This window comes from Perna viridis, chromosome 7, assembly GCF_037379345.1.
Source record: "Perna viridis isolate PV_CMFRI_1.1 ecotype Kerala chromosome 7, ASM3737934v1, whole genome shotgun sequence".
Classification (NCBI taxonomy): Eukaryota; Metazoa; Mollusca; class Bivalvia; order Mytilida; family Mytilidae; genus Perna; species Perna viridis.
In genome coordinates this window covers 29,018,418-29,124,535 of record NC_142451.1, presented here as the reverse complement: position 1 = coordinate 29,124,535, position 106,118 = coordinate 29,018,418, and the positions used below count along the sequence as shown (strand labels likewise).

General features: G+C 31.9%; 1 protein-coding gene and 1 long non-coding RNA gene across 2 annotated transcripts; one reads left to right on the top strand and one right to left on the bottom strand.

Annotated features, from left to right (window-relative positions):
• Window positions 1-4,885: 4,885 nt before the first annotated feature.
• On the bottom strand, window positions 4,886-99,123 carry LOC148612168 (potassium channel subfamily T member 2-like). Its single transcript, XM_088593365.1, has 31 exons — window positions 98,554-99,123; window positions 93,998-94,077; window positions 93,130-93,220; window positions 73,086-73,172; window positions 71,731-71,839; window positions 68,004-68,078; window positions 58,240-58,323; window positions 52,557-52,651; window positions 51,792-51,975; window positions 50,934-51,098; window positions 50,249-50,385; window positions 47,987-48,050; window positions 47,267-47,375; window positions 37,463-37,571; window positions 36,586-36,738; window positions 34,896-35,143; window positions 34,023-34,290; window positions 33,595-33,700; window positions 32,833-33,005; window positions 32,339-32,410; window positions 31,389-31,523; window positions 30,471-30,582; window positions 28,631-28,732; window positions 28,003-28,086; window positions 26,843-26,974; window positions 25,652-25,711; window positions 24,145-24,183; window positions 18,515-18,647; window positions 16,992-17,076; window positions 15,682-15,868; window positions 4,886-14,637 (listed from the first exon to the last, which is right to left on the bottom strand). Exons 1-31 carry the CDS (start codon window positions 98,688-98,690, stop codon window positions 14,401-14,403), a joined length of 3,852 nt encoding a protein of 1,283 aa, XP_088449491.1. The 5' UTR covers window positions 98,691-99,123; the 3' UTR covers window positions 4,886-14,400.
• On the top strand, window positions 15,823-50,406 carry LOC148612169 (uncharacterized). The gene is made up of 3 exons (XR_015924342.1): window positions 15,823-15,894; window positions 49,194-49,316; window positions 50,280-50,406. It is a non-coding gene; the product is annotated as an uncharacterized LOC148612169 (long non-coding RNA).
• Window positions 99,124-106,118: the final 6,995 nt, after the last annotated feature.

Genomic DNA, 106,118 nt, shown 5'->3' with positions numbered 1-106,118 from the left:
TTGAAGTATAAAGACTTATAGACTTTTAAATAAGAGACACTTATAAGCCTTTTAACGTATATGGAAAAACCATTAAATTCAACCGATTTTTTTAAATAGACTGTAAACCAGAGAGTGTGACATATATATTTGTACTTTTTAACTAGATGTGGATTACATTTTTACATTATTCTATATGATGATGGGATTTTACTGAATAAAAATGTGCACAGTCAAATTAATGGCGATGGATGTAAAATAATGAAGAGCACCAACATAATGTACAGAGCACTAGCACTTGCTGAACGCAGTCAAGTAACTGCGGTCCCTCTTCGGAAGGGGTTTTGATCCTGATATTAGGTAAAGATAGTGGGAGCAAGCTCCTGTGGCCTAGGTATAAAATATAAGGGATATATTCGTCTCTCGGGAGGGGGGGAGATAAATATGAGCCACTGGAGTAGGTCACATTTATAGAACAAGGAAAGTAAGAAAAGCAAACTAATAATTTAAGTAAGTGTGTGCGGTTATATGCGAGGTCTTTGTATTACAATAATAATCTACCTATTATTGATAGAGTATTATGATATTAAGCTCAAACCACATCTTACAATCATGAATTGGGATATCATGTTAATACAGTAACAGAAAATACACTTTTCGATTCAAGTTACCATAGATGTATACATACAGGTATTAAAACAATGCTGATTACAGCATAGTTTACCAAAACAAAACGTCATAATTAAAAGGAAAATAAGAGCACTCTTTCACGAATTGGCGTATATAAGTCACCATAACGAAACGCAATCTCATCTTGCTCCACTTTTCTAGTCACGGTCACACATAATAAAGATTACATTTAAGGATCTACAATATATATACTATATGATAAGGGTGGAGACTTGTCAGCTGATCAACTATATGAAGTGACTCAACCGATATTCGCTTAAATTGGCATACTTGTGTATTCATTATAGGATTTAACAGCTATTTTCGGTCGTTCATGCATGTATGAACGGATCTTGGAGTTCCAAATCTCAATAAACGGCCAAAGGCTGTTTTTGTTACGTTTGGGATTGGAGAGATATCTAATAACGACCTCAGAGAAATTATCTTTGAAGTGTGCATCTTGTTATATTTGCTAGGTGTGAACTGTAAGGGGGTTCCTGGTGTAAAGAAACAATTTCAAATGAAATCAACTCCATTTATTCTGGAAAATCTAAAGGCCGTCGGCATAATATATGACCGTATAATATCTTAAAAATGTCAACAGCTGGAAATTACAATTTCGGTATTAACACAGGTCGTTCTTTTAAAGCTCTAATGATAGGTTTATTCAATGATGCTCCAATATTTAATCCAGTTACTATCCAAATTTCACGTTAATAGTTAGTCTTGAGAGATCCGAATGGAAAGTCTAAAATAAAAAAACATCATCGCTAGGAATACTCAGTCAATTGTTTATCGTCGATCTTGGGTATTTACATGTAACATCCAGAATTATGGACGACATTACGACTAGGGTTCCTACGCCGCAATATATGTGGATGTGAACCAGACATCAACTTACAGAACCATGTTAAGACCCGCACTTGAATATGCAGCCACAGTTTTAGATCCCTACTAACAGTCTCACATACAGTCACTAGAGAATGTACAACGTAATCAGAAAGATTCGTCAAGGGCAATTACTACGACAGAACTTCTGGCTGTGTTACATCAATGGTAAAGGAGCTACAATCGGAAACCTAGAAGAACGCCGACTAAGATCCATGCTAGTCATGATGTATAAAATCAACCACGACATGATAGATATACCAGCTGCATCTGCTTAATAACACTGAGGTGATGGAAGAACTCGGGGAAACAGCAACTATAGACAATTACACACCAACCGAGACACCTACAAATTCTCGTTCTTTCCAGAACCATCAGGGACTGAAACAGCCTTCCAGGCAGTTCCAAACATGCCAGTACCATTGAGGCATTCAAGGGGCAGCTAACAAACACCATAGCTGCCTCTTACCAGCCATAGAGAGCAAGAGGCAATGTTTTTAACCTGTACATAGTTTGGCTTTAAAGTTGTAAATACAAGGCTTTTAGCTGTGTCCCAGGTGCTACATTGTATTTACACTCTGAAGAAGAAGAAGAAGAAGAAGAAGAAAAGGAAGACGACATTCACTCTACTATGGACATGAATAAGAGTAGTACATCCTTACATACATACATATACATACGTTAATCTTAGTTAATCCTTTTTGAATATTTATCGCTGTATATATCTAAAGATTTATTTCAAGTACATATATGTGTATATTACAATTCACGTACATTTATTTTCTCCGTTCCGTTTCGTTTCGTACTTTGCAGTTTCGTTTCGCAATTTATGGATTTCGTTTCGATTCGTTTCGTTTTATTTCATCTCATTTCGCATTTTATAGGTACCCAAGTTTCAAGCAGATCCTTGTGTTGTATTCGAACTTTTTTCTTTTACGTCTTGAGTCTGTCGGTCTTCCTTGCCGTTGATTAACAACTTTCTCCTTGCAATTATTTTTTTAAGAAGCGTCTTTTACAGCACATGCGCGGATTAAGGTCACTAGAAGTCACATGCATATGAATTTATCTTGGTCGAATTTTTGTCTTGCAAAACAATAAATATATAGAAACATATTTCATTTATTTAATGCATTTTATTTGTGGATATCAAATGAATTGTACAGCAAAAGTACAATTTAGTAGAATTAATTCGAAGTTCAGGCATATTTCAACAGAAACAAAATTTACGAAAATGACAGCTAATGCAGCTTTAAATCATACGAAATGGGTAGGGTCGGACAACTTAGCAATTTATGGTAAGTTTACCGTATTATGGTCAGACGACCCCGAGCATGTAACATACCAGGGTCATCCCATTCCACCACGGGGCGGCCAAGGAGTAATCAATGGAACCAAGGTTATAGCGGTAATCAAAAGAATGTAATCCAGGGACAAAGACCAGACATGGAAAACAGACATACACACCAAAGAACATGAAGTAACTAAAATCATACATACAAAGCAACAAAAGCAAATGAGCGACTCGGACTAAAAACTGGGTGTATGGACCACGTGCACCGGTAGGGTAAGCGTCCTCTGCTTTTCTAGAAACAACCACCGAGTTGCTCATAAAAAAATCAACTCCGGGGTAGACGGAAGAGGAAAGGAAAACTATGACACGTTGAACAAATAAGTTTTCATGGCGCAGACGGATACACCATAACGATCCACGAGTTCATGATGACGACCATTAAACTTCTGATGACTTAAATTTTGTAGCAACATAACCCTGTTCCAGGAGCATATTTGTTAGAATTCTATCGCGCTACAAAAAGTCTGCGTAGTTTCAGCAAGCTCTGGCATATCGTATTAGTTGTGATATGAACACTCCATACGAAGGTGCCGAAGGGATGTTGCCACACATGAAAGGAAAATTGACCATTCTGAATGAAAAGTCATCACGTTTTTCGTCAAGTTTGGTCAAAAGTTTTCCTTTACCATCGATTTCTAAGTATAGGTCAAGATATGAGGCTGACTTCACAGTGTCTGTAGTATCCTTTATCTCAAGTTCTTTGGGGTAGATGCGATGTATCAAATCCGCAAAATTAGGATTGTTTAAAGATAAAACGTCATCTATATAGCGGAAACTGAGATTAAAGGATCTAACTAAACGATCTTCTTTCTTTCGGATCTGATCAGCTATAAAGTCAGCCTTATAAGAGTGAAGGAATAGGTCAGCAAGTAGAAGATAAAAATGGATAAAATGTTGCACAAAAATAAAAATACAATAAGAATTCCAAATGTTAAAATTCAATACGGATATCTTTATATCAAAACTGAACTGTTACAAGTTAACATTGTACACAGCTTAAAAGAATGCTTCATTTGCAGCTGATACAGATCCAGTATATTGCGCTTTGGGCATTTGCTTAATACATGTAGGTGTACAAGAAAAATGCTGCCATTCCAAGCACGAACTGCACTTTATACTCTTTTCTACATTATCTGCATATTTTCGTCACAAGTATAATTTACATATTTTTATTATTTATATAGGATGATCCGATTTCTGATTGAAAATTATTATACTTCTTTTTAAATCATATAAAGAAATTGAAATGTATTCAATATACCCTACATATATAGTCAGTAAGAAGCTTGCATATACAATTTTAAACAATACACAATATATCAACAGCTTATCATCGTTAATCAAAACTTTAATGAGGTCCGGCAAAATAGACTCCCATGCTATTTTACCGGATCTGGCAAAATAGCCACTGCCTACTAAATGATAGTATCTGGACTAAGTTTTTAAGGCCGAATTTGATACTAACAAACGGACATACAACTTTATCTTGTATCAATTTTTCTCGGTACCTTTATTTTAATCAAGGAAATAAATATAAGCTATATATTAATCCTTGTTGTAATATGTAAGGTCTGGACATGTTGCAAATTCTCGTTCACTCTTCAACTGGCATACCTTAAAGAAGACTTGTCCGCCAAACCAACGTTAGGTCTTGCAGTAAGCCAATGCCTCAACACATCAGCTAGCACTAGTAGGCAATGCTCTGACAACTTAAGGAGGTAGACCTAGGGTAAGGGACATTTTCAAGAAAATTGAAAATTGCAATTTTTACAAATTGTTGACAAATTGTGTGTATTAAATCATGAAAAACACTCAGAAAGAAGTATGATTCAATAGTAATCCAGCAAATTAGTCATTTAGTATGATTTCTTGATCCTCACAGATGATCCTGTCAAGAAATTTTTTTGGGAGCCCCCTTATCTAAAACTCTGGACCTGCCATTGGGTGTGCAGTGTGTTTGTTGTGGTTTGTGGAGGATTCCAAAATAATAAAAAATAATAAGCTGAGAGTCTTTATTTCAACAAGGAAATGTAATATGTATTTACCAAACAATACATAAATTCTTCAAATATTTCACTCATATAAACAGAAGTACTGACTGAACCATATAAAACTTGGAAAAAATACTAAAGAAAACAAAAAAAATGGGTTGAAGTTTAGAGTTCATGTCTAGCAAAATTGTTTTTGGCTGCAAAAGTTTAATCACAAAATTCATATGTATCATGTATCTTTCTTATGCCTTCTTCAAGCAGGGAATATACACTTTTTAACAAACATGTTATTGGCTGACAACTACAAAAGACCTATTTTCATAGTAGATACCACTTTACAGCAAGGAAAACAATTAACTTCATGGGATAGATTTGGTTTTATTTTTCAATGAATGAACAATACCTCATGAACTACCTTAGGTAGTTAAGTAACTGGACCATTGAGGGGATTTAATTTTTTTATCTGATCCACTCAAACAGAGAGTTTAAATCTCCTTCTCAAATGTCCAATTAACTTCCAAAGGCATTTAACTGTGTAATGGTCATTCAATTAAGGGAATACCCAATATATCATCTGAAGTTAACTGTCCAAAAATTTTACCAGGAAAATTGAAAAAAGATAAATAAGAAGCTGCAGATTATTGTAAATTGTCTCTGACTTCTGACTTAATTGAATTTAACTTGTTGAGTAAATGTATCTGTAAATGTTTATCTTTAGAATCATATATTTGCAGCCACCAAAATTGTCAGTATTGTTTCTAATTTCAGAGAGCAACAGAAACTGGCCTTCAAATACTATAAATTGTCCACTTATGAGATTCATAAAAAATATGTTCAGTTCACAGCTGCTTAACTATGGCATTAAAAAGGTTTTTATAGGTTGAATAAAAATATGTAGCAATACTATATTATGCAAATCCACTTACTATTGTATAAAGGAAGAAACATGACATTGGGTACTGAACATAAAAAAGGTGTTCTTAAAACCCTGATGCATGTTACCAAATACCAATATACATAAAAGGCATAGCTGAAAGTCAATTGGTTGAACAATTCACTGGAACACTTACATCATGTAATAGTATCATTAAACTCTGTCAAGAGTATCAACATCAAGGCTACAAGCTTAAAAATGTTGCATGTAAGCTTCATCAGGTACCAAACAAATAAAAGAACACATGCTTTCAAGATTTCACTTGAAAGAAACTTGTTCTTTTGAACATCATACAGAAATAATTTATAAATGTCGCATAAGTAAGTTATTAATGGGTATAAAAATAGCATAACTCGACCTTGAAATCTATAGCAGAATGAATCTGTTAAAAATGTCAAATTAAATGCAAGTGATCATCATATAAATATCAGATAAATTTACATACAATAACAATATTAATATCAAATATTCAAATAAAAAAAAAAAAACTATGATTATCCATGCACTAGAACTGTAGTGTTAGTTGGAAAAAAATGCTATGAAAAACTTTGTATTTGTTGACGAAATACACTTGGGAAAAATAACACAATAAAGTAAGTATCTAAAAATCCTGAATCCTTTAACTGAATGCCAGACAGACTACAACAGCATAATATTGTGTATTGTGTGTAATTGTAATTCTGTAAGGCACCAAGTCAGAAGGTCATTTGTTGATTTTATTACAAGATGGTGTAAAAATCTTTATTCGAAGTAAGCTAAAAACTTCATAAACTAAGAAAACCCTCACGAAAACCCAAATTTTAATACTAACTGGCTATAGGAGTGTAGTATACAGTGAAACCTGTCTAAGCCAAACCCTGCAATAACAAAACCTGTATAAACCAGGCATATTAAAAAGTCATCAATGTCAATTTAAAGGTATTTTAGAAATTGATTCATTGAACACCTATCTAAACCAAACCCCTTTTAAACTTTAAATTGGGTCAGTTTAGGCAAGACCTGTTTACACAGCCAAATGTGCCACATGATAATCATATGGTGCTCGATTCATATGATAATCATATGAAATTGAACATATGATAGTCATATGATTAGCATGTGATTCTAATATGGTAATTTTGGCTTAAAAACATATGACAATCATATGATAATCATGCGATAATCATATGTATACCGAAACATGATTATCATATGGTGCTCGATTTATATGATAATCATATGATGCAAACCATATGATTCACATGTGTGGCACATTTGCCTGTGTATAAATTAAAAAAAGAGTTTGTTTTAGATTGTTTTTTAATGTATCAAAACTCCAAGGTAATCATGGCTGTACTTTTGAGCTGTTGATGATGAAAGTTTGCTTAGAATTTGTTTTTGAATTCTGCAAAATATTCCATACTCATAAATGCACAGTAAAATCAAACTCGTTCTCCGTATTAATAAGATTGTATATCTTAATCAAGAGAATCCATATGAATAACTTTATAGTTGCCGTAACTCTTATTGCAAAGCAATGAGATGAAGATATGAATGTCAAGGGCATATTACAACCTTAAAAAAAGTGAACATGATGAAATACTCTTTCTTTTACCTATACATAAAAATAAGGTAATATTTTCATTCCAAATATTTTTTTAAATTAAATAGCAATTTGGTTTAAAATATATATGTATAACAACAGTGCGATTATTCATAAATAGCATTAATAACAAACATTGAAATAATGATAACAAAAATTAACCCAATGAATAATAAAAAAAATGGACACATGTAAAACAAAATAAAATATGAACAAATGTAAAACAAAAAATATGGACAAATATAAAAAGAAAATAAACAGATTTGAGATAAAAAATAAATGAATGTAAAACAAAACAATGAACACATATGAAACAAAAAAAAATGTACACATGTAAAACAAAAACAAAATAACAACAAAAAATGTACACATGTAAAACAAAAACAAAAATGAACACATGTAAAACAAAATATATAAAACATGAATACTAAGTATTTAAATAAAGCCTGATTATTCTATATTGCACATTATAAACATCAAGATCAGTATGATTGACCGGTACAAAATCCATAAAAATAAATATAATAAATAAACATATGCAGGTATACAATGTGAAAAATGTACAAAAATAGAAAACATGCACAGTACAGGGGCAGATCCAGGAATTTATAGAAGGATGGACTTTGGGGATTCCAGGCTGTCATTTTTACCAATAATATTCTCAGTTGAAAAAAAAATTTAAAAGAATAATTAGAAGATCCACTTTTAGGGAAACCTGCTCCTGTGTTTGCCACCGAAAAAAAACATTTTTGTAGTGTAAGTTTGGACAGATTTAAGGGAGAACTGAAGTAAATATAAACACAGGTCTGCGAGACTTCAAGATATATAGGGCAAGATGTGTCATATTTTTGGGACATTCAAAGCTAAAAAAATTAGTTACATTGAAATTTATTTGACTTGACAATTAAGAATGAGATTTAAACTTTCAATTATATTGCATTTGTACCACCAGAAAGGTTTTTAGGTTCATTTGTAGCAGTCTTTATTAATATTGGACAAACTGTGATTCATGCATGTCAACATGAAATTCACTACTCAAATTCAAAACAGTTATGAACCAACATACCATGCTTAAGTTCCACTTTTGAGATAAGAATTATATACATTGAACCTGAAATTGCCACTTTGTAAGAGTTATCATTCTTGAAATGGCAGATTTAAGTGGGAGAGTGGTTTTCTCCCAAATATAGATCTGTATATAGAAAGGGCTATGCAGATAAGCAAGGTTAGTCAATAAGGGTGGTTCCTTGATTTCAGGTGTGGGGTGTTACTAGAATTAAATGCTGAGTGAAGCAAAGCAAAAAAATTTTGTGAAAAATCCAGATTTTGTGCTAAAATGTTTTCTTTCTTCAAATTTTAGGAGGGAACATGCCCATCCTTGAATCCATACCTGGTCAAGCAGTGATATGAACTACAAAAACATACTCATACACAACATCACATTAGATGATATACAATATTCAAAACAGATATGTAATGGTCAAAACATTCATTCATAAAAAATTCACAATAAAGCACCAATATATCAAATAGATAATTGCAGGGGCGAATCCAGGATTTGAGTTTGGGGGGAGGGGGCGTAAATTGAATTAAATGCCGTGCAAAGCAAGGCAAAAAATATGGGGTGAAACTTTTTTTTCTTACCGATTTAGGGGGGGGGGCGCACGCCCGGTACACCAGTCCTTGGATCCGCGCCTGAATTGTACAATGCAATTGAAATAGAAATATTATTATATATTATTCCGTAGAAGTAAAATCCTAATATGCAATATCAGTAATCACTGGACAAATTACAAATATGTGTAATAGTGTAACAGGGTAATTATTACAATCAACAAAAGCACATCATAGTTGAACTACTGTAAACATTCTAACTTTTCTGGTGTTCTGATTTTTCTATTTTCTAGGTGGACAGAAAACCATCAGAACAGAACCCGTGAACTTGAATTTAAGCACTTTAACAAGCATATCATTTTTTTAAACTGCAAAAGTTGATACCCATGAATATGTTCACTTGACAGAACCCATGGAAAATTAGTAATGACGAAAAATAATATTTTAAAAGAAAAAAACTAATTGAGATCCCAGAAAAAATCAATACCATATTAGTACAGGCTCATTTAAGAATCAGGTAGAGGGTGAGAAATCAATATTTCTTGTGTATCCAGTATGTCTATTAGTAATGGTAAAACAAATGAAAAAAAAAACAAAACAAAGCAAATGACTGTTTAAAAAACTAGAGGCTCAAGAGAGCCGGAATCGCTCACATGGTCAAAAAGTCTTTTAAGCTTTCTAAAGCTGGATTCTTGACCTTACTTCGTTATCCATCTTACAAAACAAATCTTTCATAGCTATTTTTGGACTCTTCAAAACAATAACTCCAACATCAATCAACAGATTTTCATGAAAATTTTGGCATAGATCTGTCTCACCATGTTGATCATTTTTGCCTGTAAAATCTTGGCTAAACCCATTGGTTTTCAAGTTATAATCCTCAATTTTTAGTGATGGTAACCATATTATATTTTTTCAACAGATCAAAAATCTCCTTACACAGATTGTTGAAGATATCGTAACAAACATTCATGCCATGTTTGGTTAAACTTCATCCTACCATCTTACTAGTAGTCTTGGAGGAGATGATTTTCAAATTTGGAAATGTAAAATTCAGGAGAAAATCCATTTTAGGACCCATTACTTGTTTATCTGTCTACGGATCTTTCTGAACATTTTGGCATAGGTCTAACTCATCATGCTGAACAACTTTACCAGTACAACCCTACCAGAATTGAACTAAACCCCAATGTTTTTGAGTTATTCACATAATTCTGCATTTTGACCCGTACAGTCTATTTTTAGTTACAAAGGCCATGTTTTTCGCAAAATAAAAAATCCCCACGCATGGATTGTTAGGGATGTTCTACATAACATTTATGCTTAGTTTGTTTCAATCCATCCAGTTGTTTCAGAGGTGAAAATTTTCCAAGTTAGAAATGCAAAATTCATAAAAAAAATCCATTTCAGGACCCATAACTTATTCATCTATGAGACCTTCTGAAAATTTCGACATAGGTCCATTTCATCATGCTGAACATCCCTGCCAGATTTTAGCTAAACCCAACTGCTATTGAGTTATGTGCAAAATATGTCAACTTTACCAGTAGTCTATTTTTAGGAACAGCAGCAATGTTTTTTTGCCATATCAAAAATCCCCACACACAGTTTCTTGAAGCTACATAACATTCAAGCTAGGTTTTGTTTCAATCTATCAAGTATTTTCAGAGGAGAAGTCTTTCAAAGTTGGAAATGTAGAATTCTGTAAAAAAATTCACTTCAGTACCCATAACTCATTATTTCATCAACAGAACTTTCTGAACATTGTGGAGTAGGTCAATTCCATCATGCTGAACAATTTTACCCATGCTAATTTTAGCTTAACTTTTATTGAGTTATTTTCAAAATTCTGCAATTTGACCCCTATGGTCTATTTTTAGTAATGATGGCCATGTTTTTTTCTTTTTTCAAATTTTGGTTACATTCTGTCTTATAGTTTCAGAGCAGAAGATGTTTAAAAAAAGTTAATGGACAATGACAACGATGTATGACGGACACAATGTAATGGCAATAGCTCACATGGCCTTTTGCCCAGGTGAGCTAATGATGATCTTTAGGAAAAAAAAGATATATAATTTCCAATAGAATACAACAATACTATTGAACCTTTTTCTTCTTTTTAACCAAATCATTGATTTGTATTTTGTATTTAAGGTTTGATTTTAAAAAGGGGGGGGGTCTTGGAAGAGTTGACTCAAAAATTGACTCAGACCTTTTTGAAAATGAATATTTTGATCTTGAAGATGGGAGAAAAAGATATTTTAGTTTTTTCAAATCTTTCTGATCCTACTTACAAAATGAAAATAAATAATTTGATTCAATGTATATAAAAAAGTGGTATTGAGATTTGACAAAATCATCCAAGCCACCCTCTCAAGATCAAAAGGTCATCCCTTAAAAAGTTGATTAAATTAACTTATCACCTTTTTCTGTTTTGCATGATTCTTAGGTCAACCTGTACTCAATGCATCAATAAATGTTCATATTTACAGAATGCAAGCCTTTTTAAAGGGACATAACCCACTGACAGAGAACAATTTTCTTGGAAACTTAAGGAATTTTCACTTTGGAAAATACCTAAACAGCTTGAAATAATTTCTTTATAAGCATCAAAGTACTCAAGTACTCAGATAAATCAAATATTTGAATTTGAAGTCTACTGATGTCCAATGGGACAGTAAACCAGTCTGTCAGGTTTGAAAGTTGCTTCCCTTTACTTAGAACTGAAAAATAAAATTAAGTCAAAGCTGGGGATATGAAAAGGGATTATTAAAATGAGATCTAAAATATATCAAAAGGATCATATTATCATGACTTGCTTAAGAAATAATCACTGAGATAATACTAGTAAACACAGTGGTAGATCCAGAGGGGGATGCAGGGGGATGGCACCGCCCTTTTTTTATTGGAAAATTTGTCTTTTTCATGTGTGAATTGACAAAAAATGGCAAATAATGTCCAAGCATCCCCTTTTTCCTGAGGAACCCTGACTGGCACCCTTCCTTTTCAAAGTGTCTGGAAATATGACAAAAAGTCAGAAATATCTGAATTACATTAGACAAAAATATATGTTACAAAATAGTGGTATTTCTTTTCGTTCCGAACTGCTTTTGCAAATACTTTTTAGTAATTTAGGAGATAAAAATAAATTTTTCTGAAATGGCTGAAAATGCCTTAAGGAGAGGAAATTCTCAGTTTGAAATATTTTATGAGACCAGGTCCAGGTGTGCTAAAAAATGAAATGGCATCTCTCTCATTTTGTGTCTTTTTGAAAAATATAAAAAAAGCATTATCAATACTTTTTTTGAAGCAATAAAAGCTCAAAAGAGAAAACGCCATTCTTGTAAATTTCCATGACAAATGTTCTGGTTCTGTTTGCATAAAAAAATCTCAATTGAGATTTTTTCAAACCCTTCCTCACCTCAAATTTTGATCAATCAGATCACTTGAAATTGAAGATTTGAGGAAAACCTCAGGATTTGAGGAATTTCTCAACTTGAGATTTTTTAATGAAACCCAGGCCAGATAACCAATAAATTAACTTAGATGGACCTTAACAATCCAAGTATATCAAAAATAAACAAAAAAAAAAACCCTTCTGATCCAATTCATTCTAAAGGAAAAAAAAGGAAAAACAAAAGACAAAAGTAAACAACTGGGAATAAGCTATGCAATAGTTTCTGGAAAATGATTACTGCTAAAAAGAATGCAAAGAGATTAAGTGCTACTATAAGAATCAGGCAGTGGGTGAATCATGGTGGAAAAAACACAAGTCTTTCCATGAAATCTTATTAAAAAAATGACCTAAAATTCAGAAATAGCATTAATTTCATTTTTAAGTATCAATAATTTGAGGTTTAAATGATATGAAATGTATAGCATTTTCATCATCAAAGGGAGATAACTCACTTTTCCCTCGTATTGTAAATCTGAACTCACTATTCTGCATTCTCCAATACTTCTAAAACGCATAAACTGTCAATTTGTTTTCAAAACACCATAATCTAGGTGTTCACACTGTCAAATAATGAAATTGGTGTTTTTTTTCTCAACATCATTCATTATTTTTCAATTTTGCCTGATTCTTACAAATTCCAGCACTAAAAATATCTAACAATATGACTCACTTTTGGGCACATTCTGTAATATATAAATATAAAAGCATATAGAACAAAATAGAAAAGCAATATAAAAAATTACTTTCCAATAAAATATACCTATGCTATCATTAACCAATGATGCTATTTTTAGGATATATATTATGTGAAAAAGTGAAAAATGGGAAAAATATAACAGTGAGAAAAAAACCAATGACAAAAGATCATGCATGTAATCACGTTTACAAAAAGGAAAGGGAGTGATTTCTCATTAGTCTCGATTTGAACAAGGTCACTCTTGCAACAGATGTAGATGATAAGAACCATAATATTTACCAGTGCCGCACAATTCGACCCAAAGACATTTTGGACCATGACAACCCATAATTCCTTATGAATTCCAAACCATGACAATTAGTATAATGCTTTAGGACAATTAAAACCATATATCATTACAAAATGTACCATATTTGAAGGTTATGAGTATAATACATCAAATCAGAGCTGATAAAAATTATCACAGGTGTTTTTATTAATGTTTCTTCAGGAGCATTAATAGGTTTCACCTTTATCGTATTATTACAGATAGCATTGTTTATATCATATTACTGTTTCTAGTTTAAAATCACAAATACTAGAACCTTTCAAGAGTATGTCAATTTCCATCAATTATTCTTTATTCACAGACTATTTTCTTTTCAAAGAGGGAGAGGGCTGGGATTTTGTTGAGTTAGAAATATTTTTTTGCACAATATTTTTTTTCCAGCAGCAGCCTAGTAAAGCTGGAGTCCATGATTGAGTAAAAAAAAATTTTACTCATATTTGAAATAATTTTATTTTTTTCAAAATAATCTCGGCCACTGTGAGTACAGTACTCTAAGTACAGTAAAACCAAACCATTTTCAGATAGCACAGTGCTTAAAAAATAAATAGAGTGAAGCACTATATTCACTAGTGAAAACAGTTCTATCAATAGAAAAATAGATAGACTAAAAAGACAAATACACCAAAAGATATAATCTACCATATAAATGGCCGGTAATTACAGATCATGATTAAAAAAAAACCTTGCCTTATAGTCTGGTGTTAGAATTTCTAAGTTATGGGGCTGGCTGTTTACATGAGAGGGAATTACATTTAGACAACAATGCATTGTATCCTAGTGTTAGAATTTCGAAGTTCTGGGGCTGATTGTATACTCAAGAGAAAATTACATTCAGACAACATTGCCTATTAGCCCTGTGTTAGAATTTGTAAGTTCTAGGGTTGACTGTTCGCTCGAGAGGGAATTACATTTAGACAACAGTGCCTTTTAGCCCTGTGTTAGAATTTCTAAGTTCCGGAGCTGACTGTTTACCCGAGAGAGGTTTATGATAATAGTCATTATGATTGTTGTATAAGTCTGGTTCGGACTGTTTCCTCGTGGCTGCAGCTTTCTCCCTATGGTCAGTGTTGTTACCGAGATGGAAGTGTGCTAAATGTGTTGGAGGATACGCTTCATCATCACTATCATCCACATATACCACAGGAATCTGTAATTGAGAGTATATTTTAAAAATAAATTTTGATAATATAAGGCAGTTGTAACCTGCAAGAAAAAGGAATTAGAAACAAGAGAGGCCTTATCAATACTTCTGTGTAACCTGGTAGACCGGGTAATATTTCCATTCCACAAGTTTCTCTAAAATATAACCCCAGGTCACCAGTGACGTCTTCTGTCTTTTGATTGGCTGAGCGAATATGATGTTATTTTATTTACTTTATACGTTCATATATTCAAATTTAAAAGAAATATGTCGAAACTTTTTTATATAATTACTTATATCAACTTCTGATACAAATGAACAAAAATAATTTAGTTAAATCAGATAACTTCATCTATGTTTTTATTTTTATTTCATAAGTGTCAATTTACTCATATATTGTGCATATCCATCGGTGGTGACCAGAGTCTATATTTTTGCCTTCCAAGGGTCGCTTATGATATTGACCAGGGACCCAGATTATAATTCAGTGTATCATCCTAGGACATACTGTATAGTGGAAAATTTATGCAAGTTTTTTCACTAAATTCACGCGGTTTGGGGAATCCCAAAAATAAAAGCTTGCCAAATTTACATCTAGAATTTTTGCATATGATTTTCATTCTTTTATATCTGAAGATGCAAAAAAAAGAGACAGCCAAAGTTTAATACCCCTATTCACTGAAAAAATTGTGGAAATTAGCATCCGCAAAAATTACCTACCACTATACACTTTATGGTAAAGATCATAAGAGAAGAAATATTAAAAAAATTAGAAGTAAGTTGAAATTAACCCCAAAAATTTCAAATAATTTTTTTATTCCACTTGAACCTGTAAAAGTTAATCTCTTTAATCATCTAGTTTTTTTCATGACTTTTTTCTTTTGATTGATTCTTCTTAATTTTTTTCACTTGAAGTTTCTTGGGGGGCTAGAAGATTTTCCTAATGACAAAAAAAATATGTGAATTGAACTGATAGAAGTCATGGCAATTTTTCACATGCAAAATTGTATGGGGGTAGGTATAAATAGGACATTGTCATAAACAATATACCTTATCAGAACCTGGTGATGAGTTTGGCTCCTTTTTACTATCACAAGGACTGGTATTATTTTTTGTATTGTCGATATCACAGTTATCTGCCCCTGTTGGTTCCTCTCTTGGTTGGGAGACCATTTTTTTCCTTTCATCAATCAAAGGTGAAGGTTGAGGGGAGAGTGAACTAGGCTTCACTAAAAATCTGAAAAATAATTTTAATAGATACCAGTAAGTAGAAAGTATTTTTTTTGGGTCAAATTTTTAATTTCAGGTGTGTTTGCAGCAATGTTTTGTTCTTGTTTTAAACCAACTTAGCAAAATATTTTGGATGATAAAAATCTTCAGACATTTGTTTGACCCTGTTTCTTGTTTCTATATAAAATATATTTTTTTAAAAAGGATTAGAATTCTTCGATTTTCTTTCATATTTTTATATGAAGCATTTATTTTAATAGAAAGAACAAGAATAGTTCTCTTTTCTGTCGAACCTAAAACTTCATTGTTTATTTTTTTTTTGTTACAAAAATTTGGTATTGGCTGAAATTTCTTTTGGTTCCTAAAGAAAATTGGGTTATACACATATTGGCTAATAAGCCAAAGACACAGAAGCAATTGGCCATTATATACTGAATATTACATGTCAGAATCTGCATTACATGCTGTATCAACCCGAGACTCCTATATCACCCCAAGGGCCAACGGCCCGCTATGTGATATAGGTCAAGAAGTAATCAAGGGAACCAAGGTTATAGCCATAATCAAAAGAATGTAATCCAGGGACAAAGACCAGACATGGAAAACAGACATACACGACAAAGAACAGAAAGTAACTAAAATCATACATACAAAGTAACAAAAGTAAATGAGCAACTCGCACTCCACTAAAAACTGGGAGCAGGGACCAGGTGCACCGGTAGAGTAAGCGTCCTATGCTAGAAACACCCGCAAGGGTTGATACAGCATGTGATACAGATATTAACATGTCATATTCATTATATCATATATTTTAATCATACTTCAAGTATGGTCTGTGAAGGGGTGCGATATAGGTCTAGGGTGTGATATAGAGTATGTGATATAGGTCTAGGGGTGTGATATAGAGTACGTGATATAGGTCTAGGGTGTGATATAGAGTACGTGATATAGGTCTAGGGGCCTGATATAGGGTAGATGATATAGGGCTAGGGGTGTGATATAGGGTAGATGATATAGGGCTAGGGGTATGTGATATAGGGTAGATGATATAGGGTTTAAACAAACACTTATAATGCATATACTAAAAAGTTATATTTTAATCTAAATATATGATATACTATTATACTTACATGATATCATCTTCCTTAAGTCTAAGGTCATAGCTAGGGTTGATAATAACATATGATATTGTATGTCTTTTGTCACTAGCAGCATCTGAAAAAAAAATACATGTACATTTATCATATGATGACCAAATTCATCAAACATAATGCACACAATTTAGTTGCCATGCTGAAGTGGTAGTTTGGCATTGAATAGGGACAGTCGTAGAACTCTGAAAAATGAATATTTCCAGAGGCCAGTGAGGATCAGTGGATAAAAGAATAAATTAAATTTACCCACCACTTTTACAGTGCAATCCGGCTCCTTGTACCATCAGAATGAAGAACTAGACAAGACTTACCCTACCCATGCACTTCGTCCATGCTCCTAGTTTTTACTAGACAAGACTTACCCTACCCGTGCACCTCGTCCATGCTCCTAGTTTTTAGTGGAGTCTCAGTTGCTTGTTTACTTTTGTTACTTTGTTATTTATGTGATTTTATTGTGTAGGTCTGTATTTCATGTCAGGTCTCTGTCTCTGGATTATATTCTTTTGATTTCGAGTAGAATCTTGGTTCCCTTGATTACCAAGATATCATTCTGGTAGAATGAGTTATAAATCCATAGAAATGCACACTTGATAACTATTTCAGGGGTAAATAACTGTGTTAGAAACCTCAATATTCTAACAATGAAATAAAAAAAATTCCAAACACCTCCATTGATACAGAGATCAAAAAGTGAAGAACTTCCTTCGGTGAAAGTGTGCAGTAAGATTAGTGGGTTTTTGACATGCATGTTCCAGATTTTTCCTGTTTTGCCTGATTCTTACAAACAGTTGTACTTAACATAATTTCTACAAATATATTAACCCAGTAAAGGAAATCCCAAGAATAATTTATTTCTAATAAAACCAGTTAAAGAGTGTTTATTCAGCATGAATAATATTGTCTAATGAAGGAGAAAATCTGAAATCAAATAAAGGGTGTTCATAAAGCAAAAAAAAAAATATATATATTTGATAAAAACAAAGCTAAGAAAAACAGTATTTACATTCATTACGTTTAGATAATGTGAATATTGAAGGACCATTATGTTGATATATAGAATTCTGCCTGGCAACACAACACAAGGAATAACTGCCAAAAACAGCCTTTTGATAAAATTCCATGAGAAATATCTTGTACAAGATACCTTTTCTATGTATAATTTTTGCCAGAATATTGCCTGACAATGTAGCACAGTGAATAACTGCCACAAAAACCCTTTTGACAACATTTTATGAGAAACATCAAGTACAGGATACCATGTTCGATGCATAATTTTGGCTTTCTTTGCATTGTTGTACTTTTGATGTTCCAAGCTGTATTTTCTCTATAGTTGCCTTGCTTGAGACATGGGAAGTCCTTCATTACACAAGAATAATGTTAGATATATGGAATTTTATGTTGATTTTTTCTTATTCTGTTACATGAAAGTTTGCCCGAATGCATAAAACATGGAAATTTATGTAGTACAAGATGTAAAACAAAACAACAAATCATCCTACCATAATCATTTAGAGGCTGCTTGAGGCTCTGCATGCGGCACCGAACCATCTGACAGATCTCATGTCTTTCTGGGGTCATGTGACATCTACTGTCATCGTCGTCTGAGTCCAGTCCAATCAGACTTAGTGAAACCTAGAATTCAATTCTTGTTTTCAATTTTTTACACATTTTATACATGTTTACCTGTATATATCAGCCTCAGTGTCGAATAATAACAATTTTGTGTGATAATGGGCTACAATTTTTAGATAAAAAACATTCTAAAGAAACTGTCATTAATTATTAGAAATCTTACTTCAATCTGATATAAAAATCTTGAGTACAGAAATACATGAAAGAGAAGGTATAGTTAGAAAATTTTTCATTCAAGAAAAGAACATAACTGAGAGTCAGTATTTTTTGTATAGTTTAGAACAGGGCTGTTTTGACAAATAGCCAATTAGGAATAGTTTATCAAACTAATACAGCCCATAAAATAGTGATGTTCAATTTTCTTCCTTTGATAAAATGACAATCACCTGATTAACTTCCTTCAATCATTTTTTGAACAATTAAGAAGGACATTTTAAATGTTTCAACAACTGTTGATTTGTACGATAGAAGTTTAATCTGCCTTCATTGGGTTCTTGTAATTTAATCAACGGGAGACAAACTTTATCCCCCTAAACATGATCATTGGTTTTGCTATAAAACTCCATTGAATCACACAACACATATCTATAAATACACACAAAACTCTATCATATCAACTCTGAACTATCATGTCCCATGCACCTGATTAGTTGCTACCCAGTTGGGCCATGGCCATGCAAAAAACAAATTCCATCACCATTCATGCATTTTATCTGTATTTTTGACACCAACATGAGCCTTATATATATGTTACATTGTCTTTCAGTTAGAAAAAAACATAATGTGAAAATTCACAGTACTTGTAGGGAGGATACAATGGTGACCCCCATTCTATTTACCTTGGTAACCAATTTATCATTTTTCAGTTTTATTCTGTCTACAAGTATCTGTGATAAAAAAAAAGTCGTGTTTTTTGTACGATTTGAGGACAGACTCTGAATTTTAGACAAAACAAATTGTACATTCAAGATCAATTTTGAAGGGCACCTTGTCTCTGTGGTAGGGTCAGCAGTTGTTAATTTTCTTCTCAATACTTTTTGCCCCTAACGAAGTCCGTAAGGCCAAATATTTTGGCTCATTTTCTTTAATTGTTTTACATTTTATTTATATTTAACTTGTATGTAGTTCCTTTCTACCTTTATAAATTGTAGATTGTTTAGGAAAGGTAACAAAAGTGCATTTGAATGCCTCAACTAATAAAAGAAATCAGCATTTCAAAAGAGTACTAATGCAATAGATATTCACGAAATGCAGACTGTCTTACAATTGCCACTGATCATTCAAGGCAATGTCACACAAAATCTAAAACTGATATTGCCCATCTTGCATACCACAATGATGGCAGGTAAATCTTTCATCATGATGTTTATGTTTCTATTAATAAAAACTACTGGTACATGTAGTACATTGAAAATGTAGTTTTCACTCTACAGAATAAAAAATAAAATAGCCATAGTGCTAAAATTTAAAAAAAATTAATCCTGAAAAGTAAAGTGCTGTGCTAGAATAGTTACTATGTATCTAAAGCAGTAATAGATTTAGGATTACAACAAGTAAAATAGTTAAGTTCAGAAGTTGTTCTTCCCTTGATTTACTATCTATCACCTGATGCATTTGGTAATTAACTGATAAGGATATTGAAACTTTCTGTCATTCCATAAATATTTTAATCTATGTCTAATCTTCATGTTAATTGTCCAGTTAACTACCTAAAACATCAGGTAATGTTCATTTCATTAAGACAAGACCAACTTTATTCCCTGAAGTTAACTACTTTCCTCACTGTAACCATTTTGCATTTTTGAATTTTAAAAAAAATACCTACTTGGTTTTAAACAATAACTTCAATCTCCCAATTAATTTCCTCTTCACCCTCCCTATCATAAAGTTTTTTTGGCAATTCCTTTCTCCTTTTAGCTTTTGGGTTGCTCTAACCTCCCACAGGTTGTAAAGTTAATATATCAACCTCCTTAAGTTTTTGGGTTGCTCTAACCTCCTTATATATTGTACAGTTAATATATCAACCCCCTTAAATTATCTGTCAGTAAATCTCACCCAAATTATTCTAGGTACTAGATAATAGTAAGAATGAAGTGTTGTGTGATTGATTACATAGATGTAATGCAAACAAAATGTGCAAGTAATATCATAGGAAAAGTATATCTAGCAATGTAAAAAGCAGGCATAGCATCTATTTGCGCATTATGACATAAGGGACCACATCAAAAGATCAATACATGTATCAGTGAAAAAGTTATATAGATAGCATTAGTCTGTTTTTTTGTGTTTAAAAAAGGGGGGGGTGTCTCAGCAAGAAAGGTTTTATGGCATTAATATTTTCATGAATTTATGACTGATATAAGAGGAATAATACCAAACAACAATAATTTTCAGTAAATATATATGCAGCCATTACAATATCTTCCCAATTAAATTTGAAGGAGGACTAGAGACTCAAGAGAGTCTGAATTGCTCACCTGATTAACCATTTGCTTATTTGAAAAACTTGAGGAATGAGACAGGCTAAGTTAAAATCCACTAAATTGTCAAATGCTAGCAATGCTTTTCATAGCATTTTTATGACCTGAACCAGAATTTTGCTAAAGGCAACAATTTTAGAATTTGTTTCAAAAACCTGTCTTATGACCCCTTAATTCCAACAGTTTTTGAGTTATTTGCAAAAAACTGCCATCTGACCTCTATGTTATATTTTTAGTAATGGCGGCCATGTTTTTTCATGAAACAACAATCCCAATGGTCCATTTGTGTGGGATACCCTACGAAACATAAATGCCAACTTTCACTGAATTCTGTGCAATGGATTTTGAGAAGAAGATTTTCAAATTTGCAAATGTGAAAAATGCCAAAAAAAAACTGTTTCAGGAGCTGTAACTCCTACATCACTTGACCAATCGTTTTGAAAATTTTGCCATAGGTCCATCTCATGATGTTAAACAACGTAACAAAGACAGAAATTTTCTAAAGGCAATGGTTTTTGAGTTATTTGCAAAAAAGTGCAATCTGACCCCTATGTTCTATTTTTAGTAACAGTGGCCATGTCTTTTCATGGATAAAAAATCCCAGTGATGGCATAAGCTCACTTGGCCTTTGGGGGGGGGAAGGAATGAATTTAACAAAGTGAGTTTTCCTCCCATATTGAACTTTTGATATGACTTCTATAGTAACCACAAGTAGGAGTTAATCTGACTGCCTCAATTCTATTATTAGTTTTTTCCAAACTTTATTTTATCTGCAACTATTGATCAAAAACACCTTTACTTGGTTTGTCTTTTTTCACATGGATGCTTAAAAGTAAGCTACTTTAAAAAAAAAATATTTTGCTGAACAGCTCAAAAAGGTAGAATTAAGAGATTTAAATAAATATGTAAAATCTGTCAAACAAATGGAAACTACTCAATGAACTGTATAATTATACAACTTAAGCAACTCATGTACCATAATACAACATGCACGAAAAACTGCATCAAAGGGAGGGAACTCAATTGACGACTTGATATTACTAATTCAGGTGTATAATCCAAGGGCAAATAAGATGCTGCATGTTGAGTCGTGCTAAGAATATCCCACTCAATGTTTTAAAATAAACAGGATTTGGATAAGATAAGAACCTGGAAAGGGGAGGCATGGTACAACTCACCATGTAAAAGCAATCTACCGAATATCTAAGCTTATCCTGCTATAGACGCTGAAAAAAAAATGTGACAAGGACGAACAAGGTGATTGAAATATTTTGATTGCAGAACCCCCTTTATCAAATGCAAATACTCATTGCATAGGTGTTTAGTCCCCCACCTTCAAAAGGAGCCTCTCAATATTTCTTAAAAAATCCCAAGGATTGTATTACAGCAAGTAGTATAGTTGACTTCAAGGAATAAAGTCGGCCTTCTTTGATTAAATTAACATCACCTGATGCTGAAAAAACATATGAAGAGATTTAAACCGTCATTCAGAAATGATAAAAAGTTTAAATCTCCTTGTCAATTGTCCAATTAACCACCTAAGAAGATCATTCAATTAAAGGAAGACCAATTCTATTCCATGAAGTTTACTATATCACTCGCTGTAACTCTTTTAATCACTTTTTTAACATTAAAAGACAGATTTCAAAAACACAGTAATCAAACACAAGGATCATATTAGTTAAATACTTGAGTGATCATGTGCAATGACCAACACAACTTGAATTTTTTATCTACTTCATTGCAAATTCACACCTCTTATATAGTTGCTAGAATATCTATGGAAAAAAACCAGATATTTCAACATTGGAACAGTAGTCACACACTAGAGAGGCAGCAGACCTATCAAAAATATTGACTGAACTACAAAGGCCTTTAAAGGTGCCATGCTTCAGTAATTACCCAGATCACAAAATTCCACAGAACATTCAGATCATTGAAGAGGCAACATACTCGAGGAGTAATACAGATTAAACTAGGGAGGTGGGGTTACATTATCACATACATGTAGGTGAATGGACTTTGAGATTAAGATCAAAACCAGTTCAATCCCCCTTACCCTGGTAAAAATTAAATGTGTTATTTTAACATATGATTCCTACTTGTGGTTACTCATTTTTTTTATTATCAAAAACTATTGACTAAAGCATTCTACATCATATTAAAACAAGCAAATAGCAACTATATTCCAACAATACAAATCTTTATATTGTTTGTTTACCTTCATAACTCACTGAATCAGTAAGAGTACTGAAGTTGATTTCACAAAAATTTTGTAAGATTGTAAGGTTGTAAATTTGTAAGATTGTAAGGTTGTAAATTTTGTAAGATTGTAAGATTGTAAATTTGTAAGATTGTAAGGTTGTAAATTTGTAAGATTGTAAAGGTGTAAATTTTGTAAGATTATAAGGTTGTAAATTTTGTAAGATTGTAAAGGTGTAAATTTGTAAGATTGTATGGTTGTAAATTTTGTAAGATTGTAAGGTTGTAAATTTTGTAAGTTATGATGTCATAATAGAAAAAAAGTATTGTGATGTCATAACTTACAGTATATTTTACACTTGTGAATTGTTGTGAAATTTTGACCAAATAAACACCACTTAGAAACTGGTATGGTGATTTGTGTGAGATATAGTTGCCATAGTAACTGCTAGCTAAAAACACTAACACTAATGCCCTAATGCTAGACCTGTTTTTACATTAATACATATTTTTTGTCCTAGTGCCTTAATCTCGTGAAAAGAAAATAAATGTCTTGAGCTCCCAGAATCTTCATGAATTTCCATCCTTATTGTTATAGCCCCACATTTTATCAATTTGTATTAAACATTGTAGAATTTTATATATTTTTTTTCAATTTTGAAAAGTTGAAAGCTCTCACAAATTGCATTTTTTTTTCAGGTTAAGAGTTAAGAGTATAATTGATTTCTTTGAGCATATATGGCTTGGAAATATGTATTGAAATGCAAAAACAGATCTATCAGAAAATAAAAATAATGAGAGAGGTAAAAGCGTACTTCTGGGTTGGACTTCGTTGGATCTGGACGTCGTCGTTTCTAGAGAAAAGATACAAAAATAGGGTAAAGAAACAGTAAATGGAAAAAAGTAGTTTTACCTAAAGTAGATCATACCTATAACATGGAGCCTCTTTTTGGTGACTCTTGCAAATGTCTATAACATATATATCTTCAATTAGCAAATGATATTTGATATACAGTGAAACCTGTCTAAATCAAATCATTTTGGAATAAAATTTGTTCAGTTTAGACAGGTGTTTGGTTACGAACGTTCAAAGTTCATTTAAACTGCTGAAAGGGACTTTAGAAAGAGTCTGGTTTAGACAGGTTATTCATGGTTCAGTTTAGACAGGTTCCACCATAAAATAAAAAAAAAAAAGTTTTAAGTTATTTTTTTTAAAGATATTTTGACAGGATAACATTCTACAGAAACATAGAGGGAACTTGAGCTTTTATAAAATAACCAGAAAAAAAGATAAATTACAAAAACCTTTAGTTTATAAATGTGAAAGCATGTCAGAAACTATCCCAATCAGAATTCAATATTTCAAATATTTTTTGGGGGTAATTCCTTGTATAATCTGGTTAAAATTCACTAACTTTTCAAAAAACTATCATGAAATCAAGCTCAGAAACTTGTTTAAATTAATATCACTTAGTTAAACTGATGGAGATAGACCTAGGGTAAGGGACATAACCCTTGAAATCAGTGATATGTTTGTATCATATTCAATTTCACCAAAGCATATCAAGCTTTCATTTGGAACAGAATGAAATCAGTCCAAGTTACATTGATCCTTACATGAGATTGATGTAAAGTGCTGAATACAAATGTTCCAGTGATTTGTAAGAGTTGTGTCCTTTACCCTAGGTCTACTTTCTTAAATGTATGTCTTTCTGTCCAAGGAAAAATATAGACCAAAAATATTAGGTATGATCTACCTATAAAGCAACAATTACAAATGATGTACAACAAAGTTTGGCAATTCACTTATCACATACAAAATATATGTTCTGTTTTGGTTTATTGAACATGTAAAGATATATCTGAAATATAGTACAGAATTATATTTTTAGTCCTGGCACATTTGCCATAGATATAGCTTATATGATAAATAGATATATTTTAAACCCTATCAATAAATTCGAGTGACAGAATGTAAAAGAATGAAAATCTATTACAAAAGTATTAAAACATTTGTTATGTAATTGTAGGTGCTAAAAGTACATTATAAAGGTTGTACAAAAAATAATACGACTAAAAGCTCATAAAATTAGTGATGAATTACCACTAAGGTCATAAGATAATTTCTGTTGCAAAAAAACTAATAAAGCAAATTCGATAGTTTAAAATACATCAGTCTGCCTTTGAGCATAAATTCCTGCAAAAAAAAAACTCCCATTTTTTTACAGCTTACCAGTATGTGGTGTCTACAATAGCAAACAAGATGAAAGAGGAAGAACAGAAGTAAACTACAATCAAAGAAAACGAAAATATCTTACTTACAACTGAATTTCTAAACGCTAGGTTCAGTGCAGACTGATCTCGCCCTGTTAACGTTGAGCTCTAGATACAAACACAAAATAAAGCCATCTACAGTAGGATGATAAATCATGACGACTCAGCAAAATAAATTTATCAACTGATTCCTGTTCAAATCTTAATTTATGTCAGAAAAGTTTATTTAGAGTACACATTTTTAAGGGATATTTTTTTCTATAATTTATAATTTTAATAATAAAATTATAATTAATTATGCAGAAAATTGCTAAGTTTGAGTCCCACATCTTATCTCCCCTAATTTGTAACTTCAACTTTCTGAAATATATTTGGCAAGTAGGAAAAAAAACCCTGTGCTCCACCAGAGAATTAAATTGATTCCCATTACCAGAACTTATGAAAAATGTCAAAGACTTTCATACCTGTTAACTCTCCTACATTAGGAGAGGGAGACCCCCAGAAAATCAATGAAAAACTTAAAATCTCCCATATAAAAAGGTAAGATTAGTGGGAGATTTTGATTAAAATTACTAAACTTTCTTTGAAAAATACTAAATAGCTCAAGTTTTACATTAAAAATTAATCACTGTACACTAATAACAACAGATTATAATTAAGGAGGTAGACCTAGGGTAAGGGACATAACTCTTGAAATCAGTAATAGCCTTTTAAGCTTTCCTTTGAAACAGAATGAAATCAAGTTATTTTGAAGCTTACATGAGATTGATGTAAAATGGTAAATACAAATGTTCCGATGATTTGTGCCCCATATCCTAGGTCTACCTCCTTAAAAAAAAAGAACATATTCCTTCATTGAACTTATCAAACAAACACAGGAATCAGTTGTTAAGCCATATACACAAACATCTATATATGGTCTATATACAAAAAGAAAAAAAAAGCAACATTTCAGAAATAATTGTTGAAGTAGTGGATCTTGTAACTTATGTTTGTTCCTCATTGTTTATAATGATATAAAGGTATTAACCATGGCAATCTTTTTTGATAGATTCAACATAATTCTTTACAAATATTAATAAATATATAATTTAAAATTTCCAAATTTAAACCTCACCTAATAGTATAATGTACCAGGTGAATTATTCAAGTGGTCCTATTATACCATTGGCTATTTATTACTCATCAAGGTTAACCAATCAAGCTGACCCTAAAATACATGTACCATTATGTACTTACAGGTGTTTTTTCTCCACTGCTTTGTACCTGGGTTCTATAAATAGCAATAGGAATTTCACAAGTTGTTGAGCAAAGTTTCTGATAAAGTCTTCCATAGGTTCTTATCCACAAGTCTTCCTTTCTTATCTTCATCTGTAAAAATGATAATAAAACAAAATGATATTATAAAGGATGTTCACAAGGATATCAAGTTGTGAAACTATTAAGTATCAGTCTCTGTAAGAATCTGGCAGTGGGTGAAACATGGTATTAAAAAAAACCATCAATTTGATAGAGTAATTTGACTATTTGTAACATGAGAATCAAGAAAAACAGACAAGATTTTCCATATCATGCTGAACCATTGAGTTATAATTTCATAGAAATGCACTGAAACTGAACATTTCAAGGGCAGATAACTCTGTCAAAAACCTCATTTTTCTAAGATTCTATTGAAAACTTTCTGAGCAAAGCCAGTGATGCAGAGATCAAATAATGGACTTTTCAAATAGAGAAAGCATCCTTGAATGAAATTACATTGCCAGATCGGTGGGTTTTTGACATGCATGTTTCTGATTTTCCCATTTTGCCTGATTCTTACAAATACTTACACTTAAAATCTTTTCTGCCAAAACCATATGAAAAGAACATAAATATAGGTCAGGGAGTCAGTTTTTCAGATATAAATATTTGAAATTTTAGCAGGAAAAGGATTAGTCATGATTTTCCTTATATTTTTACTTAGTAGGTTTTATCTATTAAAAACCCTGAAGAAATAACATGAAATTCATAAAAAAAATTTCAAATAACATTGTAATGTGCGTTTAATGAAATTATAAAAGAAAAGTGGGGATCACTTGGCAAAAATACTGATGCTTTGAAATGGCTAAGACAGTGGAGTCTGAAAATCTGACAAAAAATGACTGAACAGGAGCAGCAAACAGCCTTAAGTTCTAATTTCTGTAAGATTCAGGCAGTAGGTGAATCATGGTAGAAAAACACAAAAGCCTTTTAATGAAACCTTAAATATTCAAATTGTAAACTGAAATGCAAAAATGGCTTTTGTTTCCTTTTTAAGTGTCAGCAATTTGACGTATAAAAGATATGATATCATCTAAAGGGAGATAACTCACTTTTTCCCTATCATTTTATTAACTTATTTAACTTCGAGAGATACTTACAGAAGCTAAATGTCCAGATCCTACAGCTTGGTCTATTCCAAGTAATAATCGAGTGAATGTTATCACATAGGGCTTCACAAAAGCCTGCAAAATATGAACAGATGAATTTTTGCTTACCTATTACTGAATGTATTTTAAAAGTTATCTATAATTTGATCAAAATTTTACTCATTATAAAATGTCTCTAAAGCAGAAGATTTTTCAAATTTTTAACAGGTATTTCTGGAAAATGCCATAATTTGCACATTTTTAATTTAAATTCAAAGTCTTTACTCCACAAGGTGTTAAGTCTCCCGCTTTTGTTAGGAGCCTCCCAATATTTCATGAAAAAATTAACATTTCCAGCTTACGAGCCTGTGTCAAAATGGGAGATTTAGTTGTAATTGCCAAAATTTCTTCTATCTCATTTGAATTTTCATCTTAAAATCGTAATAAATTACTTCAATTAATTCAGGATTTTAATTATGCATTTCTCCTTACAAATGCCCTATTAAGCAGTTTATTGAAATTTTTTGTTTCTGGGACATCGCCAAAATGAATACATTACATTTCTGTAGTCCAAAAGGTTAAATGAGAAAACATTATGTGTATTGAAAATGAAAAATTTTCAAGATGGTGACTTTCTTACCTGATATAATAGTGTGTCCAACATACTGGCACTGAACACGTTACCGGCAGCAAAAGGAATTCTAAACATGTATGACAGGTTTGAACCTCGGCCTTTCTCTTTCTAAAATAAAAGTAAAAAATCCATTATATATTGGAACCTGTCTAATCTAATCTGGAAAAGAAAAAATATCTGGAAATCTCGGATCTTCAGTCTCCTGATTGGGCACACACATTTAAATCATCCATTGAAATTTGAGCTATCCAGGTTTGACCGTAGGTTGACAGGTCTTTTACTACTGGAGTAGTAGGCAAAGGAAGCATCCTTGTATTTCTGAGAATGGATCATGTCTAAAGTGACAAAATACTGGTAACAAGTTTTAATGAAAACAATATTTTCTAATTTTACAATACAAACTTAAAGGAATTAATAATTCAAACTGAATTAAAAATATTTTATAGACACATACCAAATGTTCGACAAGAGCTTGTATCTTCATTACAACCATATTTTACAAAGAAGAATATCGGTTTTTACTGTTTTACTATCCTTTTCTTAGGTTGAGCATGTTTTGAACAATGAAAAACCTTTGACATGGGAAGTAACTGCAAACAAGATATTGCATGCTATGTTGTTAAGAATATCCCTGCTCAACCTTTTCAGTCAAGTTAAATTCTATGGAAAACTAGAAGTACATAACTTGGAAATGAGGACATGATACAAGTCCTTCATACCAAATATCTCAGCATTCCCTCCAACAGAAGCTAAAAAATCTGTACAGAAAAGTGTAACTAATGGATGGACAAGGTGACTGCAATATAGTCCAACCATTAGAGTGGGGTATAATGTAATGCAGGTTATTTTTGGTTTCCTTATTGGGAACAATCTAAAAAATATATAAGTAGCACTCCACCTAAGAATCATGCAAAATGTGATACATGGTGGGAAAACCTACATATTTTTATTTTTGATATTTTGTTTAAAATGCTTTAGTAAACAGAAATTAATATTTGGTTTTTCATATAACCTGTGTTCTTAGGAGATAAAAATCATATAGAATGCACTGTACATTTCAAAATTAAGGGAGATAACTCGGTAAATGACACTCAAATATAATAGAATCTACTGGATTTTCAATGTTGATTATCTTCTAAGAGCAGACACATCAGAATGAATAATTACACATTTAATAATATACACCCATAAAAAAAAACTTATTTACAAAAATAAAAATATGTATCCTTTTTTATAGTGTATCACATTTTTCAGATTTTGCATGATTCTTACAAAGACAGCTATATAATATGTACAGTAAAACCTGTCTAAACCAAACACTGAATAAACCAAAAATCTCTCTACACCAGACACTTTTTTAATCCCTTTATGTCAGTTTAAATGTATCTTGAAAACAATGTATTATTTGACTTTGAATTATTTTGGATTTAAGAAAATAAGTTTAAAAAACAAAATAAAATTTAACACTACAAATGGGGTTAAAAAGTTTTCCTTGCCTTCCGTTGTCCAACTATTTAACCTTACCCCTTAGCCAAGCTGACATGTATTTTTACTTCATTACCTAACAGATTTCACTGTATATGTGTAAAATATATAAAACAATATATCATACTATTATTTCACTGTAAATTCAGAAATTAAATTTTCACTATTGCAAATACTGAGACTTTGTTGAAAAGTCAGAAATAAATTAACTTACACAGTAAAATTTTCACTACTTATGGTATTGGAAACATTTTAATTGATGTCACAATATTAAAACTTGAAATTATTCCAAGTTCCAGTTATTGCAATAATAATTGTCCAAATTAATTTCTGAATTAACAGCAACTACAAAGTATTTCACCTTTTCAAGCTTGGCAAGAGTAAACGAGTACTGATCATTCGGTCTGAACTGCATGAACCTCATATTGGAGGACTGGGATAGTTCTGTTATTATATTGGCACTAGGAAATAATCTGAAAAGTAGACAAAAAGAGAATAATTAACACATATTGCAGATAAAGAGAAGAAGCAGAAATTTTCATTAGAGATTAAATTTTCGGTAATTTAGTGGATAAAAATCAGCATCAAAATTAAAATCACAACAAATATTTAACCCATCATTTTCATTGTGTTTTCTAAAATTTATCAGTACAAATAATCAATGGAAACAGCTTTTGATAGGGACAGAGCCTACATGTGCTGTTCCTCTGTCTTAACAGAAATAGATCAAAAATTTTCCATTAAAAGCAATATATTTTGGAGTGACATATGCAGCTAGGATGTGATTTTTTAAAACTTTTAGCACAGATACACATCATGTGTTATAAGGAATCTCATATATTGACAGGGACTGAGCTTCAGCCACGTCCTATATTTGTTGATATAACAACATAATGGTGCATTATCAATAAATTAAATGTAATTTTAAAACAAATAGCTCTGTTCCCCATAGGCAAAGCCTAAAATCATATAATCACAATAAAAAAGACAAGTATTTTCGCTCCATGAAAGTTAATGTTTGTATAATATTAACCACTGAATGTTTAAGGAGGCAGACCTACGGCAAGGGACATAACTCTTGAAATCAGTGATATGTTTGCATCATATTCAATTTCATCAATGCTTATCAAGCTTTCATTTGAAATAGAATGAAATAAATCAAAGTTACTTTGATGTTTAGATGAGATAAATGTAAAATGCTTTACACAAATGTTCCAATGATATTTAAATGTTATGTCCCTTACCCAAGGTCAACCTCCTTAAATAATATTTTGTTTACCTGAAAATAGTCTGGACAGCTACTATAGTGTTACAATCTGCCAGAAATTCATCTTCTTTGGAGTTAGATGTTTCTTTGTTGACAATCACTACATTGTCTGCTAAATTGATTCCTGCTTTCAAAAGATCTTCTAGGCTGTAAATATGAATTTTTTTTTATTGCTATTTTGTTTAAAATCCCTTTGATCTTGCTATACGATAATTTTCAATCTCACACCAGTCGAGTGAGAATGAAAATTATTGCTAGTTTCTATGTCCCTGTGTGACATACAAGCAACAGTGTAGGCATATTTGATGACCAAATAACCATCTGTTTGTTTACTGCACATGAAATAATGGTTGTTTGTGGCAATAATTTCTAGTCTACAATGGAAAATGATTAAATATAGTAACTTACCCAATTAGAATGAATAAATCATAAAATAATTCCACAAATTTTAAACATGACCGTTATAGTTAACCGATTTAAAAAAAAAAATGTGTATCAAAGCTGCGCAACATATGTGACTTTATGTAGCAGGTCACTGCAAAATAGTCCCGAAAGGAAAATTTGCAGCGCTTATAAAACTTAAATATTTAGGTCAAGAAAATTGAAAATAAAAGAAAACTAAAACCTTACAATTCAGCAAAACAGCGATAAACAGATTATTAAATATTTTTTCAACTTGCGGGAATTTCTCTTGCTCATCTCGTTCGACGAGTTAGGCATGAGAAACTCCCTCTCGTTGAAAAAAATATCAAATAATCTAATATAACTAATATAAAAAGATAAAAGACTAATCGCATACTGGTACCTAACCACACTTTTCATCACATAATGGATTGAGGAAAAAAACCTGCTTTTTCACATTGTGATATAAAAACATGTACATCTGAAAATCTCGGTTTTTTGCTTATGGAGTTTAAATTATCTAGTTTCATTCTTACGAAGACATGCATTTAGTATCTTACCATTCAATAGATCCTTTCATCCAGTAAAGCATTGGGAAATGACAGATAGTTTCTAAGAAGGTTCTGTCAGGTCTACAAATAAAAACAGAACAATTCATGAAAGATATATAGAATAAAAATACGTTTGATTTTCATAATGACAATATCATGTGTAATATGTAGACATGTGAGAGAGCAGAAATATTCCACATGATATTGTAAGTATAAAAATTTAAAGAGTAAGGCTTTGAAGATTTGTTCAGATTAAGATATCTATTTTCACCATGTTAACATATTCAAATTTTGGCTAAAATATTCATTTTTTACAAACAATGAATACAATAATTTATTTTCATTATGTAAATACCTTTTGTTAGCATCAGAGTTATCAAATCCACAACTTTTAGAATCTATGAACTGATAATTTTACCCTAAATGATGAAAATTGGTACCCATAAATAATAATAGCTTTTTTCACAGTATAAATTTACTCATTTACAATGGAAGAAACTTACTCAGTTTCTAACAGTATGACAATAGGGTTGAGCGATGATTTTGGTCTAGCATGAGATCTGAGTGGAACTATAAAGTTGTAGATTCCATTACTGGGTTTGTCAGCGGTCAGTATTATAGCACGGTTTGGCCAATTGTACTCATTGGCATTACTGTAATTACAATGGTCACAGGTCTGAAATGGAATAGTAATGTTGCTTGTAAAACCATAGCAAATTCTGAGGCTGTACAAAATTCCTTCTAAGATGCCACATTCTGACCACAAACTGTTGTAATAATTCTTTGTATTGTGAGCCAACATGTTTAATATATGGTAATAGACTTACATAATTATTGCATACTTAACTTTCATTACTATATCCACATCAATAACTCATTTAGTCAATTTTTAGTAACTGCAAATTTGGAAATTGTTTGCAAAAATAGTGACTGTGTTGTAAAAGCATTAGTTTAAATTCACAAAACTGAATTTTAAATATTACTTAAGATTGAGTTTTTGCCATATGGCAAGAGCTAAAACATAATTTTTGCCCAAAATGACAAAATCAAAGTAATAATTACTGAATTTGAAGTAACAATAACCAGAGATGATTTTACGAGATCTACAAATAAAGCGGAAATTGACAAAATCTGAAGTAAATATACAATAAAAAAAAGAATCATAATGGTAAAATCTGGATTTGAAATAGTGGTATTGTGCTAAAAAGCGGACAAAAATATGTCTGAATAACTCATTTAAAAACTATTTTCTGAGGATTACTTACTGTGTTGAGTTTAAGGCAACAAAAATCTCTTTTTTCTTTCATCAAATGACACAATGTAGGACTTGTTCCAATATAAGGTGTAACTGGCGGAAAGCCTCGGATATAACTAAAAATAGAAAAAAAGGCTATAATATGTTAACACAAGTCTGGACCTGGAAACAAATCAATGGCCAGCTGAATCTTGTCTACAAAAATTTTCAGTCGCTTGAGAGAATTAAATATTCAAAATAAAACAGTGCAGTAAATGTGCTTAGCATAACAAAAACTGTAATATGTTAACACAAGTCAGGATCTGAAAATAAGTCAATGGCCAGCTGAATCTAGTCTACAAAGTTTCCTGTCGTTCGAGAGAAATGAATATTCAAAATAAAACAGTCCAGTAAATCTGCTAAGCATAACAAAAACCTAACGGAGATAACACAACTTACTCAGGAAATCCATCTCCATCTTTGTCTTCATCAGCAAATACTATATCGTCATCATCATCAGATTCAACATCTGAAGAACACAACTGTAGCCGTATATCATTGGCCTCTAACATGGCAGGAACTGGAGCTATACTGGGTCGTTTCTGAAGGTTACGGCTCCCTAATCCTTTTGGAAGGTCAAGGTGAAGTCTACGACTCGGTACTCTGGCAAGCTCAGCTGGTGAGGATTGTGATGTTGACTTATTTTTTTGCATTTCTAATGCTGATCCTGAAAAATAACATAAATTAAAAAAAGCTCTAGGATAGTTCAATTTAGTTAATTAAGTTAAAAACTTTTTTTATTATTTAAAAAATTACAACTGGGTTCAAGTTTGCTCATTAGCACTGTAGTCCATCTCAGCAAACCTAGTAATGAACTTTAAAGAAGTAGCAACCTAAGACCTCTGGAAGACTGACTTAAGGATTTCAAGTTTTTTTTCCCCACAAATTTTACTTACTCACATTACCCACAACTGAAGCCACATAAGACCTCTGGAAGACTGACTTAAGGATTTCAAGTTTTCTTCTCTTCACAAGTTAATCCATACTTACCCACATTAGCCACAACTGAAGCCACCTTAGACCTCTGGAAGACTGACTTAAAGATTTCAAGTTTTCTTCTCTTCACAAGTTAATCCATACTTACCCACATTAGCCACAACTGAAGCCACCTAAGACCTCTGGAAGACTGACTTAAGGATTTCAAGTTTTCTTCTCTTCACAAGATAATCCATACTTACCCACATAAGCCACAACTGAGGCCACCTAAGACCTCTGGAAGACCGACTTAAGGATTTCAAGTTTTCTTCTCTTCACAAGTTAATCCATACTTACCCACATTAGCCACAACTGAAGCCACCTTAGACACCTGCTTGGTAGCCTCTGGTAGACTAATGGCATCACCTTTAGCTGTGACATCCTCTATGGAATGGGCCACATGGAATGTTTGTGTATTCTCCTCTTTGGTTATATTCATATAAAAACAAGTGTCAGATTTCTTCATGATGTGTCTAGGCCCTGGATTAAGTTGTATTGTGGAGTCTGGGAGATCTTGTTGGACTCCTATCAGGCTTACTCCAAACCTGAGAAAAGTAAAAAAAGAACATGAGTAACTGCTATTCCCACTCATATCCCTTCCTTCTATTATTACTTGGCAAGATAACAATATTGAGAAGACCAAGAAAACCACTTCCATGGGACGATTTTTTGTACTTTATGTTGCTAGTGCTTTTGTATTTTTTTATGCTGTCTTGTTTCCCTTGTTTTCAATTTTTATTTGTAATTGTATTTCATTCTCTTTGCTATGTTTTGTTTGTAGATTATCACTGTGTTCAGCCCATGTACTTGGATTCTGATGTATCTGAATTGTTCTATTATTGAGACTTTAGAACCTTTTGTAAATATTTAGATTTGTGCAAATATTAAGTAACATTCAAGCTAAAAATTGTGCAAAATGCGATTCATGGTTGGAAAGCCTACAAATTTTTATTTTTGATATTTTGCCTAAATCGTTATAGTAAACAGAAATTGACATATGCCTTTTCATATAACCCTTGTTCTTGGGAGATAAAAAAATGTATGGAATGTACTGTAAAATTCAAAATTAAGGGAGATAACTCTGTAAATGACACTAAAGTACAATAGAATTTTGATTTTCCATGTGGATTATCTCTTAAGAGCAGACAGATTGGAATGAATAATAAAGACTTATATAGCAACTTAATAACAAAAATAAAAATATGAAGCCTTTTTTGAGGTGTATCACATACTACAAAATTTGCATGATTCTTAGATGGAGTACTACTTAAGTGATTATATAGATGCTGAAAGAGTGTAAAGTAGGTAAACATTGTTTTGCTTCAGCTTGTAATTTTTTTTCACTAGAATTTGGAACAAGATTTGTTTGTCTCTACTTGTCAGTTTAGATGGGTTGTTTCAAAGCCTGTTAAAAGATCCATAATATTTTACTTTTATTAAGTGTAAAAATAGGGCATCAGTGGAATAACAAGTGATACCCTGCCACATTTAAAAGTGAAAAAAAAAGTGGAGAGCAAAATGTTCAAAGCTTGAAAATATCACTTTGGATTTTGCTGAAAATTTAACTTAACCTGTATTTTATGATACTAATCAACTGTGCAAAGTTTAAAAAAAATCATTGATCAGTTCTCAAGTTTTCACCTCGAAAAGGTTGGGGGATAGAAACACAACTTTTTGAACCATATCATATAATATGAGGCAGGGTTTAAAACTTGTATCAATTCATACGAACAAACCTTTTACTGATGAAAGTATATATAGATGATAATATGCTTTCTATGTGAAAAAATTACCCTCTGTGAGCATGGAATGAAGCATAAGTAAAGCTTTTACCTTCTGTGAGCATGGAATGAAGCATAGGTAAAGCTTTTACCTTCTGTGAGCATGGAATGAAGCATAGGTAAAATTACCATCTGTGAGCATGGAATGAAGCATAGGTAAAGCTTTTACCTTCTGTGAGCATGGAATGAAGCATAGGTAAAATTACCTTCTGTGAGCATGGAATGAAGCATAGGTAAAGCTTTTGCCTTCATATTCTTTGAAGAATTTTGTGCTGTCTTCTAATTTAATGCTATAAATTTCATTTCCTGAACGTTCTCCATAAAGCTGCTGCCAATCTTCTGTTGAAGTTTGTCCCTCTCTTAAAAGAGAATGTAGATGGTAAACATTATTATATGTTGATAAAATCCAAACAAGAAAATTTATCATTTTGTCAAAATTGTAATTCAGATATTTAATATGGATACCTATCAACATTGGAAAATGGCCATGTGGGGAAAGTAGTGAAAAAAAATGAAAGTGTGACTGACATCAGATATTTCACAATATCATAAAACTGGTACAAATATTTCACATCTTTTAAAGACTGGTACATTTTATAAATGCCTCACTCAAAAATTTATTCAGTGTGGACAGGCACATGTCTGCCGTTTGGTATAACTAGTTTCATAAGGCCTTAACCAGTCCCCTTTAATTCAAGGTCATAACAACATACACAATAATAACCAATCAAAAAGTCATTTATTAAAAATGAGGAGAGGGAAATATTAACAGCAAAGGGTGTTTTTTTTTGTAAAATGAGTCAAATTATATTAATGAAAATCGTTTGATTGTTTATTCATTAGTCATTACACACCAACTCTATCCAAATAAATGCTACATTAAGTTACTGAAAAACCAAATAAACACACTGTAAAATTCACTCAAAGTCATTGGTATACACAGCCAAATGTGCCACATATGATAATCATATGGTGCTCAATTCATGTGATAATCATATGATGCAAACCATATGATTTTCATGTGTAGCACATTTGCCTGTTTATAAACCTGTGACCTCCCTCCTATACATTACAAAAACTTACTGTCCTCTAGAAGTGTGTATAAGTAATGTTACTAAAGTAGAAGTTGCTGAACACAGACAATTGTTGGCAAGTAAAGCATATTTAAACTCATCTTCACACACTACATGTTCTGAAAAATAAAATACAGAATAATTGTTATCTTTCTCATCAAAACCATGTATAAATCAGGCAGAGATTGAGATATATCAAACAAATTTTGCTTATCTTTCAACTGCTGATATACATTCAAAACACACCTGAAACAATCCTTTACACTTTGAAGTGCAGAATCAGATTTAATTATTTGAAAATTTGATAAAAAAATTGTAATTCAAAATTTTTCGATGCATTTTACTTCTTACATGAAAACAATGAGCAAAACTCACAGAAGGATACCTCCAATTCCACGAATATACAGACCACATGATCACTATAAACCTCCAACAAAGAAGGTAGCTTAATAACCAATCAAAAATCACCTTTTTGTCGATCACCTATCCAAATCTTACTTTTGCTTTATAATTAGATTCAAGCTCAGACTTTAGTAGGTATATATAACATAAATAACAACAAACCCCAATCAAAATGTCAATGATTAAAAATGACGAGAGGAAAATATTTACCGGAAAAGGGAGTTATTTTGAACAATGAGGCAATTTATATCAATAAATTCTGTTAGATTGTTTGTTAATGAGTCATTACACACAAACTCCACCCAAATAAATGCTACATTTCATTATTGTTAATGGGCGGAAACTTACTGTTCTTTGAGATCTTAAGCATGTTATGTAAATAATTTTGAAATTTAAACAATTCAACATAGCTTGTACAAGATGTGGGTCCAAAGTAACTTGAAGTTATTCCACAACTGCATCAAGCTAAAATATAACAAGACAGATTACATGTATGAACCTGTACTATCATTATTAACTAATTTGTCAGCACATATGTATTTCCAATACTGTGAAAGTACTTTAATTCGTTGATACCAATTTTTGTGGATTTGAGAAGAAACACAAGTTTGTGAATTCTTGAATTAGTGGTTTTGAGATTTTTTTAATACACATCAATGGGATTCCCCTTTTCTTTGGGAATCAAAATTTCGTGCTTTGGCCTACATTGAAAACCACAAAATTGGTACCCCATGCACAATAGTATCTTCACAGTATCTAAACATTGAATGTTGCATACATTGTTGTGCTAGGCATACCTCCACTCATACAGGCAGTTGATATGGTAGAGCAACCAAAATCATTTACAAAGTAAACCTAGACTTGTAACAAGTCCCTCTTTATTGTATACATATGACACAGGAAATCTATGTACTTACCCTCTCTGATAACACCACTACTAATTTCCTCTCTCCCGTAATAATTAATAGATTTGCTATCAGAGGAATACATGCAATCAATGAACTTTTTCATATATTCTTTAATATAAAGAGAGGGACTTGTAGCAAGTCTAAAAGTAAACCCAATCTGTATCATGCCATACACAAAGTTTGAAATCAATCCAACTACTGGGAGCCAAGATAATTGCAACGAAATTATGATGGATAGAATGACAGATGGACAATAGGATATAACACCCATTCTTTGAGTTCAGGTACAAGCTAAAAACTTGTACAGTCTGGGTTGCAAACAACTCGGTACTTAAAGTATGTACTTATGGAAGTGAATGGCTAAGTTCAATAGGTTAAATTCTGTGTTAAATATTTATAAATTCTGTCAATAATAGGAGTGCACATCTTAAATATGTATGGAAACACTGTGCAAAGTTTGTACAAGTTCAATACAATTTAGATTACTGATTACACAAAGTATGTACTGTCTATATTGTAAAGAGACCAAAGGTGGCTCAGTCCAACTCCATGACTCACTTTTATTGTTGGTGATGCAGGTAAAAAGTTAAGTAGCTGTCTTTGTAAGAATCATGCAAAATTTGAAAAATGTGATACACCCCAAAAAAGGCAACATATTTTTATTTTTGTAATTAAGTTGTTTTGTGGGTTTATATTACGAAAAGTGTAATTATTCATTCAAATCTGCATGCTCTTAGGAGATAACCAACATTGAAAATCCAATAGATTCTATTGTATTTGAGTGTCCTTTACAGAGTTATCTCCCTTACTTTTGAATTCTACAGTGTATTCTATACAATTTTTATCTCCTATGAGCATGGGTTATATGAAAAACCAAATGTTAATTTATGTTTACTAAAGCATTTTAAACAAAATATCAAAAATGAAAATATGTAGGTTTTCCAACCATATATCAAATTTTGCATGATTCTTACCTGGAGTGCTACTTAAAAAGAAACTAAAATACCACATAATATAAAAGTATGCACATATGTGAATTATGTAATAGAACTTTTATTCTATTAAAAAATAAACCACACAATAGTACATACTGTAAGGCCAAAAATAAAACTTTCTTTGTTTCCTGATAATGACAGACCCAGTAAAACTCCATCTACCCAAACATTTTTTATCAAATGTTTAGACAGAAAATTTACTTTTGTTTTCTATTCAAAATGCATTTGAGATACATAACATGTTTAAATTTTACCTGCTCAGATAAAAATATTATTTGTTGCCTACTGGCCTATCCAAACTTTTTTGGTAGGGTCAGGTTTGGGGAAACAACAATCAAGGCCTAATACACAGGAAAAAATGCAACATACATTTCTCATATGCTCTTCACATGTTAAGGACCACCATAAAAACATATGAAAAACATTTGTTCAGGACTAACAAATAATTCATGAAGAAAAGTTAAATAAAAAAACGTATGTTTTCATATGATTTGGAAAAAAAAATTTGTTTTCCCACGATTTTATAGGCACAAAAACATAAATTTCCATATTGGTCCTAAGCATATGTTATGATATGTTTAAAAACATATGTAAACATATGGTACAATTTTTCCTGTGTATGTGGCATCAAAACATCTGGCATAATTTGTTTTATATTTAGTTTTCATTTGAAACATTTATTAAACATGAGGAATATTAATAATAGTGCGTCCATTTCTTTTGGTGCTAATTGTTAGTAATTTACTTATAATAAAAAATACAGATATTACATGGTAAAATAATTTACCATAGAATAACTAATTTATTGTCAATTTGATGTATGCTATTTACGTCATAAGAGACAGGTGTTGTCTTAAGAGGACAAAGTTGAACTCCAATATATAGATATATTCATACATGTTAACCCTCACGATTCATATTTAACAATCTTCTTGTCGCCATTATTCTCCTTTTGTGTTTTTTTTCTAGATATAATGACACTTCTTGATGCTTCTTGACACCTATTGTCGCTATAATTAGTGAGACCATTAGTACTTAATGTTTGTATTTAGGCCTTTTTCTAGCCAGAAAGACCTACCAGTACATTTATGCTAAAAATAATTTGAATCTAAGTATAATATTATTATATTGATGACCATATAATAATAAATGCATTTTAGTGAAGAAGATACAAAAACATAGAGCTCAGTTTGAAAAGTTCCCCAGGACATAACTTCCTGTCAGACTGACGACTGGCCCTTAGTGCTTCCAAGGCTATCCATGATTTTAATGATATGTCATGTGACTGTGAAGCCGTTGTTGCTATTTTTATGTTTATATCTAAAAATGTATTTGCACTACACTTCCAAATATAGATACAGACTTAAACATTACTCATACAATTATGGAGGAAAGAGAAGCAGTAGACAAAAAATAAACAGATATGTAAATATGAAATAGTGAGGGATTGTCAGTGATGGCCTCCATATGGTATTTAAGTCTTGTTCTAGTTTCATTTTCTTTACCGGAATTTATGACATAGAACGTATTGAAAACCGAAGACCAATCTGCATTTTATTGTTTACTTACGGGTACTCAAAACACTGTATAACAATGCAAAATCTTCTATTTTATGTTTTTTCTTAATACCTTTATATATATTTATTTTTTATCAGTATTTCTTACACAAAAAGATGTTTTGCCCTCAACACTGAACTCAATGCTCTCTAAATGACAAGTTTCCATGCTTTTGAATGGTAGACTAGGACCCAATCTCATGAAATCACAGGGTCACGTGACGAGACATACATATCCTATATGTAGATACTCTGAAACATAAATGGCTCAAAATCCTTCAGTTGGAAGTGATGTATTTCAGATATGACATATGCAGTTAGGAAGTGGTCTTTGAACTTTTATAGCAGATGCACAGCGGGTTAAGGAAGTCTCACATATTCCCTTTAGGCGAGACATTAGCTTAGTGGTGCATTAACCAAGTCAAATGTTATTTGAGAACAAATAGATCAATACCTCATAGGCAAATCCTAAAATTGTATCATATACATTTTAAAGAACTTTTGCTCAAGCAATACATTATAAATGGACCCATACACATCATGTTGACCTCAGACTTTGTTCTTGGTCAATATAATCTGAACAAGTCAATGTATAACATATTGACCATGTCAAAGGTCTATAATTCATAAATAAATTGGGAATGAATTCTTAGTACTGAGGTATAAAATTCATATCGTTCACAATCAGGATATGATCCATCAAGCTGACCAATCAATGAGCAGGATTACTTGAATTATAAAATCTCCAAACCTTTTTGTACATATCACATGGTCAAATAGATTCTATGTCACCATAGTTCAAACTTATAGGTGCTAATAGAAGTAATAGACAGTTACCATACTGAAAGTGCTTTATTAAGAAATAGATATTATCTGGGTGAAATTAGAGCAACTGATAAATTGAGTGTAAATTGCGTTTTATAAATGATCACATTTTCCACAAAATTCATAAATTGTATGTACTTTTCTCAAAATAAAAAGAAAGGAACTAAAAGACACATTTTTCTTAATAAAACAGACAGATACAATTTTTTATTGTAGCTACATTTCTTAAATGTTAACTCCATAGATAAACACATAATGGACAAAATATTGGACATATACAAATAAATATATTAATAATGTACAAGTTGAAAAATTACGCTCACCACCCATCCCCGAAAAATATCCTATTAAACCTAACACATAATTATATAATACATTACCAATAATTTACAAACATTTAACTAACACATTTCTATTTTGTACTGAAACTGTACTGTTATAATGACTACTGAAACAGTACTGTCTTTTACAGTAATGTTACATTACTGTTACTTACAGTACTGTTTCATTACTGTTACTTACTGTACTGTTTCATTACTGTTACTTACAGTACTGTTTCATTACTGAATTTTACAGTACTGTTCCATTACTGAATTTTACAATACCGTCCCTTTACTGAATTTTACAGTACTGTTCTATTACTGAATTTTACAGTACTGTCCCTTTACTGAATTTACAGTACTGTTTCATAACAGAATTTTACAGTACTATTCTATTACTGAATTTTACAGGATTGTTTCATTACTGAATTTTAGAGTACTGATCCATTACTGAATTTTACAATACTTTTTCAGTATTGTGTTTGTAACAGTATCCTTTCAGTAAGTTACATTTTCAACCCTTTAAGTGCCAAGGCTTTTCCTTTATTTTGCCATGGAAGAATTTGAAGATTCAAATTCAACTGTCCTGCTTATGACGTCGACAATAACCTAACGTCACAAGAAAGGGCGCAACGGTGGGGTGATCAAATGCAGAAAGACATAGACATAAACTATTCATCATTTGGATGTTTTTCGAATATACTTTATACTGTCAAGTTGTCAACTTAGTACATATATGTTTGACTCGCTTACATACATGAAAATGTACCCCAAAAATAGGAAAGAAAAAAAAGTGAAAAAATGTAAAAAGAACATAATTAGAAATTTCACGAGAAGTGTTTTCAACTTGTCAATTTTCTAAATAAATCTTATTCACCAAATTAAACCTTTCTAATACTTAAACCTATAGTTAGCACACAAAAAGATTTCACAAGCTGCTATATCTACACTGATACTTATTTGAAAAGGATATAATAAGCCATTAAAACATCTAAGAAGAAGTAAGTTGAATTTCATATCCATTAAATAAGTACAGTTTAAAAACAAATAGAAGTAAGAACGTTCGTACTATAAAGATAAACAACCTAATTATTTTATTTGGGACATTTAAAGGAATCCTAAAAAAATGATAAAACCTCTAGGAAATAAATAACATTCATGCCAATGTTCTCTTTTCCCTAATTAGTGAATACTTGGTGCTAGTACATGTGAGATAATTAATTTTCATAATCATATGTTCATCTAACAAAATGTTCCATGCAATCAATGTCAACTTTGAGTGAAATCATTGTGCAATATTTGCAATTCTATCAATAATAAATACATGTACATAATGTATAGTTGAAATTATATGTTCATATTGTTTAAATTTATCATCATTTTTCTGTTTTGCTTTTTTTTTTGTTATTTCTTTTACACGTTTTTTTCTATTTTTTCCTGTACGAAACACATGAAGAATACATGTTGATTTAAATAGATTGCACTGAAGGTAAAATCAAACACAAGTAAATGAAATGTGAATATTTAATCAATAGAAAACAACGAGTAGAAATAAGAACAAAATTTGCAAGGAATTTTTTGGCGTATTTTTAATATGTATAGTCTACCCTGTGAAGCACCCCATGCATCATCATGTTCAGAACTGTGATGTCAATGACATTATTGCAGAACAATCAACTTGCTGAATGTGTAGACAACAGTTGCTAAGCCTGTATATAGGCTCTTGGCAAAATTCGGGAGTATGAAAAGCCTATATATAGGCTCTTTGGCATTATAAGGGTTAAGTACAAGTACAGTAGTACATTTCACTAAGTTGTAGGTGTACCTAAACACTGTGTATTTATCAGAAATATTAAACACTGACATAGTATATTTGAAGATCACATAAACATTTTGAGAAATACATATTTGACTTTGTTGTTTTTAAAATGTGAGGTCACAATGTTTGTAACGTCATCAACTCCTTGATGTAAACCATGAAAAGCAAGAGTTTAGCAAAGAAAATAGATTTTTTTTTTCGTGAAACAGGACCCTGCTGAGATTGTTTTACCAACTGTATCAAAACGGAAAATCAATAAACATATTGCTATGAAGAGGAAAACATAGTAGCTTTAAAACATCGGGAAAAGAAAAATTTCTATCTTTTTTTTGCATATCATTAGATACTGTTGATATTTATATGCCAAAAAAAAATATGTGTTGTACACACGGTCCAAGAATTTAAAGGTAATTGCAGAAGTGATGTGTATGTCATTCAGTAACTTATCTTATAAACAAAAGTACATCATGTTTTACTAATAACATGATTACAAGAGTACCCACTTTGCATATAGGGGATCAATAGACATGCCTTCTTACTATCTTCCTATTTCAGTTTGTTCTTTGTTCAATTTTCAAAATTTTTTATGGACATGTTTGTTTGTATCTCTATGTATACGTAAGTATTAAAATGATAAAAAAAAAAAACAAAAACAGGAAGATCAGTCTGATTTAAGACAAGTCCATTCATATTGAACATACAACACTCACTAAGTTGCTGGTAATTAATGAATGGTTGAAATATATAGATAGTATTTCAGCAATATTTTGATCTTGTAAATCATTTTATACTTGTTGGCTAAGCTGAAATTCTATGGTACTGAGAGTAACCTTTGGCCCAAGTGAGCTAAAAAGGGGTTACCAACCCGTGGAACATCCTCAGTATTTGGTGATTATCCAATTATATGAATATCATTGCATTTTATAAAGTAGAAGCGGCTTGTCAAGCTTTCCCATAGATGAAGTTGGAACTGTGATGTCGGCCTAGATTTCATGAATTTATTATTTCAACCAGATGATTACTAAAATGTCTGTCAATGAGATGCTTACACTCCAATACCAAGTGGGTCAAGGGCAAGGCCATGTTGGGGAAACATTTTGACGGTTTAAGCATTGGATATTGCAGTAGACACCTTTATTGTATTATGGTGCACTACTGCAATGCCATATGTACACCTCCTCATACTGTCAGGTGAGAGAAATGATCGTAAACTGATCATGTCAAGTCCTGTAGCTTGATCGAGAATGAAGCAAGTTGAGGATCATGGGCACATTCATTTTACTTTTTCAACAATTTGAGCAAAAATACAAAGATGACTACCAAAGTTATTACCATTTTCAAAGGATATAGAGTAAGGTGTCTTTCATTCTAATAAATCATATTTCAGAAAATTATTGAAAAGGCAAAATTTAAGCCTTTAGCAAGTTGATAGATGCATCATGCATATAAAAATTTCGATTTTTCTCTATTTTAATTGGTTAAATATTGCTATCTAGTTTATTTTGTCCTGTATAAGATTGGATGTGTTGCATTTTTCATTATTGACATACATGTTATTGTGTTCTAACTTGCTGCAACACATACGTCGAAATGTTGCTCTTCGTATTTCTGAAAAATTGGTCATCAAAATGATATATCTTTAGCTACATATCCTTTGCAAAAGATAATCATTTTGACAGACATCTTTGATTTTATGTGAATGTTGCAGTTTTGCTGAAATTGTCGAAAAAGTAATACAATACGATCCTAAACTTGCTCCATTAACAATCATACCAGCTGCAATACGTAACATAAATCATCGATCAAATTGAATCTGTTTCTGATCATTTCTCTTAGTTGACAGTGTGACGGGTATGATCTAGCCTTTCTTAAATATATTTTAATATATCATTCATATTCAAGATAATAGAAACCACTTAACCCCTAGAGTGCCACGGTGGTTTGCCTATACTCCATTTGAGGGCCAAGGATCGGCCAAGATGCTATTCACAAGAACACGGGACGTAGTACTTTGTTTCTGCATTGTTTTTCATTGTTGACGTCAACTGTGTCACTTACAGGTTTATTTCGAAATCACTGCAACCATTTATTTTCAACTGAAATCCAAGTTTTTATTTAACCTGAGCTAGTCAATTTAGCGGTAAGTCCAGAACGGTTGCGAAACATGACTGAAGAAGGAGGGCCAAAAATCCATTGATTTTCTATAAAGCTTTCATTTTTTAGTATTTTAACAGCACACCATCGGATCAGCCTTTATAGTTTAGTATTTATCATTCCTAACAGTACTGTAATGTTTGTCAAAGTAATGAAAAAGAGATGATGTCAAGGTCCTGATAACGTTATAAATATTGTGACGTTGCATAAGACAACAAAGTCAAACATGTATTTTTGAAATTGTCTATGCGATCTTCAAAGGCAGACCTGCAGTTCATAGTAAACATTACTGGAATTATACTGAAAAATGTAGTACTGAAACAATACTGTAAAACACAATACTTAAAACTTACTGAAAAATACCGTACTGAAAATGTACTATTTAACACAGTACTGAAAATGTCCTGTAAACTTCAGTATAGAAAAAGTACTGTGAAATTCAGTAATGGAACAGTACTGTAAATGACAGTAATGGAACAGTACTATAAAATTCAGTAATGGAACAGTACTGTAAAATTCAGTAATGAAACAGTACTGTAAAATTCTGTAATGCAACGGTACTGTAAAATTCTGTAATGAAACAGTACTGTAAAATTCAGTAACGCAACAGTACTGTCAGTATTAGTACTGTAGCATTACTGTAAATGACAGTACTGTAAAGTGAACTATTGGTAGTGTAAACATTTACCAACCATTTCCTATAGTGTAAATGTAAATGTAAAATGTTAAATGAAGATGTAAGTATGAAGCTGTAAATGTAAAATGTAAATGTAAATGCAAGTACAGATGTAAATGCAAATTTAATCAATGCCATCAAATATACATCAATTCCTACCAGCAAATTTAACATGGAATTTATTCTCAGGTCTGAAGATCTGTACATATTGTGGACAATCTGGAGCAAAATCTTTAATGGCCCATGATCTCAGTATAGTGTGCTGATCCTGAAAGAAAACAGAAATCTTTAATGGCCCATGATCTCAGTATAGTGTGCTGATCCTGAAAGAAAACAGGAGGCTGAAAAACCTGTCATGATAAATATACTTTCACTCATACAAGTCCCAAGAAAAAGGATGTTGATATTGGACAGCAACCAAAATTATTTACAATGTATTCCCCATCTATATAAAGCTACAAAATACATTTAAAATCAATCTATCCAGTAGCATCTGTGATTTTAGTGACAAAAATTTTCTACATCATTCAGTATAGTAAAATAAAACTAAGTCCAACAAAACGGGAATATGTTTTTGGGCATTAACTAAAATCACTTATAATATATGCCATATTCAAATAAAGCGACATACCAAATTTAAAACCGTCAATTGGGAGCTGAGGTTACTGTGATGCAATTCAGACGAACAGACTAGGTGATTCCCAAATACCAACCACTCATTGAGTTGGAGAATAATATAATTCTAACAAGATATATCTTGCCTATATAAAAGGTGGACTAAAATAAGGTATATTAGAAATTGAATTGTTTGTTGCTTGGCATTAGGTGGATGACTATCTCATACCACATCTCCTATTTTTATATATTACACATACTTACAGCAGCACCTTTATCAATATAATTCCTGGCTGCCAAGATAAAACAGGCTAAGGCATCCTGCACCCTGGAAAAAAAATTAATGATATATACATTATTGTTTTTTGATGTAGCAGTCTTCATAAAAATCAGACGGTAGATGATTCATGCATGTCAAAAACACACCAAATTCACTTCTTATTTCTTCTTCAGAAACAGCTATAGACCACATAACCAGTCTTAGTTTTTCATTTGGGTGTTGCACTTTTGAGATAAAATTTATATAGATTGTACATGAAATTAGCAGTTTGCAAGAGTTATCTTTCTTGATTTGGTTTGATTTGGTTGATTTTAGTGGGAGATTGAAGTGTAGTTCTCTCAAAAGTACAGATCTAAATACAGAAAGGACAACTGTCACATAAATATATATGTATACTGAAAAAGCATCGTTTGTTCGATGAGTTTTCTACAGTATGAATCACCTTACCATAGGTAGTGTCAGAATTTTATATGGACTGGACCTTAATGCATGAAGTTCATATAAAGCATACACAATCTAACAAATAAGAAATGATACCTCAGCTTACCTCAGCTTTCAATCATCATAATAATAATAAAATAAAAATAAACAAAGTCCTAGGTAAACAGGGAGTTGTTTATCGAATATTTCAAAAAATGAATCCCACGATATGGCAAACCTACAGGAAGAATGTATTAAAGTCTCAAGCTGCTGAGATGAGTAGTTGTGGAGAAAACTGTGACAAAAAAATTGTTACAGACGGAAACACAGATGCATGGGCAAGGGTAAAACAACTTATCCCCTCCCCTCTCTTTCACAGCCAGGGTATAATAATTATAGAAACAAGGACAGGGAGCGTAACATATATGCAAGGCCTGAGGGGTCAGTGCAAAACCTATACGCAAAATTCTCCAAGCAGCTCAGTAATTGCAAAGGAACGACAAATGGTATTAAGACAAGTTCTGTGTTGCAAAACTGATAGACCATAAACACATAACTTACATCCAAATATCATAAAAAGTGAAGCTCATTAATGAAAGAGAGAAAATTCTCAAAGCGATCTAAATTTTAAAGCTGCCAAATTTGTTCAGTTTTGATTCTACTGAATTTTGCTGATTCAATGAAATAAGCTTGTAGTAAGGCAGTTGAAGCAATAAATGTTGATAATACCTACAGAATATTGCGAAAACAACGTTTTTTTTTTTTTTTCAGAGAAAATCAATAGCTCTGATCTAATTATTTATCGCCATTACTTATGAAGATTGCCGACAGGACATACACCTGGGATAAAAATAATTTAACCATGGTAAAAAAATAACAATAACGGATACACAGGTAAGCACGTGTCTTGTTTTCATTTCATTTCATCTATTTCTTGATTAGTTTTCAAATAAACAATGATCATATTTGAGCCACATTATATCACAATACGTAAATTGCAGTAAACTAAAACTAAAACTAAAATACGTAAACTCTTTTTATTTTATGGCTTGAGTCTGTCGGTCTTCCTTGCTGTTGAATAACCACTTTCGATTTGTTATTAAAGAAGTCACCCTTACAGCACATACGCGGATTAAGGTCACCAGAAGTCACATGGATACGAATTTATCTAGGTTGATTTTTTGTCTTGCAAGACAATAAATACATAGACACATATTTCATGTATTTAATGCATTTTTTCGTGGATATCAAATGGAGTTATCCATGAAAAGTACAATTTAGTAGAAATAATTCAAAGTTATATTTCAACAGAAACAAAAATTTATGAAAATGACAGCTAATGCAGCTTTAAAATAAAAAAACGAAGCCTTCAATAGATTTCCTACTAACATAGAGTAACAATTGATTGAAATTAACAGAGTAGAGAAGTTTTCTTTTTTTTAGTGAAAAATCTTTTGAAGAGTACCATATTGCAGGTAATTTTTGTGGGGTGCAAATTTTGGAGTATTTTAGCAGCCAGTCTAAAAACACCGAAATAAATTCCTCAAAATATTTAATCGTAATGCACATTTTAGCATCCACCAAAATTAGTAACACCAAAATATTTCATATATCACGGGAATGGATATGGTGAATATGCCAAAGAGATGACAACCCCACAGGATGAAAAATGTCAGCTCAAGGCCACCCTTGTGTCATCAATGAATGATGAGGAAACCTTTTTGTCTCAAAATCGCCAAATATTAAACCTGCCAAAATAACTTGCCATACAGTACGTAGAAATAAAAAAGTAATAAAGATAAATACTATATACCCTTTCTACCTACCTACACCTGGCTAAATCTGTATCCTTTACAGCTGACCCCTGAATATAGATAACCCTCTGAGACCAGATTGGTACCTGTAGTAACATCTTCATGGCAGAGTCAAGCTCACATGGAGATAACAACACAACAAAGTAACTCTGTAAGAAAATAGTTGGATGTATGTACTTTCTTTGAGGTTAAAGTGTTTTCATTATGCCTTGTTACAAAGTGAATATAATCCGTTTGATAGAAAAAATTAAATATTGTACAACCATAAAATATATAATTTTGGCTGCAAAAAGATTTATAAACTAGTGTGCATGTACATGTCAGGAAGATAAATAAGAGGCTGAATTCCTGTTCATTGAACTTTGAACTCACATGACAGATATACATTGTAAAGCAGTATATAAAACTCAATATTATTCCATTACAACTTAACCTACAGTTTGAGCAATGTATTAGGTATTACCCATAGTTGTTAACCTTCGAAAGATGACACACAATGCTTCCCTAAATAGCAAAGGTCATTTGACAAGAACTGAAGTAATTTATTATGATTTCGAGCCTAAATTAAAATAAAATGGAAGGAATTTCAGAATACGGCTAAATATCCAATGGGCATGTAAGCAAGAGATTGTTGAATTTTGTATGAATTATTGGAAATCTCCCATTGAAAGTGGGAGACTTAACATGTATGTGCTACCTGTAGAGCAGGATGAGCATAAAATTCATGTAAGAAGTCCAGTATAGTATCTGACTGTAATGTTGTTGCTACGACAACCACATGCTTTTCTGTCTGGGCCCTGTGACTACTGTAGGCACCTCCCTGTTTCTGTCTCTCTAACCATGTATAACCTAAATTTTCTATCTGTAAAATATTTTATGAAAATGAAACCAAATTAGCAGGAAACCAAAATAATTCATTTGTAAACATTTCAATATAAAAAAGAACCCATATATAATTTAAAAAAAAATACTGACCAAAAATAGTTAATTATTTTTCTACTTATAAATGCCCTACCATGCAGACAATCACAAAATTCCTTGGATAAATGATTGCCCTAATATTTTTTAAAATATTTCCACAGAGAAAATATTATGCAGAATTTTGGCATTTTTTGACAGACCAATAAAATACGTCAAAATTTCCCACTAAATGTATTTTTACACAGTATCTCATGTAAGCAGAAGTATAATTAAGAAATAAATCATGGAAACTCAATTTTCCTACGATGGGCTGGCCATTTATATAATTATTTAACCCCTTGCTATCCCTCAGGGTAACACAATGTGACATAAATGGCCAGACTGTGGTAAAACAATGATAAAATAGAGTTTCCATGATTTATTTTGATTCTAATTGGACTAGTTTCTTCATATTTTGAATAGCAAATGTGTTGCCTGAAATGTTGGTCATGTGTTTGTCAATTTTTTACCACGGCTGTGGTCTAAAGAGCTTTGAAGCAGGTCATAATAAACTTGAATTGACTTGATTATGAATCGGATTCGAGTTCGGTAATTTCGCTGTTACCCTTTTTAAAATAAGCAATGAAAATATTACCTGTGTAGGTAAAACAATTAAAGCTGCTCCAATCATGCATATCATAAACATTTGGCTGATCCAGATATCAGGGTATATATCTCCATAACCAACGGTAGAAAATGTTACAACAACGAACCACACTGAGTCGATCAAGCTGAACTGCTGATTGCCACCTCGCTGAAGATGTTGTACACCACACACACTAAAAAGATATAAAGTTAAATAAAACTTTTGTCTTGGTGTGCATTGATGGTACTTTTAGTGAGTTTGCCTAATATTTGTAAAACAAAATAAAACAAATATTTTTGTACTTGCATCAAAAATTCACAAATTGAAGGCATAAAAATTGAATTCTTAAGCAGAAAATTGATGTTGCCTTGGTCTGAAATTACCTGCCATATTATGACATACTTTTGTAAGCATTTCCAAAAAATTTTGTTAAAAGAAAGGTTTTGTTGGTTAGTTGAAAAGTGCTGTAAAGAAAGATTGATTGATTGATTGGTGGGGTTTAATGGCCGAGCAGCAATATTTCAGCTATATTCAGGCGATTTGTAAAGAAAGAGAGATGGGATTAAAAACAAAAATGTCTTCCTTAAACAGTTTGGTGATCAATTCACTTTGAAAGTAACAAAATTTAGACTTGATTTCAATCTTCTTTAGGTAAAATCCCCTGTTTTAGCATTTCAAACCATTTGACGAAGTATTTAAAATTGAAAAAAACTATACAACTGGCAAGAAGCGGTGCATTTCTTCTGTTGCATGGTATATTTTAAAATGTACTACCTGGTAAAAACAAGGCACAAGATAGTAGCACACAGAATCATCAGTTGTTGAGCAAGGGCTGATTGGGCTTTCATCATTACTCTGTGTAGATCATTCTGAAGTTAAAACAAGACACAGTTACTACAAAATACAAACATAATTGTTGTTAAAATACTTAATTTTGAAGTAATCAGTTCTATTGATTTTGGCTTAATTTGGTTGTTTTGTAGAATTTCAATTTCTCCAATGCCATAAAATTTATCTATTTAATAAAAAAAAAATTCTTAAGGTGATAGACCTAAGGTAAGGGACACAACACTTATAAATCATTAGAACTTATGTATTCAGCATTTTACATCAATCTCATGTAAGCATTAAAGTAACTTGGACTGCTTTCATTCTGTTTCAAATGAAAGCTGATGATAGGCTTTGGCGAAATTGATTGAATATGATACAAACATATCACTGATTCAACAGTTATGTCCCTTACATTAGTCTACCTCTTCATGTGATTTGAACTCCTAAGCCCAGTTGTTCAAAACTTTATCTGCTGTTGGATAAATAGTTATCCACAGGATAACTTTATCCAATGGATAAACCTTTGAACAGCTGGGACCTGGTGTCAAATAATACATGTGACATAATCAGCTGTGCCAAGGAACAATACACAATCCAAACTTTTTAAAATCCAATAACTCTGGAACTAAAAAATAAGAAAGCAAAGAGAACAATGGGTAGCTTTTTTAAATCAAGGCAAACATTCTACAAAAATGTTGTATGAAAAGTGTACGTTGTATGAGACCAAATGACAGACAAATATATTGGCAACAACATACCCTAATTAATGGATCAAAGACAGATGTATAAATGGGAAAGTTCCAAAAAATGTGGAACATCATGATGAATATAACAACTTACGGGTAGACTTTTATTCATTATTATCATATATATGTAATTACCACAATTTTAAGAGTGAAAATGATCATAAAATTATAGACAAACATTTTTTTATAGCAAATGTTCATACCTATTGCTTCAGTAAAAGGAGTTCTACTGGTAATATAGCACTCCATATGTGTAAATTATCATCATGAACTGACTAAAAGCTTTGTTTCAGCAGGGCATCATAAAGATCATCTTGGTCAGAACAGAACTATTTTTTTTCAAAAACAACAATAATAAAACTTTCAAAACTGTTTTCTTTTGGAAAAGTTCAAACTGCTGATTTTTAATTGACATGTTCTGAACAAATATAGGGGCAAATCATAAGATAACAATTCTTTTTCATAATCCCTATTGTTCTGTGAAAATACAATTTTTAATTCTTAATCAGAAAACTATTCCATTGTTCAACTGCAATAAAGTCTGAAAATGATAAAGTGTGTGAAAGAACTGCCTCTAACAAAGAGAAATAGTACTGACTACACTTCCAGGTTCAATCTTATGACACAGCAATTTTTTACAAGGCAGTCAGTATAGTTTCGCTTCTTACCCTTTGACCTTAAAGACACTCTTCCACTGAAATGCAAGTCACTTGATCAAAATTCTGTTTCCCCATTGGCAAAATGCTGACAAATTAGTGGTGTTAAAAAAAAACTGTATGGAAAATTGATATTGCATGCCATGTGTTATTTCCTGAATGAAATGTAGAAAATTATAGTAGAAAGAACAAATTCTACTGCGTCTGCTATCATTTTTTAAAAATAGTACTTGTTTTAATTATTCAACAGAACTAAAGGAATCTCAGTAGAAATACTGGTAGTCAATCTTGTCACAATTATTTTCCTTACAATGCATCATCAGTTGGGAGCAATAAGCTTTATAATTACTATAATAAAGAAAGAGACATCTCATTAAAGAAAAGACATCAACATTTCTCTGGAACCAATTAATAAATCTGTTTTCTTAAACAGTAACTATGACTAAACAAATAAAATACTTAATTCAGTATTGCCTGGCCATAGAAAAAAAAAAGATAGATTATAAATCATTTAAGCTTAACAATGGTATAGCCTTTAGGAAAAGGTCATTGCTTGGTGAAGGACAGTTCTTTTATACAAGGGTAAGACAGATTCTATGTAATTATAACTTGAAAGAGAAGCAGTTATACATTTCCCAACTATGAAAATATGGAAACCAGTCTTCATATTCAAGTGGAATCCAGTCTTCATATTCTACCAGGGTATGAAACCAATCAAGCTAAACCAAAATACTTCACTTCAATGACTTAGAATAGATCAGAATGACAGGTGTTTTAAATCTCCTATCCTCTTCGCTCCCAATATAGCATTAGGTCAACACAGTCTTGCTGACTTGGCACCTTTCTTCCCCTAAATGTCTGCTTCACCCTCAACAGCTGTGTCCATCAAAGAGCTGTTTTCATAGTAATTTTGCATTCTCAAAACATGCCCTAACCACCAGACACACTTTTGTCTAAATTGTTCTATTATGCAGGTGGATTCTGTAATTTGAGTAGATGTATTTGGCAAATACCGGTATATTTAGAAAATCTGTTGGAGGTAGCTACAGTGGAAACTAGTGACCTCATATCTGCTCTTATGACTCTACCAATATTCACTACCATATAGTAGAACTGATAAAATGTTAAAAACTCAAAAAATTACATTTCTGAAAATTGAACTTAACCTGTAATTTATGGAACTAAACAGCTGTGCAAATTAAAGAAAAAATATTAAATCCTCTAGAAACCATCCATGGATGAACAGACAGATGGACAAACAGACTCAACAGTACCACATAATAACCATTCATTAAAATGGAACCAATACATAAATTGTTATTTACCATTAACCAGAATAAAATGACCATACAAAATTAAGTAATGACTTTGTCATTAGTACCTATCATGACTAATGGAAAAGAAGACCTAGAAAAGATTGTTTAGATACTCTTAATACCAAAACACTAATACAATAGAAACCATATATATTTAGATATGGAACAACAGGATTTTTTTCCATTAAGATGTCTGTAAATTAATTGGATATGGATTGAATCTTTCTTGTAGTAAATTGAAAACAAAGTGAGGTTTCATGTAATCTGGATATTAAGAATCTAAAAACATTGAGAGTGCAAGACAGATAAACCTCAGACACCCAAGTGTAAAATTTCAAGTTCTCTTACAAGACCCTACAGGCTCTGCTTAGTTACGGGAACATTGTGATCTTATCTGGTATCAGTCTTGTATTACATATTCCTGAGCTGGTGTATGTCAAAACATGGAGCTAAAAAATATATATTTTGCCTTTTCCTGTTTTTGTTTTTTCACAAATTTTGATCATTTTTCATCAAAAATACAGGCTAAATATCAAGACACAAAACTCTTGTTTTTGAGAAAAAAAACCCACTATTTTCATGAAAAAAATAATGCTTCAGATAGCTTTCACTAATTTTACATAAAATGCACTACATATGACCTTTTAGGACAGGTTATTGCTGAAACTACATGGTGCTTAGACAAAGATGGTGAAAAACTTTCAAGTATGGAGCAACACCTTCAAATACGACATAAAACCTTCAAGTATGGAGCAGAATCTTCAAATATGACACAAAACCTTCAAAATGGAGCAATACCTTCAAATATAGTGCAAAACTTTCAAGTATGGAGCTAAACCTGCAAGTATGGAGCAAAACCTTCAAGTATGGTGCAAAACCTTCAAGTATGGTGCAAAACCTTCAAGTATGCAGCAGAATCTTCAAATAGATCAAAATCCAGTGAACCATTTAGGTGGAGTTGCAACTTACATATAAGAGCTGCCAAAGGAGTTCATATATTTTAAATGCAGATGATATAAGCAGAAATTCTGTTATTGTACCTCTTGAACTTGACTTCAAAGTTTCATTTCTGAGAACTCGTTTATATTCTCTCCAATGAATTATTTGTACAATTTCATCATGGTAATTTTTCTAAAAGCAACATGCAACATTCCAAATAACACAATAGTCAAATTACAAAACAATTACCATTACAAGATGTTCCCATTCAATAAACTTTTTAATTCCATAAAATTCAAAATTTACAACCCATATCCTAATAGTTTACATTGACCTTTAAATTTATCAAATTACCTGTAAAACAATTGAATAATTTTGTTTGAGATGTATTGTTAAAGCATTCATGCTTGTCGAAAATGTACACACGAGGATCATCCGTATTATGGAAAAGCTAAAAACATGAATGTTTCATCACTTAAAGTGATTGTTAAACATGTTTGGGAAAATCGCTGTGGTAATTTTGTATTTAAATTTGAGATTGATTGTTTAAAGTAGAAAGACGGTTAAAATATTACTTTGTTTTGTACCTAAAAGGTTGAATTGTTTCCACTAAAAGGATCTTCCCTGTAGAAGCAAAAAATAGCAATGAAATAAATGTTGAAATGTGAAACCACTGAACAAAGAATTTAACAATTTTGTAATCATGAAAAAAATATGTGGTCCATTGCACAATTGTATTTTCAGTACTTTGATTTTATGTTATCAAAAATATATAATTACAATCTACTTTTAAAATATCTGCATCATTTCTTATGGCACACAATAATGTTAAATTATAGCAGTCTGTCAATTACTTTTTGGGTACAAAAAATGATGAAATCAGGAGATTATCAAGGATTTTTTAACAAAAAACATAAACATGTAATAATACAAAATTCCATGAAAATGGCCGCCTTTTACCCCTCTAACTAAGAGCTTTCTAGAAATGTAGCAAATTTGAGAAGCAACACTTTGAAAGAAAAGAAAATCCCTACTATATCTGCCTATAAAATGTACATGATGTGACATTTGTTGAGGAAAATTCACAATTTGAATCTAAAACAGCAACCTAATGAATACACAATATCATTCTTCACAATATACATTCAGTTTTACTTGTATAACACTATGAAATATATAAATATTTCAACAATTTTTTTTATGTGGTGCAAAGGTTCAAAATCAGGAGATATCAGGAATTTCTCTGAAAAATTCAGGAAAAAATCAGGAATTGCTCAAAATTAGGAAAAATCAGGAATAATTAGGAAATTCAGGAGACACATAACAGACTTTTATAGTGACCACAAAAGAAGGCAGTGTGAGGTGGAGGGAAAAGGTTTAAAATTTCTGTGGGGACATAATGGCATCAGGATAGTCCTAAACAATGAGTAAGATTTAATATGACTCTACACGTTTTTAAAAAAAAAAAACAAGAAAAAACATACTCTAAAATGAAAACTTTGCAAAACTAAAGCAAACGTGCTTTGGTTACAAGAAACCTGTGAGCAAATGCTGGCTAAAGATACCCTCACATCCCAAATTTGGTTTACCCTACCGGTGCACCTGGCCCATGTTCCCAGTTTTTAGTGGAGTCCCAGTTGCTCATTAGCTTTTGTTACTTTGTATGTATTATTTTAGTTACTTATTGTTCTTTGTTGTGTATGTCTGTTTTCCATGTTTGGTCTTTGTCCCTGGATTACATTCTTTTGATTTCAAATGGAACCTTGATTACTCTTTTCCACTATATGGTACACTTAAATGTATCTTGTGTCACAATGTCAAGTGACAGTCTGACAAGTAGTTGCAGAGTAGCAGTTACTAAAAGTGTGACAGACAGATGGACAGACAAGAGTAAAGCAGCATATACCTCCCCTCATTTGGAGCACGCTTTATCAACAAATAGTATATGTCTTTCAATTCCTATACTCACAAACATATTCTGTAATGCAGACTTTGCTAACCAACAGTTAAGAAATACTGGAATGAACATGTTCCTGAGCCGAGGTGACACAACCTGCAACAAAGATATGTAATTATAAAAAAAATTATAAAGACAGCAGTGATTTGTTTGTTTGTTTGTTTGTTGGGGTTTAACCCCCGAGCAGCAATATTTCAGCTATATTCTGGCGAAAAATAAGACCGACGGGGATGTCAAACGTTCCCGTGTTAAAAAATTCTATAATTCATACTGTAAAGTTAATCTTGAACATTATCCTGCCAAAAATATCACAACACCAAAATGCATATGCAGGTCACAAAATTTAAAAGTTATGTTGAAAGAGTAATCAAGGGAACCAAGGTTATAGCGGTAATCAAAAGAATGTTATCCAGGGACAAAGACCAGACATGGAAAACAGACATACACAACAAAGAACATAAAGTAACTAAAATCATTCATACAAAGTAACAGAAGTAAATGAGCAACTCGGACTCCACTGAAAACTGGGAGCATGGTGCACCGGTAGGGTAAGTGTCCTCTGCTTTTCTACAAACACCCGCAAATTGAAAATAGCAATAGACTATAGAGAAAATCTATAAATAGGATAACCAATTGGGATTCACTCTTTTTAATTTTAAAATCATTCTATCTATATCAGCAAATTTGTCATTTTTGTTATATGCCTAATATATTTGGTTGAAAGCATGTGAAATATTGCTGCTCCAGTGGTATAATACTTATTTTTGCCAGATTTATCCTGGACTTTACTAGATTATGGACGGATTAGTGTTTGGTAATTTTTTTGTTATAATTATATCAATATCCAATAACTATATATTAAGTTATCAAACAAAATGCAAGTATCTAAGATGACAGAGATTATCACATTTAAATAAAAAAAAATTACAAATGAAATGAAAAATATTGCATTGAAATGAAAAAATTATACCAACTGAATAGAAAATATTACATTCAAATGAAAATTATCAATTTTTTGTAGTCAATACCATGCTATAGAGTATCTATCTCCTATTTTCGATTATTATAACTGCAATGACAATAGCTAAAAGTCTGACTGAGAGTAAAATGAGTTCACTTAACATTATGAAGACAACCACATAGACAAATCACAGAACATTGTCATCAAACAAGCTAAAATTGGTAATACTCTACTTCGACACTTGAGTCAAAAACAATAACCTGAGAAAATTGCTTTTGTGCTAATTTGTGGCACCATGTATTTTACAGTGTGGAGTCATGGTTTGGAGTGTTGGAAGTCTAAAATATTTTTTTTAGTTGAACATAGTGAGTTGACTAAGAATAAGAATTAACAAAAACTGTCACAGCTTATACATGTTTATATCCCATAGCTATGGCTATAGCCTTGTGGGGTAGTACTTGGGCTAGGCATAGAACTGTGTTTCATTGCGACATGTCTACAGTAGCGATTATAAACAAAGACTGCAAAGTTTCGACAGCTGTCACCATGGGCAGATCAAACACCTTGTATTCAGTGGAAAGATTTGATGATGTGAAGGAACGTTTATGGAACGCTTCTATTAGTGCAAATACAGCAGCAGCTTATAAGAATGGTTTTGAACTTTTCTACCAATTTGTCACCTTGTATGGTGTGGATAACCAACCAGGAGACCTGCCTACTATAGACGAAGAGTTATCAATTAACTTTTTTACATACTGTTATCAAGCCTTAGATCTCAGATTAGCCAACATTAAGATTTATCTATCTGGAGTTAGGCTTTTTTAATTAAGAAAATGTAGGAAAGATCCACTCAAGTATAATGATGGGTTAAAATGTATATTTAGAGGTATCAAAAGAATTCAAGGTTCTGATTTAGCTTTAAAGAAAAGACTTTCTGTAACTCTATCTGTTTTGACAGAGATTTGTAAATTATTTAAAAAAGGGTTTTGTCTCCTTTTCTAGTCTCTATGATGTTAGCACTTTGTCAATTAGCCTTTTTTGGCTTTTACGTTGTGGGGAATTTACTGTTACCAGTAAATGGATCATGATAACTGTATCTTAATGTGAGGTATTACTTTTGATAAAAATAGGTCTTACTATGTTTTGAATTTGAAAATATTGAAGACTGATCCTTTCACACAGAGTGTAAATATTCATATTTTGAATCTAAAAGCAACAAACCTGTACAATGTATGAAACAGTTCATTGAACTTAGGAAGAAACAAGTGCAGTTAGTTCATTAGCTCTTTTTATAGACTGTAAAGGAGCACCATTGAGTAGAAACAAGTAAATTGACTTTTTAGATATGCATTATCTTCATTAGGTATTGATGATTCAAAATACAGTGGTCATTTCTTTTTGTACAAGGGCAGCTACCACTGCTGCAGCTGCAGGAATCGAAGATCACTGATTCAAACTTTAGGTCGATGGTCATCAAACTGTTATACTAGGTACATCAGGACTTCAGTAGATACAATTATTCATGCATGAATCAAATGAATATTTCCATCCGATGTATATTGTTGACTATAGTGGGTCACAGCACCTACATTTAAATGTACAATTCTTATAAACAGTGGCGCAATCTTTTTGGGGGCACTCGCTATACTCCTTTTGGCGTTTTCAATTCCATTTTTCTGGAATTATAATCCCAAATTCAGATTGCACAAATGCTTTTATGTTATTAACCTGCTGGGCTCCCCCAGGTTATCTTTTATTTCCTTAAAGTTTTTTCAATGTTTAGAAATCATCTGAGGCATCTGCCATGCTCCCCCAAGATATGTAGTCCACAGCTTCCAAACGTCAGTAGGTGTGCCTGTCGGGCTTCCCCCAGGTACTAAGATAAGACTGTAGGCCTGTCTGCTGGCCAGACACTAAGATTTAGGATGTAGGCGTGCCTGCCGGGCTCCCCCCAGATACTAAGATAAGGATGTAGGCGTGTCTGCTGGGCTCCCCCCCCCCCCCGACACTAAGATGTTGGCGTGCCTGCCTGGCTCCCCCTAGGTACTAAGATAAGGTTGTAGGTGTGTCTGTTGGGCTCTCCACAAGTAGTAAGATTAGACAAAATTTATACAGTATCTGTATTTTCATTTTTTACATCTTTCATGTACCTGCTGGGCTTCCCCCAGATACTAATTTCTAAAATAAGTTTGTTTTCTACAAGTAGCTCCCAAATTATGTTTTATGTTTTTTATTATTGAATATTGTGTTTATGTAAATATTGTGTACTGATATTTTACTTAGTTTAAATGTAGTTATCTTAATAGATTTATTAACTTCATGTGCTTGTGTTTACAAAGATGTTATAGGTTTTGACTATATACACTCACCAACTGTTAACTTGTAAGATACGAAATGATATGTGCTGAATTTACATAAATGGACACCTTAGGAAGTGTTCCTCTGCTAAGGATGAATTTGTTTTCTCAGTATGATAAAATGCACACAGATGTACTGAATAATTGAATGTGTTTTCATGGTTAAGAGTGCATTTGGGAAGGTGTGTATCTTGTTCTTGAGAGTATATAAGTACATGTTTATATTTTACAAATGATAAATTTAATTTGTTTTTGTTATTTGTCATCAGATCTTGTTAACTATAAACGTGACTTTTCTCAAGGACTGCTATTTAATGTGTGATGAAATAAGTTCTAATGGTTTAAGAAAACTATAACATTTTAATGAGAGCAGGAGACACTCTCAATAAGTAACTTCAAAATTGCAATAAACTTTTCCATTCCAAGGTACCACTCAAAAAGTCCATACCAAGATTTCATTCAGTCAAAAACAAGGGGCATTGGCTTGTTGACAGATTTGTGACTAACAAACACCGCCATCTCATTTTCCAATCAATATGCAGCAAATTTGTTTTCTATTTCATATCCTTTACAGAAAGGAAAAATATATTACCGTTTTAAGTCTTTACTAAATTGACATTACCAAGATAACTTAATTAGAACTTAAGAAATAAAGCTCGTGTCTCCTATCACTTAACCCATTTCATTCGAAGTTATCATGTGTAAATAAAATTAATAAAATTTTGAGTAAATGAGATCAGTGTCTATGGAAGCATGCAAGTATTTTGCTGATACTGTTGGAAGCTTCAATTTTCATTAATTTCATGAACTTCAAAATTTGTTGAACATTTACAGCAAATAACATAGTTAACTTCAGGGAATAGAGTTGGTCTCACCATTACCTGATGGAATTAAAGGAGATTTAAACTTTTTATCATATCATTGGTATCTAAATCTAAGTTTAATGGAAAAGTTTATATCTCTTTGTTAATAACTGTCCCATTAACTACCAGAAGAAGTTCACCAGGTGATAGTCATTCAATTAGGGGAAGACCAACTCTATTCTAGTTCACTATATAACTTACTGTAATAGCATTGAGGAAATATGAAATTTTATTACCAGCAGGGTGACAATAAAAAAGACATATTTCATAGGGGCTAATACATGTACTAATTAGACAACTCTCCTCTTATTTTATAATGCCATGCAGATATTGGTAGCCATCTTAATGTCACTTTTCCCACTACCATTAAAGATTAAAGAATTTGAAATTGTTCCAATGGTATCAGCATGTCGAAAAGCACAGGAAATTGGAGGGAGCAGATTTGTACTTTTACAGAAGCATGAATTTGACCCAAAAATCAACTTATATTGTGAAACAATATAAAATACTTTCCTTTACTGGAGTATGTAGTTAAATATTATAAAATGCTTGTTTTCAGACCCTTTTGGCCCGTTCTTCTAAAATGGGCAGGGCTATAGCCCTCAAAGTTGATACCAACTTTCTTTTTGTGGTTTCAAACCTTGGTATAAAACCTAATAAAGCAACTACTTGTAAGTTGCATAAAAAACCAAGAATTTAAGCAAAAACAACAGTGCAATACCATTTTTTTGTGGTTCTAAAAAAAATAAAAATACCATTTTGTTCCATGTGGCAAAATAGCAATAATATTTGCAGTAAAAAAATTCAGATTTTACATTTTGTTTCATATTTCTAATAGAATATGTCAGTACAACCCCACCTTTAGCATCTGCACACTGTCTCTTTTCTTTCCCTGTCGCTTTGAGACAAAACACTCATTTAAAAACATTTACAGGATGATTTAACGGCTGAGAGCTTATCTACGGTAATTGAAATAAAAAATTACCTTCTTTTTCATATTAGAAAAGAAATAACTCCTTCCAGGGGTAGATTTGTACTTATTTTGACATGGGTTTGCCATTTATATTCTCATTTAACACCTTGCTGTCGCTTGGTTTTAAATAATCGAATATAAATGCCGTACCCATGTTAAAATGAGTACAAATCTACCCCCTCCATGAACTATTTCTTAAATCTACAAGAAGTCTTTTTTTTTTTTTATAATAGTACATTGTAATTCAAGTACATTGTCCCAATTTTTCTATGACTAGAATTTCTAAATCATTACTGGAAGTTGTAGATTATTATGTGAGAATTATTTCATCCAACAGAATTATGTCAACTTGAGCAAGAAAACTATAACAAATTACATCAGTTATAATCTAATGATCAATGATCCATATTTTGTTCAGCTGTGAAGTAACAAAGATAATGAAGCTTATTCCAAGATAGCATGTCAAATACAGTAATCAATTGTTTTTTGAAACCTGATTATGTATGAAAGGCTTATAAGCAAAATGTGGGGCAATTTTTTTTTCATAATTAGGACACTAAATTTTTCTTCCATCCAACGGGGCAATCCAAGCTTGCCCTTTCATGTACTGTCCACTGTTAATTTATCCCTAGTCCAAACTTGATTTGATAATTTAAATTTTGAAAATGTAGACTCTTAATACATTATTATATCGAAAGTTTTACCCACATTTGTAACAGTAATACAAAAGAGAAGTTCAAAGTAATGAAGGTGTGAAATCTATGACAAATTTCTTTTTTCTCATTGAAATTAGATGTAAGAAATTGGAATCATTATTCTGTTACCAATCTGTTATTCTGATTGCAATTCTTTTCTACAGAAATTAGAACAATTGACAATTTCATTTAGCTTCAGTTAAGGCAACAGAAGTTATAAACGTTTTTTTTTTTTTCAGTACATGAATACTTTGATTTAAACAAAATCTTAATAACAGATTTTTTTAATATTATATGAAAGACCTTTTAAAATTCAACATTTTGTAATAGACTCTACATTCTTAAAAGCTCATTTTAAGCCTGAATAAGTGTATAAGTATAAATTTGCAGCAGTTTAAACTGAAATTTAATGAATAAAAAATGTTGCTTTGAATAAAAAATATCTTTGAAACTCAATCTACTGTAAGAGTACATCATCAACCTTTCAATATATACAGCATTATATACTTTCATCAACAACTGTGACTGTAACCTCTCTTTGATTGCCATCAGTTACCACCATCAATACAGTTTTTTGTTATGGTTTTTATGATGCTTGATTCAGAAGAATTACAAAGTTTGTCAAAAGATTAATTAGGATTTATTGCAAATCAATATGCACTTTAAGTGTAAGTATTTGTAAGAATCAGGCAAAATGGGAAAATCAGAAACATGCATGTTCAAACCCCACCAATCTGACAGTGTAATATTACCCAAGGATACTTTTTCTATTTGAAAAGACCATTATTTGATCTCTGCAACACTGGCTTTGCTCTGAAATTATTCAATAGAATGTTAGAAAAATGAGTTTTTTTACTAGAGTTATCTGCCCTTGAAATGTTTATTTTCAGTGTATTTCAATGAAATTATTACTGTTACGGAAAACATTGTCTTCTGAATAATCATATTACACTATCAAAATGATGTTTTTTTTTCATACCATGTTTCACCCACTGCCTGGATCTTACAGAGACTGACACTTTAAACACTGCCACAGACTCGTATCATATCACTGAACACAAATTTTTCAATATACTCATGATCTATACAGTAAAATCTGTCTAAACAGAACCCTGAATAAACTGGAAACTTGTCTTAACCAGACATCTTCTAAAGGCCCCTTTAAGCCAGTTTAAATGCATAATGAACCTGGGCAAATTTAATACTGTGAAAGTACTTTAATTCATGGATATGAATTTTGGTGGATTAGGGAAGAAATACAAGTCTGCGCATTTGTGAATTAATGATTTTAAAGTTACCAGTATACTCATCAAAGGAAATCTCCTTTTCATTTGGGTGCCAGATTTTGTGGTTTGACCTTTCCATGAAAACCATAAAATTGGTACCCCAAAGAACAATAGTACTTTGACAGTACATGAATTGACTGAACAAAACATTAAGGCTATCAAGGGTTTGGTTTAAACATGTTTTATTTTACTTCTTTGTTCTGAAAATATACATGACAGCCATGTCTGTCACTTAAAAACACCTTTTAAAGCAAACATGTGTTGAATATTATTGACAAAATAAAAAGAAATGATTTTTGAAAAAGTTCAAGAGTTAGACCCAAGATAGCAGACCCTAAATGATGACAATTAAACAATGCCTTACATGGCCCTTCAGTTCAGCCATTACTAACCCAAAGTGAGAGTCTTCTCAATGTATGGTTTTTTGTTAAATCTATAATGTAGGAGACAAGTTGAAATTCTTATTTCAGAACAGATTTGAGGAACTTAGTTTGAGATTATTATATGAAATAAAACCCAGATCAGGATGCAAACAGGTTAAAAAAAATAATTAACTTGTATTTTGACATGAGAAAATAAATTTTTCCATGCTTACATGGCCAAAAACCAGAGTTTTAATGGAAAGAGTTTAAAAATACAACAAGATTCACATTTATGGCATCAAATTGAATAGTTATAGTCAAGTCTGAAAATACACTAAATATAGAATGCAGGATTTATCATCTGATCATAACACAAACCTTAAAAAATCAAGTACTGTGAAAGTACTATAACTCATGGAAACCAACTGTCATGAATAAGGGAAGAAACTCAAGTTCTAGGATTCTTGATTTTGTGGTTTTTATGTTTTCAGTATACACATAAATGGAAATCTCCTTTTCGTTGGGAACTAAATTTCGTGGTTTGTCCTACCCAAGAAAACCACTATAATTGACACCCAACAAACAACAGTACTTTCACAGTAATTACTGAAATATATCTGGGGAAAGTTCAAAGAGAAAACAACCCCACCAGGGAGAAAATGTCAGCCCAAGGCCACCCTTTGGTTGTAAATGAATGACAAGGAAACCTTTATACCACAAGGCAGGCTGCAGCTGGCCCCAAAACATCATTATACACAGGTACAGCGAAATAGTTCCCCCTATATACTCAATTAACAAAAGATAAACTAATGGTGAAAATGAAACAAGATATGAAGAGACCAGAACTTCCTGACTCGGGACGGGCACAAAAAAATGTGGTGGGGTTCAAGTACATTGGCGTGATAACAACCCTCCCTCTTTAAAATAAAATATATATAACATGATATTATGCAATATCCTAGAAATATGGTTAATGCTTTAAGCTTTATAATAAAAATATTTCTTCCTTTAAATAATTTTTTTTTACATGAAATCTAATAACTCAATGCATTTACAATAAATTAAGTCTGTAATTGCATGTTTAAGGATCTATATTGTGGAAAATAATTTCTAGTTTAAGATTGAACTGTTCATGACAGTAATACCTATCACTGGATAAGTTAAATGTGCTGAGTAACTGGTTATTGAGATCAATTAATGGACTTTTCAAATAAAGAAAGCATCCTTAAGTGAAAATATATTGTCAGACTGGTAGGTTTTTGACATGCATGTTTCAGATTTTTTTTCCAATTTTGCCTGATTCTTATGAAAACTTACACTTAATAGTTGGTGTCTTCTTCACTGAGTCTACATACATTAATTTCCAAATACATATGTATACGATTTCTTTTATTTTTTTACATTCATTTACATTGTAAATAGATTTTTTATGGATAAAGCTAACATTGTAAATGGAATTTTTATGGATATAGCTGCATCATTAAAGAAATGCTCATCTTTTATTGCATTACAAGACATGAAAACTTAAAAAATTAAAAAAAAAACAAAGCTCAAAATAAAATAAATATATATATAATAGTACCAATAACCTTCTGCACGTTTATTTTATTACTACATAACTTGTAATTAATTTTGTTTCCTTTAACCCTTCCAATCGTACACATCTACATATAATGCCTAACCTTTCTATAATGTGTAATCATAATACATTGAATGGTTAAGAAGGAGTTGCGCTTAAGAAGTTTTAGTATATAAATCCCTTATGTCAGATTACCTCCCTTTAGAGTCCATGAAAGTAATTATATTACTTCATGCACATCTACATGTAATGCTCAACCTTCTGATAAAGTGTCATCAAAATACATCTAATGACTAAGGAGGAGTTGCTCTTAAAACACTTGAATTTTGATTATTTCCCTGACGGTAACTATATTACTTCATACATATGATGTCCAACATTCCAATAAAGTTTCATAACAATCCCTTGGGTGATTTAGGAGGAGTTGCTCTAACAAGAAATGTTGACAGACAAACAGACAGACAGGGCAATTCCTATTTACCCCCAAACTTTTTTTTGCAGGGGATATATAACTAGTCTATTACAAAAACAGCTTTTATACACTTAGAGCAAAATATCAACTGACAAAGAACGGTACTGTGTTACAAGAAATGTTCACAGACAGACAGGATGTTTCCTATATACCCCCCAATTTTTGTTTGTGGGACTAGTCTATTACAAAAACAGCTTTTATACACTTAAGAGTAAAATATCAACTCACCGTTACAAAGAAAGGTACTGTGTTAACCAACTCCAATATAAACTCTATGGATATAATCTGTTGTAATATATTACCCTGAAAAAAAAAAACAAAAAACAAAAAAAAACATGAGCAATTAAAGAATAATCATGGAAACCAAGATTCTAACGGAAATCAAAAGAATGTAATCCAGGGACGAAGTCCAGATATAAAAAACAGACACACACAACAAAGAACATAAAGTAACTAAAATAATACACATAAAGTAAGAAAAGAAAATGAGTAACTCGGACCCCACAAAAAATTGGGAGCATGGACCAGGTGCACTGTTAGGGTAAGCGCCCCCTGCAAATTATTGAAAGCTGATCTGGAGTTCATAGATACTCCTGCGTTCTTCGTCTGAAAAATCCATTCATTATTACTACATGTACTTACTACAATCACTCCATTTCAAGCTTATATGAAGTTCAAAAGGGTCATAACTTATGAATAATACATTCCAAACACACCATTAATTCCTTCCTGACCTATATCTTATGGTTCACAACATTATATTATACCTGAACAGATTTGGTCAAAAGAAATCTTTAAACAAAGCCATCTAGAAACCAAATATAACAGATGGACAGACAATGAGTGGATAATTGGCATGCAAATCGCTATTTAGAACTTAAATACCCATTTGCAGACATTCAATTCCAGATATTAAATAAATAAGAAAGAGAAGACAAAAATTCAGGAACAGCAACAAGACTTTTGAAGAGTTGGAAAAAAACAGTAGAATTGTTTAAAGAAATCTTGTTTAAAATTAGATCCTTTAGTTATTTGTAAAAAACATCCCCTTGTAAACCTAAATATCAGCAAAAAAAAATTCCAAAGTGTCAGCAGTGTGATGATTCAAATACATCAAAATCCAAAAACTTGGCCTAAACGTGAACACATGAAACAGAGACAATCTACATACACAATGTAGTGAACTAAATAAAATAGATTGCACATAAAAACTGAAGATATGGGAAACAAGATGTCACACAAAGAGAAGAAATGGAAGTAATCTTTTCCAGTCATTCTAGAACAAATGAAGAAAAAAAATGTCTACTTGTATTAATTAAAAGTCATTTTTAATTAAATTTCTCATATTGACAGAATGATATGCAAAATTTGAAAAGATGATCAATTAATTTTCATGTTGACTTGTACCTGATAACTAAATAGAACATCATGTTTTAATCCACATTCAATGGTTTACACAACTCCATATTAATGGCACTTAAGTTGTATACTAATTAATTTTATAGAGATTCCATACACTTTGTGTAAACATTCAAGGAGCAAACTGAAATCAAAATTTAAGGAAAATTAAATCATGGCATTATATGACTACCTTGAGTATACTTCATTCAGGGTTTGACAAAAAAGAAATGTCAAAGGTCTGATTTGGATAAAAATAACCAATACGTAAAAAGGAAGTAGCATGTCATATCATGCTATGTATATCCCAACTCATATGCAATCCCACAAAACAGGAAGTAGATCTCTGACAGCAACGGAAATCAACCCATCCATTGGGAGTTGAGAATAATTGAGACAAAATACAGACAGACGGACAGAAGAGCATGAAAGTTGATTCAAATATATCACCTACTTGTTGAGTGGAAGTATAAAAACATGAGGAAAATTAGATCATGGCAATATAGGTCTACTTCAGGTTTCTTTTGGTATAATTTTACAAAACCAGCAAAAATGCTGAATTTTGCAAAATCAGACGTTACTATATGGCAACAAAAAGAAATGTAATGATAAAATCAGGTTCTGAAAAGACAGATTTCTGAAAAAAGCAGAAGAAAATCATCCCTGACACTTCCAGGATTTAACATGGAAGAAAACTCAAAGGTTTTATATGGATGTTGCAGAAACTGGGACAAAGATTAAACATCGTCGCTGTCATAATCAGGAACAGGATCGGTGATGGGTGGACAGACACACTTGACTATCATATATCATTCACACCTTAAGATTTTTAATAACTGCATACTGTGTCTGTACATCTCACTAAGTTTTGTAAAATTTTTGTTCAGTAGGTTGAGAGAAGAAAAATAGAGAACTGACTGGTGGATGGTCAGACACACATCAACAAGAATAAACATATACTGAAACCATGAATTAAAGAATACATAAACTTGAGTAACTTCCCTAAACCATGAAAATTGGTATCCATGAATTAAAGTACTTTCACAGTAACATGAATAGATCAAAATTGTTCTGTCCAAAGCGACATATTTCAAAAATTCAGTATGCAGTTAGGAAGTTATTGTTTGAACTTTTAGCACAGACACACATTGTATGTTATAGAAAGACATTGGTTGAGACATCTGTGATATTTAACAGCTTAGTGGTGCATTATAAACAAAGCCAAATGCTATTATGTACACCCTCATCAGCAAAGCCTTACATTATATCATAATCATATTAGTATCAAACATGCTGACCTCTGAAACATTAATATTATTTCAGACAGACAGACTCAAATCCAATGCAAACCCAAAAAAGACATGTAAAACTGTTCTACCCTTTCCATGTTTCCGTGGGAGTAAAAATCAAGACTAATAGATGGGTCTACAGAGCTAAGATAGGAATTATACTGCTTAATGGAAAATGCTCGAACTCCAATTTTCATTAAAAACAGAAACAGACAAGAAAAGAACTCATTTACTTAAATGAAAATTCTATCTTTATATAATCATTGAAGACTAAAGGCAGAGAATAAATCTTTTCTGATGGTTCTTCAATAGCCACTCATTATTCGAAAGTAATCATTAAGTCTGACATTATGTAATTTGTGAAACCAACAGATTTGCCTACTGACCAGATAGTTTTAATATATTAGGTTAAACTAAAGGCATAGTCGGAGATTTTAATGTCACATTATTTCCCCTTGGTATTACCCCCCCCCACCCCCCGCCAAAAAAAAAACACACAAACAAACAAAAAACAACCTTTAACAGCTAAGACAGTTATCAGTAGAAATCAGGTTTTTAAAAAATCAGACTTGTCCAAATACATAGAAGATAAAAAAGTAAAAGTTTTCAAAAAAAGTTATTATCAAATAATCATTGTGTTTTAACTCATGTAATTTTCAAAATATGACACTTCACAATACTGGTATTGGTAATGGTCAAATCAACCATTTTGGATTTCTTCTTCATCGTTCTCTTTACTGGGATATAAACAACTTAGGGACAGTATCATTACGGTTGAGTATGCTTACCTTTCAGAAAGGTAATATTCTCAAACTTTGTAGTACATTTTTATTTTTGGAGATCTTGTTCCTTCTCTAATTTCAGATTGATAGTTGTTGTTTTTGTCGAAATGTTTGTCCCGAAACATTTGGATACTGAATTCTGTTCACAGTTTTCCTGACTTTACTTTCAAAAAAGGTATAAACTATTTTGTCTGGAAATGCCTCTTCAGATTATCTATGTTTGTTTTGTCTGCTTGTGTAAACTAATAAGTATCATTAACGTATGTAGTTGTGAAAGTACAATTTTCACAGTGTACTATATGTTATTTTCCCTTGGATAATTAAGCGCAAAAATAGTACCTCTGCAATTCATTGTTAGCACTATATACCGCTAATCATTTTTTTTTTAAACTGTAGAATCTGATACCAATGAAAAGTTAATTTGACAGAATCTGCAAAAATTAGCAATCACAAAAATTAATGTTTACAGTACATGTATATGCTTACCTTATAACTAAGATACTGTACTAAGATTGTCTCCCCCAAACTGATAAATGCCACAGTGACCTGCACTGCCCACAATTCATCATTTCTGTTCACAAAAAATATTTCAGACCTACAAAACAGTACGAAATAGCAACTATATCAATAAAAATCAACAATTTCAGATAAACAAAAAATAATGGCATAAACTGGTATTTTAAAAGATTTATATTGTAGTGAACATGCAAACCAAGTTCCATGATATTTAACCCTATATCAATCGAGGGTACACTTTCTCAAAAAACCTTGTAACTTGGTATTGGAACCCTCCCCCGCACCCCCCCCCCCCAAAAAAAAAAAAAAAAAATCAAAATGAAGTAGCTTTGGCAGGTGGTCCAAGGTCAGGGATCCTTAATTTCTTATCAAAGACTTTTGACATTTCATTTAACTTTGGCTCATGACCTTCAAACCTCTTAATTAGTCAGGGACCCTTAATTTCTGATCTAAGACTTTTGATATTTCATTGACCTTGGCCCTGGACCAAACCTTTAAATTAGTCAGGGACCCTTAATTTCTGATCTAAGACTTTTGATACTTCACTAGCCTTGACTCTGGACCTTCAACCCTTTAAACTGTTCATGGAACAATAATTTCTGATGGAAGATTTCTGATATTTTATTTACCTTTGCTCTTGACCTTCGACCCCTTAAATTGGTCTGGGACTGTTAATTTCTGATCTAAGACTTTTGATACTTCATTTATCTTGTTTCTGGACCTTCAATCCTTTAAATTGGTCAGGGACTGTTAATTTCTGATCTAAGACGTTTGAAATCTCATTTACCTTGGCTCTGGATCCCCAACACATTGAATTGGTGAGGGACCCTTAATTTCTGATCTAAGACTTCTGATATTTCATTTACCTTGGCTCAGGACCTTCAACCCTTTAAATTGGTCAGGGACCCTTAATTTCTGATCTGAAGACTTTTGATATTTCATTCACATTGACCCTGGACCAAACCTTTAAATTAGTCAGGGACCCTTAATTTCTGATCTAAGACATTTGATACTTCATTTACCTTGGCTCAGGACCTTCAACCCTTTAAATTGGTCAGGGACCCTTAATTTCTGATTAAAGACTTTTGATATTTCATTTACCTTGATCCTGACCTGAAATTGATATTTTATTGAGGAGTTTTGATTTTCTTCAAATGAAATGTTGATTTCAATCTTGGAAAGTACAGGGCATTCAACTCATGAAAGTTAATTTCAACCCCTGGTTTAAATAGAACATCAGAATAAACTGATACAAGACTGCATATATTCATACTAGCTTATCATTTGTAATCATTATCTTTACAATTATCTAATAAGCTTCTTACCATCTGATTTCTGGATTCTGTCTAAATTCATCAGGATCCCTAAGCTTGTAACAGGATCTATTGGCTGCTGTCAAGTCATACTCTTTGCTGAAAGAACAGAAACATCATAAAGTAGTAAAACTCTCAAGGAAAGAAAACTATAACACTGCTGCAGTTTGTTCAGTTGTCTTTCAACATATTTAGTTAAAATGCTGATGTTTATAGGTTATTCCTTAAAACATGTGTATAACATAATAAATTTTGCTAAATTTATGAAAGATTAGTATTTTATATGGATTTACTGATTACAATTTAAAGCCCTTTGGCAGCTATTCCATGTATTTCAGGACAAGAATGTTTGATCAGTGAACAGACCTTGCTTTATTAAATTTGCTAGCACAATGAAGCAAATGCATGTAGAAAGGGGTATTACCAAACTCTATTCTTCCTCAGAGTAAACCAGCATATGATACGACCAAAGTGGTCAAACCCTGAACAGTTGGGGCAAATGTGGACACAATATTAGTTTTTGACACAGTTGAGCATAAGGACTTACAATTTATTATAGGCAAAACAAATGATTTGGACACTATATTGCACAAAATTTTTAATTCAACTTTCAAAATTTTCAAAATCAGACCAAAAATAAAAAAAAAGTTGATGTTTTGGGGGATTTTTATGAGAAATCCAACTAAACAAATAATTTTGAAATCCAATATATTTTTTATTTTTAATTGGACCAAATATAAAAAAGTCGTGATTTCGGGTGTAGCCCCTTTGACCCCTTATAACTTGAAAACTGTAAGAGACATCTGAAATTTAAACTGAAAAATTCAGGCAGGAATTTTTATGAAGAATCCCATGAAAAAATTTTGAAATCTGACCAAATTTTTTTTTAAGTTGTATAAAAACCACACCAACTGTCTACAAACAATAACACTTTTACTACTGTCTTAAATATCTACCTGTTATAGCTCATGTAAGGACATCTACCTGTTACAGCTCATGTAATGATGATGTTCAGGTGACAGATCTGGTCTTCCCTTGATAAGAAGATTTAAACTTTTATCAAACATAAAATCAAATATTTATAGAATGGTAAAAGGTTTAAGTTTCCTTATCACAAAGGAAATTCATCAGTTGTCATGTGAACATCATAATTGTATGCGCTCTAATATAACAGAAGTGACAGTGACCTTGTCCACATATTAATTTTAACCTCCACATAAAAAGTAATGCCTTTGAAACAATAATTCAAAGGATTTCATCTAGACAGAAGAACTTGGGATTTTCTTCATCAAAATAATTTCTAATCATTTAAAAGGAAATGGGCTGAAAGCTAATTAAAAAAAATCATTTTAAGTTGTTTGGACAGGAGATGTCAAAAGAAGTTTAATCAATAGTTTAAATATAAGTAATTATTCTGCTCACTAAATTTTGTAAGTACACTAGTACTAGTAGAAGTCCTCATCAATACCAAGGACTGATATATTTAAATTAGGTAGTTTTCTAGTTTACAAAGAAAATTCAAACTGTAAAAAATAAGGGCAATAAAGAGACTTAATGCCTATATTACAGTTTAATGATAACAACATTTTAACATTGGAATCTGTAAGCATTCCACCAGGTCCATTAAACAAACCTTTTCCAATCAGAGTTCCTATAAAATCAGACAGAATTCCTAAAATCATCAGCTTAAAGCCCTAATTTATTTTCTCAATTAGAGTAGATTTGACTAAAAACCAAATAACAAGTCATTATTTCAACTAAACAGCTGTGCTAAAGCCCACAATACAACATTCCCCCCTTTTTTTCAGTGTTCTCCATTCCAATAAATCTGGAACGGAAAAATTGGAAAACAATTTACAACAAGAGGGAGCTCTCTTCCATAAAGATTTTCTGTCTAGGTGGCAACGTATGGAACAAAAAGAACAATGATCTGCAAAAGATGCTATTGATATATTTCATATACACTGTAGCATCATCACGTCATTCAATAGAAATACTGTGAAAGTACTATTGCTTGTGGGGTACCAATTTTTGTGGTATTTGTGAGTAGGCCAAATGACGAAATTTGGTTCCCAATGAAAAGTAGATTCCCATTGATGTGTATACTGAAAACTTCAAAACCGTGAATTCAAGGATCCATGGACTTGTGTTTCTTCGCTGATCCACAAAAAAGGTATCAACGACTAAAAGTACTTTTACAGTATGGAGCAGGGCAGGCAGATGTTGTCACCATTGTCTTAAGAATAAAAACCTTATTTCTATATATATATCAATCTAATGTGAAGCAAAAGATACTGAGAAAATTTTCAGTAGACAGCAATACATACAAGTACTATATATGGATATCTACTGTGATATAATTCATTTCTTTCTGGGTATCAATTTTCTATTGAGGCTTGTCATTTTTTGGGGAATTTTTGCATTATCTATGTTTAGCCCTTAATAGCAACATAATTCAGATAGGGTATACTTACATAGCAGTTGTAAATTTCACAAAAAGTCAAAAGCCTGAAATTGATCATAACTTCCTATAATTGTATATTTACACTTTTTGTGCATCCAACAACAATCTCTATCAAAGATGACCTTACAAATGTTGTGTTGCTAGGTAAACATCCTTAGCAACCAAAATTGCTTACAACGTATGCATCATCTAAAGCCATATACCAAATTTGAAACCAATGGAAATCCCCTCTTTGAGACTTAGATAATTGCAATGGAACTCGGATGGAAGGGCTGATGGAAAAGCTGATTCCAAAATACTACCAACTGGTTTAGTTAGAGTTAAAATATATGTATGACTATGAATGCACAGTTACTTGTGGTTAAGTAAACACGCATAGGCTAAAGGAACTCAAAAGTCAAAATTCTGACAACTTTCATAAAAATCAAAATTTTTTGTTGGGAATTAAACTGACCTATGTACACCAAACATACAGTAATGCTTTTACAAAGTCTATATAAACCAATTTTCTTAGTTTCATTCTGTGGACAAGCCAATGAATGGGAATCAGAAGGGTTCTGAGTTAAGGAAGAGCAATTTTATCCATGGACCCAATGGGAATAATTTTGACAGTGGACTGTTCAGCGCCATTACAGGGCCCTTGTTTGTGAATATGACCTAACATTACACACCAGCAGTTTTGTAACATTCATGATAAAACAAGCCTAAAACTTATTCAAATATTTCAATGTATTCAAAATTTGCAACTGATAATGATTGTACTTATTAGTTGTCAAGTTTCTTCACAGATTGTGAAACAATCATTTTTAAGTACAGATCCAAATAAAAATCATGCAAAAGAGAATAAAGCATTCATGCTTATCTTTTACAAAAACTATTTTGACTGGAAGCTTTTCAAAAAAGCCTACTGTACAATGTTTTAAATAATGACAATGTTAGAATAAATTGTGCTTAGCAGATATTTTCAGTTAAATTATAATTGAATTCTACTATTAAAAAAGAAGTAAAAGAAAATATCCAGCTGAATTTTGTACACCATTGTACAGTATTGTACAGTATAACGATCAAACTTAATCACACTATACACAACATTCCAACTGAAACAAACAGACAAAAATACATTTAGATACATGATATCAAATATCAAGTATGTAATAAATCGTCCACTGCATGATTTTTTTAGATGGAGCTGTACTAAACAACCTGTTACAAGACAAGTTTTATCATAAACCTAACAATATAAAAATAAATAGGGAATGTATGGCCAGGTCATAACTCAATATTTCTCTTGACATAATTAGTTCTTATATTTTCTCATTTGGCACATTAATCAGGATAAATATACTAATTAGGACCCTTATGAGAAAATATACAATGTACTTGATTAGAAATAATACCATGGAGGTACTGAAAAGTCATTCGTATCATAATATGTACCATAATATTGGCTGTCGTGGTTTTTTGTCATGTTTCATCTGTATAACAAACTATAGGTAATTAACCTAACTTTTTCTGATGTCTGTGTTGGATGATTTGAAAGGAAGCCAATAAGAGAAAACCATGATGAAAAAAACAAACTGTGACAAAACAACTTAATGAAGACAACATATAATTAACCTCCAATGAGTATATTTTTTTCATCCTTGGCTTCTAAGATGTCCCACAACAATACTATGTCATGGAATTTCAGCTTGATAATCATTTTACCTTTTATTAGAGCCTTTAACTAATGTAAGCAACTGAACTATGAATACATCAGTAAAACCAAAATGATTATTTGATTGTTTGATTGATTATCGTTTAATGTCTTATGTTTAACGTCAAGAACAGTTGACCAATCATAACCTGCTTTAATTTGTTACAATCCGATACTAAGAGATTGGATCTATATTGTGTATGATCACAGAAACAACACCCCACATGGACACAATAATCTAACATGTCACCCCACATGAACACATTAATTAGGTAACATGTTATCCCACATGATGGACACAATATTCAGGTAACATGACACCCCACATGGACACAATATTCAGGTAACATGTCACCCCACATGAACACATTAATTAGGTAACATGTTATCCCACATGGACACAATATTCAGGTAACATGACACCCCACATGGACACATTAATCAGGTAACATGTTATCCCACATGGACACATTATTCAGGTAACATGTCATCCCACATTGACACATTATTCTGTCACCATGGCAACCAGTCATCACTTGCATCACCACATTTAAGCCATCATCAGAACAATTTTTCTTTCTAAGTACCCGGTACTTCTCTGTTTAAGAATCAGGCAAAATGTGTAAAAGTTGTGGCACATGAAAAAAAAAATGCAGAGATTTTATTGCATAATCCAAGTATTAAACCTCATAATGTAAAGAAATAACCATCAAAGTGTTTGTTAAGTTTCTTTTTAAGATATTGATAGGTCAAATTTAGTTGAAATGCACTATGATATTGGAAAAATGGCTGGAAAATTTTTCAGACTTATTTTCCAATATAAGCAGTCAAAAAATATCTATGTCACATATGCTTTACCGTGAATTTAAAGAACTTTTTGGCTGTTTTCTAGATGTATTGAATAATTTTGAGACAAAAAAGACAAAATTGAGAATAACAATATGCCACTGGTTGCCTGATTCTTACACAGAATGGTACTTGAAAGGCTTCTAAACAATTTATATAATGATACACTATTCCCTTGTGCCATGCAAGCATTAAGGTTAAATTATTAAAAATTAAGCATTTTCAAATGTTAAAGCCTTGCTTGACAGAAAAATTCTCTCTAGAAATGAAAGTGCCATTAAGATTAAAAACTAAACGTCAGATAACTAAACATGTATACTCATATCTTATAATTTATTAAATTACAACCATCCCATTCCTTTCATAAATTGTCATTTGCAAGATTAATTTTTCAAAAAGGTAAATGTTAAAGATATTTTGGGAAAGGACAAACAATAGATGCTGTCATGATCTGACTTTACATTGATGCAGTCAGGACTCCAAAAATATAATGACACACCACAATACAAGGAGAGAACTCAAAGTCTTTGCCCTCAAAATCTATTTTAGTAATATTAACCTTGACCTTTTAACCTTTAAAATTATGTAAAACCAGCTTCAATATCACAAGTTTCACAAAAGTAGAACATGGTAAACTAAAGAATATGACAGAATAAATTCTGATATGTATTAAAGAACAAATAACATTACAAGAACATTGCTAAATAGAACATATCCTCCAAAATCTATTTTCAGCAACACTGACCTTGACCTTAGTTCTAGTGACATAATCAGTGAAAAGCCTCTTTACTAAAAGAAAAGCTTCAATATCACTAATTCACAAAAATACTTCAATGTCCGTTAGAGTCATACTGTCTGCTGGCTAATACAAAATATGGGGGGAGGGTGAAGTTTAACCCCTGCTTTCACTTAAACTCTGAACATACAAATCACATCTACAGTCAGGACCATGTCACCTATATCAAAAAATAACTAAGGATGCAGAAGAATATCTTCTAATATTGTTCAACAGTGACCAAAGTAATTCCTTCCACAAATCACAAAACACTGCAATCAAGAAAAGAAAATCAGCGAAGAACTTTGGTACGAATGGAGGAGCAAAAAAAAAGGTAATTGCAGAAAATAAAACCAGTCCGGTACAAAATTGTGTGCTCAGTTTCATAAAAAATCCAAAATTGGTAATTGGAGAATTTCCTCAAAAATCTAATTTCAAGCATTCTGATTGCTCTAAATATACTTTTTGTTGACAGAAATTTATTTGATGTTTCTATAAAACTGGACTATATGGTCTCATTTTCTAAATGATAGATGTCTACCCAGACTTGTTGACAAACCATTATAAAAAAATACATATTTCAGCAAAATATGCAAAAAATAGAGACCAACTATCAAAAAGGCACCGTAGACCACTTTCTGTATTTTTTTTCAAGTAAAGTTTACATGATTAATTTTTAAGTTAATAAATGCCCATGAAAATGACAATTTGTTGTCTCCATTGTTTCATCCTCAAGACCTTGAGAAGTTACCAAAAATACAGCACTAAAAAAAAAATAAGTTGGTTTCATGAAAACTCCAGGATGAGTAAGGAGGAAAGTGTGAACTTCATCTCTACTCAAATAGAGATTCTGATCAATTAATCACCAATTATATTAAAAACATAGTCTCGATGCCAATCCTGACATTGAAGTCAAGTCTTGAAAGCTTTACGAATATGCCTGGAAGAAATACTTTTTCCAGCAAAAAAAAACTCTTAAAAAGTTACTGACCAAAAAACATCTCCATTATAAGGTATTTTACATAAAGTTGATTCCTTAACTTAGGTCATCATGAACTTATGGATCCTTATGCCTCTATCCATCTGCACAATGAGAACTGATTTGTTCACTTCTTTTCTTAATGTATCTACCGAACATGACATTTTGTGAGCAACTTGCAAGTGTTTCTAAAAGCAGGGATGCTTACCCTACCATTGCACCTAGTCCATGCTCCAAGTTTTTAGTGGAGTCTGAGTTGCTCATTTCCATTTATTTCTTTGAACATATTATTTATGTCCTTTTTTGTTTGTGTTTATTTTCACCATCAAGTCTTTTTCCTGTGATAACCACTTGAATCTTAGTTCTTTCAATGAAAATCTAACTTCAAAATCATTAATATTCTTAGGAGTGACATCTACTAGATTCAATCAAACAGTGGACAAGAAGCCAAACATGTAAACAATCGCAGAACTTTATCGTGAAATGACTGAACACTGTAAAGTACTTAGTGACAGAACTGTTATTGTTGAGAAATGATATTTTTGTGCTTTGTCAACAAGATTGCTTTTTCACAATGATGGATGCCTTACAGAATATTGGGAGAATTTATCATTTCTCTTTGTTTATCATAAAAAATTTATAGGAATAGCAGTATCAAAGTCCAATGGGAATTTTTACTACATCTCCATCGCATTCATGCCTAAATTTAGATTCACTAATAAAGATCAAGGCCAAAGTAGGACTTTAACCTTTTATAGTACAGAACAAGAGACTCCTAGGAGACCCGATTGCTCAACTGGTTAAATTTTTGCCTTTCAAGTACAATAACTCTAACAAAGAGTGGCCTGACAATTTTGACTAAAGATGACTTTGGTTGGACTTATCATAAGGATCATTTCTTCAATGAAAGTTTCTTTCTCTCTTTTATAGTTTTCAAGATAATTGGCTGAAAACTGCTGAAACATAATTTTTTGCCTTTTATGGGCAATAACTCTCACAAGGAGTCAGCTTTGACCCCATGCAGACTTTTGTAGGCCTTATAATAAGAATTCTTTTGGCAATGATAGAATTTGGCTAAATTTAACGGTTTTGAAGGTATATCTAAAAAAACTTCTGTTTGACCTCTATGTTCAATTTCTAGAAACAGCGGCTGTTTTTTTTTACTGATAAAAAATCCTTAGATCAGTTCTATGCAGAACACCCTAAGGGACAATCATACCAGGTTTGGTTCTGATTGGTCTAGTAGTTTCAGAGGAGAAGATTTTTGAAAGAAATAGCATCAAAAATAGTAAAGATGTTGAAATATGGCAATAATGCCAACATGGCTTCACAGATTATAACAAAAATTTAACCAGAGATAGATCTCATCATGCTGAACACTTTTACCTGGTCAGAATTTGGCTAAACAAATTGTTTAAGAGATATATGTGAAAACTTTCTGTCTGACCCCTCTGTTCTATTTTTAGTAACAGTGGCCATGTTTTTTTGACAAATCAAAAATCACCACATCAGTTCTATGCAGAAACATTCATACCAGGTTTGGTTTTGATTGATTTTCTTGTTTCAGAAAAGAAGAGTTTTGAAAAATTTTTACAACAATGACTAACGATGATGACGATAATGCAGATGACAAATGCCAAGTGATGGCAATAGCTGCCAAAGAAAAAAAAAACACAAAAGAGGCAAAGAGATAACCACTCAAAACACTGACTTGTAACCATTGGTAACACCAATTATTTATACTATGGTGTTGACAGACTCTTGGTTCATACCCTAAATTTCAGAAAATACTGTGGTGTATATATATATATATTTCTGTTAATTTCTCAAGCACTGTTAAAGTCCAGATTATTTCCCAATTAACTCAATATAAAATGTTTTCCCTACCTACCTACCCTATTTTTCTTGCTGGTAGCAGAAAACAAGACTATAATTTTCTTGGATCTAACTGTAAACATATCAATTTTCATTGTTAGGTAAATGTTGTGAACGCCAACAAAAAAACATACTTAAGAGTATAAATTTTCATGATTTCGGTAAATAATTTCAGTTTCATAGGGCAAAAGCCAATTTTACATGTGCTATTTATGGGACTTACTTACAATTGTGAAAATAGCAATAAATAGAACACTGCTAAAGTTAATACGCATATAGTTTGGGGAGTGTAAGAATCAACATTAATTATAACTTTTTTTAAAAAAAAAATATCTGCCAACATACTGACCACCTAAAAACTATTACATTTCATGTTTACCTTGAAAGTGATTTATAAAAGACCACTTTCATTCTGTGCAAAAAAATGGGTCAAAGACAGAAATGGCCAGTTTGTAATAAAATCCGTACACAGGAAGTAAAAGTGTGACAGACCTGAAATTGCATCCCACAGTATGGGACCCATACTGAAATTGCTTGAACCCCCCCAATCAACATTCACAACTCTATAAATAAATTTGCATGTGTGCAACCCGCCAAAAAAATTTATCAAAGGACTAACAAAATTCTGACACAAATGCAGCACAAAATCATACAATGCATTCATCATATGACAAAGTGCAGTCCTTTCATACAATGAGACACAATATCGTCAGTTTGATATCAATAATTCATGCAGAACTAATATGCTTAGGGTAATTAATCATGGATCTGTAGGCTATGGTACATGTATTAGCACTTAGTTCTAGGTTTATAGACAAATTAATTGATTAAATATGAAAATTAATTATTCTTCAGGGTATTCAAACTATGAAAATGGATGATAAAGTATGGATAAATTAGACAGTAACCAGTGTATAAAAAAAAAAGTGCTTTCCAGAAAATACAGCATTTATTGTTGCTATTATGCTTTACCTTATTTTTTTTATTTTCACCTTTGACTTGACAGTGAATAATCATAATGTCTGTTTGTTCTTGGTTTTATTTTTAACTAGAACTACACATGTACTGAAAGCAAGCTCACAAAGAGACAACTCACTTCAAACTGAATTAAATATGGTCTCACTTATGGTACCACTTCCAGGTCAAATGGCCAACCCCTATATTGTAGCAACTAAAGAAAACACTGCACCTAGATCTATGCATTGTAAGAACATATCTGTGTGTTTGTTGGTCAAAACTAGTCAAAATAAGGCTTAGAATGTGTACTTCAAAACATGTGTAATGTACTACAATTTCTACAAAAGCATATGAATATTGTTTGGATGTGTGAGTAATTTGCCTCCGTGCTGTCAGTTAGCAGGAAAGGTAAAATTGTGGATTTTCAATATTATTTATTCAAGTCAAATTTGTGAACAATTTCAAAATATCATGATGATTTTTAAAGCCTTATTTTCCAAGCTTTGCAATGGTCTGCAACATTCAGATATCATTTATCCTGGGAATTCACAGTGAAACTTTGAAAGTTACTTTTTTAACACGTAAAGTAATGGGAATGTAAGAAGTGTTTAGTGAGATGTAACACCTTAAGTTGGATAATCTCCCTTTAGAGTTATCAGACAATAATTACATTCCTTCGTGCCCACCTGATGCAAAAATTTCCTGTAAAATTCCATTAAAATCTGTGGAGCAGTATAGAAGGAGTTCCCCATACAAGAAATGTGGAAAATGAACAACAGACAGACTGACAGTCAAGGTGATTTCTATATAACCCAAAGCTTTGTTTGTGGGGTATGGTTATAATCAAATTTTTGTCTGAGTTCTTAATTCCCAATTTTCCATCATCTTAGAAAAGGGAAATTCTGCTTAGGAAAATAAAAAAAATGGTGATATCTTTTTCTTGAAAAGTGACTATAAATGAAAATCATTTCAATAGAATAAGGAATACTAGAAAAAGCTGTTTGAATGCACAATATACTCTCTACTTTTCCATAAAAACTTGAAGTACAGAAAAAAAAAGCAGAGAATGCAGATTGTCAGAGAACCATTTCATTAGAATAATTGATTTGTTTATTATCAAAAATATGTTAGCAGTCCTAGAATATGTATTTTAACAATCATAGATAGGCAAAGAAAAAAAATGAGTGTGACTGTCCATCAGGGGTCAGAATCCACCAAATATAAATGATAAAGATCTCTTAAAAGCATTAATGACATCATATCATACAGGGTTTCTATTTGGTTGTTATATCCACTTCTTCGACAGCTAGGTATTTTGAAATATCACATCATGAAGGTATTGTCAATAAAATATGATTGGTTGAAGATGACGTTGTGGTGTTTTTTTTTGGTTGTTATCCTGAAACGATTAGTAACATCATAGATTTATGATCATTAAATTTCCATCAAGACAGATGCCAAATGTCAAGTGGCTTGAGATCCAATACTTTGTACTGGTACTAATTTTTTGCTTCTTTTGTGGATCACTAAGCGAAAGATATGTCTTGCAAATTTAATTTTTAACCTCTATCATTTTTAAAACTCCAAAATTATGTGAACTTTACAGAATCCACCAAATTAGCATTCATGAAAATTACATATGTCAACTGTCCGATGTAACTCTTACATATCAATTTATGTATAGGTAGTCTTTATAAAAATTAGAAGAGAGGTAATTCACGAATGTCAAAAACCCACAAGTTCATTTATATTTCTTATTCAAAGGCAGTAACAAACCACATAACCAGTTTTAGTTTGTCAATCTGTTGTTGCACTATAATGAGATAAATATATAAATTGTATACGAAATAAAGTATTTAGTAAGAGTTATCTTTCTTGATTTATTTGATTTACTTACGCAGGAGATTAGTGCATGGTTTTCCTCCAAAATACAGAGCTTTATAAAAACACAATACTATGAAAGTACATTGTACTTTATTATTATTAGTTTGTGGATTCTTGAATTCGTGGTTTTAAGGGTTTAAGTATAAACATCAATGGAAATCTTCTTTTTGTTGGAGACCAAGTTTCATGGTTTGACCTAACCATGAAAACCATGAAAGTTGGTACCCCACAAACAATAGTACTTTCACAATAGTTATATTAGAATATGATGTATGTTGTCTCAAAAAGTATTGCTGGTTCAATATTTTTCTCTGTACCTTAAATCATCAATACTGTAGGGAGTGTCTGAATTTTACATAGACTGGTACCTAGGTACTTGTGTACCTGTCCTATAATCATACATAAGATTTTAGCTAATAGCGAATATGGTTCAAATTTTTTAAGAAATGCCAGCACTGTTATGTAAGAGTTAAAAGTAATAATGCAATGACTGCATTGTTTCTATGACTATTGAACACCTTGTGCTTCAAAATAATTGAGTTAGCAGCCCAGAAAATTGGTTCCAAAAAAAAAAAACAGAAACCAGAAGAATTATTGTGTAAATTAAGTTTTCTAGGAACAATCAATACATCAAAATCAAGTCAAATCTTTATCTAGTTACCAAGCTACTTCCAAATACAGACAACAAGTGCTAGCTTCTTATACAATTTCTGAATAACGAAGTTGTCTTCGGAAATTAAAAAAATATATAGCTCAGAAGAACAATTGCCATCAATTCCTATCTTAATTTGATCTACAGAGATTGGATATAATGAAAAAGACTTAATTTCTAGTTAATGAAATCACAAATTAAACTTTCTAGATTGAATAATATATCTGTCTGTGGTCACAGGGCAATGAAAATGATGCTGAGAGAATCACATAAACAGTTAGATTTATTTGACAACAGGAGATAAGTCTAAAGATAGACTGTTTGGGTAGGCAAAATATATCACTATATAATGGAGAAATAGGTCAAATGGCAAGCAGCTAGACACTCAAGGTTGTAGATAGGTAAACAGCAGACCTATAATCACTTCCCAATTAAGTAGTAGTCTTTGTAAGAATCATGCATTCTGTAATATGTGATACTCTCCAAAAAAGGCTACACATTTTTATTTTTGTTATTAATTTGCTTTATACATGTAGGTCTATATGATGAATGTATAGTTATTCATTCCAGTCAGTCTGGATAAGAGGATAGATCATCCATATTGAAAATCCAACAGTTTCTATTTTACTTACGTGTCATTTACAGAATTACATACATATGACCCTACTGGCGGTAGTTCAATTCTACCAGAATTAGAACCTTCCTACTGTTCTACTGTTGAAACAGAAAATCTACCTCTATCCGAACATTATACCGTAAACAAATTTTTGACGCCATTTTTTTCGTTTACTGACGAAAAAAAAATGAAAGGAATGAATAATGAGACATTTCCAGTTGATCTCAGGTAGACAGGTGAACATGTTAATTAGGATCATGAACAGTAATTTTGAGCTTTAGTGGTTATCAATGAGACATAATTTAAAAGGTGTGATGATTATATAACAACAGGAGATGATTGACAATTATCCCAACTTTTAGTGGCACACCCTTAAATAATTAAACGATTAATTACCCACGACTAGGACTCATTGTGTAAATATTGATACAGGACATTAGATCTTTTGATGGTTATGGAAGTACTGACCATGCATCCACTGAAAATTATTTTTTTATCCAAGTCAATGGAGGAATTATGTGAATTTGTTTTGTTTTGGAACACTCTCATCAACTGTCAGAATGCCAAAACGCAATATTTCATCTTCAGCAACTCCTGCCAAGAAAGCAAAGTACTATTCCAAATTAAATGCTCATTGGAAGTCAAAGTTAAAGTGGTGCCAAGCCAGTAACGACTATTTGAAATGAAATCATTTTTATGCATATTTATGCATAAGTAGCTACTGAAATAACAATTTTTAAATGAAAATGATTTAATTAATAGTAGCTATATATAGTAATGATGACACTTTTAAATAGAAAGTTACTTATGTTTATGCTGTTCTTGTTATGTAAATATCGTCATTAATGAATAAAATCATTAAAATGTTAAAGTGTTAATCCATCAACAGGGTCATTCCAACTATTCCAATAGAGTATTCAGCATTTTTTCTCATGGATACAGACTTAATGGAAGGTTTTCCATAAGTTTCACACATATTTGACTTGTTACGCTGCCAGAAAAAAACTCCGATAAAAAACCTCCAGTTTTCAAACCAATTCTCCCACTGAAAAATGACAAATCTCCAATTATGAAGGAATGCCTTTATCACATGTATGGAATTACCTTCCTTAATTTTGAATAAGGACAAAGGTTGCATGAAAAGCCACATGTTAATTTCTGTTTACTACAATATTTTAAACAAAATATAAAGAATAAAAATATGTAGGCTTTCAAACCAAATTCTTACTTGGAGTGATACTTAACTACATATCACTCCATGAGTGTGGCAAAGGTGTAAAGCTTTAAAATATTGAATATACCCTCTGTGTAGGTAAATTAAAGAAAAGGGTCACATGACTAAAAGGTCAAGGTTGAATTGAGATACGACAAGGTAAGGATCAATAAAAATGGTTACTGGTATGTTAGACAGTTCCCAGGCCACAACTTGGAAAGGAAATACTTTTATTCAGAATATATCTCTTTCATCATTGCCAAAAATATTACTCACATGGTTGTTATTGCAAAAAATCACACTGGTGACAAAGTATCACAGAGGAAATGATGAGGGTATTATTTCTGACTATAGGTAAAAAAAGAAGATGATTTATTGGCAACTTTATTGTTTTTCTATTGTTTTCCCTTTCTGATGCAATTATTTTGTATTTTTTACAGAAAATATAGAAATTTTGACCAAAACCTCCCACAAATCTTACATCTTTTTACATGGGAGATGTTTTATTTTTCATTGTTTTTGTGTAAATATGTCTCAGAACCTATTGGACTGTACAATTAGTTTATGTAGCATTAATGCTTTGTACCTAATATCATTTGTAATCATACTCTCTCCCATTGAAACACCGTAACTAATCTCATCAAGCAAGACAGGAGCATATTGGATGATTATGACCTTTCTATAGTGAAAGGGTTGATAAAGTAAGCAATGAACGCATACATATTTCTCATGCCATAAACATACACAACTCAATGCCAATGGTTTTCATGAAGCAGAAAATTGAACCCAGTGATTGGTAAAAAATTGAACTGTAGACAATATGGCTGCCACTTTAAGTGTATGATGTGACTCTAATTTAACACAGAAATGCTAATATTCAACAAGCATTCAGGAAGACTTTCGAGTTATCTCATTATTTTTCTGCATCTCTTGCTCCGATTTCCATAATTTAAGCTTCATTGCTAATCTAGTATCAGACTATTCACAGAACTGTAAAAGCCAAAGTTGTTGAATTATTTATGCTGTTCTCATCTGAATTTACATATAACTTTGTGTTGATTGGGGAAAAGATGACATAAAATATAAAAGATTGTCCATTGCCAGACATTTAGGAATTAGTATTAAGTAAATGTGTATATGCAGTATTTTTCTATCATGATAAATACAATAACGTAACCAAAAGGAGTCTTGTGAATTCTTTGTTTAATTTCCCTGAAGAGCAATTGTATGGAAAAATCTGATAACGACATTTCCTTCTAAACCAAAAATTTTCCAACATTTTTGTAGGACTCTTTAGAATTTTGGTTCAGGGAATTCAGGCTTTTATCTAAGCAAACACAGAATGATCAAAAGAGATTATCTTCAGCTTTACTTTAATACATGTACCACAAAAGTCAGCCATGATGGCCTGTTCTTTAACCAAGATTAAAATTTATCAAGGTTTTAATCTTATTTTTTTCTTTCAATAAAATGAAATCATATCATGGGATTAACACATTAACTCCTTCTCTCTGATATTTGCTAATGGAATTTCCTGGAGTAGATTAATAGGTCATAAAGTTCTCAAGAAAATCAAAGACTTAAGTCCTCAAAATTGCTATTCGTCAAATATTCTGTGTCACTGATTTTGGCTATAACCTTGGTTCCCTTGATTACTCTTTCAACATCTGAAATGGCACGAATGCTCTAAAATCAGTTGACTTTTCCTAAAAACTGGTTTCCCTAGATATGTTTTCACACTCTTTCATAACAATGATGTCCTGAACGTTTTCAATTACCCGGAACCGGATTAAACAACTAGTGATGGCTATACATAGATATTAGGGCCCTGATAACATACATGACCTATATATAGTCAATTATAAGGAGCCCCTGTGTTTGAATCGAAAACTGGGTACTATTACATAAATTCATTGCTAACAGATCATTTCATCTTTTAATGTAAACTTCCCGTTTTCATACAAGCAAAAAAAAAAAAATACACACAGACATGTGTATGATATTTTTTTTAAAAGAGGTACGTTGTAGCCATCTTTGGATTGCTTATAATATCGACAAGGGAACCAGATCAGGAACCAGATTAAACAACTGGCAATGAATATTCATAGATATCGGGGCCTATATAGTCTTGTAACGAGCCCTGTGCCTGAATCGGGAACTGGGTAATGTTCAGTGCTAACCAATCATTTCATGTAAACTTTCTGTTCTCATACAAGCAAAAAATGCATGTGGAACACACATGTATTATATTATAAAAGAGATACATTTTATTTCACATGAATCTAGAATTAGGACGCTATGGTGGTAAACACGGCACAGATCTGCAGCATAATGTGGAGTACAAATATATAATTATGCAAATCATATGCAAATAAAAAGTACTGAAATTACTAGTGCAAGACGTTGCTAACAATATCAACTACTTAAATTTAAGATTTCTTTCTGCACTTTAGTTATAAATCAAAGATGTACTTTGCTTTCATGATACCTTCTTATACTACCAGAGCAGTGAGAAGGTGGCCAAATCTGCATTAGAGAAACACTATAAGAGCAGTAAGAAGGTGGCTATATCTAAATTAGTGAAATACTACAAGAGCAGTGAGAAGGTGGCCAAATCTAAATTGAGAAATACTACAAGAGCAGTGAGAAGGTGGCCAAATCTAAATTAGAGAAATACTACAAGAGCAGTGAGAAGGTGGCCAAATCTAAATTAGTGAAATACCAGTACTACAAGAGCAATGAGAAGGTGGCCAAATCTGAAGTAGAGAAATACTACAAGAGCAGTGAGAAGGTGGCCAAATCTAAATTAGTGAAATACCAGTACTACAAGAGCAATGAGAAGGTGGCCAAATCTAAATTAGTGAAATACTACAAGAGCAGTGAGAAGGTGGCCAAATCTAAATTAGAGAAATACTACAAGAGCAGTGAGAAGGTGGCCAAATCTAAATTAGTGAAATACCAGTACTACAAGAGCAATGAGAAGGTGGCCAAATCTGAATTAGAGAAATACTACAAGAGCAGCGAGAAGGTGGCCAAATCTGAATTAGAGAAATGCAATAGTACACATCTAACAATGTGAAAAGCTACATTTAACATAACAACTGAAAAAGAAACGTAGAAAGTGTAAATAATTCAAGTGCTATATCCCGTAAGAAACATGTAAAATTGAAAAATATTGGATCATGCACAGAAAAAAACACACAAATTTGACAATGTGGACACATAGACACAGTTCATGGTCTACTGAAGACTAGTTGACAATTCGTTCTTCATAGAAGTGTGAGAGGATGTACAAAACCAAGTTAAAAATTATAACAGAACCATTGGGAGTTATTTCTCATTAGCAGTGAAATTGCAATGAATTTCATATCCTGTGAAAGTACCAATTTTCTTGGGTCAGGGAAGATACACAAGTTTGTGGACTCTTAAATTCGTGGTTTCAAAGTATTCAGTGTACACATCAATGGGAATCTCTTATTTGCTTTGGAACCAAATTTAATTGTTTGACCTACTTTTATGAAAACAACTGTGTGTTTTTCCCCACCATGATTCACCCACTGCCTGATTCTTACAGAGAATCACACATAAATCCTGTTTTTGCCATCAAAATGGCAAGTCTCCCCCATTCCATGAAATGTACAAAAAAATAAGGAAAACTCCATTGAGGTATCATTAAAGACCTGTTATCTTTAAAACACAAAAGACCATAGCAAGACTACACATACAATTCCATACTGTGCTAGCTACCAAGCTTCATGAGATTTGATTGAGTAGTTTCAGAGGAGTTGTGATGACAAGCTGCTTCAGTTGTACATTGCAAGAAAGTTATTAGTTCAAAGAGGCATAATTCCTTCAAAATTGAAAAGATCAATTTTTCTAGGTAATATGCACAACTGCATATGGTGATTTTGATTTAAATTTCTTACCAAACTTTGATTGAAATTCCAATGAAATAAGAGAAAAATTAATAAAACTCTTTGTTAATTGTTCAGTAAGCTACCTAAGTCATTTCATCAGGTAATGGTCATTCAATCAAGGTAAGTTTACTATATTCTTTGCTATAAAAAACCAACAGGTAAATCTCCACTTGATATAAGAACAAGATAATTAATTGGAAAGAGTGAATAACCAAAATATTATCACAAGTGCCGTAGAACAACACCTAGATTTAACCACCGCTGAACTTGTTCTATGCACAAATTAAATCATCAAGCATTCTTGGCACGAGTGATCATATTTTGGTTATTCACTCTTTCCAATTGTTTATTCTATTTATTATAAGATTTTCCTGATTTGTTGATGTCTTCAACATAAATTTTAAATTCTGTGATTGGCTGATTGATATCAAAGTATTGATGATTTTTGTGGGAGAATCTTTTTTTAAGTCCGAGAGTAAAATTACCAAATTAATTTCACAGTGGGAATTATCAAAATTTATTACACTGGGAACATTGGATAAAACACTGCTATCTATATAAGAATTACTGGTAAATATCAGTAGGTATAATACCCGACATTTACTGGGTAGCTAGAGGATATTTTTTATGAATGATGAATTCAGCCATTGGAGATCTTAAGAAGTAGTCTTTGTAAGAATCATGCAAAACCTGTAAAATGTGGTTGGGTTCAGTTTGATTAGGAAGGTGCTCAATTAACACAGGTTCAATAAATATTGAAACAGATATGAATGGACTTGATAAAATAAATTGCAGGGTTTTAACCTAAAAGTTTGGATTGGTAGGCCACAGTTTAAACTTTGGTATTCAATATGCATACCAGTAGTCCTTTACAATCACAGTATAAATTTGAGTAGACCACACCAAATTCATGGGGAGATTAGGGGAGTGAGCTCCTGCTAATTTCAAACTCTGCTGTATGGTTTACACAAGTTCCCATTTTTTGTTTTTTTCAGGGTTCAGTTCAGGCAGGTTTCACTGTACATGTACTCAGATTTCATTGTACATGTGCTCAGGTTTCACTGTTCATGTACTCAGTTTTCACTGTACATGTACTCAGTTTTGATACCTTTAGCATCAAAACAAAATGAGAAACTAGCATTGATCATGAACAAGTTTTCAACAGGAAAAGCATCAATAACTTTCAAACAAACTAATCAAGATGGCCCTCTGATACAGTTGATCAGATAAATACTCTTTGACATTATCAAAGGAGATCTGACAGCAGGCAAATTAACCTCAACTGATAGAAAAAGACTTTGATTAGGATAAATATGCCAGAAGTACATGTATACTGTCTACTGAACATTGCATGTCAATAGAGGTAAAATGCTTCCAATTAATTACTGTCAAGTAGGTTATCTTTTATTGAAGATTAGTGTCAATTTTTCATCATTTACCAGAATCTACCATGCATATAGCACTATCAGTAGTTGTGAGTCTCAAGCCCTGGCGCCACAATGTTAAAAAATACTTGAAGTAATAGAATATTCTTAGCTTCCATGGTAACTCCAATCAAAGTTTTTGAAATTGATGACATCACAAACAGTTAAGTCTTTTCTCAGACTTAAGTAATTTTCCAAGTTTTGTGGCATTGGGACCAGATATGAAGATTTTGTGCCAAATAAAACATACAAAAATTTTATCATACTACATGTACTCAATATAGCTGTCCATTCATGTTCACCAAATATGGCAAATGTTGAGTGTGTCTTCAAAGAACTACAACCCATAAAACTTTCAAATACATGTACCAAGAATCTGTCACATTTTAATGATCAAACCTTGCCCAGTCTATTTTAAACAAACTTAACAGTTGTAAATAGCAAGCTGAGAGAGGTGACTGCTGTGCAAAGCCCATTAATGGCAATATTAAGAACATTGATTATAAATGACAAGAATTTTCAACCATTCATCCTTGGAGTCAAACTTAAATCATGTTGAAAATCCAAAAACTGACCCAAAGATTTAGAGACTGAACATAACACGATATTCAAATATCATATGATATTTAATCATCACAATACCAAAATAGCATATGCAGACAAAAAAAAAGCTTTGTCTATTCCATGGGTTTTTCTACACCATGAATCCCTTTACCATGGGCTGAATTTTATATTGACAGATACATAAATATTCTTACCAGATTTCCACTGGTTCAAAGCCAACTCTGACCAGATACAACACACAGGACAATAACTTGATAAGAAGGTTGAATATTCTAATCCGTAAACCTGAGAAAAAGAAGTAAAAACTAAAATTACTGATGGTATAAAATGTATACTGTTATCATATTAATATTTGTGGATTATGTCAAATGAACATATTGGTGGATATTATTTTTTGCAGTTCTAAAAAATGAATAATGTAACATAGTGTTAAATATCAATTTAATGGGTACAATTTTCCATGCTTTTCTGTTCACCACGAAAAAAAAGCAAAATTGAGACAAAAAAAAATGTACAACGTGTAAATTAAGAGGCATAAAACATCTATTGTCTGTAGTTTTAAGGTTTTGCTCAAGTAGTTATTAAAAACAGCTGGCTAACACACCACATGCTTTTCCCACATAACTTTAGTCTACATTATAATTCCATCAATAGAACTGTTTTCAAGTTATTGACTAGAAAACAAAATTTAGTATGACAGATGGACATGTTAAAACTATATATGTTGCAATAAAGTTACATGATAACAAAAGCAATTCACCATCAACTGTTACATTCTATTTATGGTAAACCATGCAGAAACTTTACTTTGTTTTAAGTTCTAAGGTCAGATTGTCATGAAATTTGATACACAAATGTACATCATGTTTTCTGTAATAAAAATATCGAAGTAGATTTAAGAATAATTGCAACAGTGCTGTTCAATTTTTAGAAATGACATCTTTTATAGCCAGTTATCATTTCTCAGTGAAACTGTGTATAAGGGGCTCTGGGCAAAACTTTTCATGGAATTATATTTCAGCATTTTATTTCAAAGAAATATTAGATAGAATATATACTTACTAGATCTTTGGTTTTTAATGAAGTAAAGCTGTAACCGTTCCTTGAGTGACTTTTCATTGGTAAAGAACTCAACTCTAACTCTGTAATAAACAAATACAAAGCCTTATAGAAAACTCCGGGTGCTGATCCAAGGACTGGCATGTCAGGCGTACGCCCCTCTAAATTTGTAAGAAAAAAATTTTTCACAACAAGTTTCACCCTATAATATTTGTTTGCCTTGCTTTTGCATGGCATTTGATTCAATTAACACCCTCCTCCCCCAAACTTAAATCCTGGATCCGCCCCTGAACTCTCTTTTACGACCAAACAATCAGATACCTACTAACTGTGCAAAATGTAAGCTGCTTCTTATACTGCATAGCAGGTAATTTCCACAGGTGCTAATTTTGGCATATTTTGATGGTCTGCCTAAAAATGTCAAAATAAGGTTTGCAAAATATTTACTTTGTTCACCACTTAGAATCTGCCAAAATTAAAACCCCAAAATTTTTTGTCTATCCTTTGCCTCAAAATAACAAAAGTTTACACTGACCAATATAACCTGCCATATAGTATTTCAAACAGTTTGCATCTCTCTGTTTACATAAAATTGTCCAGAAGTTCTTTGTTTTATAATTTGTAACTATTTATATTGGGGTGATCACCAATATCTCAGCTGCAACAGTAGGGCAAATCCAAACTCGACAGATCTTTGATTTAAGACCATGATTAAGTATTTGACACAACACTGGTCTCTAACATCCTGTAAATGATGTTATATATTTTTCAGTATAATTTTAATTAGTCCAAAGTCTGCAATTTAGTCAAAAATCAGTTCGGCAGAATTAACATGTGCCTTTTCTGATCTATTACTGTGAGATATGCTCAAAGCCAAACATTCAATTGGTAAACCTTGCAGATTCTGCTACTCTCCATACAAATAATTAAGGATCAAGCCACCTGAGTATTTCCAAGTGGCTAAACATAAGCTTATTATCCGCAATCAGACTGGAAAAAAATCTGGAAAACTGTTTGTCGCAAAACAAATGAATGGCAGAGGGATGAAGGGACTGAAAGAAGGAATGACAGAGGTATGAAAGGACTAAAAGAAGGAATGACAGAGGGATGATGGGACGGAAAGAAGAAATGACAGAGGGATGAAGAGACCGAAAGAAGGACTGAAAGAGAGATGAAGGGACCAAAAGAAGGAATGACAAAATGTATGGCTGGGGCAATATTTTTTTTTTACACTCAACAATTTTATTTGGTATTAAATACAAAGTCTGAGTTTTGAAAATCACAATATCTATATTGTGCATGTATCTGTAATTTTCAAAATATAAGTTATTGATATCTACCTTCATATATTGCACAACAATTTCAAAAGAAACAGGTTACTGCAGACAGATATATTTACTTAACCATATGGCTGGTAATTTTCATGAAAGAGAGCTAAAATTCATGTTTTCTTCCATATTGAGGTATTAATTTACAATTTTGTTTTTAAAAAACCTGCCTTACAATTGAGAATGCAAATGCTGAGACCACTAAGACTTAAATTATGATTTTTTTTCTATTGCCACAAACCAAATTTGGTAAGTATTTAATGAACTGAAAAGAAACAGAAATATTAATTCCTTACAAAAATTTGACTACTTTAAGAATATGGAATTCAAAAATAAAGGTATAGATAAATTTATACAAAAAAAATCTTGTTGGCCATGTTTAAACCAGTGCTCGACTTTCCTTTTGACTATCCTTTTTGACTATTGTCTAGATTTATCAGTTCAGCAATTTTGTTATTTTCCTTAATTCATTCACATTTACCCTGAATGTGATTAAGACAGATTGTATAATATTTAATTTCCTGATATGTTTCAAAGGAAATGTTGCAAGACTACAGCACATTTCTTTCATTCCTCCTTGTTTTTCTTAAATTTACTTGTATTTACCTCAAGATGCCATGCTAATGAGGTTCATATTGCAAATACTGTTACAATGCACCAGCAAATGTCATTCAGTACTTCACAGTGAGGTTTCAGTAAGCTAGATACTAATCACTTGGAATATATATTACTTGCATTTAAGCAAAATTTCCTAGTTAAAAAAAAATGAGCCACTACCGTACATACATGCAATACCCACAATTAATCTGAATAATCATTTTTTTTATTCTGCAAAGGGAAATAACCACTTAACATATTGAAAATGGTAAAACTATTATTTGATCTGAAGTCAATGTAAAAAGGACCAATCAAGTACACCTTGATTATTCTATGTGACATTTTTTAAAAATTTATTTACCCTTAATATATTTGCAACAGACAGACAGACAGACAAACCAGACATAAGCTTAATGCCCCTGCTGTGTCATAGTGAGCAATTCTTTCAGTATTGTACAAATCTATTGTAAAATCATTGATATTTTTAAAAAGTCAGTACATGCCATTCATTTTTTATTGTCAAAAAAGAATGTGACTATAAAACAACAACTTCTGATCATCAATGAAATAACACTAGATGTTTCCATGACAATGTCAACATTGAAAGGTCAAGCATATGGATGATAAGTTAAACTTCCTGGAAACACCACTCATTCACTACAGATCACATATCAAACAATATGCCTGCATGTCTATATTGACATCGAATCAAAAACAATGTATAGGATTTAAAATAAATAGAGCCAGTTTGACATAATAGGTATTGGCAATAGACTGTTCATAAAATCATTGTGTATCACATGCTATCAATTCTCATAACATAACATGCAAAATCCAAGAATCTTTTATCTTTTTCTCAAATATTAAAATGTCTAGTACTGAAAACCTGCTTAAGGCTTACGGTTATAGCATTTTTATAGATCTCGAGTTTCAAAGCATGGTTCACAATACAAAAGCATCATAAAAAGTGTCAGAGAAATGTATCAACATACAATCTAAGAACTCCTTAACATTTCCTTTAATTTTTTTATTTACTTTTAATGTCAAACTAAATCAGGAAGCTTTAAAAACATGGATGTCCGTCACATCAGATACAGTAAAACATGTCTTAACTAAACCATGAATAAACCAAAAACCTTTCTAAACCAGACATTTTCTTCAGTCCCTTTGTACCAGTTTATAAATTTATTTTGAATCTTTTTGTTAACCAAACATTTATATAACAGAAGAAATTCTACAGTTCAATAGGATTTCAGGTTTGATAGGTTTTACTGCATTACAAAATATAGAGCATTAAATAAGTAGACCAAGAATAAGGTAGACAACTCTTACAAATCATTTGAACATTTGTATTCACTGTCCATATAAAATTCAGACTCTGCCCATGGTAAAGAGATTCATGGTGTAGAAAAACCCATGGAATAGACAAAGCTTTTTTTGTCTACATATGATATATTCTTATGTGCCCTTTCTGTATTTAGATCTGTACTTTCAAGAAAACTGCACTTTAAGGAGGTAGACCTGGGGTAAGGGATACAACTCTTATAAATCATTGGAACGTTTGTATTCAACATTTTATATCAATTTCATGTAAGCATCAAAGTAACTTGGACTGATTTCATTCTGTTTCAAATGGAAGCTTGATATGCTTTGGTGAAATTGAATATGATACTAACATATCACTTATTCCAAGAGTTATGTCCCTTACCCTAGGTCTACCTCCTTAAGGCACAAGAATTAAATTATTGTACAGTGTTACTGAACGTGAGCTAATAGTAATTTTTCAGGTTGCTTAACTAGCAGCAGTTGTATATGGATTTTAAAGATGGAAAATTACTTGCCTTTATTTTAGCATTTTTTAATACATTGCAAAATTACAGCAATCATTAGAACCTTATGCATGTTTCAAGCTAAACACTTCTTTATAAATTGTATCAATACAAATCATGGATAATAAAAATACAATTTCTTTAACTAAGATTTATAAGCCATCCTGGATAGTCTGAGAAACCAGAACAAAACAGGAAATGACAAAGCAAACACCGTAAACTAGAAATTACCAATACCTCCATTAAGATTTTGTATTGTGCAATCGTTGACCAATTATTGCATACTTGTGAAATACTCAATGAAAGAAACCACGGCCTTGGTAAAAATTTAGTCCTCAAAGTTGTGAAATAAGAGAATGGAGATCAGTGTAATGAAAAAGCCTTTAAATACCATGAAATTAAAGTTGTCAAATGTTAATGTCTACAGGCATAAAGCAAAATAAACAGGAAACGAAGAAGAAACAAATGCAGCTACTGACATGAGTCACCAAGAAGTCCCATCAAAAACAATTCACATTTGGGCAATATCATTCGATTCAACTAAGTATAAAATCAAACCATATCAAAGTCATACCAGTCTGAATACAACTTCTGTAAACATTTGTGAAAAGTAAATTTTTTATAAATTTTGTCCCCAAAAAAACTATGTTAAAATTTCTGGTCGTAAAATTTAACATAACCTCAATCAAGCATAGATTTAAGAGAATTATAAAACTTTTTAATGAAAAAAAATTCTGTCACTAATAAATACAAATCTATTTCAATACAATTTTTCCTGTTTATAAATTCTAAAATATTTACTTACTTAGGAGGAGGAGGTATATTATCCGAAGTAGCTGACAATTTTAACACCCCACTATTTCGATGTGGTGACCGTCGCCTCCGATTGTTCATATTTGAGTGATCATTTGAGTGTTTATGGTAGATCCATGGATTTGACATTATATAATGACACCAGAAATTAGATTACGAAATGACACCGCTATCCAGCACAATGCTAATAGATAAATGTTCCTTGCAATATAAACGTACTTCCCCATTGCTAATTGTCTTTAAATACCTTCCTATCAGTCATAAAGGTAAATATTAATTAAATGCTTAATTAATATTTCATTTTCGTGGAGATGTCCTGGTCCTGCATCTCTATCATCTCTTTCATAAACTCACAGCACATTTGTTGAAATAGATATTGTTTAAAATATAAATTACAGAAAATATCAATAACTACAATAACTCCAGACCTTGCAAAAGACTATTCTACTAATCTTCCTTAATCCCGTCTATAACTCGTTAACGACACAAAAAAACTGTAAAATCAATAGGATATGAAATCAAATGGAAAAACAAAACAACAGGTAAAAACAGAAAAAAAGATAATAATGAAAAAACATTTTCCACGGAATGATCACCCTCTCAGTGCGGCATCTATTGACTTTTAACTGCTGTTGTATCACGTTTTCTATCATTATAACATGATAGATCAATACAAAATGATCAGTTATGAATGAGATTTCATAAAGTCCTCTGTAAATTGATACATGAAGAATACAAAGAGGATCAACAACTTCTCAAATGTCAAGATGGGGAGGGAAGTTAGAAGTATAGGATAGCCACATTACATAAAGAATGCTAGTTTTGCTTCAGTGATGCAGCCAGAAGTTTAAAGACCCAGTTTTTTAAAGAAATATAGTCCTTAATGCACATTCTTTAAGATAAAATCTGATGGGTTTATCCAATGTCTATGTTGGGACCTTTCAGAGCTTACTTGAAGATGTGTTTACACTTATTAAAGACCTCTTGGTGATCTCTATAAGTATTTACTATTTTTATAAGGGTTAAAGATAGTGCTATTATTGTGTTTCACCACATCTGAATCCTTTTCTCATAGTTTTATCGGTAAAGGATGCCATTTTCAAATGATTTTCTATTCTTTGAACTCTGTTTTCACAAATAGAGATATTCAACCCCTTTTTGCATTCCAAAGAACTAAGTCATTTTTAGCATTACACAACATTAAATTTTGCATATTTAGTACTTGATGTTACCACTTCAAATCCAATCCACTGGAATTGTAGTGACTGATTATTATCTATCTATCTATCTATTGATCGATCTATCTATCAATCGATCTATCTATCGATCGATCTATCTATCTATGATCAATCTATCTACCGATCTATTGATTGATCGATAGATAGATAGATAGATAGATAATAATCAGTTACTACAATTGCCGAGTGAAGGTAGGCTAAAAAATTTAACTGTTATTAATAGAGAAAATCACAATTTCATACTAAAACTACTAGTATACATTTTTGTCCAGTACTAGAAGTTTGGAAGTATGTGTAAAAGCAAGAGTATAATTTTTGTTTCTGTTTTTAGCAGGGAGGATGACCCTCTGACCCATCTGAATCCACCAATGGACAACTACTAAGTATTTCTTTATTCTGAGTCCTCCCACAAAAATAGATAAACCTGCAAGGACATTGCACTCACAGTAAAAAACACACATTTATGTACTGGGACAAAAATACACCTACAATGTACAAATACAGTATCGAAGACAAACTTGTGCGTTTTATCATCTGACCTTGAATATTCATTGATACAATAATAAGCCAAGCCTAGCAATTACATAGCTATTTTCCTATTGAATCGGTAACCCTTTCTTCTGAATTACACATTCTGATCAGCAATTTGTCTTGATTACTAGAATAAATTCTCCAAGATCAGATATACCAATGGCAAGGATAATTATATCTTATAATGCTTCCTTATCCTTAAACACAATAGAATTATGATAAAAAATAATACATAAACGTATAATGATCATCTAGAGACAAACATATGCTCTCTGGTCTTTCATCTAGATTTAATTTTAGAAAGTACAGTCAAAATCTGTTATAGCAACTACTTGAACTCAACAATAACCTGTTTTAAATGTCAGTCTCTGTCAGAATCAGACAGTTGGTGAAATACTATATGTGTCATACACTCACCATTTTAAAAGTGTAATTTGACTATTTGCAACACCAGAATCAAGGAAAAAAGACTAGATTTTCTATATCATTTTGGTATATTTAGTTATACTTTTATTGAAAGGCACTGAAATTGAACATTTCAAGGGAAGATAACTCTGTCAAAAACCTCATTTTTCTAATATTCTATTGAAAAGCTTCTGCGCAAATCAATAGGTACAGAGATTAAATAATGGTATTTACAAATAGAGAAATCATCATTGAGTGAATTTTTTTGTGAAATTGTAGGGGTTTTGACATGCACGTTTCATGCACGTTTCTAATTCAAGAACTTTGTGATGACTTCAATCTTGTAGCAACATAACCCTGTTCCAGAAGCCTAATTGCAAGAAAGCTACCACAATACAAAAGTCTGCATAGTATAAAATTGCAATACAGGCGTGGATCCAAGGACTGGCGTACCGGGTGTACGCCCCCCCTAAATCGGTAAGAAAAAAAAGTTTCACCACAAATTTCACCCCATCACATTTTTTGCCTTGCTTTGCACGGCATTTGATTCAATTAACGCCCACCCCTCCCACCCCCCCTCCCAACTCAAATCCTGGATCCACCCCTGCAATAGTTATTGTGAGTAAAACAGTCAACTTAGGTTGATAGAATGGGTCTTCCACTGATTGAACATCAACTGATTACCCAGTATTAGAAAGTTCAAATCTCCTTACATTATCAATTGTTTAGTTAACCTTAGCCAGTTACTACTAAGGGGTTTTTAACGTCCTTGACTACCCTTTTGTGTCTCAGACTAGCGAAAGTAATTGCCATTCAATCTAATAAAGACAACTATATTAAATGATTTTTAAAATACTGGCCAAAAATTGCAAAAAGAAAATCACTTTTTTTTTATTTCAAGGGCAATAACTCATGGTAATCAAGCATTGTACAAAAATGTTCAATTCTGTATCATTAGAAAACTCATTAACAATGGCTACAATACCGCAGTCTTTGCTTCATTTATTGCAGGTTCAGAAACACAAAAGTTAATTGGACAATGAAAACTTCTACCTTGTCTAGATATAACTTTTAATTGACCACACCTTTTCTTAAATAATACTGTATGTATCACTTGCTTTGAAAAAGAGAAAAAAAGCTATCATTAGACAATTTCTTCAATGTACCCTTTGTTAACTTACTTTTAGACTCACAGAGTAATACAAAGAACTGACTAGATATGACCCTTACCTTGGGTCAAGTTCTCTTCTTTCAAGTAAAAACTATGGCTTAAGTCGAGTAATTGACCAGGAAATTCTTAATATAAATGAAAGCATGATAAAAATTAGCTGACCATTATGAAATTGAAATAATAGTTATAGGCTACCTTTTATATTAAATGCTACTTCACATAATCACATAAAATGTTGCCAAACTGTTAGAATGGGAACTTATTCTTTCTATCCACCAATTAGCACTTTAGTATCAGTCCCTGTAAGAATAAGGTAGTGGGTGAAAAATGGTATGAAATCACAGTGTGATTTGATTATTTGTACTATAAGAATCAAGAAATAAAGACAAGATTTTCCATATCATTTTGGTAAAATGAATTAATAATTTTATTCAAATGCACTGCAAATAACAGTTAAGAGCAGATAACTCTAATAAAAACCTTCACAATTTTATAACATTTTCTGAAAAAGAAAATAAGGGAACTAGGATTTAAACATATCTGAGCATATCCAGTGAGATCAAATAAGTCATTTCAAATTAAGAAAATTTCCTTAAATGAGAGTATATATTCAATTCCGTGTTTTTCATACACATTTTTCAGTTTTTCTTATTTTGCCTGATTCTTACATAGACTTGTGGTGTAATTGTCTACTTAAAAGAAACCTCTTAATAAATAGTAATAATGAGCTTCACTCTATTTACACTACTGTAGACATTAGTTTATACATGGAAGTGTAATATCTAGACATCTAGATATTATACTTCCATGTACCTACACATCTAGATATTATACTTCCATGTATCTAGACATCTAGATATTATACTTCCATGTATCTAGACGTCTAGATATTATACTTCAATGGTTTATATTTCTCCACTCTCCAAATTGAAGTCACTATGTTCCACCACCATGATTCCACCAACAGTTACCACTAAAGCAAAAACTGACATAAAGTTGCAATATTTGATAATTTTCAATTATTTCTTTCTAAACATAACTTAAATGTAATTTTAAAACTATAAGACACCAACCATTTTATTAGCAAGGGGGCCAGGGATCTTTTTGAAAAAAATTGTTCCAAATTTTGAAAAAGAATTTGTCATTACTCATCCATTGAAAAAAAATAAAAATAACTCTCTATTTTTTCCATTACTTAACAAGGACAATTTTAAAATAAAAATATTGATTTTGGTTTATTCTGAAACAAAGATAAAAATTTTGCACTTGTATGAAAGAAAATTTCTTTTTACCAAGCACCCCCACCCCCATTTCAGGATAAAAATGGTATGAGCCAAAAATTCATTTACTATGTCATGGTATGTAAAAACAATCAACCATTTGCAGAAATTTACTGAAACCGTGAGTGCCCCTTGTTTGGTGGATGCACTAGGTCTCCACTCACATCATCAAAAATTGTAGAAAATTGCAAAAGTAGAACTCTGTATTTTTTACGCAGAAATCTATTAAAAGGAAACCCCAAAACTCATTCATATGTAAATAAAAAATTCCAGATGTACAAAAGCATTCTCTAGTAAAGAATGTGTGCAAGTTTCATCAAAGTCCATTCAGCATTTCAGAGTTGCAGATTAGAAGACCCAAATAACCAAAAGGTCATGCAGATGGAAATGCAAAAATTGGTGTATAATGGTATAACCAATGAAGAATGCACATGTGAGCAACTTTCAATGACTTCCTTTTAATGGTTCAAGAAGAGTTAAAGATAAAATAGGGGACAGATGGACAAATGGCAGAAAGGATTGACAAACAAATGAACAAGCTAAGGTGATTAAAAATGCATATGACTTTTTTAACCACTGGGCGATGATCAAGTTCCTGTGAGAGTTTTCCCACAATTTTACATTTCTAAGTTTTCTACAGATTTCATGGGAGGAACAGATTCTCCTCCAATATCTCAGGATTACAGGATTTCTCCACTCTCCATAGTAAAATTTTAGATTTAATCCACTCGCTGTAGCTCATGGGTTCAAATATTAAAATTTCACTATTGAAAGTGGGAAAATCTTGTAATTCCATTTTACTTTTTAATCTGAGGGTGTAAGGATCATATTTCCAATTTAAATTTGAAAACAAATCATGTCTTTGCATCCTTACTGCAACATTGTGTAAATTTAAGCTTATCAAACTGCTCAACAAACCAAGAAGTTATAAAAAGTTTTTATGCAGGCATAATAAAAAAAAAAAGACAAACATAAGAAACCCATTTAACAATAGAATTAAAAGCTTTTCTCACACTGAACAAATACAATTTCCTCTTGTCTTCCAGTAGAGGATATATCTGCACTTTGTAGCATGTGTTATGTTTGCATGGTTTACATTATGGAGAACAACAGTTTATGAAACAGAATATTATGCTCTAGCAGAATGGAGTGAATTTCTGACAAATTTCATTAAATTCTTGGCATGAATGTTCTTTGGTTAATGAAATGTATTGGCAATGTGGTACATGTTTGTTTGTAAAAACATCAATTTATCTGTTACACAAATGTCTTTATTGAATGCATAGAACAAGGCATTGTTTAGAATTTGCAACCATTGCTTTCATAACACATTCAAAGTCAGGGTTTTCTTAATACATTGTTTTTCTTAATCCATACCAAATACTGTAAAAGATTCAGGGATGAGGGTGCTGGGAGGGGGGTTGTTCCAGGCATTGCATTCTTATAAACTTCTTGCAAAATCTGGACAAAAATGAGCATATAATAGCCTGGAACCTCCTTTTAACTGGAATCCTTCTGGACTCTCTCCCCCTTTCCAGAATCCCTAGATCTGACCCTGAAATAGGTATAAATTTCATGACTTAACAGTTTGGGTTGAATCACACAACTTAAATTCACCAAGACTCTGAATTTAAAGAATAGCATGCAGTGTAATTATGTCAAAATCATGAATACAAAACAAGGTAAATCAAAACTGCACAAAAAATAGAAACATAGTGAAGTAGAATTTTTTAAGGGTGGGGTGGGTATCTTAAAATTTTTAATCCATGCTGGTTATCATCCCTGCATTGAAATAAAATTCAATGTGTAAAAACTAGATGTTTTTTTTATATATTGATAAAAACCTACTTCTTATCCTCAGAGAATGAGTATGGTGAAGATCTCCCACATTTCAGCTATTTTATATTGGATATTTGACGTGACAAGATTTTTTTCGTGCTAAAATAATAAGGTATTTAGGTAGCTGTCTTTGTAAGAATCATGCAAAATCTGAAAAATCTGATACACCCCAAAAAAAGGCTACATATTTTTATTTTTGTAATTAAATTGTCTTATGGGTCTATATTATGAAATGTGTAATTATTCATTCCAATCTGTCTGCTCTTAGGAGATAATCAACATTAAAAATCCAGTAGATTCCATTGTATTTAAGTGTCATTTACAGAGTTATCTCCCTAAATTTTGAAATCTACAGTGCATTCTATGTAATTTTTATCTCCTAAGAACACAGGTTATATGAAAAACTGAATGTTAATTCCTGTTTACTATAGCAATTTAAGCAAAATATCAAAACTAAAAATATGTAGGCTTTTCACCCATGAATCACATTTTGCATGATTCTTAGCTGGAGTGCTACTTAAATATAAAAACATAAAACAAAGAAGTACAAACAGTAACAATAGCAGTAATTCTATTCAAAGGATTCACATTTGTAAAAATGTATTTTTACCAGTATCTCTTCAAACAGTTGTTTTGGTGGTAGATTTAAAAAATCTTCAGCGTTGGTTATTAATGTGTTTTCGCGTCATTATTAAACTTTTTTTGCTTCTTTTGAAGAAGCGTCATTGCTCTGTTACCATGGTTTTGATTACTTTTGTTATTCAGGCCTTTCAGAGCTTTTTTAAAGGTGTGTTTACACTTATTGAAGACCTATTTATGATCTCTGAAAGTACATGTACATGTATTTTCTACTTTTATAGGGTTTATGGTGCATTTGTGGTGTTTCACCATATCTATTCCTTTTTCTATGGCAGCTAAATAATGTGTGAGAAATCTTTCAAAATGGGAGTATTTAGCCTCCAACTGAAGAGACACTCTTTGTGGGAGACAGATCATAAAAATGGGATGGTTAACAAGTATGATAAAGATAGCATGAATTTATACTTCTGATTGAAGTATGAAGTATATATTCATTCTATTTCATTTTGTGTGA

Excerpts from the sequence above, each read along its gene's own strand:
- LOC148612168 (XM_088593365.1), bottom strand. The coding sequence starts at position 98,690 with ATGTCAAATCCATGGATCTACCATAAACACTCAAATGATCACTCAAAT. Across the intron at positions 26,975-28,002 it reads GATCTGGACATTTAGCTTCT|ATGAAGATAAGAAAGGAAGA; the intron begins GTAAGTATCTCT and ends TCATTTTTACAG. Across the intron at positions 15,869-16,991 it reads CTTAAGGAAGATGATATCAT|ATTTTTAGTGAAGCCTAGTT; the intron begins GTAAGTATAATA and ends ATTATTTTTCAG.